Source organism: Miscanthus floridulus, chromosome 8, assembly GCF_019320115.1.
Source record: "Miscanthus floridulus cultivar M001 chromosome 8, ASM1932011v1, whole genome shotgun sequence".
NCBI classification, from domain to species: domain Eukaryota; kingdom Viridiplantae; phylum Streptophyta; class Magnoliopsida; order Poales; family Poaceae; genus Miscanthus; species Miscanthus floridulus.
This window is the reverse complement of record NC_089587.1, coordinates 70,451,171-70,595,349: the sequence shown is the minus strand read 5'-3', so window position 1 is coordinate 70,595,349 and position 144,179 is coordinate 70,451,171. Positions and strand designations below refer to the sequence as shown.

The 144,179-nt window shown below is 44.6% G+C and overlaps 7 protein-coding genes, 2 non-coding genes and 6 pseudogenes across 10 annotated transcripts in view; 5 read left to right on the top strand and 10 right to left on the bottom strand.

The window, feature by feature from the left end:
• The window catches only part of LOC136469331 (disease resistance protein RGA2-like), a 7,781-nt gene extending 1,031 nt beyond the window's left edge, over positions 1–6,750 (bottom strand). The window contains exons 1-2 of the mRNA XM_066467561.1: positions 6,427–6,750; positions 1–2,710 (exon numbers count right to left, since the gene is read on the bottom strand). The exon at positions 1–2,710 is cut by the window's left edge and continues 693 nt beyond it. Coding sequence (XP_066323658.1) covers positions 1–2,710; positions 6,427–6,750 — 3,034 coding nt within the window. The remainder of the gene's footprint in view (positions 2,711–6,426) is intronic.
• A 40,897-nt stretch (positions 6,751–47,647) lies between these two features.
• On the bottom strand, positions 47,648–51,712 carry LOC136469330 (putative disease resistance RPP13-like protein 3). The gene is made up of 2 exons (XM_066467560.1): positions 51,461–51,712; positions 47,648–50,620 (listed from the first exon to the last, which is right to left on the bottom strand). The coding sequence occupies exons 1-2, from the start codon at positions 51,710–51,712 to the stop codon at positions 47,648–47,650; spliced, it is 3,225 nt and encodes a 1,074-aa protein (XP_066323657.1).
• An 8,330-nt stretch (positions 51,713–60,042) lies between these two features.
• LOC136472484 (COP9 signalosome complex subunit 3-like) lies at positions 60,043–64,629 on the top strand. Its single transcript, XM_066470187.1, has 11 exons — positions 60,043–60,377; positions 60,513–60,634; positions 60,755–61,001; positions 61,090–61,147; positions 61,226–61,315; positions 62,743–62,805; positions 63,286–63,375; positions 63,567–63,725; positions 63,804–63,925; positions 64,158–64,230; positions 64,310–64,629. Exons 1-11 carry the CDS (start codon positions 60,190–60,192, stop codon positions 64,385–64,387), a joined length of 1,290 nt encoding a protein of 429 aa, XP_066326284.1. The 5' UTR covers positions 60,043–60,189; the 3' UTR covers positions 64,388–64,629.
• Positions 64,630–73,273: 8,644 nt separating this feature from the next.
• On the bottom strand, positions 73,274–78,001 carry LOC136472483 (zinc finger protein CONSTANS-LIKE 3-like). Its single transcript, XM_066470186.1, has 3 exons — positions 77,220–78,001; positions 76,947–77,114; positions 73,274–75,073 (listed from the first exon to the last, which is right to left on the bottom strand). The coding sequence occupies exons 1-3, from the start codon at positions 77,886–77,888 to the stop codon at positions 75,026–75,028; spliced, it is 885 nt and encodes a 294-aa protein (XP_066326283.1). The 5' UTR covers positions 77,889–78,001; the 3' UTR covers positions 73,274–75,025.
• Positions 78,002–80,551: 2,550 nt separating this feature from the next.
• LOC136478915 (small nucleolar RNA snoR2/U65) lies at positions 80,552–80,632 on the bottom strand (annotated as a pseudogene).
• A 95-nt stretch (positions 80,633–80,727) lies between these two features.
• On the bottom strand, positions 80,728–80,911 carry LOC136478870 (small nucleolar RNA Z112). Its single transcript, XR_010764538.1, has one exon. It is a non-coding gene; the product is annotated as a small nucleolar RNA Z112 (small nucleolar RNA).
• A 254-nt stretch (positions 80,912–81,165) lies between these two features.
• Positions 81,166–81,263, bottom strand: LOC136478890 (small nucleolar RNA snoR31/Z110/Z27; annotated as a pseudogene).
• Positions 81,264–95,716: 14,453 nt separating this feature from the next.
• On the top strand, positions 95,717–95,814 carry LOC136478889 (small nucleolar RNA snoR31/Z110/Z27; annotated as a pseudogene).
• A 254-nt stretch (positions 95,815–96,068) lies between these two features.
• LOC136478871 (small nucleolar RNA Z112) lies at positions 96,069–96,252 on the top strand. The gene has a single exon (XR_010764539.1). It is a non-coding gene; the product is annotated as a small nucleolar RNA Z112 (small nucleolar RNA).
• A 94-nt stretch (positions 96,253–96,346) lies between these two features.
• On the top strand, positions 96,347–96,427 carry LOC136478916 (small nucleolar RNA snoR2/U65; annotated as a pseudogene).
• A 4,759-nt stretch (positions 96,428–101,186) lies between these two features.
• Positions 101,187–106,254, bottom strand: LOC136469329 (F-box/LRR-repeat protein At5g02910-like; annotated as a pseudogene).
• Positions 106,255–113,580: 7,326 nt separating this feature from the next.
• Positions 113,581–114,520, bottom strand: LOC136472482 (photosystem II reaction center proteins PsbY, chloroplastic-like). The gene has a single exon (XM_066470185.1). The coding sequence runs from the start codon at positions 114,389–114,391 to the stop codon at positions 113,768–113,770; it is 624 nt and encodes a 207-aa protein (XP_066326282.1). The 5' UTR covers positions 114,392–114,520; the 3' UTR covers positions 113,581–113,767.
• A 12,682-nt stretch (positions 114,521–127,202) lies between these two features.
• LOC136476647 (succinate dehydrogenase [ubiquinone] iron-sulfur subunit 1, mitochondrial-like) lies at positions 127,203–130,889 on the bottom strand. Of its 2 annotated transcripts, none has more exons than XM_066474569.1 (2): positions 130,137–130,887; positions 127,203–127,659 (listed from the first exon to the last, which is right to left on the bottom strand). In XM_066474569.1, the coding sequence occupies exons 1-2, from the start codon at positions 130,811–130,813 to the stop codon at positions 127,488–127,490; spliced, it is 849 nt and encodes a 282-aa protein (XP_066330666.1). In that variant the 5' UTR covers positions 130,814–130,887; the 3' UTR covers positions 127,203–127,487. The 2 variants fall into 2 exon arrangements, with proteins under 2 accessions (XP_066330666.1, XP_066330665.1); XM_066474568.1 differs by lacking the exon at positions 127,203–127,659 and adding an exon at positions 127,683–129,185 and having other exon boundaries at positions 130,137–130,889.
• A 1,631-nt stretch (positions 130,890–132,520) lies between these two features.
• On the bottom strand, positions 132,521–139,233 carry LOC136469328 (uncharacterized; annotated as a pseudogene).
• Positions 136,591–138,031, top strand: LOC136475408 (uncharacterized). Its single transcript, XM_066472906.1, has 2 exons — positions 136,591–136,623; positions 137,262–138,031. The coding sequence occupies exons 1-2, from the start codon at positions 136,591–136,593 to the stop codon at positions 137,964–137,966; spliced, it is 738 nt and encodes a 245-aa protein (XP_066329003.1). The 3' UTR covers positions 137,967–138,031.
• Positions 139,234–144,179: the final 4,946 nt, after the last annotated feature.

The window sequence follows — 144,179 nt, the reverse complement described above, 5'->3', positions numbered from 1 at the left end:
CTGCATGTATCAGCTCCATCTTTGACATAGTTTTGCAGTGCTCCAAGCCACCCGGAAGACGCTTCAGCTTTGGGCACCTTCTGAGTGCCAGCTTTCGAAGGTGTAGCAGGTCGCCAGCTCGAAAATCTGACCAGTTCTCTAAATCTTCCATGCCCTCAATTTCCAACTCCTCTACATTAGGAAACGATGGCATTTCTGCTGTTGGTTGCATGTCAATTGTTTGCAGCTTGGAAAGATTGGCTATTCTGAGAAACTTCAACTTCTGAAGATGACAAATTGGTGGTAACCTTGCACAGAACTTGGAGTTTTCCAGGATAAGGTGTTGCAGATTTGGAAGCTGAGAGAAACATAACCATTCTGGATAAACAATTCCATGGTAACCATCAATTTTGAGTGACACTAAACATTGGTGAGGATGAAGCTGTGTGAACATTGTTTTCGATCTCTCTAGCACTCCAGCTGATAAAGTTTCTGAGTTAACAGTACAGCATCTGATCTCCAGGTTCCTGAGATTATCTTTCTCCTTCAGCTTCAGCATTCCATTTCCATAGCTTGCAATGTTTCTGTCTACAATTTTTCTAATATCTATCTGCAGGTCAATTAAATTGCTCATGTTCTGCAGATCTTCCAAAAGTAAGCCATTTGAAGACATGCTGTCCGCTACAAAGCCATGAAGAAGTGCAAGATGCCTCAGATTGTGCAACCTTATGGACTTTGTAATGCCACTGTTTCTGAAGTCGAGATATTCCAGCTTCAGTAACTTTTGTATGCTTTTGGGAAGGGAAGTGAGATGTTCACATTCCCGCAAACCCAAGAACCGCAGTCTCCTGAGGCGGCCAATGGACTCAGGGAGTGCTCTTATTTTTGTACGGGAAAGATTTAGGTGCCTAAGGTACACCAGATTTTCCAACGTCTTTGGAACAGATTGGATCTCTGTATCTGAGAGGTCAAGAACTCGCAATAATTCCAGGTTCTTGCATATGGTTTCCATGTCGGTTTCACCAAGTGGATTGCCAGATAGGAGAAGTGTCCTCAAACTCTTTAGCCTTCCGACGTCTTCAGGGATAGTGGTCAGTCCTTTGTTCAGAAAAGATAGACGATACAGGCTAGCTGGCAATGTAGCCACATACTTGGGATCGCCAGCACATACCTCATTTTCAGTTAAGGATTCTGCAATTTTCCTAACTTGCTCGTGCATCTTATATCGTTTTGTTTTGTTTTCTCGTTGAACAAGACCCCTCTCTGCAAGCTCTTTGAAGTATGAGTCAGCCATCTCTTGAACCGAACAATGGCTTTGCTTATTATCTAGACTTGTTTTTGAAGAATGTCCACTGCTGCTGACGCAAGGTGACCCTTTAGGTGGCTGATGGTTGTGGTCCTCTACTATCCCTTGCGAAGAAGTAGTGTTCTCTCTAGCATGTTCTGATGAAACATTGTTCTCATCATCAACAACAACAATTTCAGACGAGGTGATGCTTTGCCCTCGCTCTTGTGCTGTCTCTTCACTGTTGTTGTGCTTGTTGGATTCCTCTTGGGAAACACTATTCTGCTCATTAGCAGTCTCTTCTAATGAGTGGCCATGTCTTGTACCAATATCAATAAGGCCCTCTGAAATCCACAACTGAGTAACCAAGTGTTGCTCAATCTCAAAATCTACAGGGAAAAGTGATAAATAAAGAAAGCATTGCTTTAGATGTGGTGGCGCATACTGGTAGCTCAGATAGATGCTGCTCCTAACTCCTCCTTCAGTTCCCGTGGTAGGATCCTTGAGAGAAAATGCTCTGCTATCACGTATTCCCTCCCATTCCTTTTGTCTGTGGCCCTTTCGACGAAGAACACCTCCAACAGCCTCAATGGCAAGAGGAAGACAATTGCATTTCTGCAGAATTCCTATACCAATTTTCTTTAGTTCTGGTGTGACTTTTGCTTGCTCCAGACAAGCTGCCCTAAGTAGTAACATCCAACTATCTTCCACTGTTAACTGCCATATGCGGTCTGTTTGGAGACCGTATCCTTCGGCGCCTTTCTGGATTTGAGCTGACTTTATCTCATTGCCAACATTCTCATCACTAGTTGTTATCAAAACACGGCTCCCTTCAGCAGCAGCATGAAAGAACTTGAGGACTTCAATCAGGTTCCCAAATATTTCAGCGTTGCCTATGCCTTGTTTTGAGGGAACACCATTGTATATGTTAAAAACCAGAAAGATTCTCGTTCCCCCAATCTTGTCAGCCAACAGCATCTGGAGTTTGTTCTTTGTTTTTGGTACTTTCAGGACCCCTATAGCTGGTGCAGCACATGTTGCCTGTAAGATCTGAGCAACACTGGATCCTTTAGAAATGGACACCCATACGCGTGTGCTGAAAGCACTTTGCGTCCTCTGATCATCAAATATATTTCTGGCTATAGTTGTTTTTCCTACTCCTCCCAGCCCATAGATTGCAAAAATGACAAACTGCCGAGATGGTTCATGATGTTCTGTCAATTTGTCGACCAATGGCAATATCCTCATCTCAATTTTTTCTGTATCCACTAAATTGTCATGGCGCATGAGTTCCTGACCATCACATGATCTGTCATGCTGATCATCTCCCATTTTTCTGCTTGAGAGCGTGGGAGGACGGTTCTTATTAGATAGTGAACCTATATCCTTAAGTAAGTTCCTTACTTCTTGCTTGATATACCTGTCCGTGGTAAAACGGCGCACAATCTGTAAATGGAGAGAGTGTCAGTAAGGAAACTAACAAATAAGACAAATCAACCTAGGACATTTGGCCACTGCCTACTGGTCATCCACATGAACTTCACAAGATGGACTGTGCCAATATCAATCATATGGGGCTAGCATGATCCTCACGCCCTTACACTTGTTTTCAGCTCACACTAGATCACTACAACAGAGACAGCATTTCAGTTGGTTTTGGCCAAAGCACCATGCCAACATAGCAGACCGCCCGAGTCTCCTGATGGCCCCCGACACGACGCCACCGCCCCAGCCAGGCCCTACCCCCGACCGGCGCCCACGCCTCCGCCCGCAACCCCTGGCCACCGCACGAAGCGTCGGTCGGCCCCGGGCCCGCCCGTCATGTCCGCCGCCGCGACCCCCGCCCAGCCGCCCATTCCCGGCACGCCTGCACAGCGTGTCCCCGTCCTGCCACCCCCGCCCTCGCCCAGGCGCCGCCTGCCGTGGCCGCGGGCATACGCCGCCGGAGGCCCGACCCGACCATGCCGCGTGGCCGCCCGCCGACTCTACTGACGATTGGTCAACCTAAACTATGGGTCGAGGCTCAGTTTTAATTCTGAATTTTCAAAATGGCTAGGTCCTTAAACTTTACTTTTGAGTTCTTCGTAGTTCGTACTTTATAATTTTTTATTTAGATAGACTCAATTTCATCGCAAACTACAAAGTGCATAGACTCAATTTCATCGCAAACTACAAAGTGCATTTTAGTTTTTAAACATTTATTTTAAACTCAACTTCACCCCTTGTCATATCTGAACACCACCAACAACAGGAGATAATATTGTCCAAATCTCTTTAGTGACCATTAATAATTCTAATGTATTATTTTAATATTACCTTGTAATGGTACCATTTAAATACATCCTATTAGATTGTTTTCATGAGAGCAATTATAACTGATACATATGCTATTTAGTACCTTATAAGAACACATGGATAAATTAAAACAACAACAAATTTACAATGTTTTTCCTTAACTACTTTTAGTGTTAGGCTCAACTAATAATCAACTATGGACAAAAATAATATTTTTCATCCATAGGCTAAAAAATAACTCATATTCAAGAATACTCATATCTATATTTCCATTTTTTAAATATGGATATAAAGCTGAAAGTGTGCTATGTGATTAGGTAGCTAGGACGACGCCAAGGATAGCGGTAACTAACAATAACTAATTAACTATCCATCTAAAGTCATGGGTGGTGTTAGAGTTGAAGAGGCATGACAATGCATCGTTCCACGTAGGAAAAGGGACAAAGTTGAGCCAAAAAGGAAAATTCAAGGACTAAAAAGCAATTTGATAATTCATGGCCGAAAATTATGCTAAAACATAAAGTTTAAGGACTAAACCAATCAGTTTCAAAGTTCGAGGGTAAAATGATGCCCAAAAAAACTAAGGACTGAAATGGCCATTCTAAAAATTTCCTTGTGCAATAGTTGAAGCACCAAAATGAGTATCCCACTAAGTTGACGCCACCAAAATTTCAGGTTGTCCTCTAAAATTCATAACTTGTTTACGCAACTCCTTTATGTGCTTCTCCGGAGGAGCCGAGCTCAAAGGAAGGAGACATAAATTGCAACTCTTTCCTATTAAAAACAACAGCTCTGGCTCCTCTTTCCTAAAAAAAAGCTTTATCCTCTTAGGGTGTTTGGTGTGGCTTAGCTTCTCCTGCTCCTCTGCCAAAGCTACCGCTGGAACTTAAGTCAGAGCCACGCCAAACAGATCCAAGGTCAAAGGAGAAAATTTATATGAAAATTATAGCTTTTTGTGGAATTGGAAACTCTTTTTATTTAAAGTCATTCGAATGACAAATATCTTTCAACCAATTTGGTATCCGTGATCTCTATTGGATAGTCAATATGAAACAGTAAAAACATTACTTAAACAAATTGTTATCTCTAATGTTAATATTTACACAGTGAGAAAGTTTTAAGTTTGTTTATCGAAGCCGTTGTTAGCTGACAACAATGTTTACTCACATAGTCAGAGTAAATAAAATATTTATTTGAAAATTGTATTTCTTGATGAAATTAATATATAATTTTCTGGTTGACAACACAATCCATATAGAGCGCAAATAATCGTCAAAGTCCCAAGAAACTAAGATTAATTAAAATGAAAATGAATCATTGTAGTCAACGTCTCAACGATCACATATAGGTAGAATTGTGAGAACATAACGCCCGGAGGGGAGGTCTACATAAATAGATTTGAAGAGAAACCATTATGGATTTTGGGTCTCTATCAAATGGTGAATGGATGATTTACGCAATAATTTGAATACATAATGAGGTTCTAGTAGCTGCTACTAACTTCGTTCCTCTATAAAGTCTTATAAATTAATCTATTATCACAAGTTTCTCAGACATAACAATCTTATCTTACTATTATTAATTAGAGGTTCTAACAGAGTCTCCATGTTAACTCTCACCAAACATGTTAGAAAAAATATAAATTCTATAAATTCTCACAACAATCAGACATCTAGCCTTTAATTTGTAATTACCATCGCTAATAATAACAATTTGGTCTATTCGGTTTTATAAAAATCACCGACCTCTATCATTATAAAAATATATAAAGTAATTTTACATCTAAATTACCCTACTCTACCATTATGAAAGAAAATTCAAAATAACTTATAAATTCGTATATAAATTACCCACATATGTCATTATAAAATATAATTAAAAATAACCACCTAAATTTGCATCTAAATTACCTATCTCTGCCATTATGAAAGATAATACAAAATAACCTCATAACTTTGTATCTAAATTATTGACCTATGCCACTATAAAAGATGATTTAACATAACCCTCTAATATTTTTTTCTAAATTACACACCACTACTGTTACGAAGGATAATGCAAATCAAGCCCTAAGTTTACATTCAAATTACTCATATATACAATTATGAAAGTTAATATAAAGTAATATCTTTTAATTTCTTTATAAATTATCCACCTCAGTGTTTACAAAAAATAAATAAAAATATCTCTCAAATTTACATGTAAATACAATATAAACTATTATGAAAAATAATTTAATATCCATAAAGTGCTCTATATATTTCTAAATTACATACTTCTATAAGTTAAAAGTAAGCATAATGCTACGTTTCAGGATATATATCAAGTAAACATATATACAATAAAATAAATATTTATTCTAATAGCTTATCAAGTGTGAAGAATGTTTCTTTAATAAACCACACAACAATAACCTCTCCTTTTTCGCCCCTGAGGCTATAATAACTTTGTTGTAGTAATAGATGATCAAGTGCGAGACTCCTGTCGAGACCAGAATAAATTTTCCTTGGTCTAAAACGTAACATCTCCTTTTTCCTGATAGCGATAAACTAAAGAAAGACGATATATTACTTCTCAAATGGTAGCACCTTTTTTGCTGATGACGAGTCATCATTCATTCATCAAGGCAGAAGCCAAAAAGGTTAGAAGGATGTCAAAGAAGAGACTATGTGATGGGACTGCGTATCTGATGCTGTAACTTTGTCCCCAACTAACCCAACTCAACGGAAAACCACAAACGGACAAATTAAATCAGACAGGCAGACAGAAAGAAAGAAAGAAAGAAAGAAAGAAAGAAAGAAAGAAACAAAGCCAGCCAGCCACACGCACGCATGCAAAAGTCGTCGTCGTCGTCATTGCTCACTCACCGGTAGAGGTAGAGGTAGAGGTAGAGACATGGACGTCCGCTGGTCTTGCGCGTCGGCCCCGCCGTACGCCAGCAGGAGGCGGTCGTCCGCTCTGTACAGCACCTGCCGTAGCTCCGCCAGCCACCGCCGCGCGCGGTCATCCTCCAGCACCTGGTTCTCGGCGTCGGCGTCCTGCGAGTAGAGCAGCTCCCGTTCCAGCTCCCCCCGGAGCTTCTTGGCATCTGCCCGGAGCTCGGCGCCCGCCTTGCGCAGCGGACCCCGGAGCAGCATGTCGTCCAGCGCCCGGATGACGTGCGCGCCCAAGGCGCTCGCGCTAACCGCCATGGGTGGCCTCCGGCAGGCTAGGGAGAGCTAGCTAGCGATGCGGCTTCTACGGGGGCCAGGCCAACTGGAGGATGGACAACGTGCGACGACGACAGGGCAACAGGCCAAAACCGCGCCGGTACAGTAGTACAGTGTCATTTGGGAAAATTTTAGTGCCATTTGATTTGATCTGGCATTGCGTTGGCGTGCGCGCTAGCTTTAATTTTGATCGATCGACCATTGACTTTATATATACAACATGATATGATATGTATATACGAGGTCAGTCATCAGTGGGCCTATAGTAGCTTACCACGACGAGATTAATTAAAACCTTTTTGTAAGCTGTCAAAGATGCGTGGCGTATTCTAGGGATCTCGTATATGTATACATATATAATACCTGAGTATTTTACTGATGAATGATGATATGTTGATTGTGAATAAATATACTCGCTTAGAGCGGATCTGACTCTCGGCATCTTCAACGAGAAGAGTTATAGAAGCAAATGGGTTATAGTTCAATAGCGTGTCTTGGCATGATGTGATGCCTTCTGTAATTGATCTAAACCCTGGCCAATATCATAGTGGAGGTGGAGATTCAAGATCTAGACCCAGTAAATATGAAATTAAATAAGCATGGAGACCAGCCACCCAACTAGGACTTGCCGTCTCACTCCTACAAAAATGTTTTCAGGGGACAGTACCACTACTAGAGAACAGACTTTAGAACGATGTCCCAATTTAGCATTAGCCTCGGCATTTTTTGAACAGAGGCAGTGAGTTTGAATAATGGAATGGCTCGGGCTCGGGGAGGAAAAATTGAGCAGAATTATAGGCCGGGATAATTAGTCCCGGTTAGGGGTCCAAACCGGGACTAAAGATTAATCTTTATTCCCGGGGCATAACCCAAACCGGGACTAAAAGCTTTAGTCCCGGCTGGTAATACCAACCGGGACTAAAGGTCCCTGCCCAACGGTCGTCCGCGGGGTAGGGATCTTTAGTCCCGGTTTGGGTTATGCCCCGGGAATAAAGATTAATCTTTAGTCCCGGTTTGGACCCCTAACCGGGACTAATTATCCCGGCCTATAATTCTGCTCAATTTTTCCTCCCCGAGCCCGAGCCATTCCATTATTCAAACTCACTGCCTCTGTTCTTCAGCTTGCTGTTGTTCTTGCACTCTCCCCCTCCATTGGTGTTGCTCTTCGATTTTGGAGGTAACAAACTTAATCCTCTTATGTTTTATCAGTAGCTTATCTCATTTTGCGATGTAGATGCATGTGTAACTTTATATGTTGGACTTTATTATGATTTTATATGTCATTTTTAGCTCAAAATCACATGATGATTTGCATATATGTTTGGATAAACAAAAGTTAAATTAGTTCATCAAAATCACGTCTCGCTCGTCCTCGCTGGAGCACGCGCCATTCTCGTCCCCGGTGGCTTACGTGATCTTAGAATTAATTTTTCCATGAAATGAAAAACTTAGAAAATTGTTAGAAAATTGTAGAAAATCCGTACTAGTTGAACTTGCGGACCGTGTTCAGCTCGGCAAGCATGTTCTCTGCCGAGCGGTAACGGACGTCAAGGAGGAGCTTTGATTCTACGAGGGAGAGCGGCAACGGTCGTGGAAGACCGTGTTCCCTTTCTCGTAGAATCGGAGCTCTTCCTTGGCCAAGTACGGTGCCGTCCGGTGGAGAAATGCTCGCCGAGATGATCACGTAAGCAAGGTCAACTAGTACGGATGGTTATTTATTGAAACATGTTTTTGAGCTATAATTTGATGGATATTTGAAAATATGAAATTTACACTAGTTTGCAAAAATAAGTATAGAAAGTAGATGACAACTGTTACTGGATCCTCGGCCTCTCGTTCGGTTGCGAAACGACTGAGGCCAGAACTCCCTCTCATTATCTGCGGCAAGTGTAAGCAGAAGATTGTGATGGAGTACCGAGTCAAGAGACAGGGACCCAACAAGGGTCGTGTTTTCTACAAGTGCCCGGATCGCGATGTGAGTTTCTTACGCATTTTATAATTATGGCTAATTGACCTGCTTTTCTTGAATATTTTTAACTAAATATTTTTTGGCTTTAATTTCAGTGGGAGGGCAATGGATGCGATGGTTGGTACTGGGAGGAAGATTATGCTACATACGTGCAGAATTTGGGTGCGCTTGAGGTAGCGGCTGCTGCTGATGAGGCAGTGAGCCAGCAGGAGAAGCTTATTGATATTCAACAGAAGAATGATTTGTCTGTTTTAGTTGCGTACGATCACAAAATAATTATGTTACTGAAGTGCATAGTAGTTTTAGTTTGTTTAGTGATAGTTGGGATTGCTTACGTTGTAGCCAGGCTTAGTTAATTAATCAACCGTGTGTGTGTCATTTATGTTGTGTAATAAAATACTTAATTATGTTCAAGGTTTTCATAATTTGTCGTGTAATACAAATTATGTCACGCCATTGGATGTACAATGCCGATCGCCGCTCCCAAGACTTTATAGAGGGCTTGCACTATTTCTTAGGTGTGGCCGAGGCAAATAAGCGGGATGGTTTCATATGCTGTCCATGTGCCCTATGTAAGAATTTAAAGGAATATTCAAGCTCAATGAGTCTTCATTCACATTTGCTTAAGTCAGGTTTCATGTCAAACTATATATGTTGGACTAAGCATGGAGAAAGCGGGGTCATGATGGAAGAAGGTGAAGGAGAAGATTTAGACATTGATGACATTATTGCTCAGTATGGTGCCTTTGATGATACTACAATAGGGGAAGATGAAGAAGAGGTAGCGGTAGAAGATGATCTCAGTGATGCTCTTGGCGATGCCATTCGTGATGCACAACAAGAATGAGAAAGTGAAAAAGAGAAAGTTAAGTTGGAGCGCATGCTTGAGGATCATAGGAAGTTGCTATACCCGACGGCCGAAGAGGGGCAAAAAAAGCTGGGTACAACACTGAAATTGCTACAGTGGAAGGCAAAGAATGGTGTATCCGATAAGGCATTTGGAAATTTATTAAACCTTATAAAGAAGATGCTTCCGAAGCCAAATGAATTGCCCACCACTACGTACGAAGCAAAAAAGGTTGTCTGCCCTTTGGGATTAAAAATCCAGAAGATACATGCATGTCCTAATGACTGTATCCTCTACCATGGCAATGAATACGAGAATTTGGATGAATGCCCGGTATGTAAAGCATCGCGGTATAAGATCAGGCGTGATGATCCCGGTGACATCGAGGGGGAACAACGTCCTAGAAAGAAAATCCCTGCCAAGGTTATGTGGTATGCTCCTATAATACCATGCTTAAAACGTTTGTTCAGAAATAAAGACCACGCAAAGTTGTTGCGGTGGTATAAAGAAGACCGTAAGGTAGACAATATGCTGAGACACCCAGCTGATGGGTCCCAGTGGAGAGCGATAGACAGAGAATTTTCAGAGTTTGCAAATGAGGCTAGAAACTTAAGGTTCGCCTTAAGTACAGATGGTATGAATCCTTTTGGACAGCAGAGCACTAGTCATAGCACTTGGCCAGTTACTCTATGTATCTACAACCTTCCTCCATGGTTATGCATGAAGCGGAAGTTCATTATGATGCCGATCCTCATCCAAGGTCCGAGGCAACCTGGCAACGATATTGATGTATATCTGAAGCCATTAGTTGAAGAACTTCTAGTTTTATGGAACAAACCAGGTGTACGTGTCTGGGATGAGTACAAACAAGAACACTTTGACCTACGAGCAATGTTGTTCGTAACCATCAATGATTGGCCTGCTTTAAGTAATCTTTCAGGTCAGACAAACAAAGGATATAATGCATGCACACATTGTTTTGATGACCTTGATAGTATATATTTGAAAAGATGTCGAAAGGTCGTGTACCTTGGCCATCGTCGATTCCTTCCTTTGAATCACCAAGTAAGAAAAAAAGGGAAGCATTTTAAAGGTAAGCCAGACCACCGGAAGAAGCCTCATAACTGAACCGGGGAAGATGTACTCGCAATGGTCAAGGATGTGAAAGTAGTATTTGGAAAGGGACAAGGCAGTGAATCTGTTCCCAAAGATGCTAATAGACATGCACCCATGTGGAAGAAGAAGTCCATCTTTTGGGAGCTACCCTATTGGTAAGTCCTAGAGGTCCGCAACGCAATCGACGTGATGCACCTGACAAAGAATCTTTGTGTGAACCTGTTAGGATTCATGGGTGTGTACGGGAAGCCAAAGGATTCACTTGAAGCACGCCAGGACTTGCAGTGCATGAAAGAACGAGACAACCTTCATCCAGAGAAGACAGGTGATGGACGTCATTACTTAAGTCCTGCTAGCTACACGCTTAGCAAAGAAGAGAGGGACAGCATGTTCGAATGTCTAAGCAGCATCAAGGTCCCATCGGGATTCTCCTCCAATATAAAGGGTATAATAAATGTGCCAGATAAAAAATTCCTAAACTTAAAGTCCCACGACTGCCACGTGCTTATGACGCAATTGCTTCCAGTTGCTTTAAGAGGAATTCTACCTCCACATGTACGTCTAGCCACCGTGAAGCTATGTGCATTTCTCAATGCAATTTCTCAGAAGGCAATCAATCCAGTGGAACTAGCTACTCTACAGAATGATGTGGTTCAATGTCTTGTCAGCTTTGAGTTGGTGTTCCCTCCATCCTTCTTTAATATCATGACACACATCCTAGTTCATTTGGTGAAGGAGATTAGTATTCTTGGACCTGTGTTCTTACATAACATGTTCCCCTTCGAGAGGTTTATGGGAGTCTTGAAGAAATATGTGAAAGTCCGTTCTAAGCCTGAAGGAAGCATCGCCTAGGGCTATGGAACAGAGGAGGTCATTGAGTTCTGTGTTGACTTTATTCCTGACATTGCCCCGATTGGCGTTCCCGAATCACGACATGAGGGGAGACTCAGTGGTAAAGGAACTTTAGGGAAGAAAACATATATCGGCATGGAAGACGATTATTTCAATAAAGCACACTACACAGTTCTTCAGAACTCATCATTGGTGCATCCATACATCGAGATACATAAGGAGTTCTTACGATCCAAGTTTCCAGGGAAGACTGAAGCTTGGATTAGGCGTCAGCACATGGAAAGTTTCAGTGGTTGGTTGCGAAAAGAATGTCAAGGCGATGACAATATTGATGAGCAACTGTATTTGTTGGCTAGGCAGCCATCGTGGCATATCCTCACGTACCAAGGGTACGAGATAAATGGGAATACATTTTACACAGTTGCCCAAGATAAAAGGAGCACCAATCAAAATAGTGGTGTTCGCATAGATGGCACAGATCCAAATGGGAATATACAAACATATTATGGCCACATAGAAGAGATATGGGAACTAGACTATGCACCTAATTTTAAAGTCCCTTTGTTCTGGTGCCAATGGGTGAAGCTGACCGGAGGAGGGGTAACAGTCGACAAAGAGTATAGAATGACAACAGTGGACCTCAACAATATTGGATACAAAAAGGAACCATTCATCCTTACTGCCGATGTGAGTCAGGTGTTCTATGTGAAAGACATGTCTACAAAATCAAAGAGAGGAAAAAACGAAGACATCAACTCAATGATCAATGAGCCAAAGCGCCACATAATTCTTTCTGGGAAAATAAATATAGTAGGAATTGAAGACAAGTCAGACATGTCAGAAGATTACGAAAGAAATGTCCGAATTCCACCCTTCATAGTGAAGAAAGATCCAAGCATCATGTTAAATGATGAAGACACTCCATGGTTACGACAAGATCATAACCAAGGGTCATACGTCAAGAAGAAATTCACTGTTGTGCCTGCATGATACAACGATGCATGTTTAATATATTATGTTTTAGAGATGGATATTATGTAATATGTTATGACTTCACAATCCTTATATAGGCCATTTTTTCATTTGAGATCTACAATTGTTGTTTTGGTCAACTTTCCATTTGATAAAGTTTGGACGGTTCAAATTTGTGATTTTTAAATTTCGACGCCTACAAACTAGTTTTCGGAACCCTAGATTGTCTAAAATTGAAAAGTTTTGAATACCAAGTTTGTTCATATCATCAATATCTACAATCCTTATATAGGCCATTTTTTTATTTGAGAAAGCTTGAACAAAATGTAGTTCAATTTTCACAAGTGTGTGACAGTTTTAGAAAGTCTATATGAGATTCAAGAAGTTGTGACTAGTGTTTGATAAAAATTTCTCAAATGGGAAAATGAGCTATGTAACAATTGTAGATCTTGCTGAGATGATCAAACTTGGTATTCAGAGTTTTTTCATCTGAGGTCATTTAGTGTCTCATTTGAGCAAGTTTGACCAAGTCAAATTTGGTCAAATGAAAAAACAACACTTTGACTCTAGTATTATGGACTCTAAATGACTTCGAATTGAAAAGTTTTGAATACCACGTTTGTTAAACTCAAAAAGATCTACAATTGTTGTTTTGGTCAACTTTCCATTTGATAAAGTTTGGACGGTTCAAATTTGTGATTTTTAAATTTCGACGCCTACAAACTAGTTTTCGGAACCCTAGATTGTCTAAAATTGAAAAGTTTTGAATACCAAGTTTGTTCATATCATCAATATATACAATCCTTATATAGGCCATTTTTTCATTTGAGAAAGCTTGAACAAAATGTAGTTCAATTTTCACAAGTGTGTGACATAGTTTTAGAAAGTCTATATGAGATTCAAGAAGTTGTGACTAGTGTTTGATAAAAATTTCTCAAATGGGAAAATGAGCTATGTAACAATTGTAGATCTTGCTGAGATGATCAAACTTGGTATTCAGAGTTTTTTCATCTGAGGTCATTTAGTGTCTCATTTGAGCAAGTTTGACCAAGTCAAATTTGGTCAAATGAAAAAACAACACTTTGACTCTAGTATTATGGACTCTAAATGACTTCGAATTGAAAAGTTTTGAATACCAAGTTTGTTAAACTCAAAAAGATCTACAATTGTTGTTTTGGTCAACTTTCCATTTGAGAAAGTTTGGACGGTTCAAATTTGTGATTTTTAAATTTCGACGCCTACAAACTAGTTTTCGGAACCCTAGATTGTCTAAAATTGAAAAGTTTTGAATACCAAGTTTGTTCATATCATCAATATCTACAATCCTTATATAGGCCATTTTTTCATTTGAGAAAGCTTGAACAAAATGTAGTTCAATTTTCACAAGTGTGTGACATAGTTTTAGATAGTCTATATGAGATTCAAGAAGTTGTGACTAGTGTTTGATAAAAATTTCTCAAATGGGAAAATGAGCTATGTAACAATTGTAGATCTTGCTGAGATGATCAAACTTGGTATTCAGAGTTTTTTCATCTGAGGTCATTTAGTGTCTCATTTGAGCAAGTTTGACCAAGTCAAATTTGGTCAAATGAAAAAACAACACTTTGACTCTAGTATTATGGACTCTAAATGACTTCGAATTGAAAAGTTTTGAATACCAAGTTTGTTAAACTCAAAAAGATCTACAATTGTTGTTTTGGTCAACTTTCCATTTGAGAAAGTTTGGATGGTTCAAATTTGTGATTTTTAAATTTCGACGCCTACAAACTAGTTTTCGGAACCCTAGATTGTCTAAAATTGAAAAGTTTTGAATACCAAGTTTGTTCATATCATCAATATCTACAATCCTTATATAGGCCATTTTTTCATTTGAGAAAGCTTGAACAAAATGTAGTTCAATTTTCATAAGTGTGTGACATAGTTTTAGAAAGTCTATATGAGATTCAAGAAGTTGTGACTAGTGTTTGATAAAAATTTCTCAAATGGGAAAATGAGCTATGTAACAATTGTAGATCTTGCTGAGATGATCAAACTTGGTATTCAGAGTTTTTTCATCTGAGGTCATTTAGTGTCTCATTTGAGCAAGTTTGACCAAGTCAAATTTGGTCAAATGAAAAAACAACACTTTGACTCTAGTATTATGGACTCTAAATGACTTCGAATTGAAAAGTTTTGAATACCAAGTTTGTTAAACTCAAAAAGATCTACAATTGTTGTTTTGGTCAACTTTCCATTTGAGAAAGTTTGGACGGTTCAAATTTGTGATTTTTAAATTTCGACGCCTACAAACTAGTTTTCGGAACCCTAGATTGTCTAAAATTGAAAAGTTTTGAATACCAAGTTTGTTCATATCATCAATATCTACAATCCTTATATAGACCATTTTTTCATTTGAAAAAGTTGTAGAACAAAAAATACTACATTTTCTTATTTTTATAGGTTCAAAAAAATTTCCTGTCAATTTTGGTCAAAAACCGAGAAAAAATTGAAACATTGACGTTACAATAATGTGATAATAAATTTCCTATCGAATAATATTAGTTTTATTAATTTTAAGTTACAAATATATTTTTGCATTAACAAAATACTTAGTATTAGTAACATTTATATTCTATATTCATAAAAGAAATTAAAAACTTTAGGTTACAAAATTTTCCTATTTACAATAAATAATTAGTTAATCAATAGAATTTTTTAAAATAAATATTGCAAAGTATTGAAGTTGCTATGGAATTAATTGATTAACCTAGTATTAAACAAAATCAAAATCCCAGGTCTTTCCAAGTACGCTGGCGGGTTGAAAATTTTCAGGCCTTCAGTCCCGGCCCAGACCAAGAACCGGGACTAAAGGGTGGCGGCAATTTCGGTGCCCGCCCAAAATACTTTAGTCCCGGCTAGTAACACCAACCGGGACTAAAAACCCTTTAGTCCCGGCTTGTAAGGCGAGCCGGGACTAAAGGGTTGGGCCTTTAGTCCCGGTTGAGATACCAGCCGGGACTAAAGGGTACGGCCTATATATATCGACTTGTTCTGTTCATCTTCGATCTCGCGCGTCGTCTCTCCGATCCCGTCTCCGCCGCCGCACCCGAGCTCGTCCTCGTCGTCGCCGAGCCCCGCCTCGTCGTCGATCCCGGCCTCGTCTGCCGTCGTCGAGCCCCGCCCGGCGGCCGTCGAGCTCGCCCGCACGCCCGGCCTCGTCTGCCGTGTCGTCGAGCCCCGCCCGCCCCGCCTCCGTCGAGCTCTCCCGCCCGCCCGGCCTCGTGATCTCAGCTGCCGTCGTCGAGCCCCGCCCGCCCAGCCTCGTCTGCCGTCGTCGAGCCCCGCCCGCCCGGCCTCGTCGTCGAACTCGCCCGCCCGCCCGGCCCTCGCTGCCGTCGTCGATTATAATGTTGGATTTTTAATTGTTTTTTAGATAATACTAATAAATAATATTTAGTAGTTTAGTTAGTTTTTTAGATAGTTTTTGATATATGTTAGTTAGATTTTTTAGTTAGTTAGATTAGATAATTGATATATGTTATTAGATTTTTTAGTTAGTTAGATTTATAGATAATTGATATAGTTAGTTAGATTAGTTGATATATGTTAGTTTTTAGTAATTTTTAGTTAGTTAGATTTTTAAAATGTATCTATTACTAGTTTATCTAATTTCATGTTAGATTTATTTAATTGGATTTAGTAATTATATATTCTATCTCCTATATATATATCTAGAGAGAGATTCTATATGTATACATATGTACTTAATTATTTCTATATGTATATATACATGTACTTATTTTCATGTTGAGAGAGAGAGAAAATGTATCTAGAGAGACATTCTATGTGTTATCACATGCATATCTAGAGATATAGACATATGCACTTATTTCTATGTGTTGAGAGAGAGAGAAAATATATTGTATCATTCTATGTGTATATATATACATGTACTTATTTCCATGTTTTTGGATCGAAAGTGTTTTTGATTCGATTCCAAAGCCTATACCTTATTATTGTTTATCCTTATGAAATATTATGTGTTATTATATTAATTGGATTTAGTAATTCTATATGTGTTATCACATGTACTTATGTTATGTACCATAATAATTCTATCTATGTGTTATCTTGAAGATACAAATGGCTGCTCCGGATGATAACTTGAGTGATGACATAATGGCGGATATTATCAACGCCGGCACCAATGTGGATGTAGATGACACGAGTCAGTACTTTGCTGATTATGAGGATATCCTGAATATGCCGGTGGTTGAAGATCAACAAATTGTCGCGCAAGAAAATACTGGCGAGGTATATTCGATTATCTATCATCTCTTATAGATGCATGCGTACGTATATTTGTTGTTAATCGTTGTGTTTCTACTCATGTAGCCGGTCTCTGGATCTACATCAACCACCGACAAAAGTAGGAAAGTCCGAGGGAAAAAAGCCATTAGAGGGCCGTTTCATAATATCAGAATTCGACACCGACACCGGCAAACCATTGGGACCACATGCTCAGACATATGTCAATCAATGTGGGTTCATTGTAAGGGATAGGATCCCAGTTAGTGCTCGTGAATGGAAGCAGAAGATATCCGCTCCTAATGTTAGTTTTGTATCTGATCGTGATAAGAACCTAGCTTGGAGAGATATCACTCAGCATTTCACATTACAAGCAGATGATGCTTTGAAGGAGCTAGTGAGGGATTGGACAATGAAGAAGATGGCAACATTGTTCCAGAGTTGGAAGAAGACATTGTATAAAAAGTTTATCTTGAAGAATGCTACGCCGAATTTCAATGCTAAGGCGTTTGTCAAGTTGGAGTCCCATTGGGATGCCTTCGTAGAATACAAGACATCTCAAGACAGTGAGGAACGTGTGATGAGGAATCGGCAGAATGCCCGACAGAAGCAATACCATCATCGCATGGGATCAGGTGGTTATAGGAGTGCTATTCCCAAGTGGCAGAACCTAGAAGCAGAGATTACTGCCAAGGGAATCATACCTGAAACAATAGAAAAGAACTGGCCTCAACGCGCGAAGAATTGGTTCTACGCTCATGGGGGAAGCCTAGACCCAGACACTGGCAAGCTAATTTTCGGCCAAAAAATTGAGAGAGCAACACAGAGACTAGCTCGTGCTAGGGAAGAAGCTGATAGTGGTGTTTTCAAGCCCAACAGAGAGAAGGATGAATTGACATATGCCCTAGAGAATCCCGAACACGGTGGTCGAACAAGAGGCTATGGGGCGGTTCCGTGGCTACACGCATTCCCAGCAGACAAGGATACCTACAGAAGCCGCCAGAGAAAGAAGGATGAGGAGGCAGAACGAATTCGTGCATTGGAGCAATTTGTTGATGAGTCACGACAAGCATTGCTTGAATCACGTGAACGAGAAAAATCTCTTGAGGCAAGAATGCAGGAGGAGATCAAGAGGCAAGTGCAGCTAGCAATGAGTCAAATGCAATCGCAATCAAGCCGGGAGTCACCATTAGCCCCGTTGGTCAGATGAAAAGCAGTTGTGCTTCTACGGAGCTGCCAGTTATTCAAGACGACGCTGGGTTGCGCTTCCCTTGATGACATTACCGAGCCTCTAACAAAATGTGAGCTGCACATTCCAGATGGTAATGCATCAATCATGGTGGTGTCGGGGTTGTATCTCCAATAGACCGAACGAAGACACCAAGAATCCATGGGTCAGTTATTCAACCTGGATATGCTAGCGTCTCGGTCGATAGAGTGCTCAAAGGTTACAGCAATGTTCCTCTTGACATTGAAGGCGGTGATGGGGAGAAGACACTAGGAGAAACAGAGAAGACATTTATTCAATGGCGCAAACGCTTCATCATCATTCCTGGGGCGCCACCGCTTCCCCTACCTCACCCTAGGTACGAATGAAAGTGAATGAAATATTATTTTCCATTAATTTTCTATTGGCTTCAAAAATAATTGACAACAAATTGTTTTTATAGCAGGGTCTCCCCAGCCTAGCCTAATCATTCATTCCCCATCTCATCACAGCGTCGCGGGGGGCGAGACGACTTCATCCCACGGCGATCGCCAACTCCTACACCGGCCCCATCGCCTCCACAACGATCTCCAACTCCTACACCGGCCCCACCGCCTCCACAACGATCTCCAACATCTCCACGCCGGTCTCCACCAACACGGCCTCATCGCCTCCACGCCGATCTCCAACACCGCCCCCACCCCCTCCACAGCGACGCACTACAAAGACGTCTAAGGTCCCGGCGGCAAAGAAGACCCCGAGAAAAAGAGTTATTTCTCAAGAAATACTTCCTGAAAAGACTGATGAGCAAATAGCAGCTGAAGAAGACAAAAAAGTAAAAGATTTTTTTATAGATATCAAAAACAAGAGTCAAGCAAAGCTTAAGGAGAAGCCGTACTTTTACATACCACGAGATGTGCTGAGGCAGAAGGTCGATGCTCACAAGAAAAAGATGATTGAACTTCGTAAGCCTTCGCCACTATCAGACTATGACCGCTCCCTCGTAAAGTCACATGATGCAGATAAGAAAAGGAAAAGAGCATCAGGGAAGGATGTCCCACAGCTCGGACAACAGAAGCAACCAATGCAAAATCTTGTTGTTGCTAATGAATATGGTTCCAACATAGAAGTCTATCGACCAGACAACTCTGGAGAAGTGTCGGTTCAAGCCCTTAATGCTTTTTTTAAAGATACTGGTTTAACCTTGGATCAATTGACGGGCAAAGCTCCAATCCAGAACCTGGAAGTTGATACCTGGAAGACTTATAAATATGGCAAAAGTCTGTACAACCCTGCGGCTCTGAATGAATTGGGTACGCAAATGTACTTGCTCAACAAGTGGTACATGCAGGCGTGTGGCAGGGGTGAGCAGTGGATCTTTGTCAGATTTAGAGACCATCATTACTTCCGTGGCGATGACATCTTACATATTAGTTTCGAAGAATTGCATCAACTATTCCACTTGGACGCTCTGGACAAATCAATCATTAGCTCCTTTTGTTTGTAAGTGATTCTTACTTTTATTTAATAAACTCACTTCCATGCGTACGTGTATATAATTATCCTCACATGTAACTTATATTTATATACAGATTCCAGATGTCAGAGCTCCAAAGAATACAAGACACCAGTGTTGGCTTCATTGATCCTTATATCGTATTCAAAACCGGTATTATTATCAAGGAGCGATGGGTATCTGGAGCACAGGAGAATATCATGATGTTCTTCATGAAGCAGCACGACAAGACAACAATACTTTTCTCGTACAACTTTGAGTAAGTGTTAATAATAATGTAGTCTACACATTTTATGTAATATCAATACAACTTATATGCATGTACGTGTGTGTATAAACCAATGCAGTTTTCACTGGATACTCATTGTCATTGAGTTAAACTCAAGTCAGTTACTAATCTTTGACTCGTTGAGAAAAGAACGGGCACTATACCAAGATATGATAGACATTATCCAGGGGTAATTTCGATCTCTCGCGCACAACTATTATTGAATAGACTTTGCCATAATTTATTAACGATCGTACATTATTGGTCGCACAGGGTTTGGAAAGAGTTTATTCAGCAACATCGCAAGGATTGCAAGGCACCACTTAATGTAGTTGAAATACCAGTAAGTTGTACTATATACACTTCCCCACGTGTTTAATTACTATATCGTACTTCAATTTACGTGTGAGATGATGAGAATAATCTTCTTCTCGTACAGTGGTGTTTGCGGCAGGAACCAGGTAATAACTTGTGTGGATACTACGTTTGTGAATTTATCACTGCGCACATAAGAAGAACTCCTGAAGATGTCCTCAGAGTACGTATATATCAATTTTTATTTATTTTTAAATGAATATATATACATATATGTGTATTAATACTTTTCCTTTTATTTCAAATGCAAGACTGAATGGTTGAAACGAAGGGTCATGCAAAAAGACCATCTGAAAGCAGTTCAAGAGTCAATAGCAGGATATCTTCTAGAAAAAGTGCTAAATCCCAACGGCGAGTTCTACTTTGATCTTAAGGAATAAATGATGTAAATTAAATGTTTATTGATATCGTTATTTTCGAGAACAAGATTATGAAAGTGTTGTATATATACATATATATATATATATCTATAATATATATAGTTTCATACTTTATTCGAATATAATAATGCTCAAGATGAGAATTAGATGTAATTATATGCATGCGTGTATTTATATTAGCAACGTAGAATATGTACATAAAAACATATTATATATTAAACAAATACGTGTAACTGAACTGAAAACAAATTAAACAAAAAAAAAGAAAAAGAAAAGGAACCTTTAGTCCCGGTTGGGGTTATCAACCGGGACTAAAGGGTGAACCATTAGTCCCGGTTGGTAACCCCAACCGGGACTAAAGGGTGCGCCAGGTTCGCTCGGCTGGAGGGCCTTTAGTCCCGGTTGGTGTTACCAACCAGGACTAAAGGTCCCTCTTTAATCCCGGCTCGATGACCCGGGACTGAAGGTTCCACCTTTAGTCCCGGGATCGTTGTCCCGGCGCGGTAACCGGGACTAAAGGCTGTTACCGCCCGAGACAACATGTCCATTCTGTAGTAGTGGTGGAGTTAGTTTACAGAGAGAGAAGAGAGAAACCTTTGATCTGACATCTCTATAAATCATTTATAGTAGTCAAACGGACAAAACCCACCTTAACAAATTGATTAACTGAGGTCTGCCTTTGGAAAGTCCAAGGCATGCAGGAAGGCCTATGAAAAAACCCAACTCCCCTCCTACCCCAACTACCCCCAACCACACCCCAGTCGCTGCTCTTATATCTCCCCATGCACGTTCTCTTCTTTCCCCTAACCGCACCAACCTAAAATGCCCAATTATATCACTAACGGTGTGAATGAGCTAAGTCAATCTAGGTTAGGGTTTGAGTGCTTATTAGGTGACATGCATGATTAAGATGCAAGCTAGAGACTGATCCAAGAAGATGAAAAAGGAGACTTGAAACACTGACCCATGGGGACTTTATACCATCTCAATGTCCTTTGGTGTTGGTACTATTGTCCTTTGTGGTTGTATATGCTTTATGTTAAGCAGAAGTTGGAAGTTCTTTGAGAAGACTTTATACTGTCTCAATGTATAATATTCTTGAAAAGATAATAAAAGCTCCCTTTATTGAAAGAAAAAAAAACAAATGTCTCCTCTTTGAATCCTATGGTCTCAATGATGAAGAGAAATGATAAAACAGTCAAATAGCACATAGAGTAGAAACAAAATCAAGCAAATTGCAATAGGAGCAAACATGGAGAGCACAACCATTTTCTATCAATCTGGAATCTTTTGGGCCCCTTGTTTTCTAGAGCCACTATCTCTTCAACAATTTCATCTTGTTCACGCGGATGTGCATTTTGTGGGGCCATTGTCTCTTCAACAACTTCGTCTTGTTGAGGGGTGTGTGCATTTTGTGGGGACGATGCTTCAACAATTTCGTTTTGTTGAGCGAGTTGAGCCGTGTGTTCATTTTGTGGTGCTGCCATTTCAATAATCCCGTTCTGTTGAGCCGTGTGTTCATTTTGTGGGGCCACTGCTTCTTCAACATTGCGGTTCCCATGTGTTGTCCACATTGACTACTTTACCCTCTACAAAGCCACAAAGCTTATCCTCAATACCAATCTTAGTTCTGGTATCAACCTCTAACCTCATAAGTGTTGTTGAATTTTGAAGAATGAGAGGAATGGATGTCAACTTATGCATCCTAATAACCTGAGTGTATGAAGTTGTGGCAGATCCTGGCTCTGTAGATCAGACCATGTATCCTGGCTCTGTAGATCAGACCATGTATACACAGCCTACAACTAGCCATTGAAGAAGCTCTTAGTGAAACCACAAGCTAGTTTATATCAATAGGTTTTGTTAAGTTTTATTCCTCTAGGAATGTTATACCTTTCTTGGACGTGGCCATATTCTTTCTTATACCTTCAGTTTCTAGCATCGTTATTTATTCAATAGTAGTTTCTTCTCGTTGGAATAACTAGAATCCTTGAATTCCATATCCTAAACCTATGTATCTCTAGAATATCTATTCCTTGACCAAAGGTCATATATGTAATTTTGCACATCTTTGGAGTTCCTAAGAGAATTAGAAAAAAGTTGGAAAGTCAACCAAGGCAGTCATATACTGTTGGAGCGTAGGAAACGTAGGGCGTAGGAGTGGTAGGTGTCTGGCCTGGGTTTGAATCCTTGGCGGCCGTTTGGCAGCGCCTAGTGGTGAACGTGAACGAGAGAGAGACAGAGAGCAACAATGCCAAAGAGCGAGAGAGATAAACTCAATCTCTAGCTAACCTTCTCATTAAACAAATGTTTAGCCTTATAAGCAAATCCAACATACTGCTAACAAACTCCTAAAAATACTCTAGTGATCTAACAAACCAAATGATCTAACAACCCAACTAAACTGATCCTGGAAAAGTGGCACCGAGACCCGTAGTGATCGCGCCCAGTGCGCCATGGTGACCGCGCGCAGCTCACGTACTCCCGTCGCGCGCGCACCCTCTAGCCACGGCGTAATAATATCACAGTAAAGTACTTTATTACATCGCATATCTCATTATAATGTTATCACATAGTCTTGCTCATTGGCAACATTATTAGACAAAAGCAGAATACTAGCCCAAACTGCCTCAGGGACTCCAACTGGTGAACATCAATCTAGTAGTCCTAGACATATTTCGAAAACTCTTCATACACGTTATCTGTTACCCATCCGGGATTTTCATTGAATGTAAAACAAGTGTAAGCTCACCATGCTTAGCAAGTATATCAGAGTGATCTATGAGGCTCAAAGGCTAGACACGGTTTGACAGCGGTTCGCAATTTTAGTTGTTCAAGTTTTAGCATCCTGAATCACTACTTTAGGGAATAATCCCAACCCAAGTGGTAATAGTGAATAATCAAGATTATATCTATTTCACAACCATCCATAGTAACCACTAATCATGAAGGATCTAGATCGCTCGTATCCATGAGCACGCTTGTTATAATAGGTTAAATATTTCTACAGATATTATACAACTTTATCCAACGAGCCGTGATTCCCAATGCCGGGGTTTGCAAAGCCCACAACACCTCTACCTAGGAAGTGTGCCAGGTTTTCACTACGTAACCCTTCGCTAGTCGCACTAACAAGTCGTACCTGCTAAGGTTTCAGCCGTCTAGCCGTATGTGGCCCTCCTCTAGGAGTGGCACGCATGGTCGCGGCACGGTACACACCCTAGCAGGAAAGGAAACATACCAACTAGTGCCCCCCTCTTGCCCTTACGGAAAGCTACAAACGAGCTAGTACAATCTAGTTAACAGGTTAAAGTCAGAGCCATAGGACACTCGGGGTTGTACGAAACCTCCTGGGTAGCCGGTTCAAGATTAAGTCCTTATGGAGAGGCACTAGAGCACTCAACCCCGTACTCTAGCCCCCTAGCTAATTGTTGCTAAAAACTCTATTTTATCACATTGCATAATACCTTTAGTCATGTTTAATAATTATTTTATGTTGAGCATTGCAGCATCTATCCAAAATGCATCCCAAACCATAGGTATCAAGGATATGTGGTACAAGTAATAATCTAGGTAAAGTCCTTAAAGGTAATTCAAATTTAGACACATGCATGAATATGAATTGTAAAGTTCATGGGTACAAGGGGCCTTTGCTACACTTGCCTTCTCCATAGTTATCCTCTTGGTACTGTTGGTCACCCTGCTGATCCTCAGTCACCTCGAATTGATCACCCTCTAAACGTGCTCCGATTCACCAATCAAGCATCCAATCCAATCATTACATGCATACAAATAGACTTTTATTAGAACGGTATACAAAACAGTAAAAACGTAGATTGAAAAGCCTATAAAACTATTCTACGTACTGTTACGGACATGTGAGCGAAAGAATCACTCAAATCAGACTTAAAACGCAAAAGTTATGTATGAAATACGGTTCCAATGGCATTTCTCATTTTTGAATTAGCTAGCGATGCCGCTTCTACCGGGGCCAGGCCAACTGGAGGATGGACAACGTGCGACGACGACGGGGCAACAGGCCAAAACCTCGCCGGTACAGTAGTACAGCGTCATTTGGGAAAATTTTAGTGCCATTTGATTTGATCTGGCATTGCGTTGGCGTGCGCGCTAGCTTTAATTTTGATCGATCGACCATTGACTTTATATATACAACATGATATGATATGTATATACGAGGTCAGTCATCAGTGGGCCTATAGTAGCTTACCACGACGAGATTAATTAAAACCTTTTTGTAAGCTGTCAAAGATGCGTGGCGTATTCTAGGGATCCCGTATATGTATACATATATAATACCTGAGTATTTTACTGATGAATGATGATATGTTGATTGTGAATATATATACTCGCTTAGAGCGGATCTGACTCTCGGCATCTTCAACGAGAAGAGTTATAGGAGTATTAACGAAGCAAATGGGTTATAGTTCAATAGCGTGTCTTGGCATGATGTGATGCCTTCTGTAATTGATCTAGACCCTGGCCAATATCATAGTGGAGGTGGAGATTCAAGATCTAGACCCAGTAAATATGAAATTAAATAAGCATGGAGACCAGCCACCCAACTAGGACTTGCCGTTTCACTCCTGCAAAAATGTTTTCAGGGGACAGTGGAGTTAGTTTACAGAGAGAGAAGAGAGAAACCTTTGATGTATCATCTCTATAAATCATTTATAGTAGTCAAACGGACAAAACCCACCTTAACAAATTGATTAACTGAGGTCTGCCTTTGGAAAGTCCAAGGCATGCAGGAAGGCCTATGAAAAAACCCAACTCCCCTCCTACCGCAACTACCCCCAACCGCACCCCCTGTCGCCGCTCTTATATCTCCCCATGCACGTTCTCTTCTTTCCCCTAACCGCACCAACCTAAAATGCCCAATTATATCACTACTAATGGTGTGAATGAGCTAAGTCAATCTAGGTTAGGGTTTGAGTGCTTATTAGGTGACATGCATGATTAAGATGCAAGCTAGAGACTGATCCAAGAAGATGAAAAAGGAGACTTGAAACACTGACCCATGGGGACTTTATACCGTCTCAATGTCCTTTGGTGTTGGTACTATTGTCCTTTGTGGTTGTATATGCTTTATGTTAAGCAGAGGTTCGAAGTTCTTTTAGAAGACTTTATACCGTCTCAATGTATAATATTCTTGAAAAGATAATAAAAGCTCCCTTTATTGAAAGAAAAAAAAAACAAATGTCTCCTCTTTGAATCCTATGGTCTCAATGATGAAGAGAAATGATAAAAGAGTCAAATAGCACATAGAGTAGAAACAAAATCAAGCAAATTGCAATAGGAGCAAACATGGAGAGCACAACCGCTTTTCTATCAATCTGGAATCTTTTGGGCCCCTTGTTTTCTAGAGCCACTATCTCTTCAACAATTTCATCTTGTTCACGCGGATGTGCATTTTGTGGGGCCATTGTCTCTTCAACAACTTCGTCTTGTTGAGGGGTGTGTGCATTTTGTGGGGACGATGCTTCAACAATTTCGTTTTGTTGAGCGAGTTGAGCCGTGTGTTCATTTTGTGGTGCTGCCATTTCAATAATCCCGTTCTGTTGAGCCGTGTGTTCATTTTGTGGGGCCACTGCTTCTTCAACATTGCGGTTCCCATGTGTTGTCCACATTGACTACTTTACCCTCTACAAAGCCACAAAGCTTATCCTCAATACCAATCTTAGTTCTGGTATCAACCTCTAACCTCATAAGTGTTGTTGAATTTTGAAGAATGAGAGGAATGGATGTCAACTTATGCATCCTAATAACCTGAGTGTATGAAGTTGTGGCAGATCCTGGCTCTGTAGATTAGACCATGTATCCTGGCTCTGTAGATCAGACCATGTATACACAGCCTACAACTAGCCATTGAAGAAGCTCTTAGTGAAACCACAAGCTAGTTGATATCAATAGGTTTTGTTAAGTTTTATTCCTCTAGGAATGTTATACCTTTCTTGGACGTGGCCATATTCTTTCTTATACCTTCAGTTTCTAGCATCGTCATTTATTCAATTGTAGTTTCTTCTCGTTGGAATAACTAGAATCCTTGAATTCCATATCCTAAACCTATGTATCTCTAGAATATATGTGCCTTGACCAAAGGTCATATATGTAATTTTGCACATCCTTGGAGTTCCTGAGAGAATTAGAAAAAAGTTGGAAAGTCAACCAAGGCAGTCATATACTGTTGGAGCTTAGGGAACGTAGGGCGTAGGAGTGGAAGGTGTCTGGCCGGGGTTTGAATCCCCGGCGGTGGTTTGGCGGCGCCGTGCTCGGCGCCTGGTGGTGAACGTCAACGAGAGAGAGAGACAGAGAGCAACAATGCCAAAGAGCGAGAAAGATAAACTCAATCTCTAGCTAACCTTCTCATTAAACAAATGTTTAGCCTTATAGGCAAATCCAACGTACTACTAACAAACTCCTGAAAATACTCTAGTGATCTAACAACCCAACTAAACTGATCCTGGAAAAGTGGCGCCGAGACCCGTAGTGATCGCGCCCAGCGCGCCATGGTGACCGCGCGCAGCTCACGTACTCCCGTCGCGCGCGCACCCTCTAGCCACGGCTGCGCTTCTTCCTCTGTTAGGTCTGGCCCACCATAACATCTCTCCCCCCTCGAGAAACAGCTCATCCTCGAGTTGGAAGGAGGGATGCGCGGTGCGGAACGCTTCGGCCAGCTCCCAAGTCGCCTCAGACGCCGGCATGTTTGCCCACTGGACCAGGATGTGCCAAGTGCCACGTCGTAGGCTAGCACGCAGGACACACTCCGGCTGCTGCAGAGGTCACCCGTGTTGAATAGGTGGACGTGCTGGAACGGATGTCGGAGGAGGGCCACGGAACGGCTTCAGCACGCCCACATGGAACACATCGTGGATGCAGGCACCTTCAGGCAGCTGTAGACGGTAGGCCACCGTGCCCATGCGTTCCAGCACCTGATATGGCCCAGCATACTTGGGCCCAAGCTTCCCGCGGGCGCCGGGAACCAGGGACTGAGATGGCCGATGCAGCAGATGCAACCACACCCAGTCGCCGACGGATGTCGCACCCAATTTTGCATAGCAAAATCAAGTACTCATATATGTGTGCCCAGGATGTCCAAACACACATATACCATCAAATTATAATAATATCAAAGTAAAGTACTTTATTACATCGCATATCTCATCATAATGTTATCACATAATCTTGCTCATTGGCAACATTATTACACAAACGCGGAATACTAGCCAAAACTGTCTCAGGGACTCCAACTGGTGAACATCAATCTAGTAGTCCTAGACATCTTCCAAAAACTCTTCATACACGTTATTTGTTACCCATCCAGGATTTTCATTGAATGTAAAATGAGTGTAAGCTCACCATGCTTAGCAAGTATATCAAAAGGATCTATAAGGCTCAAAGGCTAGACATGGTTTGACTGCGGTTTGGAATTTTAGTTGTTCAAGTTTTAGCATCCTGAATCACTACTGTGGCAGAACCTCCTAAATTATAGGGCCCATATGCACCTGTCACTGTCCAATGACCTTTGACATCTATGCATATGTTCCCGATAACTTAAGAAGACTGTCGGGTGTCCTCGGAGAACCCCGAATCATCCACGATTTCCGAGCAGGATCACATTACAAAGTCATTGCAGTATTACAACATTTATTCAAACACATAAACATTCAAGTTGTTCATAAAACAACAAGAGTTGACTTAAAATTATAAACGAGATCAAAAGACAGTTGTAAGGGACAAAGGATTTAGTAACTTCAATGGAATGATGGAACATGAATTCCAAATGAGAGTTCCAAGATGAGTGAATCACATTAATTGCGGAGCTATAATAGATCATGACTGTAGACCTCGATACCAGCGAGCACCCAGCAGTATTTCCTTATGGCTGCAGTCCACAGGAGACCCCAGATTTCGACGCGGCACTGTAAATCATGGATCATGGCACCACCATAGGGCACAACTAAAGTAACTCACAAGTAATACATGTCAAGCTAGCAAGATCAAGGAACTAGCATGTGTTGCATTTAGGAGAAACCAAGATATGACACATGCATAGGTTTAAGAATTCAAGGATTAGTCCCAAGTTTCAACATTGAGTAGATGGGGAAAAAATTAAAGTGCATCAATAAATTCCCAAAGATGTGGAACTTATGAGCAAGTACAAATCAAGAGTGGTTTACTGGCAAAGCTTGGTACATGACCAATTTCATTGGGACAAAATAGCTATAACAAGTAATAGCCATTCTCTAAATGGAAGGAGGAAGTTTTAAACATCATTATATTTCAACTTCATATGAATGATTATAACTGGAATATGTGCAGTGTTTCATTAATGACATGATGCATGAATCATCCTTACGAAACTAAACATCAAAGCTCATAAGGTACATAAACAATAGTTCTTATTATATAGGGCATAATAAGATTACAACTCCACCACACAAAGTCTTTTTAATCAAATAAGGAATGGTGAGAAAGAAATAAGATAAGTCAGAAGCAATTTGGACCAAATTAACAAGTTAAATTTAGTCATCCCAAATCATTTTGAAATTTTTGTAAACCAATACAACAAAAACTTTGTAACGATCGCTCTGATACCATTCTGTGGCAGAACCTCCTAAATTATAGGGCCCACATGCACATGTCACTGTCCAATGACCTTTGACATCTATGCATATATTCCTGGTAACTTAAGAAGACTGTCGGGTGTCCTTGGAGAACCCCGAATCATCCACGATTTCTGAGCAGGATCACATTACAAAGTCATTGCAGTATTACAACATTTATTCAAATATCTATACCAGAGTAAAACAGCGGAAGACTTACAATAACATAGTTTACAAACCATTTGTTTCAAACCATACAACTAAGTTCGATAATTATTACAAACCAAAGTAGTGGAGTGGCATTATAACATAATACAAAACACACAATTAAACTGCCCTGCCTAAGGGCCACACATTTACTTATCGTCATCGCATGGAACAACAGTCATGCAACACGGCCCAAAACAAACCTGCTCATGAGGCTCACCTGCAACGAGGGTCAACGAACCCTGAGTACAAAAGTACTCAACAAGACTTAACCGAAATAAAAACTGATAAGACACAGGAATGCAGGCTCAGGGATTCAAGGTATGGCTTTAGCAATAACCAAAGTTCTTTTGCGTAAAAGCTCTTTAACAAAATTCTTTATATCAACATTTAAAACTTCATAAGATCATATACAAAGTTGACACGATCCGTATTGAGATCATGAAACTTCATATCCAACACTTTCTCAAACCTTCCTCAAATTCCAGTTATTAAACTACGATGATGAATAGAGAAGTGAGTCTCCATAACCGAGGAGCAACGACGATTCGAACCGATTATAAACCCAGCTGGGAATTCTAGACCACACGACATGTGCAGGTCCCTAACCTACATATATCAACCTACCATCGGATCCTCTAAAACAAGAATGGGTCCGCGTCACCCAAGAATATAATACTCCACCAATCCAGCCCATTGCCACATGGGTACATGCTATTCCCGCCATCTCTCCACTCCCAGTGCGTGAGTAGCCATTCTCGTAATAGAATAGCCAAGTTAAGGCTTACTGGAGTATGTGGTTAGTACTACAAAGTCTCACCGCACACAGTTCAACAACGGACGGACCTTAATTGACACAGGCGGAAAGAACCCGCTCACAAGACCTCCATGTCTTGTGGCTCACACACACCGAGTCCGCCTGGTCTAGATTTATTACTCCACAAGCTTATATCTCATGCCAACATAAATAACCAATCGTATCCATGAATCCATTTATTCTCGCAGGTGACAAGTAATCACCCGACTTCTACCGGTCTAAGCATGACTAAGCATAAATAGACATTCTCGAATTGAAGCGGTTAACAAGGTTGATATGGAAAAGCAAGGTTGGTAATGCATCAATTAAGTTTCCACTCAATTCCTAATCACTTAATGCAGTATATAAAAGCAAAAGCGATATAATTTTGTAAAACACAAGGTAGGGTTAAATGCATCCGGGGCTTGCCTAGGATCCGACACAAGTCAGTTCAGTTACCTTTCATCGTCTTGGTGAAATCTCCGGTCCTAGCACTTGCTTAGTCCTTCCATCTTCGGGATAGATCCACCAAACCCAATCTTCGAGCTCGGCTCCACATCACATCCTTCACGTGGTTCATCTAGCGTATCTAAATGAGATGCAAGATGCATGTGTATGAATATGATGAATGGTAACACAAGATGCATCACATAAGCATTTAAGACAAACACAAGATTATGCAAGACATAGACACCAATAGCTATTTAACTAACATCATACAACTAACTACAGAGAGCAAGCACATCAAGCATGACACAAGTTTAACAAGGTCACAAGTATCATAACTTGACCATCAACAAGGGCATAATCCACACTTAGCAACACATGGAGTAAACAACCACAACTAGCATATGTCTATTTCTGGACTGGAAATAACAGCTTCAGGTTTGGAGCATAACTAGAGTTATACAAATCCAATAGCCATGCAACAAGACATTCTGGAAAGCTTATGAAATTTTCTACAATTCATCTTTAATCATCTTAGCATGATTCCCCAGTTAACTAAGTCAAATATACCTATTTACAGAAACTGGTCTAAACAAGACAAAGAGCAATCAATTTTGTAACCCAACTTTAAACAGGCATAACTCACAAACTACTTAGCCAAATGACACCAAATTTTAACAGCAGATAGATACATGAATTATCTACAACTTTTTTATAAACAAGTTTCACAACAAAGCACATTATCATGAAGAACTTTGCTAAGTTACCAGATCTGTCCATAAACCACATCGGCAAGAAAATAATTATTAACTTATGTTGCAAACACATAATTGGACAAAACCAACTTTACCAACATTTCACACATGACTAAAGAACACCAGAAAGCATGGTGCTCACCTCTAAATAAATTTTCTTAAAGCATTTCTTAATTTATTTAGACATTAAGGTGTATTTATGAACATATACCAAAAATGCACAATAATTCCTACAAAAATTACAGTAGCTCACATATCCTCTCAATAGTCTAATGTACAAATTTCATACCATTTGCATAAGTATAGCTGCCTCTATGAAAAAGAAAATTTGCTATTGCAAGAAATCATGTGAGAGCGAGATAAACCAATAACTCACTCATACTTCATCCAATAATCATGAAATTTTTACCAAACATTAGCCATCATATGAGTAGCATGTCATAAAAATTTCACTTCATTTGGAGCCCTACATCTGTAGTTATGAAAAATAACAAATTCAACTAGCATTAAAACCTTACTGCACAAATTTATTTTTGCAGCTAAAACTTTAAACTAAAGCATGTCATACTATAGATCTACTGCATAGACAATTTCACAAGGATTCCAAAAAGTACTCATTTACTATTTTACGATTTTTCTATGAATTACTATGAATTTCCAAATTTCAGCTAATTTCAAAGCAAACAGGTCCAAAAGGCACTATTCACAAGAGTCACGGTTCCTTCACTTAACCCCCTAGAGAACCTTCTATTTATGCGTGTGGTCCACCTTCTTCGACCTCTCGACGGCAGCGCAGGGGAGCGGCTCCGACGGCTATGGTCGTCTACGGCGTCGGCGAAGCGGCGGGGAGCATCCAGGGACCTTCTCACACGCGTGTGGATGCTCAGGTCGACCAGAGGTGGGCCAGGTTGGCCTGGCCACACGCACAGGCGGAACCAGCGGCTGCTCCGGTGGTGACGACGATACGGCGGCCGTGGTGACTAGAAAATGGGCACGGGAGTGGCGGCGTGAGGCGTTTGACGCGTAGCGACACTCAATGCAGACGCGGGAGGGCTGTAGGAGAGGGAGCGGCGGCGGCACGGAAGCTTGGCGGCGGCGGCCATGGCGGCGAGAAAAGTAGAGGAAGCAAACGGAGAAGAACGGCGACGTCGGAGGCTTTAAAATGCGACCAGGAAGGACGAAGAAGCCACGCAAGAGTCTTTCCCACGCCAGCACGGAGCCGAAGAAGGCCACGGCGACGACCAGAACGCAGTAGAAGCTTGTCGCCGGTGAGGTGTCTGCCGCGGGCACTGTTCACCGAAATTACAGATTTGCCACTAGCTTAAAATCCCAATTTACTTCCAAATTTTATATGGTAACTCAAAAATCTCCAAAAATAAAAGTTGTTCAAAATTTAAAGTTCTACAACTTTGCTTTTATACCCACCCCCTAATTCGGTCTACTCTTTGAAATGCAAATTTGAATTAAAAAATGGGACATTTAAAGAATTTCGCCTTTTCAAATTACTTCAATTTTTACTAAACAACTTTGAAAACTCCAAAAACCAACTTTGTACATCTCGACAAGCTCTACACTTTTGCTTTAAGGCTCAACCCCAAAATGTACTTAGATTTTGAAATGGGTTTTTCAGGGTAAACTTAAATGCTAGAAATTCGGGTTTTCGGAAATCCGATTAAACACAAATGTTTTGAAATTGATTCATCCATACAAGTCCACACATATCATAAAACAAGGTCCACACCAAGCATTGCAACAAAAATTATAAAACTTTTACTAAGAAAGAATTTGACTTGTTTAAAAGATCCCCACATCAAGATTCACAAAGTTTCCTAATCATTATTATTTACATTATTTCAGGTAATATATAAAACACTCCATAAAATAACATTGGCATACTATAATATAAACATGAAATGCATTCATGAGTTGATGCATGATGATTATGCATAATGATGACATGATCACCTTCTTAATTACTTTTTTAACATCTGGGATGTTACAACTACTTTAAGGAATAATCCCAACCCAAGTGGTAATAGTGAATAATCAAGATTATATCTATTTCACAACCATCCATAGTAACCACTAATCATGAAGGATCTAGATCGCTCGTATCCGTGAGCACGTCTGTTATAATAGGTTAAATATTTCTGCAGAAATTATACAACTTTACCCACCGAGCCATGATTCCCAATGCCGGGGTTTGCAAAGCCCACAACACCTCTACCTAGGAAGTGTGGTAGGGTTTCACTACGTAACCCTTCGCTAGTCGCACTAACAAGTCGTACCTGCTAAGGTTTTAGCCGTCTAGCCGTATGTGGCCCTCCTCTAGGAGTGGCACGCGTGGTCACGGCACGGTACACACCCTAGCAGGAAAGGAAACATACCAACTAGTGTCCCCCTCTTGCCCTTACGGAAAGCTACAAACGAGCTAGTACAATCTAGTTAACAGGTTAAAGTCAGAGCCATATGACACTCGGGGTTGTACGAAACCTCCTGGGTGGCCGGTTCAGAGTTAAGTCCTTATGGAGAGGCACTAGAGCACTCAACCCCATACTCTAGCCCCCTAGCTAATTGTTGCTAAAAACTCCATTTTATCACATTGCATAATAACTTTAGTCATGTTTAATAATTATTTTATGTTGAGCATTGCAGCATCTATCCAAAATGCATCCCAAACCATAGGTATCAAGGATATGTGGTACGAGTAATAATCTAGGTAAAGTCCTTAAAGGTAATTCAAATTTAGACACATGCATGAATATGAATTGTAAAGTTCATGGTACAAGGGGCCTTTGCTACACTTGCCTTCTCCATAGTTATCCTCTTGGTATTGCTGGTCACCCTGCTGATCCTCAGTCACCTCGAATTGATCACCCTCTAAACGTGACATGAGTCAGTACTTTGCTGATTATGAGGATATCCTGAATATCCTGGTGGTTGAAGATCAACAAATTGTCGCGCAAGAAAATACTGACGAGGTATATTCAATTATCTATCATCTCTTATAGATGCATGCGTACGTATATTTGTTGTTAATCATTGTGTTTCTACTCATGTAGCCGGTCTCTAGATCTACATCAAGCACCGGCAAGAGTAGGAAAGTCCGAGGGCCAAAAAAGCCATTAGAGGGTCGTTTCATAATATCAGAATTCGACACCGACACCGGCAAACCATTGGGACCACATGCTCAGACATATGTCAATCAATGTGGGTTCATTGTAAGGGATAGGATCCCAGTTAGTGCTCGTGAATGGAAGCAGAAGATATCCGCTCCTAATGTTAGTTTTGTATCTGATCGTGACAAGAACCTAGCTTGGAGAGATATCACTCAGCATTTCACATTACAAGCAGATGATGCTTTGAAGGAGCTAGTGAGGGATTGGACAATGAAGAAGATGGCAACATTGTTCCAGAGTTGGAAGAAGACATTGTATAAAAAGTTTATCTTGAAGAATGAAACGCCGGATTTCAATGCTAAGGCGTTTGTCAAGTTGGAGTCCCATTGGGATGACTTCGTACAATACAAGACATCTCAAGAGAGTGAGGAACGTGTGATGAGGAATTAGCAGAATGCACGACAGAAGCAATACCATCATCACATGGGATCAGGTGGTTATAGAAGTGCTATTCCCAAGTGGCAGAACCTAGAAGCAGAGATTACCGCCAAGGGAATCATACCTGAAACAATAGAGAAGAATTGGCCTCAACGCGCGAAGAATTGGTTCTACGCTCATGGGGGAAGCCTAGACCCAGACACTAGCAAGCTAATTTTTGGCCAAAAAATTGAGAGAGCAACACAGAGACTAGCTCGTGCTAGGGAAGAAGCTGATAGTGGTGTTTTCAAGCCCAACAGAGAAAAGGATGAATTGACATATGCCGTAGAGAATCCCGAACATGGTGGTCGAACAAGAGGCTATGGGGCGGTTCCGTGGCTACAAGCATTCCTAGCAGACAAGGATACCTACAGAAGCCGCCAGAGAAAGAAGGATGAGGAGGCAGACCGAATCCGTGTATTGGAGCAATTTGTTAATGAGTCACGACAAGCATTGCTTGAATCACGTGAACGAGAAAAATCTCTTGAGGCAAGAATGCAGGAGGAGATCAAGAGGCAAGTGTAGCTAGCAATGAGTCAAATGCAATCGCAATCAACGCCGGGAGTCACCATTAGCCCCGTTGGTCAGATGAAAAGCAGTTGTGCTTCCACGGAGCTGCTAGTTAGTCAAGGTGATACTGGGTTGCGCTTCCCTGTTGATAACATTACCAAGCCTCTAACAACATGTGAGCTGCACATTCCAGATGGTAATAATGCATCAATCATGATGGCTATCGGGGTTGTATCTCCAATAGACCGAACGAAGACACCAAGAATCCATGGGTCAGTTATTCAACCTGGATATGCTAACGTCTCGGTCGATAGAGTGCTCAAAGGTTACAGCAATGTTCCTCTTGACATTGAAGGCGGTGATGGGGAGAAGACACTAGGAGAAGCAGAGAAGACATTTATTCAATGGCGCAAACGCTTCATCATCATTCCTGGGGCGCCACCGCTTCCCCTACCTCACCCTAGGTACGAATGAAAGTGAATGAAATATTATTTTCCATTAATTTTATATTGGCTTCAAAAATAATTGACCCACAACTTGTTTTTGTAGCAGGGTCTCCCCCAGCCTAGCCCAATCATTCATTCCCCATCTCATCACAGCGTCGCGGGGGGCGAGACGACTTCATCCCCATGGCGATCTCCAACTCCTACACCGGCCCCATCACCTCCACAACGATCTCCAACTCCTACACCGGCCCCACCACCTCCACAACGATCTCCAACGCCTCCACGCTGGACTCCAACACCGGCCTCATCGCCTCCACGCCGGTCTCCAACACCGCCCCCACCCCCTCCACAGCGACGCACTACAAAGACGTCTAAGGTCCCGGCGGCAAAGAAGACCCCAAAAAAAAGAGTTATTTCTCAAGAAATACTTTCTGAAAAGACTGATGAGCAAATAGCAGCTGAAGAAGACAAAAAAGTGAAAGATTTTTTTTATAGATATCCAAAAGCAGAGACAAGCGAAGCTTAAGGAGAAGTCGTACTTTTACATACCACGAGATCAGCTGAGGCAGAAGGTCGAAGCTCACAAGAAAAAGATGCTTGAAGTTCGTAAGCCTCCGCCACTATCAGACTATGATCGCTCCCTCGTGAAGTCACATGATGCACATAAGAAAAGGAAAAGAGCATCAGAGAAAGATGTCCCACAGCTCGGACAACAGAAGCAACCAATGCAAAATCTTGTTGTTGCTAATAAATATGGTTCCAACATAGAAGTCTATCGACCAGACAACTCTAGAGAAGTGTCGGTTCAAGACCTTAATGCTTTTATTAAACTAACTGGTTTAACCTTGGATCAATTGACGGGCAAAGCTCCAATCCAGAACCTGGAAGTTGATACCTGGAAGACTTATAAATTTGGCAAAAGTCTATACAACCCTACGGCTCTGAATGAATTGGGTACGCAAATGTACTTGCTCAACAAGTGGTACATGTAGGCGTGTGGCAGGGGTGAGCAGTGGATCTTTGTCAGATTTAGAGACCATCATTACTTCTGTGGCGATGACATCTTACATATTAGTTTTGAAGAATTGCATCAACTATACCACTTGGACACTCTGGACAAATCAATCATTAGCTCCTTTTGTTTGTAAGTGATTCTTACTTTTATTTAATAAACTCACTTCCATGCGTACGTGTATATAATTATCCTCACATGTAACTTATATTTATATACAGATTCTAGATGTCAGAGCTCCAAATAATACAAGACACCAGTGTTGGCTTCATTGATCTTTATATCGTATTCAAAACCGATATTATTGTCAAGGAGCACTGGGTATCTGAAGCACAGACGAATATCATGAAGTTCTTCGTGAAGCAGCACGACAAGACAACAATACTTTTCCCGTACAACTTTGAATAAGTGTTAATAATAATGTAGTCTACACATTTTATGTAATATCAATACAACTTATATGCATGTACGTGTGTGTATAAACCAATGCAGGTTTCACTGGATACTCATTGTCATTGAGTTAAACTCAAGTCGGTTAGTAATCTTGGACTCATTGAGAAAAGAGCGGGCACTATACCAAGATATGATAGGCATTATCCAGGGGTAATTTCGATCTCTCGTGCACAACTATTATTGAATAGACTTTACCATAATTTATTAATGATAGTACGTTATTGGTCACACAGGGTTTGGAAAGAGTTTATTCGGCAACACCGCAAGGATTGCAAGACACCACTTAATGTAGTTGAAATACCAATAAGTTGTACTATATATACTTTCCCACGTGTTTAATTACTATATCGTACTTCAATTTACGTGTGAGATGATGAGAATAATCTTCTTCTCGTACAGTGATGTTTGCGGCAGCAACCAGGTAATAACTTGTGTGGATACTACGTTTGTGAATTTATCACTACACACATAAGAAGAACTCCTGAAGATGTCCTCAGAGTACGTATAACTTGTGTGGATACTTTTCCATTTATTTCAAATGCAAGACTGAATGGTTGAAACGAAGGGTCATGCAAAAAGACCATCTGAAAGCAGTTCAAGAGTCAATAGCAGGATATCTTCTAGAAAAAGTGCTAAATCCCAACGGCGAGTTCTACTTTGATCCTAAGGAACTAATAATGTAAATTAAATGTTTATTGATATCGTTATTTTCGAGAACAAGATTATGAAAGTGTTGTATATATACATATATATCTATAATATATATAGTTTCATACTTTATTCGAATATAATAATGCTCGAGATGAGAATTAGATGTAATTATATGCGTGCGTGTATTTATATTAGCAGGGTAGAATACGTACATAAAAACATATTATATATTAAACAAATATGTGTAACTGAACTGAAAACAAATTAAACAAAAAAAAGAAAAAGAAAAGGAACATTTAGTCCCCGTTGGGGTTACCAACCGGGACTAAAGGGTGCGGCCACGTTTGCTCGGCTGGAGGGCCTTTAGTCCCGGTTGGTAACACACTTTAGTCCCGGCTCGATGACCCAGGACTGAAGGTTCCACCTTTAGTCACGGGATCGTTGTCCTGGCGCGGTAACCGGGACTAAAGGCCGTTACCGCCCGGGACAACAAGTCCATCCTGTAGTAGTGTCCAATTCACCAATTAATCAAGCATCCAATCCAATCATTACATGCATACAAATAGACTTTTATTAGAACGGTATACAAAACAGTAAAAACATAGATTGAAAAGCTTATAAAACTATTCTACGTACTGTTATGAACACGTGAGCGAAAGAATCACTCAAATCGGACTTAAAACGCAAAAGTTATGTACGAAATACGGTTCCAATGGCATTTCTCATTTTTGAATTAGCTAGCGATGCCGCTTCTACCGGGGCCAGGCCAACTGGAGGATGGACAACGTGCGACGACGACGGGGCAACAGGCCAAAACCTCGCCGGTACAGTAGTACAGCGTCATTTGGGAAAATTTTAGTGCCATTTGATTTGATCTGGCATTGCGTTGGCGTGCGCGCTAGCTTTAATTTTGATCGATCGACCATTGACTTTATATATACAACATGATATGATATGTATATACGAGGTCAGTCATCAGTGGGCCTATAGTAGCTTACCACGACGAGATTAATTAAAACCTTTTTGTAAGCTGTCAAAGATGCGTGGCGTATTCTAGGGATCCCGTATATGTATACATATATAATACCTGAGTATTTTACTGATGAATGATGATATGTTGATTGTGAATATATATACTCGCTTAGAGCGGATCTGACTCTCGGCATCTTCAACGAGAAGAGTTATAGGAGTATTAACGAAGCAAATGGGTTATAGTTCAATAGCGTGTCTTGGCATGATGTGATGCCTTCTGTAATTGATCTAGACCCTGGCCAATATCATAGTGGAGGTGGAGATTCAAGATCTAGACCCAGTAAATATGAAATTAAATAAGCATGGAGACCAGCCACCCAACTAGGACTTGCCGTTTCACTCCTGCAAAAATGTTTTCAGGGGACAGTGGAGTTAGTTTACAGAGAGAGAAGAGAGAAACCTTTGATGTATCATCTCTATAAATCATTTATAGTAGTCAAACGGACAAAACCCACCTTAACAAATTGATTAACTGAGGTCTGCCTTTGGAAAGTCCAAGGCATGCAGGAAGGCCTATGAAAAAACCCAACTCCCCTCCTACCGCAACTACCCCCAACCGCACCCCCTGTCGCCGCTCTTATATCTCCCCATGCACGTTCTCTTCTTTCCCCTAACCGCACCAACCTAAAATGCCCAATTATATCACTACTAACGGTGTGAATGAGCTAAGTCAATCTAGGTTAGGGTTTGAGTGCTTATTAGGTGACATGCATGATTAAGATGCAAGCTAGAGACTGATCCAAGAAGATGAAAAAGGAGACTTGAAACACTGACCCATGGGGACTTTATACCGTCTCAATGTCCTTTGGTGTTGGTACTATTGTCCTTTGTGGTTGTATATGCTTTATGTTAAGCAGAGGTTCGAAGTTCTTTTAGAAGACTTTATACCGTCTCAATGTATAATATTCTTGAAAAGATAATAAAAGCTCCCTTTATTGAAAGAAAAAAAAACAAATGTCTCCTCTTTGAATCCTATGGTCTCAATGATGAAGAGAAATGATAAAAGAGTCAAATAGCACATAGAGTAGAAACAAAATCAAGCAAATTGCAATAGGAGCAAACATGGAGAGCACAACCGCTTTTCTATCAAACTGGAATCTTTTGGGCCCCTTGTTTTCTAGAGCCACTATCTCTTCAACAATTTCATCTTGTTCACGCGGATGTGCATTTTGTGGGGCCATTGTCTCTTCAACAACTTCGTCTTGTTGAGGGGTGTGTGCATTTTGTGGGGCCGATGCTTCAACAATTTCATTTTGTGGAGCGAGTTGAGCCGTGTGTTCATTTTGTGGTGCTAGTGCTCGCGGAGGACGGCGCGGAGATGCTATAGGTGCACAGTCCAGGAGGAGCTGTAAATGAGGATGCCGTCGAAGAAGACGAGGACACACCGACGCAGGAATGGCTTGAGGACGAAATTCATCAGCACCTGGAACGTGGATGGCACATTGTACAACCCAAAGGGCATGACCAAAAACTTGAAATGGCCATGGTGGGTGTGAAATGTCGTCTTGGCCACGTCTTCGGGATGGACACAGACCTGGTGGTACCCCGATCGGAGATCGAGCTTCGTGAAGAATCTTACGTCGTGGAGCTCGTCTAGGAGTTCCTCAACCACAGGGATGGGGAACTTATCCTTGATCGTGGCCGAGTTGAGCGTGCGGTAATCCACGCAGAACCACCAGGAGGCGTCTTGTTTCTTGACGAGCAGCTCTGGCGCCGAGAACGACGACGTGCTAGGCTGGATGATGCCTTGCTAGAGCATAGTCTCACACTGCCCCTCCAACTTGTCCTTTTGTAGCTAGGGGTATCTGTAGGGGTGAATTGCAACTGGGTCGGTAGCTAGCTAGAGGTGAATACGGTGATCACAAGGCCACGCCGGCAGCAGGCTCGTCAGAGCGGCGAACACGTCAGCATAGGAGTCGAGGAGGCGCTCCAACAGAGCTGGCTCAGTACCGTGGGCGGCGTGTAGGCGCCCCGTCGGCGGGATGTCCGTGCGAGTAGAGCCAATGCCCTTCCAGAGCATGCGGCGGCCATGGTGCCAAAACGCCATGCAAAGATCATCAAAGTTCCATAGGATGGGCCCTAGGGTACGGAGCCACGCCACACCAAGAACCATGTCATAGCAGTCCAGGGGGATCGAGTAGCAGTCCAGCGTGAAAGTGCTCTTCGCCGATGTGGATGGCGACATCACAGGCAAGACCATTGCACGCCACACGGTCGCCATTGTCCACTGTGGCTGTCATGGAACTGGAGCCTAGCCCGGCGCGCCGCAGTGGAGCTGATGAAGTTGTGCGTCAATCCCGAATCGAGGAGGGCCATGAATTACTAGGCGCCCAACGGAATGCGCAACTGCATCGTGTCCTCGGTACGAATCCCCATGATCGCCGAGAGTGAGATCATCGGCGTGTCAAGGTCGAAAGTCGCGGGTTCGACAGTGGCGGCGGCCGCTGCATCGTTAGGGGCATAATCCTTGGGCTCCTCGACAAGGTAATCTGAGACCTCAAGGTAGAACAGATTAGGGCATTTGTGGCCACGGACGTACGGCTCGTCGTAGTTGTAGCACAGGCCAAGCTTGCGGTGATCGGCCATCTCGGCCGGAGTGAGCCACATGAATGGTCGAGGTGGAGCAGAAGCGGACGCCAATTGTGCCTCGGTGGCACCCGTGGCCGGTGGTGCAGCGGTTATGGCGGCCGGGGCACGACGAGGTGGCCGGGGTGATGGAGCTAGCAGCGCCAGTGTCGGCGATATGTTTTGGCACTCATAGGCGCGTGCAAGGCTCATAGCGCGTTGCGGGTCTTGAGGGTCATGAAGTTCCACATCAACGCGAATGTGCTCCGAAAGGCCCTAGTGAAGAGTTGGGCCTCTGATTTGGGGTGAGACGGCCGGCGTGCGCCATGCGCGCTTGGAAGGCCTCTTGATATGCCATGACATTGGCCGGGAAAGGCAGACGAGCCAACTCGGCCAAATGGTTGGTGCGGAGGGGCAGCCCGAAGCGCTGATGGCAGAGTCGCTTGAACTCATCCCAGGCGGGCTCGCTGGCGTCATGCTCCAAGATGTAGTACCATTGTTGGGTGGTTCCAGTGAGATGGAACGAGGAGAGCCAAACCTTGTCGCCTTCAGGAGTGCGTTGGCGCAGAAGAACCAATCGCATCTATTGAGCCAGCCTAGTGTGGCAGAACCGCCCGAAATAACATGCTTCCGGAGGCGCTCGTCTTCCACTAGACACAAAGCACCCCGAAAGTAAGCTACACCAGGCGATTCCATCGAGCACACCCCAAGGGAGAACTCGAACAATCCACGTTTTTCATCCAGAATCTAATAATGAGAACAAGTTTACAATACTTAGTCCATTTCATACAACAAGAGTCCTTAAAAATACATTATTACAATACCAAGTTCAGAGTGCGAAATTTAAACAGCGGAATTGAAATAAACATCTAACGATAAGATACAAGGATCCGTTTGTGCCCACCAGAAGAATCCTCCACACAACAACCACTCCTCAAGCTGCACCTGCAACAGGGGTAAATAAACCCTGAGTACACAATGTACTCGCAAGACTTACCCGACTAGTGAGAATAATTTCTCGACTCCAAAGGATATGATAAGCTTTATGGTTTGTTGGGTTTCCTTTTTGCGAAAAGCATTACTAGTAGTGAATCCTTATGTATGTGTTTTATTAGCAGTCATGATTAGTTCATTAGCTAACCATTCTATGTAAGCACCTGTTCTACTTTCAAGCAAGAGTTGAGTAATCAGATCCATTCATCCCCTTTCATCTTCTAGTTCTTACTACGGTGCTAGACCATAGCCAAGTCGTACCGTATCACACGGTGATTCGTGAACCAATGTATCCCAGCTGGGTACCCTGAAACACACGCCCCGCTTGTATCCCAGGCACATGCAAGACCAACCCACCACTCTCCCGTCAAGGGATCTAAGTCCTCATCCAAACTTGGACTCCAAACCCCCACTCCTGAGTCCCGGACTCAGTGTGGTGCTTAGAGCTCCACCATCCACGCCTCCAATCAGTCAGTTCGAAAAGAGCTGGAACCCACAACAAGAGAGCAACGAGCCTTTCCGCTCCCATAAGCAAGTATGTGCTCGGGATAATAAGTCTGTGACCTGACTACCATCCACAGCAACGAATGGTCCTTAACCGACACGGACAGGGAAAACAGTGTAACCAAGCTATGTCCCGTTGGCCGCGAGACACAACCTATTACACCCACCAATACTCGTACCATATCCCTATCCGGTCTCCATTTTCTTTCATAAGAGTAATAATAATAATCACCTATTGTGAGTAACAGCATGTTACTCACGCTACCGATAGTCTAAGCATAGCAGCTACTCGACCTATGCTAGTAGAACTCATAGGTGGGTTTATCTATGCATGTAGTTTCTATATAAATCATGTAACGTAAATGCACATCACATATATATATCCAGTGATTATTCAAAATAAGGGTTATGCACCGGGACATGCCTTGGGCAGACGGATTGTCAGCTATGTCAGTCGTTAGTGGATGTGGGGCTTCCTCCTATATGAGAACCTCCTCCTCATACTCCTCGATCACCTCCTCGTACTCCTGCTCTCCGGCGGTCACGAACTCCACCAACTCGTTCTCTACATGCATGCAATGATGATGCAACACATAGTATTTTGGCAACAGCAACTCTTAAAATAAGAATACACAAGCTAAGCTACTAAGCTAGCTCTAATGACTAAGATACTAAGCTAATCATAATCTCTACCAAATAGATTTCAAGATCACCCTACAAGTGCTTAACTTTTATAAACCAATATCATGCCATTATTCCTTTAGCCTTAATGGGTATTTAGCTACCATATTAAGTAGTCTATTCTAGGGCTACAAAAATTACAGCGAGCACATAATAATACAATGAAGCTACTATAAAAAAATCAAGGTTTTTCCTATCACCAATCTACCACAAAAATTCCTACAATTATTAATCGAAATAATACTAAGCATCTCAACTATTTTAATGCTCCGTAGCAACCACACAGATATGAATGAACTAACTATACTAATAGGTAGACAATGTTTTTGGGAACCTAACAAAATTAGTTTCACAATTTTTGGATATCTACATTATTTTATATTAATTACCAAAGTCCAACTCAGAATTAAAATAAAAACCTATTTCTATTTTTCACAAAAAAAAAATCGATTTCGGCCCAACGCGGCCCACGCGCGGAGGCGGCCCGCGGCGGGGAGCCCACGCGTGCGCTGGCACTCTTGCAAAAATACCCTCGCGTTATCAGACAATAGCGTGAACACTACGCGTACTATTTCTATAGACATCTACTTTGCAATGGAGCCCTCATATCTTTTCACCTTTGCACCGGAGAGGTCCTCGAGACGCCCTGCGCTCACCGCCGCGGCGGACGGTAGCACAAGGCGGTACGCCAACCACTCGAGGCTCGCACTGATCCAACTAACGAGCCAAACCCCATCTACGACCCTAACGCCTACCCTAAGCGATGATACGGAGCAACAGGGCGCACTAGAGCGAGCTGCCACCGCACGCGGTCGCCCATGACGGCGCCGCGGTCATGCCGGTGAGCTACAACGCTAACAGGACGGTAGAGATAGGGGATAAGCACTAGGGGCACACTGTGAACCTGGCCGAAGTGGTGGTTCAGTCGGCGACTACCTAAGCAGGGCTGGCCGTATGCGCGTGACGAGCATGGTGACGAGCCACGGCAGACACGCCCGCGTCAGCGGCGGCGGGGAGGCGGTAGCGTTCCCACTGGCATGAGCATGGTGGAGAGGGAGCCAAGGCGAGCTAGTGGTGCAGAGGAATTTGCGTGGGGTGAAGTGGTGGAGGCTGGCCATGGCGCAGCGGTGATGGCTCTTAACGGCGCGGTGGCGGGGCGAAGCTCCAAAATTGAGGCTCGACTGAACCACAATCAAAGCGGGGTGGGGGTGAGTGGAGAGGGGACATGAGGGCGGAGACGTGGACAAGAGGGATTGATGAGAGGTGACCCCTCGCAGCTGCGGCGCCGGTGCGATTCAACGGCGGCAGGGAGACGAGAATAGAGAGAGAGAGCGAGGGAGCGGTGGGGGAGGGGCAGCCAGCGACTCAGCAAGGGCGTGCCTTGGTGGGACACGGTTGGCGCGACCGGCGTAGCCCGCGACCAGGCACTAGCCGACAGACATGCACGCTCGCGACCGGCGTGGCCCGCGCGCCGCAGTGCCATCAATGGTAAGGCGACGGCGACATAGTCACGTGCGCGCAGCGTCAAGGCGGGCCAGCGGCGCAGCGTAGCTGTAGGCGCGCAACGTGGTGATGCGACGGTGGTGGCAGCAGCGTCGTCGCGGCGCGGGCACAGAGGCAGCAGCAGCACCAGTGGCAGCAAACGGTGGCAGGGGCGATCGGGCGTAGAGCGGACCGATGGCCTAGCGGTACAGCCAAAGCGACCAAGCCACGGCAAGGCCACAGCCAGCTGGTGCGTGGCCAAGTGCGCACACGACACAACCGCACGGCGACACGGGTCGGCCACGCGTGGTGACCACGCGCACGGCGCCCGACAGCACAAAGCTATGACGTGCATGAATTTTAAAGCGCTGATCACGACCAAATCGTTGCTCCTAAACCTAAACCTAAACCGGCTTCACTACGCTCAAGATGGCATATGGAACTACTAAATCGAATCATAGCACTACACCACTCGTTAACCCAATCTCTCCAAATAAATTGCTAAACATAGCAGCGTCTAGCTATCCACAGACTTAGAAATTTTCTAAGCGTTTGAGCTAATCTTAATTTCATATTGCATTTCTAAGCTACTGAAAATATTACTTAACAATATTCTTTTTCAACAGCAAGTATTTCATTGTCATCTACAAAGTTTGCACTTCCAACTTTATTTAAGTATCACACACATGTTCTATAGTATTTTTGCTTAATAAAAATTGGTTTTAAACCCTACTTGATATGCATGAACCATCGAACCAACTTTCGTTTAGCATTTTTATTGATCATTTTGAGTTACAAAAATTGATCTACACACTTCACCACATGCATTAACACACAAGTATGATGCTCATGACATGTTTTAGTAGATGATTAACGGGGTAACACCGAGGGTGTTACACCCAGCGGGTCATCCTTGCCATCGTAGATGGGGAAGGAGAGTTTGTGATAGCGTGGCACGGCCGTGGCCTCTGGCTCTGGCGGCACGTGAGGAAGGGGAGGCGTCATGTGCATGGCGGCGGCAGACGCTGGAAGTGGCGCTTGCATGATGGAGGAAAAGGATGGCACGGGGGATGGCGAGTGTGGAAAGTTGATCTGGGTGATGGGTACGCCCATGGATGGCGGTCACGACTGGGTGGACACGGCCATGGATGCCGGCACGAGTGGGGCTAACTCCTGAATGGAAGGCATCACTGGCGGCGCAGAGGAAATCTCCGAGATGACCGGACCGGAGGCCGAAAGCTACAGAATGCCCTCGTAGCTAGGCAAGCCGTACAACAGGAATGATGGCACGGACGCAGACGGGCGACCTTCGACGGCCGCCAGACGCGAGGAGATGTCGCCCATTTGGCGTTGCATGCCATAGATGGCCGCGGTGAGGGCGTTGAGGGCGTCAGTGGGGATAGCGATGAGCTGTGGGGGCAGAACGGGGGGTGGCGCGGTGGAAATGAAGGCCGAGCTGGTGAAGGCGGGGGCAGATGGGATCACGGGGGCGGTGGTGGTGACGGTAGTGGTGGTGGGAATGACGGATTGTTGGAGCTTAGGGAACGTAGGGCGTAGGAGTGGAAGGTGGCTGGCCTGGGTTTGAATCCCCAGCGGCGGTTTGGCGGCGCCGTGCTTGGCGCCTGGTGGTGAACGTGAACGAGAGAGAGAGAGAGAGAGAGAGAGAGAGAGACTGAGAGCAACAATGCCAAAGGGCGAGAGAGATAAACTCAATCTCTGGCTAACCTTCTCATTAAACAAATGTTTAGCCTTATAGGAAAATCCAGCATACTGCTAACAAACTCCTGAAAATACTCTAGTGATCTAACAAACCAAATGATCTAACAACCCAACTAAACTGATCCTGGAAAAGTGTCGCCGAGACCCGTAGTGATCGTGCCCAGCGCGCCGTGGTGACCGCGCGCAGCTCACGTACGCCCATCGCGCGCGCACCATAACATATACTTTGGGTGCCCACGTCATAGAGAAGAAATAGTAGAGAGTTCAAAGTCTTTTGGAGAAGCTGCACATGTTATTTATAGGGTTATACCTTGACTTCGTACTTGGACTATTCTACAAAAGTCTCGCATATAAAGGATTTTATTGTGGTGACTTTGCAGCATTTCGCACCAGCAGCCAAGGTTATTTTTTCCGGCACATGGCTCGTCTCCTAATCTCATCTTTATTTTGTGTGTGGTACTATTTATTCTTTGTGGTTGTATGCTTTATTCTAAGCAGAGATTAGAAGTTCTTTTATAAGACTTTATATCATCTCGATATAATGTTATTGAAAAGTTAATAAAAGCTCCCTTTATAAAGAAACAAAATAAAATTTCTCCTCTTTGAATCTCAGGATCTTAGCACATTAGATACAAAATGGAGCAAAGTATAGTGGTAGCAAAGATGGTAAGGACAACATTGATTATGTCAAGCTGGAATATTTTGGGCATCTTTTTCTGTAGGGCCACTCTCTCTTCAACAACTTCGTCTTGTTCATGAGGGTATGTATTTTGTGGGGCAACTTCCGCTTCAACAATTTCTTGTTGTGGAGGTTGTGCATTTTGTGGGGCCACTGTTGCTTGAACAATTTCATCTTGCTGGGAGGGGTGTGCATTTTGTTGGTCTGCCGCTTCAACGATTTCATCTTGTTGATGAGGAGGGTGCACATTTTGTGGAGCCACATCTGCTATAACAATTCTGTCTTGCTGTAGTTCCCATGTGTCATCCATATTGACTACTTTACCCTTTGTGAAGCCTTGGAGCTTATCCTCGATCATAGTCTTAGTTCTGGTATCAACCTCCAACCTCATTAGTGTTGTTGACTCTTGAAGAATGAGAGGAATGACTACCAAATTTATGCATCCCAATAACCTGAGTATTTGAAGTTGCGGCAGATCCTGGCTCTGTAGATCAGACCATGTATGCAGAGCTTTCATGTCACCAATGAAAAGCTGCTGGAGCCTGCTAAATGCTACCTTGCCCTGCAGATCACCCCTAAACTCCATTCCAAGTGAGCATAAATTGTCAAAGCCTGTCACAGCTAGAAACTTGAGCTGTGGCAGCTCTCCCAATGAAGGGAGTTTCTTGCACCATACACAGTTTTGGAGGTGGAGTCGTTGGAGGTTTGAGAGCGTCAATATCCATGAAGGGTACTGCTTCCCATAGTAGTTCTGAATTTTGAGATGCACTAGGCGTTTGTGAGGGACAAATCTCTCGAGAACTCGCCTTCTTTCGTCTGTTGGGTCGTCTGGCATCAATGGAGGGTCAACATTAATGTAACATAGCTCAAGCTCCTTGAGCTGATACTTTTTAATTGGCCATTTATTTTCAGGTGGGCTTTGTTGTTGCTGTTGCTGCTGCTGCTGCTGTGTTGTTGTTGTTGTTGTTGTTGTTGTTGTTGTTGTTGTTGTTGTTGTTGTTGTTGTTGTTGTTGTTGTTATTTCCTCTAGCCCATCAATACGAAGAATATCAAGTTTCTTGGGAAATTTAAGATCCAGTGACTGTAGCGAACCAATATTATCTCCTATGGGGAAACCTTGCATAGAGATAAGCTCTTCCATGCTAGAAAAGCTCCAGTTTATATCCTTGATACCAGTACCTGAAATGTCAAGGCACCTCAAATATCTTAGCTGCCTTATGCCCTTTGGAAGTGTCTGTATTTCTGAGCAGTTCCTGAGGAGCAAATACTGGAGCATCCTTAGGTATACTATGCTCCTAGGGACTTTTCTTATATTTGTTTCAGAAATATTCAAGTATCGAAGATGCTCTAGGCTTCCTATAGAAATAGGTAGAGTCCTAATACCTTGCACTTCACGTAGGTCAAGCACTCTTAAAAGATTTAGTTGTTTGAACATGTCCACTCGAATGCCATCTGGTATTGTGCTCTTATGAAGTACTAGTGTTCTCAGGTACTTCATCCTTCTTAGTCCATGCAGCGATACGCTTTCTCCAGTGCTTGCCTCTCTTCTGGCTTCATTATTATTTCTGTGGTTATTATTTGCCATGTTGTCATTGATATTTTCTTCTGCTCCTATGATCTCACCACTGTCACCATTTTCATTTTCATTGCCATCATCATTGTGATCCTTTACCTCATTGTTTTCAACTATTGATAGTCGTCGTACTTCAAAAAGATTTGTTATAGAAACTGATTCATTGCAGAAGTTTTCATAATCAGACACATCCTTCGCAAAGGAGCGGATCATGATAGGCATCTTCGCTCCTATGGCACCAGCATTCCCAAACTCAAGACGGAGGAGACCTCTTCCAATCAACTCATCAAAATAATACTCCGCAACCTCTTCCATGGTGAGTTTTCTCTTCTCCACAATGAAGCCCTCAGAGATCCATTGTTGTATAATGTACTGTTTCTCGATGAAGAAATCTTCAGGAAAGACTGAACAGTAAAGAAAGCACTGCCTCATGTAAGATGGCAAATTCTGAAAACTCAAGTTGATCATGTATTGTTCCTCTGGTGAAAGGTCCTGAAATGCAGTCCGACATACAGTCTCCCAGTCATGCCTTGTCGGCTCATGGCCCCTTAGAGTCCGCCCTATACTCCTGATGGCAAGCGGGAGACCATCACATTTCTTGACTATCTGTTGCCCAATGTCCTTTAAGTCTGCTTCGTCATTCTCACTAATCGAAGCTCTTCGAAACAGCAAGCTCAAAGCATCAATGTTGTTCATCCTTATGACATAATGGATATGACCAGCCCCGATTCTTTTAGCAATATGCTTATTTCTGGTAGTTACTATCACTCTACTGCTTTCACTGTTGCCCTGCTGCAGAGGACCCTCCAACAACGCCTCCCAAACATTTTCTGTCCAGACAGAATCAACTACTAGCAAGAATTTCTTCTTAGCTATTTCATCCCCCAGTTTCTGTAGTTGATCTTTAGTTGGTCCTTCCTTACGACGATCTGACCACATTATTAGTGAACTCAAATCATTGGAGAAACGTATCCATAATTTTTTCTCAAAGTGATGAGGGTTACCATCACCAACCTTGACTCTGTGATATATCCTCCGAGCAAGAGTAGTCTTGCCAATTCCAACCATTCCAACTATCGCAATAAGACGATATCTTTTCTTGGAACTATGTAATAACTCAATTAAATCACTAGCATCGCTGTCAACGTAGTCACCAATAATATCAGCATTGTAGTCAGGTGCTGTCTTTCCATATGATCGAATTGCGTGCTGGTTTGTCTTGGTCTCAACTGGAAGCTTCAGTATGCTCTCAAAATCCACATTCAACTCCTTTATGGCGGCAGCAACTTTTATGAGACCAGAATGATCACCACAGCTAATCGTCCTTCTGAGAGATCCCTGCACAACAAATGAAGAGACAATTATTTCAAATATTTAATCATGCCTTTGAATTGAGTATCTTCCTTTTAAAAGTCACACACGATCAACATGGAGACGAGTTTTGAGTTTTGATAGAGAGAGAAAATAAAACACTTATGAAACACATATTGCTTAGGCACGCTAGTCCCCAAAAATGAAGTCCATCCACCTAATGCCTCATGAATTGATATCTTACTATTACTAATCGAAGGCCTAAATAGAGCTTCTATGTTAATCATCATGGGACGCACTAGAAATAAGATAAATTCTAGAAACTCTCACGAAAACAAGAAACATACATATAGCAAAACATATAGAGTAATAATTCATAAATTTACCATAAGCGGATAGAGACTATAGAGTATCTATTGGGACATTCAAGGTGTTTGGTTCAGTTAGTGATAACGTAAATGGAAATGGAATCAAACATATGTAACGGTAATGCACACCCTCTAGTAACGTCCTCATCATAATACCTTCCAGATCAGTCATAAACCATGCTTTATAAATTAAGGAAATAAAAATGAACTAAAAACGACAATTTTCCATTGTGAATGATTAGGGCCGCTCCTTTCTTTGATGACCTTACATTTCAAACCAGTGCAACAACAGAAGTGTTTAACATAGTATGGCTGAACGGGTCTTCAGATTTGGGTAACATTTCGAGAACATTGTAGATCTCACCAAAGTTTCAAATCTGTAGTCGATCAGATAAATGCATTGCCAGCAATTTGAAATCCATTTAAAGTTTTAAACCTGGTTGTGGAATACGAAATGAAATGAAATCTATAAAAGACAAAAGAGAACAGAGCAACATACCCTGGGCTTGTCGTTCTTGATGATCCATTGGTCGACGACGTTCTCGACCTGGTACATGTGGTCCTTGACCCGCTTGAGCCAGTACCTGCCTACCTCGTCGTCCAGCATCACCTTGCGCTCCGCCGACTCCATCATCAGCACCACCCGCTCGTAGTTCTTCTTGAGCCTGTTGACGTCGCCCTTGACGGCCCGATGCTCGCTGATCTCCGCCAACACCAAGTTGGCCACGAACATGGTGAGGCTGGAGGCCATGGAGGCTAAGGCTGAGTCCGGGATCATCGATCTATCTCGGTCTCAGACTCTCAGGTCCCTAGCTGCTTTGCCTGATCGATCAGGAGGTCGTCATTATATTCAATTCAGGTTGAGTGCTGCTAGCAGGATGCACATCTCGTAGAGAAATGCATGCAGTGCATTGATACCTCACTGGGCGACGGCGATGTCGTCTCGACGGCGCCGCCTTGTTTTGCCGGGGAAGAACTGCTATGGACGAGAGAGAGAGAGAGAGAGAGAGAGAGAGAGAAGGGGGGGGGGGGGGGGGGGGGGGGGGGGGGGGGGGGGGGATTTAGGTACAAAAAAACACTGGACAGTACAGTACAGCGAGATGGTTTATTCTGATTTCTGACAGACGACTTAAGCAAGACATGTGATGATTAGTTCATTTCTTGATCGGTACTAGTAGTTATATGACTTGGTCTCTCTGGCTCTAGTCAGATTGGTGATGAGAGTAGTTAGATCCAATCTAGTTGACTTCGACAGGTTATCCACCCTCTGCCGGTATCCCAGTTTTAGTGAATTTCTTCTTTTTCTATGCTCAATCAAGATGATCCAACGTGCTTTCCACTCCTACGTCTTGTGGTCATGCATGCCCCAAAAGTGTCATACTGTTATATCATCTTATTTCTACACAGTTTTGATTTGTTTTTTGAAGTCAAATAGTTTGAAGTTATTCTAAATAATTTTCTATATAAATTAAGTTTTTTTCTTTTCAATTTTGACAGATTTTTCCTCCTATTACTGATAGATTTCCGACATTCCTGTTTATTAGTTGCCACCGATATTTTTAAAATATCAATGATGTAAACCTTGGTTGGAGGCCAACTAGAATTAGGATCACATCCTACGAAGTACTCCCTCTAACTCTTTTTTACATGTTGCATTTGTTTTGTGCTAAGTCAAACATTTGTATTTTTTACTATCGATTTTTTTAAAAAATATATATATAAGTTCATGACATAAGGTTTATGTTTTAAGGTTTACCATGATAAATACTTCCATAATATATAATTTATATGTTGTGAAAAATATATAGGGTGCGTTTGGTTTCCCGGCTTGTTTGTAGTTTGGCTAGCTGACTTAGTATGCTCCCACTCAATCCCTAATTATTTGGTTGTCTGTACTATTTAAGTCTGGCTAATAAATGGTGTGTTGAGTTGGTTTGGTATAGAATCACCTCTTCTTCCAACGGTAAGGTTACCCTTTGAGGAATTTCAGCGAACAGATGGTGGGCAAGCACGGCAGCGGCAGCGGCAGCGCACGTGGAAAACGAGACGGGGAGAGACAGGACTACGAGGCCGCGCGCTTGTCGTCCGCAGCACGCCTCCGCTTCCGCTCCGCAGTAGCACGCCTCCGCTTCCTGGCCGCTGCCGCTCAGCCGCTGGCACCGGGAGGAGCAGGTGCATACAGGTAGGAGTACCAGCCAGCACCGGGAGGAGGAGGGGTGGACCGATGGAGCTGCTGAGGCCAAAGGGGTGACGCGGGCCGGGGGTGAGCACCGATAGCAGCAGCCGGGTTTCTCCGAGACGACGGCGATATGGTCGTACTGTATTCGTGCCGGCCTTTTCTTCCTCCCAGCCCGTCCGTCCGTCCGCTGAAGCTAAGGACGCCACCGCAACGGCATCACATCGCGTACCGGTGCCTGATGGAGACGCGCGGCCGGGAGGAGGGAGACGCTTGTGTCGCGGAGACGACGGATTAGTCGAAAGCCGTCGGAGGAATCGAAGCTGGTGGCTGCGGAGCGACCCGCGGGGAGGAGGAGCACGTGACCCTGGCGACCCCGGCCTCCTCCAGGATCCACGAGATCCATGCGCGAGGTTGCCGAGGGCGTCGTGAGGGCCGGCGGTGGGCGCTCACGGCAGCAGCGCGGGCGCGGAGGGCCGTTGGTGGAGCACGGCGCTCGCGGCGGCGAGGTAGGGCGGCGCTCGTGCTGCCAGCATCGGAGGCGGAAGACTACGCGGAGGGAGGTGACGGGAACGGGACCTGCGCCTGGCCAACCCTGCCTCTGGAAAAACGGCCGCAGCTGGCGTTCTTTCGGAGCCAGGCCCTGAGCGTACGGACAGCCAGGCTACATCCCATTTACACCCGGGCCTTGTTTAGATTGTGAATAATTTCAACCCGATGAATAGTAGCACTTTCGTCTTATTTGGTAAATATTGTCCAATCGTGGATCAACTAAGCTCAAAAGATTCATCTCGTGATTTCGAACTAAACTGTGCAATTAGTTATTTTTTTATCTATATTTAATGCTCCATGCAAGCGGCTAAAAATTGATGTGATGGAGAGAGAGTGAAAAAACTTGGAATTTGGAGGGTAACTAAACAAGGCCCCGATCAAAAAGGCTAGGCACCCGACACCAACCAAACACACTCTAATTTATATGGTGTGAAACTATAAGAATTTTTTTTAAAATTAATGATTAAAGATTGTAATATTTGACTTAGAATAAAACTAATGTGACATGTAAAAATAAAATAAAACAGAAAAAATATGTGAACTATTTTATACTGACCCATCCATCGAAAGACACTATTAATATGCTTCATGTGATCCGGATCCAACCAATCAAATGAGACCTAGGGCAGTTTACGATCAAAATTTGCCATGCAAAAGATTTGGCAGCCAAAAGTTAGATAAAAAAAATTATCATAGATTTAGCAAGCCAAATGTGAGGTTGATAAATCTTGATAGCAAACCAAATACTATCCAAAATCATGACTTGTCAAATCTTTAGCTTGGTAAATTTTGAAAATGATCGGGCCCTAGACCCACCTCAATCGCCCTCCACCGATCGATCCTTCTCGCCACACCGGCCTAGCTAGCTGCCGCAACTGATGCCCGAACTCAACTTCATATGCCTTACTATTTCATCGACGCCGCCTAAGCACTGTCAGAGCCGTGGCTCTCCTTCCTCGTGAATTCCTGTTGCATTTGTCATGGTGCCACTAGCGCGACTGTTGCTGCTAATTAGTAGTACTGTTCTTGTGTGTGGTGCCGTGGCCACTAACCCATGTCGTCTCCATCGCTATTACAAATCACATGTTGGGTGGGTTGATGATTTGGAGCCTAGCAAAAAAAAAAATACACAAGCCCAGTGTATTTGTGCACCGTTTGGTAGGTGTTTGAATCAATATAGTTTCAGATAGCCTCTTGACCGAGGAGTAAAAAGCTCAAAAACCTAGCCTCTATTGCATCAGTAGGCAGTGCTCCCTCCGTCTTAAAAATAGAGTTGTTGTGGGAATCGTGATGGTCGAACTTTTCCAACTTTGATTAGGTTTGTAGAAAAATACGTGCAACATTTATATCTTCAAATAAGTTTACTATGAAAACATATTCAACGATCTACCTAATGATACTAATTATATACCATAAATATTAATGTTTTATTAAATATATTTGATCAAAGTTAAAAGTTGCTGACTTTTTGAGAAGCAAGAATGACTCTTTTTCTGGGGCAGAGGGAGTACGTAGTAGCTGCCATTGGATAAGAGGAGACCATAACACAACACAACATGAGAAAGGGGGTAAGGACTAAGGAGAAAGAGAAGGAGAAGGAAATGTATCCAAATTCGGTGGCTCTACACTTGTCTTTATTAAGCTTGTAATCGAAGACTTAAACATGATTGGATCAACAACAAACATGGTGAGCTCGTCCTACAACTACATTTAGACAAATTCGATCTGGTCAATCGGTTTGAGTATTTATTGAGTAAAGTATCATATTTGAGATGGAGTTTTGTCGGATCGGATAACTTTAGTTTCAGGATAGACGCCCTGTTCGCTTGGCTTATAAGTCGTATTTTTTCAGCCAATGAATAATATTTTTCTCTCACAACAAATCAGCCAAACAGTACTTTCAATTATGACTTATCAGCCAAGCGAACAGGGTAAGAATAATTTTGATAGATGATTAATTTGGACGATGAAATGGTGTTCGATTGATCTAAAACTTTGTCAATGGTCAGGGGACTCTGGATCGACATGCCTACCAAATGTGTTCAGTTTATGAGATACTAGCACGACTGGGTGCGCTACCATCGCGCCCGTGATGAACAGCGGTCAAAATGTTTAAAATTCAGCTGAGCAGTGTTTGACCCTGTTTGGTTCCTGCAGGAACTTCTAAAATTCTTGTCATATCGAATGTTTAGACACATGCATGGAGTATTAAATATAGACTAATTACGAAACTAATTGCACAACTTGCGACTAATTTACGAGACGAATCTTTTAAGCCTAATTAGTCCATGATTTGACAACGTGGTACTACAGTAAACATATGCTAATGATAGATTAATTAGGCTTAAAAAATTCATCTTGAAAATTAGTCTCCATCTATGTAATTGGTTTTATAATTAATCTATATTTAATGCTCTTTATTAGTACCTAAACATTTGATGTGACATGAATTTTAGAAACGACTAAAGAATCAAACACCCCCTTTATACAGTGGACATAAGCATTTAAAATCTGAGCAAATAGTGTTGGCACAGGAATCAAAATATTTTAACTTGGAATGCACACTGTTTGCACATGCATTGGATATTTAAATTTCTGATGCACAGGAATCGAAATATTTTAACATGGCCAGAAGCTCTAGTTTAGTTTTGGTGAATTGATGAAATCCTAAATGCTAACCTAGTTTATCAAGTGATTATGAGATATGTGGCACTACTCCAAGTGATGAAGAAATTATGAAGATCATGATGATGGTGATGCCATGATGATGATCAAGCGCTTGGACTTGAAAAGAAGAAAGAGAAAAATAAAAGGTTAAATGCAAAGATATAAATGGTATGAGCTATTTTGTTTTGGTGATCAAGACACTTAGAGAGTGTGATCACATTTTGGTTCGATAGTCGTACTATTAAAAGGGGTGAATCTCGTATCGAAATGCGGTAATCAAAGTGCCACTAGATGCTCTAACTCATTACATATGCATTTAGGATCTAGTGGAGTGCTAACACACTTGAAAATATTTATGAAAATATCTAACACATGTGCACAAGGTGATACACTTGGTGGTTGGCACATTTGAGAAAGGGTTAGAAACTTCACTGGCGCCCTAAACTCAGGTGAACGTGGTCACTGTAAGTGACCGAACGCTGGTCTCTGAAGGACCGGTGTGTCCGGTCAGTAGCAGCAGAAGAAGCGCAGCGTCGGTTGTCGACCGGACGCTGGCGTTGAAACGACCGGACGCTGGCTAGCTGCATCTAGAGGCACTTGGTGTTCGTGTTCTGCTGCGGGATTCGTTTGTTACCCTTGGTGGTTGCCGCCACCTAGACGGCTTGGAACAACGAGGATCATCGAGCGGAGGTTGGTGATTGTCTCCGACTCCGATCGTGGTGATTGTGAGGAGTTCTTGACCTTTCCTCGGCGAAGAGCCAAAAGGTACTCTAGTGGATTGCTCGTGGCTTGTGTGATTCTCATCTTATGTTGGTTGTGCGGCACCCTATCGAGGGGTTTGGCGTGTGATGCCAGTTAGCGCGTGAACCTCCAAGTGAGTGGATCGCCACAACGAGGGCTAGCTCGCTGGTAAGCAAGTGAACCTCGGTAAAAAATCATTGTGTCATCATTTGATTCCGATGTGATTGGTCTTCATTGTTATTCATTCCTGTGATTGATTGGTTTATTCCTCGACTCAACGGTATAACTATCTTGCTCTCTATCTCTACATTACCGTAAACTAGTTGTCAAACTCTTTAGTGTAGCTAGTTGTAAGAGCTTGTTAGTTTGGTTAGTGTGGCTCTTTAGTTAGCCTTGGAGAGCACACTAACTTAGTGTAGTGACATAGTTATTGTGTGGATAGTAACTACATAAAGTAGAATTGTGGTAGGTGGCTTACATTTTTAGTAGGCTAGCGCAACACTCGCTTCGTCTCATAATTATCTAATCGGTTTGTTAAGTGTTGTTGTAGAATTTTTTTAATAGGCTATTCACACCCCTCTAGCCGTTAGGACCTTTCAGCTGTGGCCGGTCCTCAGCCCTCCGGACTACATTAAAAAAATTCTTATTTTTATTAAACTCTAAATGATTTTTAAAAATTTTGAAAATTATTTTTAGGGACGGTTGTTGTGAGCTGTGGCCGATTCTCAGCCCTCCAGGCTACATTGAAAATATTTTTTCTTAGTTTTATTAAACTCTAAATGTTTTTTAAAAAGTTTTGAAAATTATTTTTAGGGACGGTTGACTTAAGTCGACCGCCTCTGAAAATTGTCTTAAGACAACCGTCTCTGAAAATCGATTTTCAGATGTGGTTTTAAAACCGTCTCTGAAAATCACATATTTTTATAATCGCTGGCATAGTAGTGTTTTAAAACCATTTCTGAAGATCACTTTTGACGGTCTCCAAAAATATTTTCTGTACTACTGGTTAGAGAATGCTCCTTGTACAAGCTTGGTGTGGACCGGTTAACCTCATTTTTTTCCTCACCTTAAGGAGGTTTTTCATGTAAATTACTATGTTAACTGCACATATGATTGTTATAATTTCACTGCTAACCTAATGGTAGATGTTACCCTCATTTTTCATCACAATATGAGAGATAGATTAGTGTATTGTTGCTGCCATTTTTTCCCAACACCACACGCCGCCTATTCATATGCTGAAGTTTGGGCACTTAACAAACTAAATATAGATCAAGTCATAGGTGAACTAGCTTTAAGTGCCACTATTTGATGCTTCTTATTTTAGCGCTAAGAGTGTGTTTGGTTTAACAGCAAAGTTGGATGGAACAAGTCAATCCATGTTTTTAGGGATGTGGCGGCCCGTGTTAATGTGTCTAGTTAGATGGATGAGATAAAACAATTTCCTTTTGTTTGCTTGAATGGATGGAAAAAGAAAATTAACTAAATATATCTCTTAATAGCTTTAGATAATAATAGATAACGATAATATTAATGAATGGACAATCAACATTAATCCTATCACGCTAACTATTAAATAACAATAACAAATTATGTTTAGCCATTATAAATATTATTCTGGTTAACACTAATTAATAATAAAATGATCTAATTATGCCTAATAAATATTAATATTGGCATAACAATTACTCATTAACAACAAAATAACCTAATTAGTCCCTAACAATCAAGGTTAAGAAAGATGAATAACTTCATCCAACCATATTATTTCTTTGCCAGATCAGCTCATTCAGCATCTAACATAATATGTTCGATCAGGCTATACCATCCACTATATCCCTAAGTCAGAAACTATATAAGGAGAACCTGAGCTCTCTCTCTCGGTGGATCGAAGCTCCAAACTCTTTAATCCTATAACCTCTCCTGTTCGTGACCCCCTACTGTAAGGATTTAAGCACCGAGGCTCAGGGACACGAACGAACACCATCAAACTGGACGTGGGCCACGTTACATGAACCGATACAAATCATGAGTCTCTGGGCGCTAGCCACCTAAAACCATACACACGGCTACAAATTTACTGGTGGACACTACGAAATGTTGACACATGGCTTTTCAAAAGGTGTTCTTCATGGTGTTGATGCGCGCTGTGAATGCGTTGTTTCCGTGAACTGCGGTCTGATGAACTCTGTCCTGATAGTGTGAACTGCATTCTGATATTGTGAGCGTGTTTTTGCGAACTTGTAGTATGAACTGCATCTAATAGTGCGAATTGTATGCTGATAGTGTAAACATAGTGCTAAACAGTGTGAACATGGTGCCGATAGTGTGAATAATAAGTAACTACGTGCACAGTATAAGAAGGGGAGCGGTGCTGCCACCTGATCTAGTGCCACAATTGCCATTTCGGCATTTCCTCTATCTAGTCCTCATGTCAGTCGCAGCAACCAGAAGATGATGTCGACGACTTCGATCCAGTGGAGGTGTACACCATGGAAGAATTTAGTAGGAAGCTAGGAGAGGAGTTGAAGGCCAACATCGATGGCGAATCATCAACTGTAACTTGCCGTCACCGTCCACATAGCAGATCAAGCAGGTACATACTATTGTACGAGCTGTTTGTATGTTAGATTCAAAAAAAAAAACTTAGACAATCTTGATATATTGATTGTACATGCCCTTATTAATATATATATTTTTATTTATTAAACATATATAAAATCCAGCGCACGTGGAAACACAAGTGAATAAATTTAGAAAACGTACTTTTACTGATAAAAAATAAAAATGAAGCAGAGCGGCACGAATTTATCAAGGGTGCAGATTAGCCCCGCAAGTTAATCGACGTCCTAGATCTCAGCACCTGCACGAGCACGGCAAAGCCTCCCTCCCCCCCAACGGCCCAACCCAAACAAACCCAGGCGAATCGGCGCGGCCCGCAAGCGCAAACGCATCCCAAACCCCCCAACCCCAGCGGGACAACGCGAAGCCCCAGCACCTCTCGGCGGCCGCCGCGGAAAAGAAAAGGCGGCCACGAGCCCACGACGGCGGAGGCGGAGGAGGCAGCGGCAGCGGCGAGGGCGACGGCACTGATGGAGTCCCTGGAGGCGCTCGTGGCGCACATCCAGGGCCTCTCCGGCAGCCCCGAGGAGGTGGCGCACCTCCACAGCCTCCTCAAGCAGGCGGACGGCGACTCCCTGCGCGCCCACGCCGCCGCGCTCGTCCCCTTCCTCGCGCACCTCAGCCCCGAGACCCACTCCCTCGGCTACCTCTACCTCCTGTACGTGCCGCCCTCCCCCCCGACCTCCTTCGCTTCAACCCTAACCCCGCACCTTCGAACCCATCGCCGCTCCCTCTCTCTCTCTCTCCCCAACTCTAATCTCCTCCTAACTTTCCCCCTTGTTGTTCGCTGCAGGGAGGCGTGCGCGACCTCCGGTTCCAATCTGAGCGAGTTCGGCGGCGGGGACTTCCTGGTCACCATCGCCGGCTTCCTCACCGCGTGCTCGGCGGACCAGATACGCCTGGCGCCCGACAAATGTGCGTGCTGCTTTTCATCTTCAGATCGATTCCAATCGCAATGCGCTGTACCCTGTCACGATTGGCTCTGCAGCCGTTGTAATCTGACAAATTTTGACATCGTCGTGTGTTGTTGTGTAGTCCTGAATGTGTGTAGGGTGCTCAAGGATCAGGTGATGCAGCTCAACATGCCCATCAGAGGGATTGCCCCGCTGCGGGCGGCGGTCCGTAAGATCCAGTCCTCGCCCGAGCAGCTGACCCCGGTCCACGCGGACTACCTTCTCCTGTGCCTGCTGGCGAAGCAGTACAAGGCTGGCCTCAGCATCCTGGAAGATGACATATTCGAAGTCGATCAGCCAAAGGACCTGTTCCTCTACTGCTACTACGGGTCTGGATCGAATGTGCCCTGTGATACATTTTATTTATGGTTTTGGTGTCCATGTGGCTCTATCTTACTAGTTTGCCTTCTGCTGCAGAGGGATGATTTACATTGGGCTCAAGAAGTTTCCTAAAGCTTTGGAGCTTCTTCACAATGTGAGGCCTTGGCCTATGCCACGTCTCTGTTTTAGATACTTGGATTGCATCTGATGTTTACTGAGGTATTATTTTCAGGCTGTTACTGCCCCAATGTCAATGTTGAACGTGATTGCTGTAGAAGCTTACAAGAAGTATGTCCTAGTTTCACTCATTGTGAATGGACAGGTACACTTCCACTCTGCACTCTCTACTGCTGTCTAATGCAGTCCTACAGGAGTGAATTTTTCAGGAAACTTTACCTAATGTTTAGTTATGAAAGCTTTATTCCCACTTGCATAGTATTCATTTAGCAGTCTACATCATTTATTATAGGTTATATAGGCCAAATACAAATATGATTAATTAAAGTGCCAAATTCTTGGTGGATTTCATTATAGGGTTATTTGGATTCTTGCCATTACAATTTCTCAAGTTTTGAAGAACGCCATTACTATTCTTCTTATTGGAAACTAGCCATTACTATTCTGCTTTCCCCTCACCCTTGCCCTTTTCTACGTCTGGAGCGTAGCTAGGCCCACCTGCAGGTGCCGTATTTCCGTATGGGCCCATATTGCCCCTGTACGAGTGGATAAGGCTGAGCAGCACGCCCCCGTTCTTCTCTGCCACCCACGTTCTTCTCTCGCACTCTTCCTCATTCTTCCCCCTTCTCTGCCGCACGCCCGCGCCACCCCGCAGGTGATTGCGATGTGCGACAGGTGATCGATAGGCCTCGGCGGTGGCGCGGGCGTGCGGTAGAGAAGGGGGAAGAATGAGGAAGGGTGCGAGAGAAGAACGGGGGCGTGCTGCTCAGCCTTATCCTCTCGTACAGGGGCAATATGGGCCCATACGGAAATACGGCACCTGCAGGTGGGCCTAGCTACGCTCCAGACGTAGAAAAGGGCAAGGGTAAGGGGGAAGCAGAATAGTAATGGCAAGTTTCCAATAAGAAGAATAGTAACGGCGTTCTTCAAAACTTGAGAAATTGTAATGGCAAGAATCTAAATAACCCTTCATTATATTGGACAACTTGAGCAATCTAAAAACCAGTTCTCCATGAATTCCTTGAACTTAATATTGTGTCTGGTACCACTTGCTAGATTAAGTTAGGTCTATTTGGCAGTGTCTGATAAACATTGAGCCTTTTTGTTCCTGTCTCGTATCTAGTCAGATAGGCTAGAGGATTAATCCAGGTACTGGTCATATAAGCTAGAGGATCAATCCAGGTACAGACACTTCAGTCAATTAGTTTACACCAAACTAGTGACTGATTGCAAAACCCAAAGGAACAATTCAAACTTTCAAGATAGGGATAGGTCTCATTCTGTCATACATCAAAAATAAAATTGGTGCAAAGAGCAGGCGGAATTGATAAGGGTATGGGGGCGTATGGGTGATTAATAAATTGCTATTTTGATAGATTCAACGTGCCACACCATTTTCATCTTCTATAATTGTTTCTGTCTACTCAATTTATGTCTTTGTTTTGCTTGGTGGGGTTTTACTACATATAGAGATTCCGGATGGGGTGAACTTGATATTCTGAATTTCACTGTGCTGATAGATATCTAATTCAAGTTAAATTGGCTATCATTTTGATTTAATTTGTGTAACAGGTCCCATCATTTCCTAAGTATACATCCGTATCAGCTCAAAGGAGTATGAAAAATCACGCCCAGGTCTTATTCTACCGAGTTTCAATTTGAAAAGCACCAAATTATAAACTATGGCTTATGCTATGATAGTGCTGAGTTGTTGGAACACTTGAATGCAGTGTTGATGGCAGCTGCTCTGCCTAGCTGTTTTGTTTTTATTGTATTTTTTCATAAATTAGTTTTGTTTCGATAAATGTTAGTGACTGTTTCTTTGCCTTACAAAACATTGGAAGATGGTTACCTTTATGTTTTTAGCAACACACTTTTTATAATGAACTGCTATTTTGAAAGCTGTAGATATAACATTGTTGGCATTTCTCTTAGGTTCAACCACTGGCACTATTGCCATGCTTTAACATATATATGATAAATTTTACTATGGTAGATTTTGCTCTTATTGGTGATAGAATCTCAACCTTTTGATTACCTGCACGTCCTTTTTTTACGTGGTCTATATATAACTGTCATGATCTTATATAGTCTCTCTTTGTTATCCTTTTTCAGATTTATGTTGAGCTATCTACAAGCTATAGCAACGGTCGCTACACTGATTTAGAGACATTTGTCCAAGCAAATTCAGCAATGTTTCAATCTGTGAGTATTTTTCTGTCCACTTCGGTTGCCATTCTCTACTGTTATCTTCTGTTTACCTGCAACGGTAGCTACTGCCTTGTTGGAAACTACTTGTTGCCTTTGTGTCAGATTTTATATGATTCGAAAATTTAATTGGCAAAATGATGGATTTGTTAACATCCCTGATTATTAGCTGCTCTCTTTTCTGGCAGGACAACAACCTAGGGCTGGTGAAGCAAGTGCTCTCCTCGATGTACAAACGGAACATCCAAAGGCTGACCCAGACTTACTTGACTCTTTCACTTGAAGATATTGCTAGGTCTGTTCAACTTGAAACACCAAGGGATGCTGAAATGCATGTACTTCGCATGGTAGGTGTTCTTTCTACAGCCTGTTTGCATTATGTGGCTAAGTCAAGTAGTACACTGAAAAATGGCATATTTCTACAGATCGAAGATGGAGAGATCCATGCAACCATAAACCAGAAGGATGGAATGGTCAGCTTTCATGAAGATCCTGAACAATATAAAAGTGTTGAGATGGTGGAGCATATTGACTCGTCTATCCAGAGGTGTGTGAACTACTGACGCTCTTGACGCCTATAATCATTTTATAACCTCAAAATTTGTGAAACCATCCTAGTTCTAGAATTGTGGCTCCATTCTTGGCAACCATGCATGCACATTGCCATAGCCTCTCAGAGAAGTCGACACATATATAGTTGATGTTGATGCCATTGAGCTATTGTTAGACGTAGAGCACACATGTAGTTTGGACTGATTCATTCTATAATCTGCCCCCAGATTGACGGCATTGTCCAAGAAGTTGGCTTCAATTGATGAGAACATGTCATGCGATCCTGCATATTTGATGAAGGTCAGTTCAGAGTTCCATAGAGATTTTTTCCCCCTCTTGTCCCTGCCTTGTGGTTTGCTAAGTTCGGGATTTGGTGCAGACGGGAAGGGATCGTGGAAGATTCGATGGAAGGTTCGACTACGATGACTACGACTCTGTTCCGCACAAGTTTTTTTGAGTTGATCTGAGCCTTATGTGATTCTGAAGTACGATCATCAACGTAGCAGCCATTCCCTAAAGTTATCATTAGTTTGATTGATCAATGGCTTTTGAAAATTGAAATGCTGTAAATTCTGGTTTAAAGAATAGGTCCGTCAGTCTGTGGAGAAGGCTTTAATCTGCATCTGCTATTCAGTCAGTGGAATTGATCGTGGCTTTAATCTGCATCTGCTTGCTGTTGCTAGCATATTTCTCCCTCAATCCTGAGAAGATTTCGTTTGTAAATCATTTTGCTCGGTAGAGTTTGACCAACATTTCAAATTACCACATTATCATCCTGGATACCAATCTGGTGTTCCAGGTTCATTCATCTTGAAAGGCTTGCGCACAAGTTCAGTATTTGTACCAACTGAAGTTGAGCATGGCTTAATGATCACATTTGGTCTTGCAGTTCATATTTAACGAATACTCCGTACTTAATAAACACTGCTGCTGCATCATCACAAACATTGGCAATTTTCTGATTCCGCGAGATTTTTGAATTTGTTCTGATTGAAATTTATGCAAAATTGCTGCCAAATCCTTGCGTTTCAATTAGGCTCCTTAATTTAGCAAGAAGAAAGACGCCTAAACCTCTCTCGCTGTACCCCTGAGTCCCGGTCATCCCTGTCGCTGTGCGCCTCCAATGGTGATCCGGCTTGTTCGCTGGTTGGTTTTTGGATCGATAAGCTCGACTGGTGCTGGTTCGTTGTGAGAGGAAAACATTGTTGGCTCGACGCTACCCCTCGCGAGAACGTGCCGTGGTGCGCCGCCGCACGACCACTCCCACGAAACCGTATCAAAGGCTTTTGAGATGTCCGATTTAAAAAGCAGTGCTGGAGTTTTCTTCCGGTGGTATGCTCTGGCAAGGTTCCTAACATACATGAAGTTGTCTTGTATGCATCGGCGTTTAATAAAGGCACTCTGGGCATTGGAAATCATCTGATCCATATGTGGGCCGAGGCGGATGGCCAGTGTCTTGGTGAGAAACTTGCCGAAGGAGTGGATCAAACTAATCGGTCTGTAGTCTTTCGGGTGCTCGGCTACATTTGATTTTGGGATGACCACTATGTTTGCCCCATTCATCTTATCCAGTGGCCCTGTCCTAAGCTCATAAACACAATTCATCGCAGCCAGTACATCCATTTTGATGATATCCCAGCATCTCTTATAGAACAGACCAGTGAAACCGTCTGGCCCTGGAGCCTTTTCTGCCGGCAGTTCGTCAACCGTGTGCTTGAGCTCCTCCAATGTGAAGGGTCGGTCGAGATCATGCTCATCGTCGTCAACCCTGCTTAAGCCAAGATTATCCCAATCCAAGGTGTGCCTTCTATTTATCCTGTTAGTCAAGACTCCCAGGAAGTGCTGGTGCAGGATGGTCTCCTTCTCGTCGTGCTTCCAGACTAGGTACACTATCATGTTTTGTTTACGACGTCCCTTGGCTCGCTGATGGAAGAACTTCGTTCAGGCGTCACCCTCCTTTATCTGTATGATTCGGGAGCTCTGCCTTCGCCTCCCCAAGAGTTGCTGTTTCAGCTGCCTGTGTAGTTCAGACTCTGTCTTAGATAACATCCTTGATTCCTAGGCTATATCCAATCGCAGGATCACTTCATTTGCCATTTGCATTTGTAGGCGTGCTTCACTAAATAGTGACTTGCTCCACTTTTTAAGTGCCCGTGCTGTGTTCTGGAGTCGGTTGTGGAGGATCATAAGTGAATTGTTTCCTCTAGCTGGTTCATTCCACGCATTCTGCACCACCTGAGGAAAGTCAGGCACTCGTGTCCAGAAGGTTTCAAACTTGAAGGTCGCTTTCCTGTGTGGCTGCTGCTGGTTACAGATGAATAGAGGGCAGTGGTCTGAGAGGGAACTACTAAGGGCTAGCAAACCAGCGTCTGGATGGATTTCGTCCCATTAGCGATTGCAAAAGACTCTGTCAAGCTTCACTAATGTCGGGTTCCTCCTCCCATTGCTCCATGTGTACTTCCTATTTTGGAGCTTAATCTCCATCAGTTCACTTGCGTCCAAGGCTTGTCTGAATCTCCTCATATGTGCTCTATTAATATTGTTGTTATTTTTGTCCTGGGCCTCATAGATTAAGTTGAAATCGCCGAGGCAAAGCCATGGCCTGCTCCCCGGCTGGCACCCAATCAGCTCGGCCAGGAACGCATGCTTATCATTGTTGTTTGTTGGGCCATAGACTGTTGTTAGCACAAAGCTGTTGTTTGACTGCTTCAAGGTGATTTGTATCGATAGGCAGTAGACCCCTTTCCTCACAGCTTCTCCCCTGATGTGGTCATTGTCCCAGGCAATCAGTACCCCCTCCCCCTCTGGTGTCATCAGCAGGCAGGAACTCAAAACTGAAGCAAAAGTTATACCCCAGAAACTCCACTACCAGAGGTCCATCCATGGCGTCCAATTTAGTTTCCTGCAGATACACAATGTGTGGCCTTGCTTGCTGCACCATCAGTCTCACCGCCTCCCTTCTCGCTGCACTGTTTAGGCCACGCACATTCCAGTTCATGATCTTTGCATCATTTTCAACCATTGGAAACCAAAAGACAACAAGCAGAGAGCATAGAGAGCACAGGTGGCCAGCAAACCGTGAAATCTATTAGAACAACACAACATGATGGTACACCTGCCCACAGACTACAGATGGATGACATTCCACCTAAAGTTCCACCTTGACTGTCATCTAGCAAAGCACCCACCTTCCCAGTACAGACATCACAGATAACAATCAAACCTAACTCAACCGGTTGAAGACCGGCCGGCGCTGGCACTGATCCTAACATGATCCAACTAACATGACTACGAAACAGGCAAACAGCTGACAACTAAGTCTCCATCTCCACCGCATCGGCCTCCTGCACAATCGCCTCCAGCACCTTGGCCAGGTTCTTGTTGCCCATCCGAGTCGCCGCCTTAATGGCCTCAACTGCCATCTCTGGAAGGTTGCCTGCATACAGATCCACATACTCAGCGACCGCCGCGTCAGGTGCCTGCTGCTGCTGGCTGTTGATGAACTCCAGCTCCCGCATCAGTTTGAGTGTAGCCCGCTCGGCCACAGGTATCGGTGATGGCCTGGCCGCCTGGCGTAGGCTTGAGCGCGTGGCAGCCAAGGTGCTCCTCTTCCCGGCGCCACGGTTCTTGGGCGCGCGTGGTGGTGGTGTCGGCAGCTTTGGCGCCTGCAGGATCGGCTCCGGAAGCTCGCGGAACAGCCCGGAGTAGCCGTCTGTGCTGCGTCGTCGTCGTAGGCGTCCCTTCCGGGCGATAGAGCCCGTGGGGGGCTGGCCTCTGCCGCCGCAGCAGAGACCTGCTCGTGGTCAGCTGCCGAGTCGGTGTCCGTCCTTGTGACCAGCTCAGAGATCTCTCCCACTTGGCCCGATGAGGTCTGGGACATCCCGCTCATAGACTCCTCCGGGCCCTGAAGCTGAACGCCTGGCCCAAAGACAACCTCCTCCTGCGCCGCTGAGGCATGATTGGGCTGTTTGTTGTCGGCCCATAAACCCGACACCGGTACGTAGGTGGGAGAGCTGGGAGCAGCACCGGCGTTGTCGGGGGAGTAGCCGTGGTCAGACCCAGCCCAGCGGCGGCGTATGTGGCCTCCAGCCACATTGGGTCGTCGTGGCTGCAAGGTGGGCATCTTGGGGGGATGCCCAGAGGTAGTGATCAGCCAAGGGGTCAGGGCTCACCGTGAAGTCAGGGAAGCTGCCGCGCGCGTCGCGACGGACTGGTGACCGCAAACCGCGCGCGTCGCGGCGGACTGGTGACCGCGAACGGCGGCGCTCCCAGTCCTCCGATGCGTGGGGGAGGCTGTCTCGAGCCCGCAGGGTCCTCTGCGGTGAACGACTAGAAGCGCGTCCGCGCTCCATCATCTCCATCTCCGGCGGCCCCGCAGCCCGGCGGTAGGGATGCGGCGAGCGGGACTGCACCCGCACCGAGCGGTCCGATGCGCAGCCCGGGAATAGCTGCCGCACCCTTGTGCTTCGTGGAATATCATGGTGGCGGTGCTGTCGGGGTCGCGGTCGTGGCGCGAAAGCTGGGTTGCTGGCGCCCTGCACGCGCCAGTGCGAGGGGGGCGCGCCTGTGCAGGCCGGCCGTCCAGAACCCCCGCAGCCCAGTCGAACGGGACGAAGGTTGGCGCCGAACTCCCGTTCTCCGATGAGGTCCCGGAGCTTGACGTTCCAGGACTCCGCGGCATCCAGTCCTCGTACCCCACCAAATGGATCAGGATGACCTTGTCGCCGAATTTGCCCACCGGCGGCGTAGATGGGATGAGGGTAGGGGATGGCAAGTCGAAGATCTCCATCGCCTGCCCAGCCTTCGCCGCGAAGTACCAGTATTCCATGGCCTTGGGGAGGAGGTCCGGGCTCTCCATCCAAACCCAGCAAGTGAGGAACTGTGAGGAGTCCCTGGACTCCTTCGACGCAGAGTGGCTGTCGAGCCTGTCGAAGATGCACTTGTCGCCTTGACGCCGTCTTCGTTCCACGCCTCCAGCGGCACATTCTCCATGGTCACCTTGACGTGGTACCGCCAGGACGCCTCAGCGGCGCCTCCAGCAGACCGCCATGGCCTGATGGACAGAGGTGAGCCGCCGATGTTGATGGACCTCTTGTAGATGGCTCTGTCCCGTTCAGGCGCGAACTTGAAGTCCGCAAGGAAGGAGGCGGAGGTGAGTCTGGTGACGCGGAAGTTGTACCGCGGCACCTGCAGCTGCACGGCCAGAGCATAGGACACCTCCAGGGTGGTGGGGGAGTACCCATCCGGCTGCACCGTGACGATCACAGCATGCATCAGAAGGTGACCGGCTTCGGCGGCCATGGATTCCGAGGCGACAACGGCGACGCGACTCATCATGGGGCTGTTGGCGGCATGCCCAGGCACACGCTCCATCGTAGTCTGCGGTGGAGACTGGGTTGGGTCGTTTGGGGGAGGTGGTGGATTTGGGGGGCAGAGCTCCGGGAAGGCGAGGCGGCTGTGGATGCTCCCGGCCGGAAAGACTAGCCAGGATCGGAGCTTGTCGGAGATGGGTCGTAGGCGGCGGCGGGCGGGGCAGAGCTTGGAGATGTGGCCGATGCCCCTGAAACGGAGGCAGCGGATAGGATCTCGGCACTGTGGTACTTGGTGGTCGAGGCCGAGGCAGCGAAAGCACCGGCCGGCAAGGCGCTTTTTATAGTCGTCGCGGTCCGCCATGGGGTGCCCCGGGGCTGGCCGCACTTCCTTGCGTTGTGGCTTCTCGGAGTTCACCGCTTGCAGGTCTGGGTCTTTGCGCCGGCGGCGCCGAGGGGGCGCCGACGGTGGGGGGTGGGGGGGCTGCTCTCTCTCTCTCTCTCTCTCTCTCTGCAGGGCGCTCGCTCATTTCGAAACTGTGAGATTAAAAAAAAAAAGAGAGAGGGGCTGTCTATCCAACGACCATGTGTTTTATGCAGTTTCAACACATGATTTTTTTTCACCATAGAATTAAGATCCAAACGACCATGTGTTTTATGCAGTTTCAACACATGATTTTTTTTCACCATAGAATTAAGATCCAATAGTCTCCACCCTCCTTCTACCTTTAGCCTCCAACCTTCTTCTATCTTCAAACAATCATAAATCACAAGGTCACATATCACAAGAAACAATTTGTTTATGTAGAAGGACAAATCACAGTAGAGGAGGAGGAGGAGGAGGAGAAGCTGCTGGAGGACGTGTGCGGCCAGACTCCTCCACCGCTACCTAGGAGCCAGCCTCGAGCGGAGAGGCAAATCCTGACACCATGTCCGCCCTCGAGCAGAGCGGATCCTGGGCGGCGTGACCCGTGCCTGCGGCCTACGCGACGGCAGCGCCCGTGCCCGCGCCAGCAGAACGGAGGAAAAAAGAGAGAAAAAATCCATGTGTTTTTTTACGCTAAGACACATATGTGTTGTATAGCATTTTTGGAAAAAAAACAGCGCTGCATTTGTGGTAAAATGATGCAAGGTTTGATGACAACATAATTAGTAACAACAGGTGGAGCATGTGGTCCAAAATGCTCCAATAATTGCAGGACAGTAGACAAGTATTTCTGATCAATTTTCATTTCTTGAATTGAGGAGGATTTACACTAGTTCATGGATTCTCCTTACACACAACATATGATTCCCTAAGTATAAAGACAGATCCAATATAAAATAAGTGGCGTCGATCGGTGAGACAGAGATAACGTGGGGGCATGCTGAGGTTCTTCTTAGCGGAAGGTGAGAGTTTTCACCTGGTTCACCTATGCCTGAACATTTTCAGCATTAGAACTGGGCAAGATTATTCACCCTATTCGCTGGTTGGTTTCTAGGCTAATAAACCTGACTGATGCTGGTTTATTGTGAGAAAAAAACACTATATCATGGCTGATAAGCTCCGGCTAAAACCTCATCGGAGGTCAAAGCGAAGTACAGAAACCTTCGGAATAGCGACTTACCAGAACGCTGTGACATCTCAATGGACAAACAGTGGTCCGTCGTGAGATTCACGGGACCCGACTCGAAAGGCAGAAAGCCCCACTGGAAGGAGCAAAGCATGACGGGCATGCGTGCCGTCGCAGACCCGTCGCTCGTGGCGGGACAGCTAGCTCTACGTCGGTCTCAAGAAGGACAGCTCTACGTGGAGCTGGACGACGACGGCAACGGCAACAGGTGGCGCGCCCACGAGTACACTCCTCTCTTACCACCTGACGACGATCCTAGTAAGCTGGTACCCGCGGTAAGGATCACTCAACTCGGGTACTTCTGCTTCTGTCCTCATCAAAAAGAATAAGGATTTAGTTTTATTTCGCGAACGAAAGAATAACATTTGCGTGATCAGATTTGCTCACCCTCTCGCAGGAGATCTCACTGCGCTTTGTATATACAAAGTCCATGAACCACCGTCGTCGTCTAATTCAAAACGTCCCAGAACTGATGACGATGGTCCCAGCAACGGCAATGGCCCCAGGATATCAGATGCATATGGGAACACATGACCAGGGTGCATGTCAAAGTCGCTAGTGATAATGCTGCGGACGGCTCGTCGAAGAGGAAGAAGAACCCTTACAAACTCATGTACGCCATCTGGAATCACTGCGACAAAAGTGTTCAACGCTGATCCCAAAAATGGCACAAATAACCAGTCAAAGCACTTGGCTAATTGCAAGTGCGATTGCCCACAGTCGCACTAGGCATCCTTTTTTTCCACGTTCTTTCTATTGTAATACTTTTTTTTGCCGAATGTGTTGAAACACGAATATAAGCTACGTAATCCTTTTTTTATTTTTTTTGCCCCGGCCCGCTTCTGTTGTAATATGTGCCAAATGTGTGTAAACAATGGGGGCAGAGTGCTCAATCTTCTTCTTTATCCCCTATCATTTCCCTCCATGATCCTCCCCAACGAACAGGATAGGTGTTGACACCCAAAATCATAATAGACTCTTCCATCATGTTTCTATCATCAAGACGGCTAGAATGCATACTTGGATCATCACATTTAGAGCCTGGACAAAGAAAATAGCTTTTCGAGGGGCTGGCCCAGCCAGAGTCGGCTTAGCCGACTCCCCAAGTCGGCTAAGCCGACTTTTCCAACTTTCTCAAATGCAAGAGTGATCTCCATCATTGCATTCCTCTCGTCAAGCTGATCGAAAAACATATATGTATCGTCTTGTTTGGAGTCCAAATGAATTAATTATGAATTTGAAAAGTTTTTTTTTTCGAAACCCGTGCAGGTCCAAAGCTGTCAGAACGCAGAAATCGGCTTAGCCGACTCTAGGTCGGCTTAGCTGACTTTGGCAGGTCTAGAACGGATCTAAAACGCGTTTGACGCGATTTGAAAAGGGTTTTCGACTAGTTGAGGCCTAAGGACACCCGTACCTTATAAATATAAAGGCCACAGCGGATTGAGGTGTCCATTACACACAATTGTCAAAAAACCAATATACCCTCTCTCTCTTTTTGCCTTATATAAACTCTCTCTTAACCTCATGTTGTTATTCATCGCTTGATCCGACGACTAAGGATAACGCCCTAGGCTTGCTGGCCAACCTAGGTAACCCGACGACCCCAACAGGGTCCCTTTCAGGCGAGAGCTTCGACGGCTCCTTTCCTAGTTTGTCCGAAAACTAGCCGTTCTTCGTCACGTAAGTGCTATTTGTTATCATTTGGTGGTTTGCTCGTAAACCTCGCCGTTCTTCACCACGTAAGTGTGAAATCCTCGCTACCCTAGGGGTTCTCTCGGTCTCAACCCGAGAAAGTCGGTTAGGCCGACTCCCTGACCGGCTCGGCCGGCTCCCTGAATCGGCCAAACCGACTCCTTGAATCAGCTAGGCCGGTTTCTGCAGAGCCACGCCACCTTAGTCCGTTTGCGACCCATGTGATTTATCACTTGTGGTGTGTGACATATCTTTACGTCAACAATAGGGTGTTCATAGTTCCAGAAATATACGATGAAAGTTCCCAGTGAAAAGCATGACATAGTGCGCCTCCTATTAACACTGTTTCATTATATATGCAAAAGAGTGCTTATATTGTACTGGGGGTTCTATTTACAGTACATGATGATCTCTGTCTCGAGTCTCGACTCCTCTCTCCGCAGCGTGAGCTTGGACTTCGCTTGTTGGGCTTGGCCCACTCTGGTCCCGCACAGCGACGACTACTGGGCCAAGCCGAGTGGCGACTCGTGCGAGGCCCATCTTGATTAGCAGTAGCAACTTCAGGCGGTGGCTGATCCTTTTCTTCAGCACCAGCATCGACCTGCAGCTCAGTATCTAGGGTTGGAGGAGCGGCAGCAGTACAGTAATTAGTAACGCAGGCCTGCATGGAGAACTTATGAATTCCGTCGGAATTCTGTAGCAGTCAGGGTTTTCAATTTCGGCCACCACCGAAACTACCGAATTTCGTGAAATTCGGCCGAAATTTCGGCGAAATTTTTTTAGAGACTAGCACATGAAGTATGCTTTTTCTAAAAAAACATTTAAATCTAAATAAATATTAGTATGATTTATGACTACACATCTATTGAATACAAAAATATGCAATATAAACAATAAAAAATTGAGTCTAAAGTTATATAACACATGTACTAGTGTATTACAAAATTTCGGATTTTTCTTTCGGTCACCACCGAAATTACCGAATTTCGCGAATCGTCGAAATTTTGAACCCTGGTAGCAGTTTTAGGGTAACCACTAACCAGCCCAGTTCCTACAGATACATCAGATGAAATTCACCGGTCAAATAGGACCTGAATTCGAGTACCTTTTACATTACAAGAAAGGTAATGGCTAATGGCGGTAAAATCTTGGCCCGACTGCCACATCTGCAGATCGCAAAAAAAAAAAAAAAGACTGCCACATCTGCACATGCACATCCATTGACCATCCGCCACCGGTGGTCCAAGACGCATCCAAATCGGCTTGCTGAAACTTGGCTGAAAGACACTATTCTAGCTGAATTGTTGGTAGAGAAAACACTATTCCAACTTAAAAAAGCTGAGTTAAGCCGAACAAGGCCTGAAGGCTCTCGGAGCCGTCGCCGACGCCGACAGCGTGCTACGGGCCGCACAGTGGCAGCCACAATCACAGGGAACAAGACAAGTCCCCATAGTCCAAGACAACGCTGGCTGACAGGTGGGCCTCTCTGCCCTAGAACGGCTCACATGCAAAGCTGATAGTACCTGACGCCAGCTGCATAACGGCACTACCGAATTGACCGATCCTCCACCTCCGTCAGGTCCACCCTGAATTCACATGCACTTGCTTGCACGCCGGCGTTCAGCCTTTACCAGCAGCAGCAGCAGCCGCCGTTCATTCCCTGGTACCTTTTTTTTGTTACTGTTTTACATGTAATTCTCAAAATAAAAAGATACATGTATAGCAGCTATTTCTTTTGCCATGCATACTTACTGCAAAAAGGCCTCAAAACTCAATCAGACAGCTGCTGTGACATATTTGAGAAACATGTATCAGTTTTAAACCAATCAGACAGCTCAAAACTCAGATGTTCCAGTCCTTGCTTAAGGGGTAAACTGAGTTGTTACCAACAGAACATTGACGTTTTCAATAAACCAGAACTGATACTCTGAAAATACACTGAACAGAATCACCATGCGTCTCTAGAAGAGAAGTGAACTCTAGAACTCTAGAAAACAGCAAGCAGTGCCAGCCACCGAGTTTACAAGATCCAAATGCCACGATTCAGCGTTACAAATAGGTGTTCTCTGCGCTTAGAATTGCAACTGCTGGTAAAAGGAATGTCTCTAAGCATATTATATGAGAAGCACAGGTCATCTTTGTGCTAATCACATGGCTCAGGTATCAAATCGACAAATTCTCAAGTGCTGCCTGAGTCAGAATTGTTGCTAACTGAACATTGCCCTTGTACACAGTTTGCAAACTAGTTGTCCGAAACCAATGGATCTTGAAACAAGAACGATTCATCATCCGACGTTTTTCTCTCTCTAAATTCTGTTATTTTCATCCTACGAAACATAACTTTGCATCTACTGATTCTACACCTGAAGCTTAGCACTTGGCCAGGGTAGATGGTACAGAGACTGAACTGGGATGAGACACCAAGGTGACTAACCGTATATACACGGGCTATCCTGGTGGCGATGAAAGAATCCAAGTAGGCTATGTAGGCCGGAGTTCGCTTTCCTCATTCTCCTTTATGAAACGGCCCTGCATCCAATGTAAACCACGATCAGAAAATTTTGTTATTTGCTTTTCAAAGTTGCTGAACCCACATTTGTAAGTGCTACTTTTTTTCAGCTTGCCAAAAAAGCCCAATGCATTTAACTCAGGGCTGATTTGCCTGCATTTCAATCCATCTCAATCTACATGTATCGAGGTGGAAAATTAACTAGATTTCCACCTCAACCCATGTGAATTTGGGTGGATTAGAGAGTAACCAAACAAGGCCTCACGTGGGGAATATCCCCCCCAATCCCCGGGTGGACCCTAAAAACACAGCTGCATTTGTGGTAAAGTGATGCAAGCATGTGGTCCAAAATAGCATGTGCCAAAACAGAACGTTACTGGTTTATTTGCAAGGCAGTAGAGAAGTATTTCTGCGCTGTGCAATTTTCATTTCTCGAATCAAGGATGATTTACACTAATTCATGCATTCTCCTTAAAGATCACATATGATTCTCTAAGCATAAAAGGTCCAATAAAATAAGTGACGTTGACCGGTGAGATAAGAGACAATGTAGGGCATGGTGAGGTTCTTCTAAACAGAAAGTGATTGAATTAGATAGACTCAGGGGAAAGCTCTCATCTGTTTCACGTACTCCCTCCATCCCTAAATAAAGCCATGTTTAGATTGCAGCTGCTAAATTTAGTCTCTCCTAAATGGTTTAATCCCATTTAGTCACTCCAGAGTTACTAGAGAGGATTAAAGCCCTTTTAGTCCCATTTAGTCAGTGTTTGGGTAAAAAGTGATTAAATAGGACTAGATTTAGGAGCTCCTAGCTGAATCAAATACCCCTTAAATGTCGTCGTTGATGTGCGTGCCACAAGTTTGACTCGATTTGTAGAAAATACGTGCAACATTTGTATCTCCAAATAAATTTATTAAAAAATTAGATCCAAAGATCTTTCCAATGATACTAATTATCTAACATAAATATTAATATTTTTAATATATATTTAGTCAAAGTTGTTTCTCGGAAAGCATGAACGACAGATATTTAGGGACAGAGGAAGTATGCAGTATGCACGAACATATTCAACATTAGAACTAGGCAGGAGGATTATTATGTTTGTGGGTTCAGTCATCACACATATGGAATGTCAATGATGGTCAATCTATTCGTTTTGCTCCTGACAGAAAGTGGAACACGATTTGAGTACTCATTTGCAAACAAACAGATGCTCTGTTTAGGAACTCAAATGCTTTGGGCACAGTAAATTTAAGTGATAAACTGGTAATGTGCAAAACCCACAGTTCTCCCATTGCATAACGAAATTAGGAAAATTTCAAGCATCAGGTTAGAGCTGCAGATATATGCATGCATGCATAAAGACATAATAATGCATCCCAAAATCCCAAACTCCAAACCCAATCAATTTTAGTTCAGGGCATGGATTCAGGCCTTATTTAAATCCAGGGTGTAAAGTTTTGGGATGTCACATCGGGTGTCGCATGGGATATTCGGATACTAATAAAAAAACAAATTATAGAAGTCATCGGTGCTCCGCGAGACAAATTTATTAAGCCTAATTAATCCGTCATTAGCACATGTTTATTGTAGCTTTATTGCAGCACGATATTGTTAAACTATGGACTAATTAGGCTTAAACTCATAAAGTAGTTACGATCTATATAATTAGTTATTTTTTTAATCTATATTTAATATTGTACGTATGTGTCTAAATATTCGATAGAATAAGAAGTAAACTAGGCACGTGTGACATGTTATTGTACTAGTAGTAGCAGTAGATCATAACAAATTCATGCCTTGGCCCATCAGTAATTAATAAGGAGATGTATGAATGAGACATCAGCAATAGCATCATATCAACAGAGGAAGTTATGTTGTCAATTCGTCACCTTGAACCGCGGCCGCTTGACGGCATTGACCCGGCGAACCTCGTACCGGATCCGCTTCGTGAAGAGCCGCCTCCGCCGCTTCTCCTTGTACCGCCTCACCCTCTCCGCCCTCCCTGAAGGCGCCGTCACGGCGTGCTCGGGCGGCTCCACCTCCACCAGCACCTGCACCTGCACAGACGGCGGCGGCACCGTGGTCACAGCCGTGTCACCAAGAGTCCAAGACTCGCGCGGACCAAGAATGTCTGTGGGGAGCGGGAGCGGATGTGGGCTTACGGCGTCGAGCTGCAGCTCCGGCGAGCCACCGCCGCCCCCGCTGGCACCGGCGGCGCCGATGTAGAGCGACCCCCGGTCCGCCCAGGCCGCGAGGATCTCCTCGTAGTCGAGCTTGAGCAGCAGCGAGCGCGCCGCCGACGCGCCCGTGCTGGCGGCGGACGAGCACGGCGACGAAGACGACGTGGTGGCGGTGGCGGTAGCCGCCGGCGAGGAGCAGTACACCCAGCGCTCCCTCCCCCGCAGCGCGCGGCGCGCGAGGTCCTCCTCCTGGGCGCCCGGGAGGCCCGAGGCCCCCGAGCCGGCCCCGTCCGGCGACGCGGACGGCGACGGGCCGAGGATGTCGGAGAGCGACGGCGCCGGCAAGGCCTCGAACAGGGTGGACGCCTCGTTGTGGTGGTGCAGCGCGAACGGCTCCACCTGCTGCTGCCACCCGGCGCATCGGTCGCCGCCGGCGTCCTCCTCTCGCTTCACTTCCGCCTCCTCCTCCTCCTCCCACGGGGACCGCGGCGACGCCGGCTCGTCCTCCGGCGGCGTCGGCGTCGGCGTCGCTGCCACCTCCGCGTTAACCATCAGGTCGCTGAGGCTGAGGTACTTGGTCCTCTTCGCCTTGCCCCTGGCCCTCGCCCTCGGCTTCGCCTGCCGCTGGCGCCGCCCGCCGCCGCTAGCCATGGCACCTCCACGGCTTCACGCACGCGGCCCAAGGACAGTTCTTTGTCGCGAAATGCGGGGTCTTGGGCGAGCCGAGGAGCGACTGTTTGGAGGGAAAGCGAGAGACCACCCGCGGCCGCGGCGAGAAGCTCAGCAGAAGCAGGGTGGCGAGGCGCTTTCCCCGATCACGCGCTGACGTGGCGGCGGCTGGCCGAGGTGGAGGGACGCCATTGGTGGGCCGGATTGCGGTGCGCCCTTTCCGTCGTACACGAGTGGGGAGAGTAGGGCAAGACTTTGGGGGTAGAAAGGGAAGGCTTTGAAGGGCTTCACGGAGGTTTTGTGACGCAGGGAGGTGGTGCACGTTCGCATCGTCGCCACCAAAGATCATATGACGCGAGTTGTGATGGACTTGATTACAGAGGAGGTCACGTTAGTTTCATTGAGACTTGAGAGGAAGCTCACACAGCAAATTTACTTTTCAAGAAAGAGTATTACAATTGTACATATTGTGATTTCGAGAAGTACACAAGCAAAACCACTAGTCTGAAACAACGGACATGCATGTAACAAAATGTTTAGTTTGATGGGATGAAGCCGGGGGTTACAAACACGAAGTGTTGATGTGTGAAAACTGACTTAATACACCCACAATATATAAGCATTGATATGGCGTGAAATCAATGACTATGTGCAAGTACCACTACAACACCAATGTATTACAACAGAAGGTCCTAAAGGTTTGATGAGATTATAGCTTAATTACATTAGTGAATATAAACCACTAGGTATTGCGTGACTCCAATAGATCTATGCAACCATGTTGTTGGGTTACCTGGTTTAACAAAAAAAAATAGAGTTCCGTCACAACTGGAGTTCTCCCTACCAAAATTCAGAGTTACGTGATAATAAGAGTTCTCTTGACACTATACACTTAACTCTACCCCCTGTCCTCCTCTAATAAGAAAATAGCTTTATTTATCATTTTTGGATGAAGAATGTAATAATCCGTGAGATGCCTGAAAATAGCCGTCTCAACAACTCGTCACTCCACCCAACCTGCCACCAGCCAGCTAGCATATTGGACGCGTGTTAATTAATGATATACATCGATAAAATCATATTCGCGAAACTACTAGTAGTGACATACCATTTGTAGATGTCTAATCTTTGCATAACACAAATAACTCATACATTGATATTCCCTAAAAAAAACTCATACATAGTAGAAATCATTTTTATTCTATGGCAAAAGTTTCTCTATTTTTTTACCAAGTTAACAAAACTAGTTACGTCAACAATAACACCAAATAAATGCACTATTAAATGTATTTCAAGGTATATCTAGTACATAAACTAATTTGATGTTTGAGATGCTTCTAAAATTAGAGAAATCTAACTCTAAACAAAAAACCTAAAAAAGATAGTACTCCCTTTGTCATAAAATGATTATGATTCTCGTATTTTAACAAGTTAATTAATTTTAAATTTGATTAAGTATATAAAAATGTAATAATATTTATGGGCATATTAGGCATCATTGTATTAATCTTGGATTATAGGGCCCGATTGGTTCGCTTCTTAAATTTTGGTTAGTATTTGGTTTGCTACCAAAATACGCCAAACTCTCACATTTGACTTGCTAAATCTATGGCAACGTTTTTGCCCAACTTTTGGCTTGCTAAATATTTGGCATGACAAATTTTAGATGTGAACCAAGCAGGCCCATACTTCCCCCTCTAAAAAAAAATACAATTCTAGGATTTAAAATTTGCCCTAAAATAATTACATTTCTAGATATGGTACACCTAGTTCGAGTAGGCCTTTTTTAACTTTCTCTTTACTTCCAAAGTGCAATAACTTTGGTAGAGGTAAATATGTAACTTTTACATTGCATTGATCTTCTCTAAAAACTTTAGAAGTGCATTTATTTTGGGATGGAAAGAGTATTTTAAAAATCAATTCAAAAAATATAAATATTAATATTATGTTTTATAAACCTACTCAAGTTTGACTAGTTTAGCTTAGGTCTTTTTTTAACGGTGCTTAGGTTTTTTTTTCCAACGGTGCTTAGGTCATTTTTTCCACTGGACGACGGATGCAGTAGGAGTAGTACGGTCTAAAACTTTACGCCCTCCATTTAAACGAGCCGGAGCAAGTAAAAAAAAACTGCGCAAGTGAAAACAGATGAGGTGTCCAGTGCAGACGCGTAGTACTAGTACAGTACTGTAGGTTACAGCATCGCACATGGTATTGGTAGCCGTGTGCATCACCCACACTACACATGGCAGCATGGCAGCGGGCCCAGGCGCGGCGCGGCGATGTGTCCCTGGCTTGCCTACCTGGCCCAGGTGCTGCGGCCATGCCGACTTGCCGAGGACCAGGAGGGAGGAGGCGTGGCGTGCCGGAAGGCACGGAGCCGGAAGAGAACAAGCTACCAGGCAAGGCGGCTACAGCCCCGTCGTCCCCCAGGACGCAGCCGGCGGCCGGTGTCGAGGAACAAGTTCAATAATAAAGCCAAAGATATGGCTATTAGCCAAATTATAACAGCTAAACTATATAATAGTGATCTTTTATTTATCTACTAGTATAGTGCCCGTGCAAACGCTATGGACCACATTAAGTCAAAAGTTAATTCTAGAACAATATTGGTCTTGCACCGTGCTAACGCTAGTAATGTGCCATGCTAATGTTGAAACAACTTTGTTTCGACCTAATCATAGCATCTCTAGTCAATGCCATGGCTAACAGAAGCGTGGCATTAGGCCCAAAATTTTATTTCATTGCATTTTTTTTGTCTGTAGCATATCATTACAGTTCATAAACTAAAAGACGTTGAATAAGTTAACAGGCAGTTATTATAACCCCTCAGGGACCCGATTTAAATCACACCGCAGCTGAATTAAACAACTACAGATGGGGCTCCATCCCAGATCAGACCAGAGGTTATGGTCGAAGGATAGACACTTGCAGCAGAAAGAAGCAGCTGCTGTTTACATTGTCAAATGGCACTTCCTATCGGTAGGTCTTGAGATCCCCATTGGGACTACAACTACGTCTATATAATCAGATTAAACTAACATGAGTACATGACCAAAACAGGAAATGTATAATACGTAGTCACATAAGCCACATCAAGTCAGACAATTTTTGGCATAAGTAATTTGACGGTAATTCTAGATTGGCATACCAAAGATCACATGACAGTGTAAGTTTGTAAAGATACCTACCTAGAGCAAACAATTTTAAAGACCAAAAGATACCCAAAAACAAAAATAAAAGGCAAAATTAAGAGCACTTGCATATCATCAGAAAAGAATTGCCTTCTCACTCACAGAGGTACCAGCACTGTGTCAAAAGGTGTCCTAAGATTGTTTCGAGGTTTCATCATCTGATACAAAGAAAAAGACAAAGATACAGTTCAACAACGTCAAAAACCAAGAGATACAGTTAAGGATGTTAAGGATTCAGATGCAGAGATGTCTGTGTATCACTCTGAAAGGATCAAGATGCCCAAGAGGGGGGGTGAATTGGACTAATTCTAAATTTTCTTTCAATAATCAAATCCTACGGATAGCCCAATTAACCCCTTGTGCCTAGAAAAGTGTTTATATCAAACTAATGCACAACAACCTCGCAACCTAAGTTCCAAACTTACTCTAGCAAGCAATTCTATGGATGTAAAAACAAAGTATTGAATTGCTCAAAGTAAATGCTCAAAGTAAGTGCTCAAAGTAAATAGAGAGAAAGGAACGCGGTGATGTTTTGCCGAGGTATCGGAGAGTCGCCACTCCTCACTAGTTCTCGTTGGAGCACCCGCGCAAGGGTGTAGCTCCCCCTTGATCCGCGCAAGGATCAAGTGCTCTCTACGGGTTGATTCTTCGACACTCCGTCGCGGCGAATCACCCAAAGCCGCTCACAACTTGAGTTGGGTCACCCACAAGCTCCGCCGGGTGAACACCAAACTCCCAATCACCACCAAGCCGTCTAGGTGATGGCGATCACCAAGAGTAACAAGCACGAACTCTCACTTGACCACGCGAAGCCTAATGAGAAGATGGATGCACACTTTGCTACTCTTGATTTGCTAGTGAGGCTACTCTCTTGGATTCTCAAATCACAAACACCTCACTAGGATCTTGCTCTTCTTGGCACTCACAAACGTGTTTCTCAGCTGTTGGAATGAGCAAAGGATGCTCCACTCACGAGTGGAGCTTCTATTTATAAGCCAGCCTGAAAAACGAACCGTTATGAGTTTCTGCGGGATGACCGGACGCTCCGGTCGTGATGACCGAACGCTCCGGTCAGTTCAACCCGCGAACCAGTAGTAACGAGTCGACCGGACGCTGGCAGGGTCCGGTCAGCACTGACCGGACGCGTCCGGTCGCATAAAACCCTTACTGGAACCTTACTGGACTCGACCGGACGTTGAACCCTCAGGGTCCGGTCAGCACTGACCGGACGCGTCCGGTCACTTTTTCCCAAGTCTGGACCCTTACTAGAGTCGACCGGACGCTGGCCCTCAGCGTCCGGTCACATGACCTTCCAGCGTCCGGTCACACCAGACTTAATCACCTCAGTCAAACGAACTGACCGGACCCTGCGGCCAGCGTCCGGTCGCACCGGAACCAGCGTCCGGTCAGTGTTTGACCCTCCATTCACTTCCAACTTTCGAACATATGTGAATGAAGTTTGCTCCAAACGATCTTAGGCATTCATAGGAGCTACCTAGAGCTAGTTTTAACAAGTGTGCACCACACCTAACTCACTAGACTCAACTAGGTCAAGCTACTCGTTCATACCCCCCTTCATAGTACGGCCAAAGGAAAAACAAAGTCCTAAACTACTCTAAGTGTCTTTCCAACTCCAATCGACACTTAGAACTAGTCATCCTTAACCTTGTCGTCCATCCTTTGAAAACCGAAACGATTTCCATCGTAGGGGCATGACAACCTCGATTGCCCAATCGATCTCCATTACCATGACCTAACTTAATTGCCTCTGCAAAACACACGTTAGTCATAGTAATCTTGTATTGACATTAATCACCGAAATCCAACTAGGGGCCTAGATGCTTTCAATCTCCCCCTTTTTGGTGATTGATGACAATACCACCTCGAGTATGTTATGGAGTGAGGTTTTTGACGGGCTTGGTTCATATAAGCTTTTGTCAATAAGAACAAAAGAGTTAGTCAAGCTTATATGACCCAAGCCAACACAATGTACTCAAAGGATATGAATTAAGCATGAGTACAATTAACAAAGCTTATTTGCTTCGAAGTATAAACGCGGAAGCAAAAACAAATGAGCATTGCACAAGTGATATGACATATAGATAATGCAAAATAGAAATCACACATGTCAAATATCACAATCACGTAGATAGCACTATCACATATATATAGTAGTATGCATGAAAGTAGACACACGAATGCATAAGTAATAGTGTATCACACAAATAAAACTCCAAATGTATATAATAAGCTAATATTGGATAACTAGCTCCCCCTAAAGCTCGCTCCCCCTGAGTCTACATACTCAAAACCCTCTCCCCCTTTGGCGTCAAACACCAAAACCTAAGGGTCGGTCGGCGGGGCTGCAGCGGACGAGTCGGGCGCTGAAGTACGTGGAGCAAGATGGAACTGGGCGCCATCATCATCTGACCCTGAGCTCTGAACTGACTGATCCTCTGAAGCAGGAAGCGTCGCTGAAGTGGTCTGGGTCTGAGCTGGGGCTGGTGCTGCCTGTGACGCTGCAAGTATATCTGTCGTAGGATCTGACGAGGCGACAGATGAGGGGAGCCTCTGAGTGGTCATAATAGCTGGAGCTGCTGTAGACGGACCGGCAGTATGCATGTGAGGCGGAGTAGGCATGCCGGTCAACTCGCTGAATGATGTTCCAAGGCTCCTAGAGACTGACGACTCAGGCACGAATAGCGAAGAAGTCTGCTCTGGTGAGAAACCCGTGTGATAAGGAGTGAACTGCGGGGCTACACCAGGTGAAGCTAACCACTGGGACACCTGTACTGGAGGTGACGTGAACTGAGCTGGAGGTTGTCCCTGACTCTGAAGCCCGATGGGCTGTACTGCTGGAGTCGTGGAAGTGGTAGGTGGCTGTGCAAGCTGGGGCGAAGTCTGTGGCAGTGGGATCCCAATGGCTGTCACTACATGCTGCATGAATCCCATGAGCTGCTGCTGCATAAGTAACTGCTGGTGCTGAAGGAGCTGCTGCTGCTGCTGAAACTCGTCCTGACAAGCCTGAAACTATGCGAAGTTTGTAGCTGTCTCCTGTGCCTATCGTGTCTGATCCTGCTGCATCCGCTCAAGAATAGCAATGAGAGCAGGGTCTGTCTGTGGAGCAGGTGGAGCAGAACTGGAGCTACCGGCCTCTGCATCGTGTCTGCGTGGAGGCATCTGAGGTATAGGCTGGTAGTCGTCGTCAGAGCTGTCACTGTACTCACTCACTCCCTGCTGTGCCTCTAGCTCCTCCTCCTCAGTGGCTGCAATCCCTCTGATGATCTCGTCCTGCTGAGCTGCAGACTCTGGCACGTCGGGGCGATGACTAGGCTGACTGGGTGCCTGAGGAGTGGCGTGTCTGACCCTCTATGACAGGTTGTAAGCCGGGAACTCTGTAGTGGCACCTGTATACTCATCCATCATGCCAGGGGGCTTATCAAGCACAACCCTGCGGATGAGGAACGTGATCCAGTGAGCATAGGGAAGCTGCCTGCGACCCTTGAATCCCTCAGCTATAGTATCCTCCATCTCTGAAAGAAGGAGGTCCCAGATGTCAAACACTGTCATCTACATGATTGCATTGAGAAGCCAGAGCTGTAAGCGAGTCAGGCCCTCCCTGTATCCCAACCTGGGAAGCAGTGTCCTCCTGATGATGGCCTCTAGTATCCTCGCTGTAGGAGTCAAGTCACTGGGGTTCCTACTCGACCCCTCACCAAACGGCTCCTTGAAGCAATGCCGCACTAGATCTGTAGGGGGCACCTGCCCTCCATGAGGACGCCTAGGAGGCCCCTGATGTCCATAGCAAACCTCATGCATCTTTACAGGCTGCTCCTGTAGTCTCAGTATCTCCCTGACTCTGTCACTAGTCACTCTGTAGTCTTTGCCTTTGAAAGCAAAATGAATGAATCTGTGATGAGGATCAATGTAGAGCGAGGCATAAAACTGACGGACCCAAGAAGGTACATATATGCCCGTCCGTCCAATCAAATCTGTCAGTCCTGGCAAATATGACAAGTATTGCCGAATGCCCTCTCCGGCTACTGCCATAATGGACTCTATCTGACAGACCCTCTGTGATCTGAACACTGCCCCACTGTTAAGATATGCATTGTAGAAATCCTCATGCAGTGGCGTGTAGAACCCCTCAGCTGCTCTCTCATCCCTCCTCGGAGGAAACCAAACCTCAAACTCAACAAACCGCAGCTGCTGAACCTGCCTGGCTGTAGCGGCCCTCAAGTCGAGGTGAACCACTGGAGGCGGACCCTGTGGTCTGGGCGGAGGGCGTGAACCCCTGCGCTGTGTAACTGGCCTCGGTGGAACTGCAGCACTAGTACGACTCGAGCGGCGTAGCTGAGGTGCCGGCTCGGTCTCCTGACTCTCCTGAGTCTCCTGGGCTGGCTGAGGCTCTGCTGGTGGGGGCTGCTGCTGTGCTGACGGACCCTCCTCAATGGCGACCCGTCGTCCTGCAAACGTGGCAGTCCCAGCTGGACTACCGTGATGACGCTCAACCTCCTCAATCGCAGCTCTGAGTGCTGGTGAAACCGGCTGATCTGCAATGACAACTCCGCTGCGGGCACCTCCTCTCTCGGCACGCTCTGCAGCCTCTGCAACAGCTGCTGCTCTCGCTGTCTCTGCGTCGGGGTACTTTCGCTTCTTGGATGTCACCTGCTTGGTTGACTTGCCCTTAGATCCGGCTGGCTGGCGAGGCGGGGGCCTCCGATCATCATCACCTGGGCCACCACCAACATTCTTGGTGCGAGCCATCTGAACTGACAAGACGGTGAACTGTCGCTGATGAAGATCAACTGTCAAACTGCCGCTTTCGAGGCTTGGCCTTGATCCTTACTCGCGAGCTTGGCTCCGAGTTGACTGCTAACTGCCAGACCAAACACAACGGAACCGACTCGCTGCACGAAAGAATAGATAGATATACAAATAAATACCATATTGCTAATAGATGCGAAACCCTAGCAGAGAAAGCAATGTAGATGCGAAATTGAATCGAATGGCTTTCTACCTGACGATCAGCGAACCGAGAAGAGATAAGATGTCACGCGGGGGATCCTCGGAACCAGGCTAGGGTAAGGGTGAAAGTCCTGAATGTAATGAAGAATCAGAGACTTCAAATCGATCTAGGTCACAATTTGAGATCAAGAGTGAAGCACAAGACTTGCCTTACCAATCAATGGGAGGGTAGGGCAAGAGCACTTTGTCGTGAAGACCGGCAGCCTGGCAATGGAGGAGCGGCGAGGTGCTGAGCAGGCGTGGTGGCGCGCGGGATGGCGGTGCTCCGAGATGAGCTGGCGCGGGGCTCGGTGGCGCGCGAGGCCGAGGCGCGAGGCTCGGCTGCGGGCTCGGGGAGGCTGCGGCGGCGCGGCTAGGCAGGGGCATGACGGCGTGGGCGTGAGGTGAGGCGCGAGAAGGCGGCGGCGCAACAGTGCGGTGGCTCTGGCTACGGCGGCGACTTGGGCGTGGGTCACGGCGGCGCTGGTTAGGTCAAGGAAAAAAAGCTCGAAGGCCCGGATAAATAATCCCCCAAACCATGACAGAAAAGGAAATGGGGAAAAGAGACCTGAAGTCGCGCGAGATCCACTGACCGGACGCTCCGGTGGTAGCGACCGGACGCTACCACCCAGCGTCCGGTCGATTCCAGAGAGGTCCAAATCCTCTGGAATCGGGACCGGACGCGTCCGGTGGTCCATGACCGGACGCAGGTAGGGTCCGGTCAGTACAGCTTGTCTTTTCTTCATCGACCGGACGCTGGACCCTTTCTGACCGGACGCACAGACGCAGCGTCCGGTCACTCCTTCAACAGCAGTTCACCTCCTGTGAACTGACCGGACGCTGGACAGCAGCGTCCGGTGCAGCGTCCGGTGCACCTTTTCCAGCAAACCTTCAACCTTCCTTCGCGCTGCCTGTTCCCAATCAAGTCCCAACTTGAATAAGATCCAAATAAACACCAATTGGGACTGATGTGAGTGACCTCTCTCAAACCCTCATATTTTTCAAAATATTTTGCCTTAGGCTATAATTCTTTTTAAGAAAATAGGCAACAAGAGGGCAAATAGAACAAAACGACAAAACAACATTCATGCATATGTAATGCTTGTAAGTAAATCTAGTTGCTTGTCAAGTTTGATCCAAGGTTAAGCTTCTTCACACGCTTTTCGGCGGTTATCTTAACCATGTTAGACAAGCCCTATATGCATTGCCACAAATTAAACATGTTGTATATTACAATGAATGCAAGGGACAACACAAACTCAATTTTTAGTGAAGTTGCTAAAATCAAGTACATTGAGCTCATTTCGCAATCTACAGAAGGTAGCTTCATCTAGCGGTTTAGTAAAGATATCCGCTAATTGATCTTCGGATCTTACACCCTCTAGTGATATATCATTTTTGGCTACATGATCTCTTAGAAAGTGATGGCGGATATCTATATGCTTGGTGCGAGAATGTTGAACCGGATTATTTGCAAGTTTTACCGCACTTTCATTATCGCACAAAAGAGGTACTTTCTCTAGAACTACTCCATAGTCTAGTAAAGTTTGTTTCATGTATAATATTTGTGCACAACAAGCACCCGCGGCAATGTATTCCGCTTTGGCGGTGGACAAAGCCACACTATTTTGCTTCTTGGAGGACCAAGACACAAGTGATCTATCAAGCAAATGGCACCCTCCGGATGTGCTCTTTCTATCAACTTTACATCCGGCGTAGTCCGAATCGGAATAGCCAATTAATTCAAATAAAGCTCCTTTGGGATACCAAAGGCCAATGCTTGGTGTGTGCTTAAGATACCTAAGGATTCTTTTTACGGCAATTAAATGTGTTTCCTTAGGACTAGCTTGAAATCTAGCACACATACACATACTAAACATGATGTCGGGCCTAGATGCGGTTAAATATAACAAGCTACCAATCATAGAACGGTAGAGAGTTTGATCAACCGAGTTACCTCCCTCATCTAGGTCGAGATGTCCATTGGTAGGCATTGGGGTCTTGATTGGCTTACATTCATCCATCTTGAATCTCTTGAGAAGATCTTTAGTGTATTTCTCTTGAGAGATGAAGATGCCTTCTTTCATTTGCTTGACTTGAAAACCAAGAAAGAATGTAAGCTCACCAATCATTGACATCTCGAACTCCTTAGACATCAATTCACCAAATTCTTTGCATGAGTCTTCATTTGATGATCCAAAGATGATATCATCAACATATACTTGACAAATGAAGATATGCCCATCAAGCTTCTTGGTGAATAGTGTGGTGTCCACCTTCCCAATGGTGAAGCCCTTCTTAATAAGGAAGTTCCGAAGGCGCTCATACCAAGCTCTTGGGGCTTGCTTAAGCCCATATAGTGCCTTGGACAACCTATAAACATGATTAGGATATCTAGGGTCTTTAAACCCGGAAGGTTGATCAACATAGACTAGTTCATTAATAAAGCCATTTAAGAATGCACTTTTCACATCCATTTGATATAATTTTATTTCATGATGTGATGCATATGCAAGAAGGATACGGATGGCTTCTAATCTTGCAACCGGTGCAAAAGTTTCTCCAAAATCTAAACCTTCAACTTGAGAGAACCCTTTTGCTACTAGTCTTGCCTTGTTCCTCACAACAACACCTTGATCATCTTGCTTGTTGCAGAACACCCACTTGGTTCCAATGACTCTTGCATCTTTTAGTCACTCTTCAAGATTCCAAACTTCATTGCGAGTGAAGTTGTTCAACTCTTCATGCATGGCATTGATCCAATCCGGATCTTTAAGAGCATCTTCTACCTTGGTAGGCTCATAGCAAGAGACAAAAGAGTGATGAGCAATAAATGAAGTAAGTTTTTGAGATCTAGTCATCACCCCCTTTGTTGGACTCCCTATGATGAGATCTTGTGGATGATCTTATAGGAGAGGTGTATTTCTTCTATTGACCACTTGACGAGGAGGTTGTGGAGCATCAACATCTTGTGCTTGTACCACCATTTGCTCATGGGAGATATGAGTATCTTCATTTTCTACTCTCCCAACTTTATCACCATCTTGTGGTACATTTGATGAAGAAGGTTGGTTAATGACTTGTACATCATCTTCATCATCTTTTGGCTTGATGTCTCCCACCGGAATATTCTTCATAGCCTCCCTCAATGGTTCATCACCTACATCATCAAGATTCTCATGTGCTCCTTGGGAGCCGTTAGATTCATCAAATTCCACATCATATGTTTCTTCAACCAAGCCGGTGGCATGATTAAATACTCTATATGCTTTGGACTTCAATGAGTAACCAACAAGAAAACCTATATCACAACGCCTTTGAAACTTCCCTAGGTGTTGCCGCTTCTTGTAGATGTAGCACTTGCAACCAAACACCCTAAAGAAGGAGACGTCCGGCTTCTTCCCATTGAGCAACTCATATGGTGTCTTGACAAGGAACTTTTGAAGAAATAGGCGGTTGGATGCATAACATGCGGTGTTGATTGCTTCCGCCCATAGAGCTTCGGGGGTGTTGTACTCATCTAGCATTGTCCTTGCAAGAGTGATTAAAGTCCGGTTCTTCCTCTCAACTACACCATTTTGTTGAGGAGTATAGGTTGCGGAGACTTCATGTTTAATTCCAACTTCATCACAATAAGCTTCTATGTTTGTGTTGTCAAATTCTTTGCCATTGTCACTTCTTATCTTCTTGAGCTTCACTTCAAATTCATTTTGAGCTCTCTTGGCAAATTTCTTGAAACAAGATGCAACTTCAGATTTGTCATGAAGGAAGAACACCCATGTATATCTTGAGTAGTCATCCACAATCACAAGACAATAGAGATTTCCTCCCAAACTCTTGTATGTTGTCGGTCCAAATAAATCCATGTGTAGGAGTTCTAGCACTCTTGTGGTTGACATGAAAGCTTTGGTTGGATGAGTGTTTGCAACTTGCTTGCCGGCTTGACATGCACTACAAAGCTTGTCCTTCTCAAACTTCACATCCTTCAACCCTCTCACCAAATTATTCTTCATAAGCTTCTTGAGTGAGCTCATCCCAACATGAGCAAGTCTTCTATGCCATAGCCACCCAAGTGTTGTTTTGGTGAATAGGCAAGTCTTCAAGTTTGCATCTTCGGAGGTGAAGTCAACTAGATATAAGTTGTTGTATCTAAATCCATTGAATATCACTTGATTGTCATCTACCTTGGATACAACAACCTCCTTCTCGGTGAATAAGCATTGAAAGCCAAGATCACACAATTGCCCAACGGATAGCAAGTTGAAGCTCAATGAAGCAACATAGAGCACATTGGAGATGGAATGATCATTTGATATTGCCACTTTGCCCAATCCTTTAACCTTGCCCTTTGAATTATCTCCAAATGTTATTTTCTCTTGTCCATCTACCTCTTCATCTAGTGAGGTGAACATACGAGGATCACCGGTTATATGTTGAGTGCAACCACTATCAATAACCCAATGACTTCCACCGGTCTTGTAGTTCACCTACACACAAGAGATTCAAGCTTTAGGGATCCAAGCTTGTTGAGGGCCCTTCACCTTCTCAACAAGTGACTTAGCCACCCAAATTTTCTTAGGCCTACTCTTGTTTGGGGGACCTAAGAACATGACTTTCATCTTTCCACTCGAATCTTTTCTAAGCATGTAGTGAGCATTGAAAGCAAAGGGTCTAGCATGCTTGGGCAAGGGTTGTGGTGGTGGAGTTTGACACTCATGAGCAAAGTGGCCTTCTTGTCCACATTCAAAACATCTCTTTAGCTTTGGCTTTGGCTTTGATTGTTGGTGTTGAGTTTGAGCCTTCTTCTTCTCTACACTTGCCATATATCCAATGCCACTTCTATCCATCTTCATGACGGTATTCATGAGTAGCTCACTTTGAAGATGCTTGCCTCTAGCAAACTTGCTCAATCCCACCTTGAGATGCTCTTTCTCCATCTTGAGCTTCTTGTTCTCTTCCTTGAGAAGATCATTGTTCTTCTCCTCCTTGAGTTTCTTGACTTCTTCTTTTAACTTCTCATTCTCAAGGATCACCTCTTTGTCATGATCAAGAGTTTCTAGCACAATGGTGTTGTGACTTTTCATTTCTTCAAGATCTTTCATGAGCTTCTCATTGTTACTCTTGAGCTTGACATACTCATCATGGTCATTGCACTCAACCACTTGCTTGCCCTTGCTACTAGATCCATGCTCAATGCTTTCATCAATTAAATCATCACATGAGGTAGCTATATCAATCTTAACAACATGGTTAGTAGCATCATGTGGCTCATTTGGTAAGAATTCTTGTGCAATAATAAGGGTATCATAATTGATCTTTAGAGTTGCATATTCATCTTTTAGCTTATTGTGACTAGTGATAAGCTCATTGTGCACCCACTCAAGTTTATCATTTTTATCTTTAAGCTCTTTCTTAGAAGATTTGAGCTCCTTGAGTTTGGATGATATAGAATCATTTGTTTCTTTGAGCTCATCATTAGCCTTTTCTAATGTGTCACATTTAGCTAAGAGTGAATCATTTTTAGCATCAAGTTTTTCATTTGTAGCTCTACTCTTTCTAATGATCTTAGTATATTTTCTTAGTATTTTAACAAGATCATCATAAGTAGGTGAGTCATCATCATCGCTATCACTATCATCATCATTAGCATGTTCATCATCACTACTATCATCACTCTTAGTTACCTTGCGTTCACCTTTGGCCATAAGGCATAGGTGTGTAGAGGATGATGGCGATGGTGGTGGTGAAGATGCAAGATCAATAGCAATGGCGGCCACCTTTTCATCGTCACTATCATCATCGGATGATCCACTTGATGAATCAATGTCCGTGAGCCAATCACCGACAATATAGGCCTTGCCACTCTTCTTCTTCTTGTAGAACTCCCTCTTTTTGCCATCTCTCTTCTTGTATGGCTTGTTCTTCTTCTTTTCATCTTCATCACTTGAATCATCTTTCTTGCCCTTGTTCTTGAACTTGTCTTTCTTGGGCTTTGTGCATTGATGAGCTAGATGACCAAGTTCGCCACAATTGTAGCAATCCATCTCGGAGATTGGCTTTCTTCTTGAGCTAGTGAAGAACTTCTTCTTCTTGCCATCAAACTTGATGCCACTCTTGTTTAGCCTTTTTAGCATCTTGGTGGTCTTCTTCACCATGAGGGCAAGGCTTTCTTCATCATCTTCATCACTTGAGCTCTCATACTCAAGTCTTGCTTTGCGCTTGTCTTGGCTAGCTTTGAATGCTAAGTCCTTCTCTTTCTTCTTTGTAGAGGATGAGCCATCTTGTGGTGTGATGTGCATGTACATCTCATGAGCATTGATCTTTCCCAAGATTTGTGTCGGTGTAGCGGCGGAAAGATCACCTTGATGTAGCACGGTCACAATGTGCCCATATTTGTCAATGGGGAGGACACTCAAGATTTTTCTCACAACGTCGGATGGTGACATTTGAGTGAGTCCAAGCCCATTGACTTCCTCTACAAGAACATTCAATCGAGAATACATCTCATTAGCACTTTCTTTGGGAAGCATCTCAAAAGAATTTAGCTTTTTAATCACAAGATGATAGCGTTCCTCACGCTCACTCTTGGTTCCCTCATGGAGCGCACAAACGTCCGACCATAGAGCATGGGCGTCTTTGTGGTTCCTTACACGATTGAACACCTCTTTGCAAAGGCCTCTAAAAATGGTGTTGCGAGCCTTTGCATTCCATTTCTCATAATTCACTTCATCGCCTTGAAGTTGTGCGGCATTCCTAGGTGCGGGGAACCCTTGAGAGGCGGCTCTAAGAATTCCAACATCTAGAGCTTCTAAGTATGCCTCCATGCGGATTTTCCAATATGGAAAATCATCTCCCTCAAAGATAGGAGGAGGTCCATCCCCGTGAGACATCTTGCTCTAAGCGATTAAGCTTAAAAACGTGAGCACGAGGCTCTGATACCAATTGAAAGGATCAAGATGCCCAAGAGGGGGGGTGAATTGGGCTAATTCTAAATTTTCTTTCAATAATCAAATCCTACGGATAGCCCAATTAACCCCTTGTGCCTAGAAAAGTGTTTATATCAAACTAATGCACAACAACCTCGCAACCTAAGTTCCAAACTTACTCTAGCAAGCAATTCTATGGATGTAAAAACAAGTATTGAATTGCTCAAAGTAAATGCTCAAAGTAAGTGCTCAAAGTAAATAGAGAGAGAAAGAAACGCGGCGATGTTTTGCCGAGGTATCGGAGAGTCGCCACTCCCCACTAGTCCTCGTTGGAGCACCCGCGCAAGGGTGTAGCTCCCCCTTGATCTGCGCAAGGATCAAGTGCTCTCTACGGGTTGATTCTTCGACACTCCGTCGCGGCGAATCACCCAAAGCCGCTCACAACTTGAGTTGGGTCACCCACAAGCTCCGCCGGGTGAACACCAAACTCCCAATCACCACCAAGCCGTCTAGGTGATGGCGATCACCAAGAGTAACAAGCACGAACTCTCACTTGACCACGCGAAGCCTAATGAGAAGATGGATGCACACTTTGCTACTCTTGATTTGCTAGTGAGGCTACTCTCTTGGATTCTCAAATCACAAACACCTCACTAGGATCTTGCTCTTCTTGGCACTCACAAACGTGTTTCTCAGCTGTTGGAATGAGCAAAGGATGCTCCACTCACGAGTGGAGCTTCTATTTATAAGCCAGCCTGAAAAACGAACCGTTATGAGTTTCTGCGGGATGACCGGACGCTCCGGTCGTGATGACCGGACGCTCCGGTCAGTTCAACCCGCGAACCAGTAGTAACGAGTCGACCGGACGCTGGCAGGGTCCGGTCAGCACTGACCGGACGCGTCCGGTCGCATAAAACCCTTACTGGAACCTTACTGGACTCGACCGGACGCTGAACCCTCAGGGTCCGGTCAGCACTGACCGGACGCGTCCGGTCACTTTTTCCCAAGTCTGGACCCTTACTGGAGTCGATCGGACGCTGGCCCTCAGCGTCCGGTCACATGACCTTCCAGCGTCCGGTCACACCAGACTTAATCACCTCAGTCAAACAAACTGACCGGACCCTGCGGCCAGCGTCCGGTCGCACCGGAACCAGCGTCCGATCAGTGTTTGACCCTCCATTCACTTCCAACTTTCGAACATATGTGAATGAAGTTTGCTCCAAACGATCTTAGGCATTCATAGGAGCTACCTAGAGCTAGTTTTAACAAGTGTGCACCACACCTAACTCACTAGACTCAACTAGGTCAAGCTACCCGTTCATACCCCCCTTCATAGTACGGCCAAAGGAAAAACAAAGTCCTAAACTACTCTAAGTGTCTTTCCAACTCCAATCGGCACTTAGAACTAGTCATCCTTAACCTTGTCGTCCATCCTTTGAAAACCAAAACGATTTCCATCGTAGGGGCATGACAACCTCGATTGCCCAATCGATCTCTATTACCATGACCTAACTTAATTGCCTCTGCAAAACACACGTTAGTCATAGTAATCTTGTATTGACATTAATCACCGAAATCCAACTAGGGGCCTAGATGCTTTCACACTCGATCGGCAGAAGCCGGCCTTGGATCAAGTGTTGGATTATGCATTAGGATACAATTTTTTTAAAAAAATAACAAACAACAATAAGCTCAAGTATTGTTGTAACACGCCTGTTGTGAGGTAGGGGGCTGTGACGAGGGCAGGGGGCGGCGGCTATGGAGGAGGAGTTGTTCATGCTAAGCTGCTAGAGATTCTCAAGCAAGCTAGCAACATTAGCAAGTTCATTGTTCTTGGACTGCATAGCGACTTCTGTTGGCTTCGTCATCTGCAAGTTCATTGTTGCCTTTGAACAATACAAATTTTCAATGAAAAATCCATTCTTGCTACGTAGTGAAAAATATCAAATGGAAGTTAAGAGTTCTTACAGTTACGTAGCTCCAGCGGTGTGATAACAGCACTATCAACATTTCTTAGTAGTCAAATATGTTGCTATTTAAATCCAAAAAAAAATAATTAAGATGTCAGGCAAATACTAAATCCTTCGTTGAGATAAGCCTTAGATCATTGAGACATTTGGTCAAGCAGATCCTGTGCGAATTATTTTTTTGTTTGGATTTAAATAGCAACATATTTGACTACTAAGAAATGCTGATAGTGCTGTTATCACACCGCTGGAGCTACGTAACGGCAAGAACTCTTAACTTCCATTTGATATTTTTCACTACGTAGCAGGAATGGATTTTTCATTGAAAATGTGTATTGTTCAAAGGCAACAATGAACTTGCAGATGACGAAGCCAGCAGAAGTCGCTATGCAGTCCAAGAACAATGAACTTGCTAATGTTGCTAGCTTGCTTGAGAATCTCTAGCAGCTTAGCATGAACAACTCCTCCATAGCCGCCGCCCCCTGCCCTCGTCACAGCCCCCTACCTCACAACAGGCGTGTTACAACAATACTTGAGCTTATTGTTGTTTGTTATTTTTTTAAAAAAAATTGTATCCTAATGCATAATCCAACACTTGATCCAAGGCCGGCTTCTGCCGATCGAGTGATACACAGACATATCTGCATCTGAATCCTTAACATCCTTAACTGTATCTCTCGGTTTTTGACGTTGTTGAACTGTATCTTTGTCTTTTTCTTTGTATCAGATGATGAAACCTCAAAACAATCTTAGGACACCTTCTGACACAGTGCTGGTACCTCTGTGAGTGAGAAGGCAATTCTTTTCTGATGATATGCAAGTGCTCTTAATTTTGCCTTTTCTTTTTGTTTTTGGGTATCTTTTGGTCTTTAAAATTGTTTGCTCTAGGTAGGTATCTTTACAAACTTACACTGTCATGTGATCTTTGGTATGCCAATCTAGAATTACCGTCAAATTACTTATGCCAAAAATTGTCTGACTTGATGTGGCTTATGTGACTACGTATTATACATTTCCTGTTTTGGTCATGTACTCATGTTAGTTTAATCTGATTATATAGACGTAGTTGTAGTCCCAATGGGGATCTCAAGACCTACCGATAGGAAGTGCCATTTGACAATGTAAACAGCAGTTGCTTCTTTTTGCTGCAAGTGTCTATCCTTCGACCATAACCTCTGGTCTGATCTGGGATGGAGCCCCATCTGTAGTTGTTTAATTCAGCTGTGGTGTGATTTAAATCGGGTCCCTGAGGGGTTATAATAACTGCCTGTTAACTTATTCAACGCCTTTTAGTTTATGAACTGTAATGATATGCTACAGACAAAAAAATGCAATGAAATAAAATTTTGGGCCTAATGCCATGCTTCTGTTAGCCATGGCATTGACTAGAGATGCTATGATTAGGTCGAAACAAAGTTGTTTCAACATTAGCATGGCACACTACTAGCGTTAGCACGGCGCGAGACCAATATTGTTCTAGAATTAGCTTTTGACTTAATATGGTCCGTAGCGTTAGCACGGGCACTATACTAGTATGGAAAAATAGCGGCTTTGAAGTTGCTCTAAACGCACCATTGGCCAACGTTTAACACCTCGTTCGGCTGGTAGGTTCAATAGTGGACAGCTAGTTTATTTCAGATGATTCAATAGTGTTATGTGAGAGAGAATAAGCTGAAACAAGCTGAAAGTAGTACAGCCGAACGGGGTGTAAGTTATTAACTAACTTATGTCATTCAAATAAGAGATGGTTGTCAAAGGCTCATTGTGGTTGCGCACTGATTATTTTCAATAAAGTATTAATTATAGTGTTTGAAAAATAAAATCCCGGTAACACTCTTACGACGGTCTTTTTTACCGGTCACAACATTCCATTGTGATTTTTTTCTTATCCATCTTCTTTTTTACTTTATCGTATACTTGTACATATACATTTTTTTTCTCATGGCAGAGATAATCTTGTAAAGTACACATAAATTCATTTAGGATCCGAACTACTTGGTTCGCTGACGTGACTACCCAAGCTATATCCCGAATTAATTGTATCAAGTTATCTACTGTCTTATATTTCTCGCGAAAATACTTAAAGAAGATTTGGGCTGCTGTAAACCCTTCTTTACGGGTTATATGTCGAGATAGTTTAGCAATGATATTATCCTTAACAGTTGACATTAGTGTCTTACGTGGATGTGAATTAAAAAATAAATAAAGTTTTAAAGAACCTTATAATGCAAGAATTTTACAGAAATCAATTTAATTTTATAATAAAATCGCAAGACACAGGAAAAAAAATCCTCATGTTTCAAAGCATGGTTTTTGAGGCGTCGCTTAGAAGTTGAGGCGTACCCCATGCGCCACATGGTTTTAGTTACGCCATATCGCCTAGACGGTTTTAGTTACGCCATATCACCTAGACATCGAGGCGTACCCAGTGCCACGGGACGCCGCAACGCCTTAAAAAAACATGTTTCAAAGGGTCATAAACCATAGGAAGCACAGCACCGTCCAGAGCACCGATCACGCAAACTGTGAGTTGCAATTTCCAACTTGCAAGGGTACTGGGTGCACTTTACACGATCTAGCAGGAAGGAACGGCATTTGGGACAGGTAACCTCAAATACAGTGCAGAGTGAGATAACTAGACCATACCGAAGCAAGGGAACAAAAGGTGCAGGGCGCCACATACTTCAGTGAGATTAAAAAAACCTCCAGCATTAAACTCATAATTATATGGTATGATTGTCTAAAGCCCAACAACATGGCACCGGCTGCAAGGTTCCAAAAGAATGAACTCACTGTTGAGGGAACCTTGGGCCTGATGCCAGTCTGGGCAGCCAGGAATCCTTCATGGGCTTTAACGAGTGCATCTTTGGACATCATGATGCATTTGCCAGTTGGGAAAATTGGTTCTGTAGCATCGAAAGATCGCGACTTCCGTAAAATACCACTGAAAGACATCGGTCCCGTAAAATATCACTGAAAGGTGCACACGTGAACTGAAAGTACCATTCTGTTAGATTTGAGCGTTAGGTCTGTTAACTTAGACCAAAATACCCCCAAACCGTTACAAGCGCTCTAAAAATATAAGAATCAAGCCCCAAACCGGTACAAGAGCTCTAAAAACATAAGAACAAAGTACATGGATGAACTGACAGCATTTCAACACATACAAGTCACCATATGCACTAAATATTGACCAAGCATATGAAAAATATTCTGGTTCAACACATGGACTAATATTGACCAACACATCTTGCAAGCGCATGGCCAAATAAGTTCACAGTACAGGAACCATATTGGTCTGGTCCAACACATGCCCAAAATAGGTTTAGTACATGACTTTTTCATACAACAACAGTTCAATAAAATGATTCAAGATCACACTAGCCTAGTTTATGATGACCCTTCTAGTAATGCCTCCTAGTGATGTATCCAGTTGTGCTGCCATTCGTCTTGTTATTGGCCCTGGACTCTTGTTGGTGTAGAAACAGAAGCTGCCATCCTTCTTGTTGTTGGTCCTGGACTAACTGGTGCTTGGATGGCTAAGGAAATAGAGGGGCTAGCTGTAGCTGTACCAGGTGATTGAGTGACTAAAGAAGTTGAGGTTATTCCTATATCATTCTTTGAAGTACCACCTCCTCCCTTTCTTTTCCTACATAACAGCAATGTAATCAAGTCATTTTGCATGTAGGGTAATTCAGCTAAAACATGAAACTTGAAGTTCAACTTACCTAGGTTCAACAGCAAGTTCAGTAGGGGCCTCAGAAGAAGTAGAGGTTCCTGTAGCATTCTTCTTGGACTTTTTGGAAGCATTCTTGCATTTTGAAGTACCACACCCTCCCTTTCTTTTACTACAGAACAGCAATGTAATCAAATCATTTTGCATGTAGGAAAAAAAGAAATCGATTCTGTGGTACAGATCTCATTTTATCCTTTGATGATATGAGATAAACCGAACACACTGATGTGTTGAGATTTAATTACATCTTCTATCATGGGTAGTCAGCTGGACTTATGGTCCCGGATGGTAGTATGTCAGATCAGATCCGACCTGACATGGCAAGGTGCACCAATCTGTTATGGCAAGGAAAGCACAGCAAGGAAGGCCGGGGAATGCAGGTCAAGGGAGAGACGGTTTTTGGAAGAAAATCTGGAACGGCTTCAATGTCATAGTAGACAAAGTGGGCGCTTGCATTAGCCAAGACCTTACCCAGCAAGATTAGTAGGTAAGAAATGAATTTGATTATCTTGACTCTTTTTTACTTTACCCAGCCACTACTGAGGCTAGGTCAAGCAAGGCAAGGAAACTAAGCATGCCCTGAAAGGATCCGATGGTCCACTCTTCCTTGCAGTGTTGAACACTTGACCAGTCATATCACTATGAAAATCTCAAACTATATATAGCCCCAGGATACAATTTGATTCAGCATCCTGTAAATTTTAGTCCTGGTGTGCTAGGTATAAGAAACAGAAAATGGATACTGTGAAGGGTAATTTTATCCAGAAATTGTGTCAAATGCTTAGTGTGTTTTAACTTAACGATTGAATTTTCAGGCAATATATTACTGTAGATTTTGCTCGTCTTCATATATCAATTGGATAAGCAAGTGCCATTCAAGGTATGCATGTGCATTGCAATTCCAAGGGAAATCATAATCATCCTTACCTCAACAGTGGTTGCTAAAACTAAAAGGTATTGAATGGCTTCAATGAAAATCCCAGGCTTTGCCCTAGCAAGGCCAACAACACAAATTGCTTGCTCATCGACATTATGCTCTTGGCACTGCCCATCCCTGGGAAATAGAAAAAAAAAACAATTATATAAGCAATAAGGATGGCATGTCTCCATTGAGGAAAAGGTATCATTAGACCACTTACGAGAAAGTGGAATCACTTGAAAACTGCTATTAAACCCAACTCTGCTGTTTATATCTAATAAACTCAAATCAATGATAATGGGCTCGTATAATTTTAGCATGGCCAAAAGTTCAGAAGTAACACATTATAGACCATACAATCATTTGATTCAAAACAAATATGAAAATAGACAATGGAAGGGAATATAATAATGGGCTTGTATAAACAATTTTACAAAACAACAGCGCTGTGACTAACTAACACGACCACAGAAACAACGAACTGAGAACGAGATAAATCTGAGTACCAAGTAAGAATCAAGTTCGTTATAAAGGGTATTCCCTTTTAACAGTTTAAGGCCAATCACACATGTAAAAAAGAAAAAGAAAAAGAAAACAAGTATTAGTGGTTTACCATTTATCAAAACGTCAGACGAAAAATGAATTGTCAACTGTTGCCCAGGCTCGATGTATGTCAGCAAAAAACCCGCAAAGAGTTGTTCCTTCACCGGCAGCTGTGTTATATCTTTCAATCAACATAGGAGGGAGTTGACGAGTTTCTGCAACTTCCACCAAAGAAGGCCACTGGCGAGACAAAATATGTATTAAGAGGACATAAAAGTGCATTTTCAAAATATTAGTGGAACAACTTTATTATTAACTTCAAGTATAACTCAGAATAAACACATATGGTAGAGAAGAGTAGGTCCAGCAATGCATTTCTGAGACCATGCAACATGACCATCATGTCCAATGTCATTAAAACTTCTTCTTTAAAGAAATTTTTCCAGCGTTCAAGATAAAGAGTTCCAACATGTACCAATGTGTTCGCAGTGTTTCATCCTAACAGCCTAAGAACTAAAACTTAAAACATGAACTATTTCATAAATCCAACAAACAAAAAATGCAAAGCAAAACAAAAAACAACTATCTACTTTAAAAGTGTGAAGACTGGACACTACAACCCATGCTCAACCAACCAAAGCAAGCAAAATGTCCAGTTCCTACCTCCTCAATTCAATTAGCAATACTATAAGAATCTGTCCCTTGAATGAATGATGTCACCAATCTGAAAAGCTGAAATTCTTAACTAGGGTTTCATTCTTACCCGTCGGGGATCTCAGATCGATGCATTGTTCCACCGCATGCTTACTGGAGGAGGAGGAGTCACGGCCGGCGCAACACGCAGTCGAGGAGGAGGAGGTGGTGGACGGCGCAGGCGGCGCGGCCTCCGCGTTCCGAGCGGCCCACGGCGGACGGCGCGGCCTCCACACGGGGAGCGGCCTGCGCGCGAAGAGGAAGCCGCGGCGGCTGGCGTAGGAGGCCCTCGGAGCTCCTAGGCGGCCGGCGGACGGACGGAGGCGGCGCGGCCTCCGCACGACGAGCGGCCCGCGGCGGACGGCGCGGCCTCCACACGGGGAGCGACCTGCGCGAGGAGAGGAAGCCGCGGCGGCCGGCGCAGGAGGCCCTCGGAGCTCCCAGGCGGCCGGCGGACGGGCGGAGGCGGCGCTCCCAGGCAGAACCGAGCGCGGCGCGGTTGTCTCACTTGCGCGGCGCAGCTCCCGTATGAGGATAGGGACAAGGACAAGGCAAGGGCAAAAATGTCACTTACCTTTTGGAGTCTAGGTCAAATTAACGCTCCTGAGCGTAAAACCTGACGGAGTGCTATTTTTAGTTTACGGTGACAACTTTCAGTGCTATTTTACGGGGCCAAACTCTTTTAGTGGTATTTTACGGAGGTCGCAACCTTTCGATGCCGCAGAACTAATTTTCCCTTGCCAGTTTTGCTTACAGAACATCCAGGGTGGCCATTGGTGGTGTCCAACGTCAGGCACTCCAGTGAAGTGGCAGATCTGAGGATTTGGCATGTTAGCTCGGCTACAGTCTTGGCAGCGACGAATTTGATGATCTTCACATGCTTGAGTCTGGAATGATGGTGCCCTGGAATCACCCGCAGATCTGAGGGATCGTCAAAAACTGTGACGTGTGCCTTGGTGACTTCCCGGATTACCTAATAAACATGAAAAAAACAGCCTTAATTGAATCAACGATTCCAAACTTGAATTGTTAACGATTATACCTTATTAATGACAAATATGAAATATTTTTGCAGGATAGGAAGAACGGTGACTTGCCTCCAAGGCGAAAATCTCCAATGAAGGAGCAGCATCAAGAAAAGAAACTAGAGACATAATCAAAGGTCAGTCCACCAACGGCAATGCTCAAGTACTTGAGCTGGAGGAACTTGCTAGGCACCATTGGTACTTTATCCACCTTCAGAAAAACATGTCAAAATTTTATTGCATCCTATGTAATATATGGCTGCTGTCTATATACCATCATGTGCGTAAATGTAGTCTGTAGTCAAGACTTACCTCACCGTCAGAGCGTATGGTAAGAGCTTCAAGATTGGGCATGACGGATGGAAGATCAGCACGGGCATAAAAGGCGAGACTGCAGTAGTAGTGCGTGTCTAATATCTTAATACGGCTTGTGTTTTCAAGTGAGAGTGGAATTCGGAGGTCACCTACAAACTTAACACTGGAGAGATTTGGAGCTTTGCTCTCTATTGCTCGAAGACGATTGGAGCAACATACCACCTCCAGGTAATTGAGTTGCTGCAGGCACGGTATCTTCAGACAGACTATGCTGTCACAATACCTGAGTTCAAACCGCTCTAAAGAAGGAGAACTGGAAAGAAGGCACCATAGCACATCGGCCTTAATATGAACATAAGTCAGGTTTAGTGTTGTCAAGCTTGTCAAGCAGCCAAATCTGACTGTGGGATGAAATTGACAGCTTGCAAGAGAGAGATAGCGAAGTGTGCCTCTAGTTCCACCAGATAAAAGTGAGCATGGGAAGTTGTAGTTTCCATACATTGTGAGAATAAGGTCCAGCTCTTCAATTCCTGGTTTAACAACAACCTGAAGCAAACTGTCCAGGCGATCAAGATGACAGAGATCCTTATCGTAAACTGAATGAACATCCAATCTGAATACCTTCAAGCCAATGCCTGAGTGTTTTTTCAGAATGCTGTCAACTCTGCTGTTGAAATCTGCTATTCCATCCTTTTGGCAAGCAATTTCATCTAAGCCCAATGTTTCTTTGCTGAAATGGAGGTCGGGATGGCATCTCCATGAACCAACAAAGGCCCGAGACACACAGGCAACTTTGGCAGCATCTCGCATTGCCATTAGGGAATGTATGTAACACCAGATGTCCTACATGAGCATGCATGGGAGAAATTTCAACATTTTTGCCAACCCACATGCACGGGATATACATTTATTGAACAATAATATCCTACAACAGAGTTAATGCAGCAAAGAAACATACATACTCTCTTCGTCCGAAAACAACTGATGTTTGTGGTCTGCCCTAACTCCTAAGTCAAACCATTTCAAATTTGGGGAGGGATGGAGGGCTTGGATGGTTAGCTACACCGGCCTTTAAGTAGGCACAGTGCCGGCCCTAGGGGCAGGGCATGAGGTGCGACGGCCGAGGGCCTAAGCGGACGAGGGGCTCCTAGGTATACAAACCTCTGGGTTCTATAGTTCATTAGGCATTAACAAACTAATGAGAAGAGAGACATAGAACAGGCCAGGCGGCCCAAAAAGATAACATCGACATTTTTTTCCTAGTTTTTTTCCCCACGGCCCTCGGGTAGAGAGGAGACGAGGAGTCACTCTGCACACAGCACACTCTAATCGTGAGTTTATGACGTACGCCTTACACACGCGGAGCTAGCGAGCCGCGCCGCCACGAAGAGCTAGACTACCGGAGACACGGACGCGGCGTACGAGGACGGCGACCAGGTAGGGCTCCACAACAACGACATCTTGATTCTTGGCTTCTTACGAATTACGATCACCGATCAGTTGTTTAGGCCCAAGATATTTTTTCCTTTTTATTTTTAATTCAAATTAATTATTTGTATAGTATTCCAGACTTCTAGTAATTTGTACCTATATAGTCGTATTTTTCTTCTAATTTAGGTGTTAGAATTTTAGAATGTTACCTAAGAAACATTTATCATGGGTGAGAAAAGAAAATGAATATATTATTTTTTTAATCTATATTATTTCTCAATAATTATCATATATCTACAAATATATTACTTAATTTATATTGTTCCTCGATAATTATCCGACATGCTAAATTAAAAATATGTTTTGAATTTACTTTCATTTTGCAAGTAAAATTAATGCCTATATATATTATAAGATTTTATACATGGTCAAGAGAAACTGTAAATCGTAGGACCGGCACTGAGTAGGCAACCGAAGTTTGAATCCCCGCGGTGCCACTCTCGCTAGGATTTCGAGGGTAGGCACTAGCCAGGTGTATCAAAGAGAGAATCTGGTCCCTAAGCGTTCTTATAACGCAAGGGCCTAACCTAGCCTCCGCTCCCTTATTAAACTATTTCAAATTTGACTAAGTTCATACAAAAATTACTAATGTTTATGATACCACATAAGCGTAAGTTTCAGATTGGTAGCAAAGAGTGCATCTAAATATAGGAAAATCAGAATATAATATCTTTAGCATCTGTATTGCTAAATACATAATAGAAACCTTAGCTACTCAGATGAGGAGACAATAAATCAAATATCCCAGATCAAAGGACAAACTGTTCACAAATTTTAGATGACGACTGTCAAGTCACATTGGGTGTTCTATAAGCTAGAGACAATATGAATATTGTTCACAAGTGATTGTCTTTAAGAAAATCTACCAGCTTGAAGAAAAAGGGCGTACCCAGTGCAGAGAGCTCCCGCTCTGTGCGGGGTCTGGGGAAGGGTGTTAGTGGCAAGCCTTACCCTCGTCTGTGCAATGCGAGGAGACCGCGACTCTAACCCAGGACCTTCCGGTCACATGCGGTAAAACTCTACCGCTTGCAGCAGGCCTGCCCTTCAAATTGGAAGAAATGCTAACAATTTATGCACCGGAAGCCTAATGATAATTTGAAACATTATCACTTTAAAGAGACATATTATGGCTGCTTTTAATCTGGACAAGGTTCTAAAAGTCACTAAATGGTACCCAACCATTCGCTCCACCTCCCACCTAGTAGTCATTATTCAGTATTACAAGGCCATTATGCTTATGCAGCCTAACTGCTGATTATGTGGCAGCAAGTAAAGTCAATCCTTTGAACACTGCTAAGTATTCGTGTTTTTGGAACATTGGTCTGGAGAAAGATTGAGATGGACATGCCAAGTGTTCTTAAGAGTTGACTAAATCTTAAAAAAAGAACGTACTCAGTGCAGTGCGGGATCCGGGGAAGGGTGTTAGTGGCAGTTGACTAAATCTTAATCTTCACAAATTAGGAGTTGGATGAAACAACGTCAGTAGCCATTATCAGTAGAATTAAACAGTCGGACTCAGGACAGAATAGAATATTTATCCATCTATATGGCATTGGGGATGTAACCTTCTTTGGCAATTGTGTATGGATTAGGAGTATCCTAGTAAAAAAATTTATTTTGAGACACAAGCTATCGTGTCCCAGATACGGAGAAGATTAGAGACAAGTTGCATGTCCAAGGTTCTTGTAGGCATAAAACAGCAGGATAACGAAACTACTAGGCTACAGCAATCACAGCACAAGAAATAGTAAAATTGACTATTCTCATTTATGAATAATCGATAAATTTTGACTATTCTTATTTATGAATAATCGATAAATTTTGACTATTCTCATTTATGAATGATCAATTTACATTAATTAAATAAAAAACTTACACCTAACTAGAAATAGTAAAATGCGGTTCAATACAATGTAATCTGTTCCCATTAAAGAAATAAATCAGTATCAAGGACGAGGTGACGTGATAGCGACGGATCAGCACATGCATGCATGCCGAGCTACTGGCTAGCCGGTGGTCTTGGGACAGGAAAAAAAAACAGCCTTACTGCAACACTACTAGGGCCTTGTTTAGTTAGCGATTTTTTTTTTGGAAAATGGTACAGTAGTTAATTGTTATTTAGTAATTAGTATATAATCATAGTCTAATTAGGCTTAAAAGATTTGTCTCGTGAATTTTATCTAAACTGTGTAATTAGTTTTATTTTTTTATTTATATTTAATGTTTCATGCATACGTTCAAAAATTTGATGTGACAAAAAACTTAAAAAAATTTATAAAATTTTAGGAACTAAACAGTCACCGGCTAGCTGCACACATGCATGCCTAGCTAGTGGCTAGCCGGTGGTCTTGGTCTTGGGACAGCAAAAAAACTGAGGCGCATAGCATGCACATCTCTGGTCGCAAAAACAGAGTAGGAGTACTAGTACACCGCAGCACACAGCACCGCCCGCAAAATCGAGGCGCCCGAACGCCATCTCCACCCTCTCCACTGTCTCACAGGCTCACAGCTCTGCAGCGCCCCGTCCAGCGCCATCCCGTGTCGGAGGGGAGCGCGGCATGGTGTGTGAGCCCCGCGATCGGACGGCCCAAAAAATTGAGTGACACAAGCGACAGAATTGCCAGATTATTTCTATGGAAGCATGGCCATCCGTCTCTCCGTGTCAAAGGTGGTCGCACGATGCGTCGTGGCACAGCGGTGCCATGTCAACATCGGTGGCGCGGCAGACCCTTCCACATTACCGATCAGTAGCCCTGGGCGTCGCTACATCATCCTCCCATCGCGCCACCATACATGACGCGGTACAGGCGTTTCGCCGCGCCATGACAATAGGCGTGGCCAAAACTGTTAGTTTTGAAAAAAAAACAATGTTAGATTTAAAATTAATTTACAAAAAGTGTTCAAAATAAAAAAAAAATCACGAGGCAAAGCTAGTGGTGCAAATAATTGCGTGAACATTGTGTTTAACAACGATATACATACAGAGACAAGTTCGGTATAGACAGTAGCATACTCCCTCCATCCAAAAATAAATAAAATTTGTCAAAACAATATTATTATATACAAATATGGAACACTGCCTTCTAATACACAGACTAATCATGGGTGCATGCAAATGATAACGGTTAAATCCAAGACATATCCAAGCTACTGATATGACCTTATTGCCCACATTCCACCGCCATCCTAGCTACCGCTGACCTCACTTGCCACCTTCCACCCCCACTGCCACAACCTCGCCTTTTTTTCTTAAAATGTTGTGCTAGGTCACCTCCTGCCGTCTTCCCTACACACCATACGCCTAACGCCGCCCGTTCATCGGCGCCCCCGTCGCCTCGCTCGCCGCTAGCTGATCGAACCTCCATCATCGCCAGACCGACCGCTGCTCTCGGCCATCCCTCTAGACCCATCGGACATTGGAGCCCCAAAACCCCAAATCCGTAACCCTAATCCTAGTTGCTCTGTCGATGCTAGCCTCGGTCCCCGGTTTCGCGTGTTAACACGTGTCGCCGTGAGTTGCTTGACGTCGCTATGCACATGCACACGTGCTGTATAAAATTTTCTGGGTGGGGGAGGGTGGGTGGAAGTTGACGTAATGCAGAAAGCATAACCACGAAAACAATAGTGCTATAGGAAACTGCCGCACCAAAAAAATGATGGCCTACAATGCGCATACGAACGGTGCACCACTCTGTCACGTTCACATGCCTGCGGTCACAATGCTAAAATTAACTCGGTGGCAGGCCGGGATCGGATCGGAGGTGCAGTGTCGTGTCGGAGACTCGGAGCCTGGGGGGCCATGGACGTGGTCGTCGTCACCGGCACGGCACCGTACGAGAGGTGGACCATGAGCATCTCTCCTTTGATCTTGAGACTACAGTTAGTCCATTCAGTGCATGGCATCGCATTCACGAATTGACTCGGTGCAGGCGATCGACCTAGTGCGTCGACGGCAGTGCCGGGCAGCGAGGTGGCGTCGGGCACACGGTCACCATGCATGGTCAAGCTAGGCCATCGACGGCGGCGGCGCCACAGCAGGCCGAGCAAGGCGTACATGAAGCGCACGACGCGACGCGACGGGGACGGGAGGCCGAGGCTACGACGACGCAACCCCTGCCTCCGCTGCCGGTAAACTGGGTATGGAGCCGGCCACCGGCCACGAGCTGTGTGCGCGCAACGCTGGAGAGGGGAGGGGAGGGTCCCGGTGGCGGTGAGGGGGCGTCGCTGACGAAGCGGTGATCTCGCCTGCTGCGATGAACGCTGGTGACTGCGCACATCTTTTATATATACGATGGTTTTGTTTGTCACGGATCACGCCGGTGGCTGCGAACCGGGAACACTCGCCGGCGAGATGTCCAGTAGAATAAAATAAAATAATAAATCAATCATTCGGTAACCCATAAAGTTTACGATGTTGGATATTTGATCTGCTAAAAAACTGTGGACGACATATTATGTGATTTGCTGAAATGAAATTGAAAAAAAAAAACATGCAGATAACCGGATACATTTACGGCTCGTTCGGTTGAGTCGTTTCCGCCCCGGAATGATTCCCGGTCAAATCTGCTACGTACAAATTAAACGGACATTCCTGGCCGGAACGGTTCCCGGACGTCGTTCCCCGGGAACCGAACAGGGCCTTACTGTTTAGCAAGCGTTTTTCAGACAAAAGTTGCAAATGTTCTTGTTCCGAGCAGGCGAGGCGAGAGCACCTCTGGGAGAGCTATAGGAGGCAGAGTGTTACCTTGCTGAAGCTGCTCTTACTCCAAGGTGTTAGACTTCACTTGAGTCTTGAGGCAGTGATAATGTCGTGAGCTGACGCCATCAAGCTCCATATAGCTAGGCTAGTTGCAGCCTCGTCTTCAGTTAGTCAAAACGGAGGAAGCCTGAATATTCGTTTCAGCGAAATAACAGTATTTTTTTTTCTTACAATAAATCAACATCAACACCAGTATCAGCATCAGCCGTTTTCCCAGCCAGCCGAATAGGGCGCATGATTCGCTGTCAGCAGCAGGCATCAGCTCCTGATGCAGCCTTTCCATTCAGAGTCCCGGAACCGTGCTGATGAGCATGGCTGATGAATCGATCGTTCAGGGAAGTGAATGGACATAGACAAGGGCAGATGATTTTGTATATGTTGGTTTTGTCACGGTCCACGCTGCCGGCTGCTGGTTCTCATCTGTGCCGAGGAAGCCGTCACAATGCACAGCCGTCGGGGCTGCTGCTAGCTTTTAGGCCCTGTTGCGGCTTCGAGGGGTTCTGCCCCTGCTCCCAAAGTACTGTAGATAACTGTTTGAACTGTATGTAACTGTAGAAGCATAGAAAACGGTTCGGAGCCCGAAGAAAGCCCCTTTCAAACGGGCCCTCAGTATAGCTGAAGCGAGAAAAAGAAGAGTAGAGAGAAGCCTGCCGATTAAGGCCCAACTCGATCTGGTTGACTGACTGGCATATGGGGTCTTCGCTTTGTACTTGTGAATAAAATCACAGGGGGCCGACTCATTTTTCAGCATAACCAACTTCATTCATTCCCAATACCAAGAGGAGAGGAGACTGGAGAGCAGCCAGACCCGCTAGGCATACGCACATAACTTATAGCTCCAGCAAGCCAAAACTGAAAACCCTGAACACTTCTCATGATTCAGGACGGCATTCGGCGAACAATGACAAAACATGATTCACCATCAACAACGGCTGCTGCTTGAGGCACTTGTTCCATTCACTGGAACTGAACCTCGGATTCGTTTCTCAGAATGACCAACTTCATTCCCAGGAGGAGAATGGTAGAAGGAACGGGAATGCACATTTCTGGATTTCATCACAAACGGAATGCACATCATGTAGGACAATGCAAGGAACAGCACTTAACAGCTTCAAACAAGCTCAATGTAACCTGGATCCAATGATCAAGCTAAAAAACTATAAGAAAAACTCCTGCTTTAAAAACACAAAACTTGAAGGACGGCAAATTAAGGTCCCACTGATGCAAAAGGAGCCATCCTACAAGAGATTAAAGATCTCATGCTTGCTATTTACCATTACTACTACCCAGTTTTCCCTTGGCCGAGAACCTCTCACATGAGCACCATAGGTTGTCATGCACTAGATCCAGCTGCACTTGGTTCCTCTTCCGCACCTAAAGAGGCTGCCTCCAATGCTGCAACAATTTACAAATGTTGAAAATATCATCAGTTGATTAAGTAATCAAATTTGCCCTCGATGAACAATTATTCCTCACCAACCAACCAACAGTAATTTATTATTCAACAGCCACACTTGCACAAACTGATTAAGATAACTATGTCCTAAAATTTAGCACCGATATCACTATCCATTGACAGATGAGGGCTATAGATGAACAGGATTAAAGACAGGGAGGAAGCATCTGAAGTGTAGAAGCTCATCAAAGTAGATAAATTTTTATTCTCTCCTGCTGGCTGCTGCATACCTTGTCAGGCTTACCATGAGAGCATTACTTAAGATAAGTAGAACGATAAATTCCTAGAGGCATACCTAATCAGTTTCAAAGATTGTCGATAATGAAAAGATTGATCAACCCAGGTAGATATAAGATTGTGGTATTGCAATTCATAAATTCAATATTGTTGAGCCTATTGTGCCATGGTAGTAACTGAATTATTACTTGTTCAGAATATTGCAAAACCAAGAACCAAGTAAAGTCATATACCTGGACTGTAGAAGCGCATGTATGGAAAGACGGTGTCCATTTCAATGACATCGTATACCTTCTTCACCACATAGGTCTTTAGATCAACTGTGTAGAGTGCGTCATTCACCGTCACGAAAACAATACCGAGACCATCTGCGAAACCGACCACAGACGCATAAGGAATAAAGACGGGACGAACATCGAGCTGCGTCCCAAGATCAATGACATTGAATTGTGTCCATCCAGCATTAGCTTCAGGGGTGTCCATCCTCAACCAGATGCAGAGTATGCCCTCTTGTAGACGGACGAGTCCCAGCCCACCATCGTCCGTTGTTGTGAGCACGGAACTATACGAACCGTGTTGTAGGGTTGGAACCTGAATCCACGATTTCTCTTGCAGTTCCAAATCGTACTTCAAAACTGCGTTTGTCGATGGAATCCCAAAATAGAGCTCGTTCCCCAGTAGCACACTGGGCGAGTACCTACCATAGGTGTAGAAGCAGGGCTCGATGCGCTGAATGGAGATTGGCTCGCTCCACGCGGCAACATCGGATGAGTAGGTGCAGACGAACATGCCACTTTGTTCAGTGCCCACACAAACCACCCGGAAAGGTCCACGGTGGCAACCATGTTGGTCACAGGCGCCGGTGGCTGAGGACATTGGATTGAGTTCTTGCTTGCTGCTTCTGTTTCTGTGATTGCCATGGATAGACTTGTCATTTCCAGAACAGTTCTTTTGAAGAGGAGGCCGGATAGACTTGTCATTTCCAGAACGTGCTTTTGAAGAGGAGGCCCACAAAGCCCACTGTTGCCAATGTACATAAGCGAAGGGTTGTCTGCGCTGAGGCCTGAGGGTGTCAAGTTGCCGGCCTGTGGGTATACGCCCAGACAAATTGCTGTACGACAAGTTCAAGTAGCTTAGGATTGTCAAATCAGATAAGCTCACTGGAATTTTGCCAAACATCTTGTTCTTAGAGACGTCGAGTGATTCCAGTGACTGCATTGCTCCTTGTTAGGTATTTTTCCACTCAGGCAGTTTGATGACAAGTTCAAATTTATTAAGGCATCGAGGGAAGTGATTGCTGGGATGGTTTCACCAGTTAGGGAGTTGCCTGATAAATCAATGCTCACAAAATATTCTAATCCATTGTCATATTTAAGTTGCTGCCCTTTTATTATTTTTAACATGATGTCTTTTAACATGATTTAGTCCAGATCGATATGGATACAATCTTAGAGGTAGGTTACCCTTCAGGGTCATACCAGTTAGGTTTGACAGATGCCAAGGTACAACACCAGATATGTTGTTGCTCGATAGATCCAAGTATTGAAGTTGTTAAGATTTGTAATTTCTATTGGAATGTTCCCAGAAAATATATTATGGATTAGTCGTAGAAACTGTAAACTTTTCAGCTCCACAATCCAATCTGGCAAGCTTCCAAAGAATTTGTTCCTTCCAAGATCTAAGAACCCAAGACTAGTGCAGGTCCTCAAAAATGCAGGAAAGTATCCTGACAAACTGTTATTGTTTAGTTGCAGGAAACCTATGGATTCCAATTCAAAACAATGAGGAAATTTCCCCTCTAAAGCATTACTTGACAAATCAAGAGCATGCAAACTTTTCAATGTGCAAAAAGATTCTGGAATGCTGCCACCAATTTGGTTTGAGAACATAAGCAATACCATGAGTTGTGGAGCTTCAATTGATGGTAATGGTCCTGAAATTGAATTGTTGGAGATGTCTAATTCTGTGATATTTCTTGGAAACTGTGGTATTGTTCCAGTAAGCTGGTTCGAACTGAGATTAAGCACTAGAAAGGCCATGTCACTGAAATGTGCTGGCAAGGTACCACTTAACTTATTGCTGTTGGAGATGTCAATATTTGTTGCCAGGGAAAATGTTTGCCAGAACCAATCAGGAATCTTGTCAATTATAGAACTGCTTGAAAGATCAAGTTCAATTATTTCAAACTGTTGCTGAAGCCAATCTGGAAACAGAGGACCCATCTGGCAAGATGCAAAATGTGCATTCCGAAGCCTGAAGGGTGGAAACCAGTCTGCATTTAACCTTCAAATTATTGGAAGCCATGTTTAAATTCTTTAAGCTGATTAAACCTGCAAAATGTTCTTCAGCAAAGGCTATAGAGGCAGCGAAAAAAGATTGGATAATATTATTTATTGTTTGCACCTGTTGGAGGTCAGCCTCTGCACAAATGACAAGATCATCAGCAAAAAGGATCGAATGAATTGGGGGCAACCTGGGCCCAAATAAATACCAGTGAGTGTTGCATTGTCCATAGCATCATGTAGTCTAAGAGAAAGCTCATTAACAACAATGACAAAAAGATATGGAGAAAGCGGACATCCTTGCCTGATGCCTCTACTAGCTTGAAAGAACCCATAGGAATCTCCATTAACATTGACAGAATACGACATGGTGGAGATGCAAGCATGGACCAACTCTAAAAATTGACTATGAAACCCTTTATGTTGCAACGTATCAATCACAACGGACCACTCTACCATATCAAAAGCTTTAGCCAAATCAATCTTCAACATAAAGGCTTTCTTGCTCCTTCAAAAAAAAAAAAAAAAGCGCATACGAACGATGCATCACTCTGTCACGTTCACATGCATGCCTACGGTCACAAAGCTAAAATTTACTTGGTGGCAGGGATCGGATCGGAGGTGTCGGAGCCTCGGCGTCCATGGACGTGATCGTCACCGGCACCGGACGATCGGAGAGGTCGAGTATGACTGTATGAGCATCTCTCGTTTGATCTTGAGAGACTCACTCCGTACCTTGAAACCTTTGCATGGCATCGCATTCACGAATTGACTGACTCGGTCTCGGTGTGCAGGCGCAGTGCGTCAGCGGCAGTGCCGGGCAGCGAGGTGGCGTCGGCCACGGTCATCGTGCATGGTCAAGGCCGTCGACGGCGGCGGCGCCACAGCAGACCACGCGTGGGGAACATGAAGCGCGCGACGCGACGGGGAGGAGAAGCCGAGGCTACACTACGCAAGCCGTACGTGCCTCTGCTGCGAGGAACGCTGGTGACTACGCGCATCTTGTTTGTCACGGTTCACGCCGCCGGCGGCGAACAGGGAGCGCTCGCCGGCGAGATGTCCAGCGGTGAGGAACGTTTTCATTGATCAACCACCACATAGGATACTTGTATGTACAATGTAACAGATTGAGAGAGCTGTACTGCATTTGTTCAATAATGAAGATGGAAAGACAAGCAGGCACGTACGTAGATCAACCACGTTTCACGTTATACTACAGTCCTTAACACACCAACGCACGCACGCCGCAGATACAAACACTCCGCCGTCGTCGTCACCGGTGCGGGGTGCACGAGGTTGTTGCAAGCTAGCTCATCAGTCGGACCGCATGCGGTTGAGCTGGTTGAGAGCCGGCTGGAGGATGTTGTAGAGCACCCAGCCGATGGCGGGCGCCACGACGATGAGCAGCAGGAGGCCACGGCTGTCGTCGGCGGGCGCCGCAGCGGCGAGCGCAGCCAGGTCCTGCGCCGCGGCGGCGGAGGCCTCGGGGGCGGTCGCCATACCAGCCGCCGCGGCGGCGCCGAGGCCGAGGCCGAGGCCGGCGACCACGGCCGGGCTGCGCATGCGGTTCAGCTGGTTCAGCGCCGGCTGCAGGATGTTGTAGAGCACCCACCCGATGGCGGGCGCCACCACGAAGAGCAGCAGCTGGCCGCGGTTGTCGCTCCCGGCGTCCGCCGCCGACGCCGCCACGTCCGCCACGCTCTGCGCCGCCAGCGCCGCGTCCGACGACGCCAGCGCCGAGAAGAAGGCGCCCGCCAGCGCCGCGGCCGCCGCCGGCGTGGCCGTCGACGACGATGACACGGCCACCGCGGCCTGCTTCTTGGCCTGCGCCGCCGGGAGGCGCAGCGAGACGCTGCTGCCGGCGACGCTGGTGGATGGCGCTGACCGCGCCACGATCTTGGCGGGCTTCAGCAAGGCCATCGTAGCTATGGTCGCCATGGCACTATGGCAGGCTGGCGTGCTTGCTTGAGAGGGCAGAGATGGCTGACGGCGGTGTGAGGTGTGGGTGCGCAGTGCAATGGCGAGCTAGCTTTTTCGTCTCCGTGTTTCTAGAACCGGGGATCGGGCTTATCTCTGCAAGGTCGGAGGCGCGCAGTGTGTGCTCCAGAATGGACACCTTATCCTTGCGTCTGCATGGCCATTGGTCTGGGAGCAACAGGGTGGGTCCCGCATCGACACCAAGGGAGACCTTCAGATCGCAGGTGCAGCCAATCGAAATGAACCGAGGTTCCACCGAATTCCTAACTTTGACACTATAAAAAAAAAGATTCCCCGTCACATCGAACTTGCAGTATATACACGGAGTATTAAATGTTGACGAAATCAAAAACTAATTGCACAGTTTGGTTGTACTTTGCGAGACGAACGTTTTGAGCCTAATTAGTCAACGATTGGATAATTATTACCAAATAAAAACAAAACGCTACTGTAGCTACATTGTAGCTACAGTAAATCGGGCGGCGCTGATTCCGACGAACTAAACGCGGCGCTAGACACCTACTAGTGTTCTCTAGAAATTAGAATTAGCATCAAAGTTTTAAATAGCGCGCTATAGCGGACGCGCTATAGCGCTATTTAGCGGATCTGGAAGACCAACGCTAAGCTACCAGGATTTTAACGCTAAACGATTTTTCCCGCTATTAGCTGCTAATAGCGTGCTAATCCCGCTAAATTGTGGTTCATTTAGCGCCGCTATTTGGCCTAGGCTTTCATTTCCATCGACCCAATTAACATGAGTACACCAAACTATTCAGATGCTGAAATGCATGTGTGATGTACTGATATGTACCAGACTATGGCATATGGCTCCATGCCTTTTGTTTGTTTGTCTAGCTGTCTATCACCTTTGTATGAACTTTGAACTCACGTATGTTCCTATAGGATGTATGATGTATTATTTATGAACTACGAACTTTGATGTAATGTGTTAGTAAGACTTTGAACTATCTGTCCCTATTGGTATTTGTAATGTTTTCATCTTCTATGGCTGCGTTCGGCTGACATGAAACCCGGTTTGATCCGGTTCTTTTTTCATTTGGAACAGTGGTTTCCTCTCACAAATTCATCCATGAACAGTAACTTTTTTGGCCGCTACAGTGTTTTCCATGTCAGCCGAACGCGGCCTATATTTTTATTATGTGTAAAATTACATGATGTTTGACATATTTTTTCTCAGCCGCTAAATGGCTTAGCCCGCTATAGCTTTTCTTGACCTTTTGGAGAGGCTGCCGCTAGGAGGCTTAGCCCGCTATTTAAAACATTGATTAGCATGCGTGCTAGAATATGCTTCCGTTAGCGAAATACATTTTTGGTCGACAACAACGTGCACAAAATAGGGCCAAATGTCTAATTCTGCCGAAAGTATTTTTGGACCGCTTCCGCTTGCATCCTCTAGTATCAGAACATCGTTGCCCTGTTTGTTTGGCTGATAAGACATAACTGAAAATAATGTTGGCTGATTTATTGTGAGAGAAAAATACTATTCGTTGATCGAAAAAATACGACTTATAAGCCAAACATGACGCATCACTACAAATACAAGCATGGCTTTGCCAATGTAACCTGTAACCATCCCAGTATCCCACACATACCTGTCTTCTCAAAGGGCTCGACGACCTTAATTTTAATACACTCAAACACATGTTCTCTTCACCCTAAATTAAGTGTATGATTGGATCAATTAGAGATAGTTAACAGTTGAACTAAAAAAATAATTTAAATTAGCTCAGATTGACTTGTTAGTTGGCTAATAACTAATTGAAACTTGGCTAAAAAAATATCCCATCCCTGTTTGGATGCACTAGGGTCAATTTGAGCCGGCTAACAATTAGTTTTTGTACCCAAACATGCAATAAGTGCACTTCTAGCATTTTAAATTTTGTCCCAAGATAAGTGTATTTCTAGGTAGGATCCACCTACCATTAGTAGTTCTTTTTCAGTTAATCACATCTTTTTCTTTCTAAATCACTGAGATCAAAATATTTCCGTTAATAAATAGAACTATAGAAGGTGTGATACTTTCTAGATTCTTCCATAGTGCGAAGATTAGATAATGGACACATGATAGGTCGCGAATTCCGTGACCCCTTTGTGACCGCATGCATGACAAGCGCCATCTGTCCGCTCATGTCTGTATGACGAGTCCCTATGCCTATCCGTACACATTCGGACACAGAAAAATTACCCTTACTACATGTTTGTGTCTATATGTGACAAGCCCTGAAAAGCTTATCTGACTGCACCTATCCAAACATGTTCTGACGTGAAAAATTTACCCTTATTGGATGCACATGGGGACATATGCCCCTAACGGCCTCAAAAACACATTACCATACGCGTGAGCAAAACACAAGTAAGGTCTTGTTTAGATGCAGCCCAAATTGCAAAAAAAACTAACTTTTGGAATTTGGAATCTAAACGGCCGATGGAAAAAATTTCGGCCTGCACAGTGCAAATTTGGCCCGGCCCAATCATTGCCTCGGGCTGCGTGCATCCCCAGTATAACCCTGACCACGGCCCCGTTCGCGCGTCCGTCTCCACTCCCTCTCCCCCGGGAAACCCTAGGCCACTCTCGCCCCGCCGCCGCTCTCCATTTCCGCCGCCGCTCTCGGTCTCCCCCGCCGCCGCTCAGTCCAGCACCTGATCCAGCCCGCCCCGTCCCTGCGCCCCTCACCCCATCCATTCCCTCTCCCCCCGAACCCTAGGCCGCTCTCCATTTCCGCCGCCGCCGCTCTCCATTTCCGGCGCCGCCGCTCAGTCCTCCACCAGATCCAGCCCGCCTACTGTCGGATACCGCGAGAAGGGGTACCCTAAGCAAGAACCAAAAAACGACTGCTTAGACTTCGTAAAGATCGAAACCAGCTAACCACCGCTGGCCTCGGCCAATTCTCTGTATCGCTCGAGGCCCCCTCACCGCTGGCCTCGGGCGATCCCCCACCGAAGGCCTCGGCCGACCCCCTCTCGTCGCAGGCCTCGGTCGGGTCGCCGACCCTCCGCCTCACGCGAGGCGGGCTCGGCAGCACTCCGCTGCCTCTTCCTTCATCTGTCCCTCTGACAAAACGTCGTGTCGCATTAACTCAGCCAACTGCTGCCCCTGACATCGGCCGCATGCTCGGCACAGTACAGCGGAATGGCCGACGGGACAGGAGGCAGGACTGGGCAAGGGTTACCCGCCACTGTGCCCACCGCTATGCACATGGTTGACGTCCATGCCTCACTGTGCTGCCAACTCCTGCTCCAAAAACAACGCGGCGTGGGGAGCCATGTCCGGGATACTGTGGCCTCAGAATCAGTACCCAAGACCAATAATTCCCTCCAAAGCCTTGGCAGTTTGCTTTAGGGGCTCGGCAGCCTGAGGATCCACGTCCGCCGAGCCCCCCACGATGGCCCGGCCTCGGCATCTGCAGAGCCTCGGCTCCCTACGACGTCATCGCACGATGACCAGCACGTCACCCGCCATGTCCTGCCTCAAGCTGTACTGGAGCCCCACGACGCACAAGGTCAAGTATGACCGGCGCGTCACTTCTGCACGACAAGAACGGGGCCACTCCATCGACCATACCACAACAGTGGCCAGCTGCAGGACTCGGACACGCCATCCCCATTTATAGAACGCTATGTAGCAACATATGTAGGTTCCTGGTTCTCCCTTAGAGTATAAAAGGGAGGGACCGGGGCCATTTCTAGGGACGGAAGAACAAGGGGCAGAAGGAGGAACTCACCAATAGAACTACACGCTTCTACGCTGCTTGAGAACAACGCCTCAAGCAGCCCGCACCACCCCCGCCGAGACCTGGGGCTAGCTCCCTCTCTCACCTAGCTTGTAACCCCCTACTACGAGCACTCCGGTGCAAGGAATACAAGATCGATCTCTCAGACTGGACGTAGGGCCTCGATTGCCTGAACCAGTATAAACCTTGTGTCTCTTTGTATCACCATCCGGTTCGGGAGCACGCAACACAAATTCACTCGTCGGTTGAGGACCCCCCCGGTCCGAAACACCGACACCTACATCCAGATCCACCTTCCCTTCGTCCAGATCGGGTGTCCTTGACCTCCTCGTCGGCGATGGACGGGTACCACGGTGGCTCGAATCAAGACGACGACTTCAACGGCGGCTCCTTGGACAACGCTTCCGTCTACGGAGACGGCTCCGAAACCAGGGACTTCCTGTCCTAGGCGCCGCTGTACGCCGGATCCAGGGCCCACACCGGCTTCCGCAACAACTCCGATGACGTCTTCGGCTACGGCTTCGGCAGCAACGCACCCTCCCTTAGCCACCTAGGGTTCAGCGAGCTGGACCTCAACGCCAGCCATTCATGGCTGGGCTTGGCTCGTTACCAGGAGATCCTCTAGTCCCCGGCTGAAGACGGCGGCAGCGGCAGCGCTCACGGCCCCCCTCCCGTGCGTGTGCCATCCCGCGCCGGCAGGGGTTCCCTCGGCCTCCGACCTCCTCGCCGCCGCGTGCCTCCCCTGGGGCCTCATGGTGATGAGGCAGGCAGCTCGGCTAGCGGTTCCAGGAGGCCCAGTGTGCGTCGCAGCCTAGTCCAGCCCGCCGCCGCCGACGAGGACGTCCCTCCGACTAATGTCCCGGTACATAAAGTTTCTTTCTCCATGGGATTGCTGTGTTGTGCTGTGCTTGTGGTCTAGTACAAATAGATTGCTGTGTTATGTGTTGCTCACATGGTAGATTGTTGTGCTATGTGCTGCTCACATGGTAGATTGCTGTGCTATGCAGTGCTTGTGCTAGTACAAGTAGATTGTTGTGCTGTGCTGTGCTTGTGCATGCTATTTATGCGAGCTATTTATGCATGCTTTGCATGCATTGCTGTCCTTGTATAGGCATATTGTTTACCTACGCCATGTCCTTGTTTAGGCATATTGTTTACCTATGCCATGTGTTGTTTTTTCTTTATGCATCATTTTAGAGTACCCTTAGCAGGGCCCAGTGGAGTCCTCAAAACACCCGGACTTTCTGTCAGCTCTACATTGACGAGATTGATAAGGGGAACTGCCCTAGGGGTCAGATGTCGAAGTGGGGTTGGAAAAATCTGACAGAGGGTTACTTTAAAGCGACAGAATTAGTTCATGACAACATCATCTTTGGGAGTAGGGTCCGCCAGCTGAAGAAGGAATGGAATGACCTACGGAAGCTCTATCACAAGGAGACAGGCTTGGGGCGCAATGCAGATGGCTCCATCAGTGCTTCAGCTGAATGGTGGAAAACCAACGACAAGGTACAACCTAATTCTGTTTTGTAATCATGTTTTTCTTACCTAATTCTGTGTTGTAATCATGTGTTCTAAACAAGTTCTTTTGTAATTCTTGTTTTGCAGGACAACAAGCTTAAGGGTACACTGCCTGACTACATGGACCTTTTGGGGCGCATGTTCCTTGGCGTAGAAGTGACAGGGGAAACCGCTTATGCTCCTAGCCGCAGGAATGCGCCACTGTATGTGAGCAGTGACGATGACGAAGACGTCCATACCCCTCAGAGCACTGGGAGCAAGAGAAGCTACAGCAGCCTCAGCACCCGCAGCACTGCTGCTAGTCCCAGCAAGAGGGGCAGGAGTCTAGCAGTGAGGATGAACGAAGGCATAAGGAACTTGACCATCAGTCTGGACAACAGGACTGAAGCGCTGAAGGAGATTTGGCATGAGAGGAATCAAGCTGTAGAGAAGAAGAAGAATGACAAAATGGACACCATTGACCAAGTGATACAGCTGGCTAAAGAGGCAGGGGCAACAGAGGAAAATGAGAGGTAGTGGATTGGTGTCCTCATGATCACCCAAAACGAAGCTGCTATGAGAATGTTTATCAAGTCAGAAGCAAAAGGAAGGATGGCCATCATTAAGCACTATGCCGGGGTCGTTAACTAGACCCTCTTAATAACGCATTTGTCATGTGTTTGTGTCATGAACCTCGTGTACTAAGTCTGTGATGCATGTTGGTTGAACTACGTCTGTCATTTGTATGTTGTGTTGTCGAACTTGTCGGCAGCAACTAAGTGATTTGTGATGTTCGCTTGTGATGTCTGAATTTAGCCATACTGTTTGTTTCTAGAGTCAGTGCTGTTGGATTTGAGGTACTGCTGCCCTGTGTATGTTGTTCCCTGGGAATTAGAACTGATTTGTGTTCATTTGTTTGTTTCATGTGTGTAGGGGGCTGCTCAACCTGCTGCTCCGGTCATTGATGAGGATGACGATGATGATGATGAACAGTGGGAGGAGGACTTCTTCAGCTTATTCTTTGATGACATCGAAGAAGAAACTGCAATCGTATATGGTATGTCCTAGTATGCCATGCACATGCAAAAGTACTACAATAGGGCATACTATAGGGTGCCAAAGATGACTAGGCTGAACTGGGTAGAACATAAACTAGCAAATGAAACTGCCTGTTACAACATGTTTAGAATCACCCCAGATATGTTCTATAGACTGCATAAGGTATTGACTGATGAGTATGACCTCAAAGACACAAAAAAGTCCACCTCAACTGAGGCTTTAGGTATGTTCCTTTGGATGGTTGGTGCTCCACAATCATATAGGCAAGCTGATGATAGATTTGAGAGGTCACTAGCCACAGTCCACAACATGTTTTATAGAGTGCTGCCCTGTGTTGTTGCACTTGGGAATGATATCATTAAACCTGTGGACCCAGAATTTAGTACAATGCATCCTAGGGTGAGGAACCGACGGTTCTATCTTGAATTCAAGAGGTGCATAGGAGCTATAGATGGCAACCACTTCCCTGTTTTGGTGCCACAAGATAAGTTTGTGCAGCACTTGTGTCGCAAGGGCATCACAACTAAGAATGTGATGGCTGCTTGCGACTTTGACATGATTTTTACTTTTCTCCTTGCGGGATGGTCGGGGTCTGCCCATGACACAATAGTGTTCGAGAATGCCATGACAACATTCAAGGATGACTTCCCTCATCCACCTGAAGGTAGACAACTAGGTGGTAGTACATTTGACATTTCTAATTGAAACATTTAACAATTACAGGTACTTGGTGGTGTAGGGATGTTTTACTTGGTGGATGCTGGCTACCCAAACCGTCCCGGGTACCTTGCTCCTTACAAGGGAACGAAGTACCATATTCAAGACTTTCAAAATGCCGGAGAACCTCGAGGTAAACAGGAGATATTCAATTATGCACACTCATCTCTTAGGAATGTGATTGAAAGGGCCTTTGGCGTCTTGAAGATGAAGTGGCGCATATTGTTGAGTATCCCTGCCTATCCTCCTCAAACACAAACGCAGATTATAGTTGCTTGTGTTGCTTTGCATAACTTCATAAGGTTGAGTAGGCAATTTGATGTGGACTTCCAGCACCTAGATCATCATGTTAACTTTGTGCCGGCTGAAGCCTATCTTGACCAGCCAGAAACAGAGCCTGCCCCTGATAGCGCAGATCGTGAACAGATGAATGCCTTTCGTGACAGCATTGCGAATAGGCTGTTTAATAGATATTGATACATGTGTATGTTTGAGAACTTGTGAGTTGTAATTGTTTGATTGCGGCTTGGACTTGTAATAATGTTGCTTGAGGACTGTAATATTTGAGGACTGTAATATTTGGGTACATGCATTGTAATATTTTCGGACTGTAAAATGATTTTCGGACTATAATAATATTTGAATGTTGTAATAATTTTGAGTTTCCCCTACTGCATTGTGCCTGGGACAATGGAGGCATTTGTGGCTGCATGTATGGATTTGCATGCGAGAGCATGCAAGGAAGAGCAGGCAGCATGCAGCATGCATGGATTTGCATGCATGCGCATGCAAGGATGAGCCTGGCAGCAAGCATCCCTTCAAATGCATTTAATAGTGCCAATTGTGTCTTTTAGTCCATTAATGTTTTGGCAGGGCAAATAGTGCTATGAAAAGTTTTCCACCCCTTTGCATGTCAGATTTTGAATCATTTTGGATGAAAAAATTTGGGTTCAAAAAACTTGCAATCTAAACAAGACCTAACACTAAATGCATGATGCAGCAAGGAAAAATAACTTCTTTTTTTATTAACTGACACAATGCTCCGTGTTTTTTTAAGATTTCATTTACGACCCGTCGAACACGGGGCAAGTCCTGCAATGCAAAGAAGAAAGTCAAATATTTAATGAATTTATAAACTTATTATAGGTCATCAGAAAGTAGAGAAATCGCAAGAATAATTAATAAAATTTCAAGTTCCCATGCATGTTGTACTTTGTTGAATGCTGAGACGAGAGGCAGGAGGTGAGAGAAATGTGAGGGGAGGCGATGGCTGCAGCTTTGTGTTAGAGCTGCACAGCTCACATGCGGTGAACCACAAACCAAACAGGGCCTTGTTTAGATGACTCCCAAATTCCAAGTTTTTTCACTCTCTCTCCATCACATCAATTTTTAACCGCTTGCATGGAGCATTAAATGTAGGTAAAAAAAATAACTAATTGCACAGTTTAGTTGGAAATCACGAGATAAATCTTTTGAACCTAGTTGGTCCACGATTGGACAATATTTGCCAAATAAGACGAAAGTGGTACTATTCATCGAGTTGCAAAAAGTTGCAATCTAAACATGGCCCAGGTCGCACCATGTCACGGTTGCCAAGTCCTATTTCTGAAGATTTGACACCGTTTTTTGCTCCACGTGGCGCGCATCAGTACCATGGGTAGCTAAAATCCGTGGGTGGGTAGCTATCACCGGTGCTAGATAGAGATGAAAACGGATCGGATACGGATGGATATCACTTATATTATATTTGTTTTTATATTTCTGTTCGGATTCGAATTCGAATACGGATAGTGTCAACTATGTCGAATAGGATACGATTGGATATCGATATCATAAATATGCGATTTGAGTATTCGGATACGGATACGCTATCGGATGTTGGATATCCGGACTCGGATACGGACAGATCTCAACCCCTCTAAACGGATTCGGTTTCGAATACGGTCGCGTACTGTTTTCATCCCTAGTGCTAGAGGGCTTGTTTAGTTCAAAAAGTTTTCCACAAAAGTGCTATAGTAGCCATCACATTGAATCTTGCGATACGTGTATGGAACATTAAATGTAGACGAAAAAAAACTAATTGCACAGTTTGGTTGCAAATCGCGAGACGAACGTTTTGAGCCTAATTAGTCCATAATTGAATACTAATTGCCAAATAAAAACGAAAGTGCTACAGTAGCCAAATTCCCAAATTTCACCTAACTAAACACATCCAGAAAATCTACACCGGTAGTTATAAAGTTACTATAGGGTATATGCCCTAATGTATGGATACTATAGGGTATATGCCCCTATTGCCCTTAAACCCGGCTTGATCCGTTTATTTTTTCATCCGGAACAGTGTTTTTCTCTCACAAATTCCTCCAGCATTCCTCCAAACCATCCAGATTCCTCCAAAATTCAGACAAGCGAACAGGCCTAAGAACAGTGTTTTTCTCTCACAAATTCCTACAGCATTCCTCCAAACCATCCAGATTCCTCTAAAATTCAGAGTCTGAATTTTGGAGGAATCTGGATAGTTTTGATGAATGCTGGAAGAATTTGTGAGAGAAAAACACTGTTTCGGATGAAAAAAATAAACGGATCAAACCGGGTTTAAGGGCACGCGAACGGGGCCGAGAAGGAGTTCACTATAAGGCCGACTCAGGTAGCTATTTGTATTACAAGCCAGCATGCATCCTATGTGGAGTTCAGAACGTGCAAAAAAGGAACCGAGCCAACGACTCTTTCATCACTCGCATTTTCTACCGCATTGAGATCCACTACGCGTGAACCTGTCTCCCGTGGTGCGCGAAAATTCTCTTCAATCCAGCCGCCCTCCTCCTCTAATATTTGTTGAGCCCGCGAAATCAAGGTGAGCCCCTCTCCATATCCTTCATTTTCCTAATTCCAAATCCATTTGTGGTTGTCAGTGGTGAGTCCTCGAACAAAGCGATAGATGGCTCTGCCACCACATCGAGATGGACATGCTGATCCTACTCCAGAGAAAATGTAGGAGAAAAGGAACGTCCTATAGGGACAAAACAAGCTAAGAAACAACTAATGGTGAAGGTAGAGTCAAGGATGATGAAGATTTGAAGAAATACATTGACATTATTCAAGCTGCAGCAAAAAACCGACAGGAGAACTTCTTACAGACCCAGCAACACATTTCTAACGAGAAAGTTGAAACATGGAGGCTTGAGGGAGGTGGCTTTACTAGAATCATATAAAAAAAACTAATGTGTATGGACACTAGGGAGAAGATAGAGGAGATTAGAGCTGAGCAGGTGATTGGCCTAAGGGACAAATTGGCTGGCAACAATAACTAAGGTACTCAGTTGTTTGGATTTCTTGGGTGGAACCTGGCCACCCGGGTTTAAGTCCTTGACTTGGCACGGGTGCTCGTATTTTCCTAGATTTGTATACGTGTGTTCATAGGGGTGAGTGTGCGTGCGTATTGTGGGTGTCTACGTTGTACTGTGTAAAATTCTAAAAAAAATAGGGTACTTTATTTTGTTTACTTCTATTTTGTAGTAGTCTATTTCAGATTGTGAACTATCATGCAATACAATTACAATGAGTCAACAAGTAGTATAAATGCACTGTGAATTATCATGCAACACCATTACAATTAGTGGACAGCGTCACCATTCAGGTGACACAGCACGAAGTCACAAACTTTGCAAGTATTTCAAATTTGATAACTCTAGTGTGTTCCAATATCGACACTGAAAGCTAGTAGTAGTTCAAGATAGTTTGACGCAAGTTGGAAATCCCACATGTTAATTAGAAGCTTTCCAAAATGCAAACAATACGTTGCAACTTTGTTCAAACATTTAACTGAACACGTTTCCTATACTCATATTCGGAGATTGCTTCACATACCAGTTAAAACCGAATACTTCACATTTGGAAGGCCCAGCAGGCCCAAATACTTCTTCAAGGCGATTTTTTTTTATTTTTAACACTTTTTTAAAATTATTTTTAATTCTAACACTGTTTTTTTTTCTTCCAAATCTAACACTTTTGGCCGCGCCTATTGCCACGGCGTGGGAAAACAACTCTGCCGCGTCATACATGGCGGCGCGGCAGCGGCAGCGGCGATGACGTGGCACTTCCCCGGGCCATGGCCGCTAACGTGGCAAGAGCTGCCGCGCCACGCATCTTGGCGCGGCAGTGCCGCGCCACGGCCCACGGCGCGGCGAAGCCCAACACAGGACCGCGGCCCGGCCTCCCTCTCCTCACAAGGATGCGTACGACGAGGCGACAAGGATGGAGACATAGCTTCAGAGAGCCCCGCTACAGAGATACGTGGTAAGAAATTTGAATTTCAATACAACTGCACGTTGGTGTTCCTATGAATTATAGTGATACGAACTTACCTCGATTGTGTATGCAGGCAACACAGTTGACAAGTCTGTCCAACGAAGCAGCCATGCGACTTGACAAGACCAGAGGGGAGTCGCACGGCATTCTACACATCTTCGTCGATGCACATTCTATTCTCAAAGCCATGACAGTGATTAAATGGTTCCCATGACTCATTCATCCATGTTTTCTTTTTTTTTGCAGAAAGTGAGGAGCTGCAAGAACCTGACACAGAAGCTCAGCTGCGTGGATACTCCGTGGGAGATGCCCTATGACCCGGACCTGTCTAGTTCCTTACGCTCGAGCATTATGCCGACATGACGGCTGCTGGGACCTCTTATGTTCGTACTCCCGGTAATGCAGGCAAGGGTCCTGCGGAGCACGACGTTGAGGAGGACGAGGATGAGGAGGACGAGGACGAGGAGGACTACGATGAGATTGTGGTGTCTCAGTTTGGTGATGCACCATTTTCTATACAGTTCGATGAACAGGTACTTGAAACATCCCTTCGTCATATACGTCACAATTACTTAAACATTGTAAGTAACGATGCCTATATTGTAATTGCAGGGTCCTAGTTACACTCAGCAGTACCGCCGGGTGTACCGCCAGCGAGACCGTACCGACGTTGGGTTCACCCCTAACGTGCTGCCTTCACGTCCGAAGAGGCAGCGACGTCCGTGGTACCTATATACTCCTGGTCGTAGGAGTTCTTTAGGAAGACATGTTGCACTTATACTCGGACACCCATACACTAATGGAACATGTAGTATGTCGAGTAATGTCGAACTTATATATTGATGAACTTGTGTCGTAGTTATGACTTGCTGAACTTATGTCGAACAGAGGTATTGTCGACCTTGCGATGAACAGAGGTATTGTCGAACTTACGATGAAGTTAGTATTGTTGAACTTGTGTATTGATTGTCTCGTGCACTTAACCTTCCTGCTGACCTGTTCGCTAAACCGACACGACGAAATAACTTGGCTCATGTAAGAACATAACAGAAGTGCCTTGTTCTATTTACTGCCGCTTTAACCGCCGCGCCATGGCGGGGGGCGCGTCAGCTCCTGCCACGTCAGCGGCCATAGCCCGGGAAAGTGCCACGTAAGTTGTTTTCAAGCGCCGTGGCAATAGACGCGGCCAAAAGTGTTAGATTTAAAGAAGAAAAAAAGTGTTATAATTAAAAATAGTTTAAAAAAAGCAAAGGCCGATGGCGGATTGGGGGTGGTCGAGCCCAGTGTGTGAAGCAAAAAAAAAAATGTGTGTGTGTGTGTGTGTGTGGGGGGGGGGGGGGGGGGGGGGGGGGGGGGGGGGGGCGTGGCGGGGAAAAGCACCAACGAGCACCGCGCCAACAAGTAATGACTTTGCTCGGTATACAAGCATGTGAAGCAAATGTTAAATGCAACGAAAATCATCCACGAATGACAGTAATCCATACAACGCATTGCAGAGTACCACATTATTTACAGCATAAAAATGAAATAAGGTAGCAGTTATTCACTCCCTACACTACCTGCACCTGACACAAATGCGAGCATCAGAGAGGAAGCCCCAATCGGGGAATTATTTGTCAGGCAGAAACCACGACGCAAAGACGGAATAAAAAAAAAAGGCAAGTTTATCGCAAATCTTCACAGGTTTGTTCCATGTTCGTTTTGAAGGGAAGACATGATCCCTTTCAGGCGTCCAACTGGAGCTTCTTGATCGTGTCGATCTGCTTTGCCGGGTTCAGGCCCTTGGGGCAGGCATGCGTGCAGTTCTTGATGGTGTGGCAGCGGTAGAGCTTGAACTCGTCGTTGATGGCGTCCAGGCGCTCCTTGGTGAACTGGTCACGGCTGTCCTGTATCCACCTGGAACAACGAATGGACATTTTATAGCACAAGACCCATCGTGGAATGCAAGCATGCCCTACCTGGGTATCACAAGTTCAAAGCTCATAAACTGAACCAAAGCGGGCAAGTACTTCACAATCACTCCATTGGAGAGATAAACTTGAAAACGTGATCACAAAAATAAGTAAACTAGACTCTAAAATTTAAATACCAGTATTTGGTATCTACACACAGATCTGCAGCATGTAGCATTTACAGATATGCTGTCTGTCCAGGAGAAACAGTTTCTTATAACAACTAGGCAGTAAAAAGTACTCAACATTATTACCTAAAAAAGGTGATATTCAGACAGTATTTTTTGGAGCATAATAAAGTTAAGGCATACAAAACTACCTCTATTAACTAATTTTGATTAGTCCCAGCTCAACTCTAGGGATATAAATATTGCATACCAAAAAACATTAATGTTCATTAATTACACTAACTGCAAACAAAGTTGGTTATCATATTATTTAATGAAAGTTAACTGTCATATCTTAGTTCCTATGATCTAACACAAACCCTCTATGTGGACATCAAATAAATTAAACAGAGGTAAGATGAATCAAACAGCTGATGTATGGATCATACAATCAAATAAAACACTGGAATAACAAATGACTCAACATATCAGCATGGATCGCAAATACGCAATGCTGAACAGACTTCAGAGAAGTGAGAAGTCCAGAAGGTAGAATAAAAGTAGCCAAAAACACTGAAACAAACAACTTATGAAGTCGGATTACTCTAACATACAATATTCACAATCATTCTGAGCACATGATGTAAACTTTGGAGTGAGGTGGTAACTACTTAGCAACATGAAGTACAGAGTAACTGATAACAGAAACAAGAGCAACATATTCACAACCCAGTGTGAAGATAACAGAAAAAAAAATCTGCATTCAGAAACAAGTTCTGATCCTTTAACTTCATAAGTGCATAATATATATTAAAAAAACAGTACAGTACACTGATTCAGCTAAAATATTTAAATAAAATTGGCTGCTGGTCAGAAACTTTAAAGCTTGTTTCAGGGATCACACACTGAAATGTTGCATGTAAACAACCTTATTTTCCTGGACTACTGCAGAGCTAGCGCTTTTTTCTACTGGCTCGTTAGCATCTACCACGATGCTTTCTTTACGCCCGTCAGTTCACCCTTGTTTGCCAATGTGCGGAACACAATACGGGACATGCGAAATTTCTTGTAGACAGCGCGAGACCGGCCTGTGAAAATGCAGCGGTTTCTAAGGCGTGTCATGGAGCTATTTCTTGGCAACTTGGACAACTTATAGCGGAACTTCTCCCGCATATCCAATGGAAGATCAGGGTCCCTACAGACAGCCTTATACAGCTTTCCCCTCAGCTCATATTTTTCTGCAAGCAATCTACGTTTGTGGTCCCGCAGGTTTCTCTTCTCTGACACCCCGTGATATCCTCGAGCTTGAAGGTGCATGAACATGTTGGGTTTTGGTTTGATAAGCGTCCCCCACAGCGGAAGCCTAAAAAGGGTGAACGTGTCATGGACTTAGCAACATCCTAAAACTTAGAACAAAGAAAATTTATCATATTAGACAGCTATCATTCAAGGGAAACAAGTGCAGACAAATCCACAAGAACTGGCTTTAGCATCTTAAATTCGCTTGATCATCAGTGTAGTTTAACGGTGATGAAGCGAGGAACTAGCACTCTCTATACTGGAAGAGAGGTTAGCAGTTTAGCACGCCACTGCCAAACAACTTATCAGAGGAATAGATTCACCAAAACATCCACCATATGTTAATTTAAGTTGGGCGGTGTGACATGTTTGCAACTCATAAGTTAAATGCTAGAAGAATACTAGAACCACAATGCCTTTAAAGCTGTCTAAGCGATCTTCTGCAGAAATGCATTCAACACATTTCCTTCACTAGTGATACTAAATATCATCAGATCATAGTCACAGCAGCCACCCAATCATGATCATGGAACCACTTCACATGGGTGTTACTGCCACCAATATAAACAACATAGGATCATCACATCTAAGGAACAAACAATTCATCAAGACATCAGACCAATAACCAATCTACCTGGATCACAATCATCTCCAGGTTCGCGTAGCTAAGCCATCAACTATACCAATCTACACACATCACTTCAATTGGCAATCTACCTGGATCACAATCATTTCCAGGCTCACGTAGCTAAGCTATCAACTATATCAAACAATCTACACACATCACTTCAACTGGAATTACTTCATGATCAGCAGAGCATGACTTGCAACCGATCAATCACACATCACTAAGCAATCATCAAACAGTTCAAATGGAATTACTTCATGATCAGAAGAGCATGACTCACAACCGATCAATCACATATCATTCAGCAATCATCAAAAAGATCCAGCATACATCACTCAGCAATCATCCATCTCAGTATCAAAGGGGGTAGCAATGATGCTGGTATACCTGTTGGCATGGAGCAGCGCGGCTGGGCCGAGGTACTCCTCGGGGTTCCACCAGTAGGACGGGCAGGAGGTGGAGCAGCAGGCACACAGGATGCACTCATACATGCCGTCGAGCTTGGCACGATCGGCCTTGGTCTGCGGGATCTCCTTGCCCTGCTGCGGCGGCGGGTCCTTGCGCTTGAGCCACGGCTCGACGCTCTTGTACTGGCTGTAGAAGTTGGTCATGTCCACCACCAGGTCCTTGATGACGAACATGTGGGGCAGCGGCGAGACCGTGGACGCCGAGGACGCGGAGGAGATCTTGGTGAGGCAGGCGAGGCCGTTGTCGCCGTCGATGTTCATGGCGCAGCTCCCGCAGATGCCCTCGCGGCAGCTGCGGCGGAAGGTGAGCGACGGGTCCTGCTCGTTCTTGATCTTGAGCAGCACGTCCAGCACCATCGGCCCGCAGTCGGACAGGTCCACCTGGTAGTCCTTGAGGTGCGGCTTCGTCGACGGCGAGTCCGGGTCCCACCGGTAGATCGAGAAGGTCTTCGTGTTGGACGCGACCTTCGTCGCCGCCGCCGGCGGCGGCGCGGGGGACGAGGAGTGGGACTTGGACGCTACGAGGCGGGACGAGAGGGCCGGCGAGAGGAGCGCGCGCGCCGCCGGCGAGCGGCGGAGCAGGGCGGCGGCGGCCATGGATGGGTGCGGATTCCGATTTGGGGGTCTGCTCTTTTTTTTTCCCCTGGAAGGTTGGGGGCGCGTGGTGGGCTTGCGAACGGAAGGGTATTTATATGTGAGGTCGTTGGTGGGTGGATGACATGTGGGGTCGGGAGGGAGCGATCGGAATGCCGGTGCTAGGGTTGGGGCGGGAGGATGACATGTGGGACCATGAGGGGTTTGGTTTGGGCCTGGTTTGTGGGTGGGAGCGTGGAGATGTGGACGACTCGTGGGCCGCTCGCAAGATGACAAAACAAAGTTGCTGACTTTCGAGGGCGTTTTTTCTTTAACTTCTTTCTAGGGCGTTTTAAGATCACTTTGGATAGTTCTTGATCTTTTCCTCTTTTTCTTCACTTTCTGTTTTGCGTTGATGTCATGGTTGACATATTTTTTCTAACAGAAAAATAAACTGAGGAATTATATGAAAAATAGTCATCAGAATGTAGTTACAATTTAATTTATGATGAAAGAAAAAAATAGCTTATTTCATTTGGTGTCTTATGGTGGGAGCAAAACATATTCATCCAGACTTAGTATTTAGGGTGTGTTTGGTTAGCCTATGAGCTGTGGAAAACCTACGGCGAGCTACGAGAAAGTTGTAATGCCCCTAAAGGTCTAAAAGACTGATTATATGCGAATTGATCATAAGACACTAATCAATTCAATTATTCACGTATGAATAAAGATCTTAGAATGGGAAACTACATTTTTTTAATATACTACATCCGTTGTAGACATATGGTCCATATAAATAGATTGCTAGATTAGTACAAACGACATATGGTTCATATAGTGTCACCATATATCTATCTACCTCTCGTACTAAACCAAAGCATTAGCTATCCTAATGCGAATGATATTCATGGTATCCTCGTTTTCCCATCTTTCCCATCATGACTTCCTTGTGTTTGCCTATCAAAAAAGAAAAAAAAAGACTCTCCCTTGTGTTTGTGCCGCCGCACAATTTACATGTCCCTTCTGGTAGATACTCCTCATCCGCATCACATTATCAAACTCCTTATCATGAAACTTGCTATCATGAATAAAATCATGCAACACTAAGCAAGCAAGAATGAGATGATTCAGAGTACGGGTAGAGAAACTTGGCATAGCCTTCAATATTCGCCACTTTTGCTTCAGAACTCCAAAAGCATGCTCAATGACATTCTGAAGGGATGAATGTAAAAAATTGAACATCTCGTAATTCACTTGAGGTGGACGCCCACACTGAAGTCGACATTCTGATATATAATATGTGCTTCCTTTAAAAGAGGTAAGATACCCTATTCGGTTTGGATAACCAGAGTCGACGAGATAACATTTTCCTAAAAATACAATTCAATATAAGCAACTAATAATGAAATCATTTGGTAACTTAGTAAGAAAAATGTTTACCTTTATGAGGCACAAAAAACGAAAGAAAATTTGTTAATCCATGATAGGATCCTTGTGTCATGTGCCGAGCCCAGCCAACCAGCAACTACCAACCGCAAAAATAAACCTCATGTCAAAGTCACATATAGCAAGCACATTCTGAGTTGTATATCCATGTCGACATGTGTGGTTAACCACGTCCCTCTGCACGCACTGAAACTAGAACATGCGAACCGTCTATAGCTCCAATCGCACCTTTGAAATAAGGGCAAGAAACTGTCCTCTTTAACCTTCTCCACACAAGAAAATATTCTAGATGCGGTTCATCATCTCCTTCTCGTGCTCTCTCTCAAGCAAATCGAACCTCTCTTCATTAGTTTCAAGCAAGCTAAACACCTCCCTAAATTTAGGCTTCACAATTAAGGACGTGGATGTGTGCATCAAAGCAGTTTTTTCTTGCACACCACAACCTCTCACCATCTTCATGGCCTCTCCAACGCTAGGGACCAGATTGGTTGGATCCTTCTCATGCTCCCTCTTAAGCAAATCGAACCTCCCTTCATTAGTTTCAAGCGAGCTAAACAACTCCCTAAATTCAGGCTTCACAATCAAGGACATGGATGTGTGCATCAAAGCAGTTTTTTCTTGCACACCACAACCTTTCACCATCTTCATGACCTCTGCAATGCTAGGGACCAGATTGGTTGGAGGAGTTGATGATGCTTCAACACTTTTGGTGATCTTCTCTGCTGTAGATTGGATCTTCAAACATGTACTTCTGTACAATCGAAAGAATGGCCTCTTCTCATCCCTCTCTTTAGTAGCACTTGAGGAGTACTTGCATTTCTTCTTTCTTGGTTTTGCTTTCTTGAATGCAGCTAACTTGATATCCTCGGTAAGCCTGTCGCCAGGTATTCATACCTAGTATTCAAATCCATATCCACGTGAAACAGGGAGGGTATGGATAGAAAATCTCATACCCGTTCGGGTATGGGTAACATCCGTTGAGAAACAGGTACGAGGAGGGTATTCTATCTATCTTGTGCATCCTTCTCTCACACTGTCGATGCGGGACCCATGGGGTTTCCCACGGAGAAGAGAGAAGAAGACCTAGTCCAACTAGGATTCCCTACATGTAATCCTACTAGAACTAGTTACACGTAATCCTAATAGGATCTCTACTTTGTAACTGACTAGGACTCCTGCCTCTCCTGGACTATATAAAGGAGGGCAGGGGTCCCTAGATCGGCACCTACACATAATCGACAGAACTCACAACCACAACATACCTCGCAACACAACAAATAGCGTAGGGCGCAATATACTATCCACACCAGACTAGACGTAGGGCGCCGTGACTTTTCGGCGTGCCGAACCAGTATAAATCATTGTCTCCCTGCGTTTACCATCGAGTTCCTGCAAACGCCGATACCCCTCCGAACAAATCACCGTCCCGGGTACCCCGTGACGGGTTGCCGGTGGTAAAACATCGACAGCTGGCGCGCTAGGTAGGGGTTCTCGGCGCTTTGCGTTCGAGAGCTCGGTGGACCTCGATATCAACGCCATATTCTCGGACTCAGTGGGATCAACATGCATCTCCAATGACGCTGTCCGCAACAACTCTGCTTTTTCCATGGAGATTCTGGTCGTATCCTTCATCGCCGACTCGTCAACAATATCGTCAATATCAACTCTAGATCAACACGACTGGCTGAATATCCATCTACTCGGATCCGATCCGTCTGGTAGAATTTTGCTTGAGATGATAACAGTGCATCTACAGCCCCACTCGTATATTATACGGGAACCTTACATCAACACGAGATCAGCATGGCTACAATAGCTCAGACAATCGTACTTCGGCGGACTGCAATGACACGGCGGCGTTCTCCTCTGCTGAATCCATCTTGACCGAGTTTGACTCTGACTTCTCCCAAGTCTGACTGATATCAGAGTCATACTCGAGTCCGACCACTAAGCTTCTGGCTCATGATCGATTTCAACCCAGACAAGGCAGTACATGCAGCGTGCTCTAGACCTAGCATCAAATCGGGTCAAGCAACAATCCATCCAAGCCACCAAGTCTAGCTACTTTCAACTACTCGGACAAAATTACTCTGCCACGGTGAACAACAACAGCTCTACGACTACATCAACTATGATGATTTCTAAGCACTCGACGATGGCTTCTGAGCACTCGACGATGAGTTCCAAAGATCACCCACACGAACCAGGAGTACCTAAGCCGCACGAACGCAACAAGCCAAGATCAACTCAGATACGGAAACCTCTGCAAGAACAATACAGATCAACTCGGCTGCTGGGCCTGACCAAGAAGGAAAAACACACGGCCAACAATTGAGAAAAAAAAGACCACGACATATATGTGTATATATATATGCATCTATGAACAAGCAAGCCACGGGATCAAGATATATGAAGAAGCTTTGTCTTGCATATATGCGTATATGGATTAAGGCATACAAAGTTTTGTGACTGGCACGCACCTACCGTCGAGTTCAGCTCCATGAAAGAAGGCGTATCAAGACAAGCACGGGACTTCATCATGACCAATCAGGCAAAACAGTTAAGGAAGCTGCACCGAGTTGTTCAACTACATGCACATGATGACAACAACTCGGCTCAATCAAAAATAATCAACCAGCACGTGAGAAGAAGCAAGCAAGGCCAAGCTGGCCAAGAAGCAAGCCATCCAACGGGAAGCAAGCAGGCCACTAAAACAACCCGGTAATAGCGCAACACTCTCCGAGTAGTCCACGACGACGACGGATTCCGGCTACCACTACAACAACCCACCGACTCCGCCTACACTCGACGTAACAACGAACAACTACTCGGATGCTACGCCAACTACTCGGCTGCACATTCGACTACTTGGCTGCACATTCGACTACTTGTCCGCGCCAACCGACTACCTGGCTGCGGTGAACGACAACCTGGCTGTGGTAATCGACTACTCGGCTGCGGCAATCGACAACGCGGCCACGAACCAAGCTAAGTCACGTCTCATTTTTTATATATTTCAGATATTATTCGTATATGTCTCTGGGAAGACACAAAAATCATCATGCGAGCAAACATAGTGCTCTAAAGTCAAATCATCATGCGAGCAAGCATAGTGCTCTAGGTCTTCTCTTAACGGTCGCCGAATTCCTCAGGTAGAACACGCCTTAATCCGTGAAGCTTGTCTACTCACATGGACGGTCACAAACCAAGTGCCAGGCTCACATGGTCACGTCATGAACCTCTAAACCATACGCCAGAGATTCAAGTGCTTAAACGTAACAGGACACTACCTGAGGAATTTGCATGGCCTAGCAAGAGCAAGACACAAAAAGTTTATATGCATTTCATAATGTCGGGGCCCGCCCCTGATTGATTATTTAAATATGGGACATGCTCCCGACTTCATATCCGGAATGTCATTTACAATATATTTTTATGTTTAACATGCAGGGGAGCTACATCTATACCATGAGATCGGGAAAAACACGCTCTTGAGAGCTATTTTACTCAGACAAGTCCAGAAACAACCTGGTTTGATAAAAAAAGAATATCGATGAGGTACGGCAAGAACCAAGACAAGCTCAGAAAGAACCCGGATTGATAAAAAAAGAACCTCGACAAGGTGCGGCAAGAACCAAGACAAGATAAGAAAGAACCCGGATTGAAGGAAAACAACCCAGACGAGCTGGGGCAGAAATCAAGACAATTAGAAAAAAACCGGGATTGAAGAAAAACAACCCAGATAAGTTGGGAACAGAAATCAAGACAAAAAAAACTTGGATTGATCAAAAAACAATCCGGATAAGGTACATACAAGTTGAGAAAGAACCTGGACGAAGTGCAAACAACCTGGAAGAGGTACATCAAGAACCAGAGAAGTCTAGAAACAACCTGGATGGATAAAAAACAACTTAGAAGAGCATCACGGCTTAGTCAAACACTAAGCTCGGGGACTCGGCATTCGCTTCAACTATGCCCGGGGGCTCGGATTCAAGAACGAAAGACCAAGAATACAAGTACTCAAGACTACAACAACGACAACACATCAAGACCCTTCATCCGATTTCTATTCTAAAGAAAAGTACTCAGAGAAGGCTCGGGGGCTGCGGGATACATAACCCCAGAAATTTTTGAAGACAAGAATCTGGACCCTCTAACTTTTACAAGCAAAAGCAAGAGGCTCGGGGGCTACACTCAGTGAGTGCAATTTTTACGAAAAATTGCATCCATAGAAAAAGAACTCGGAGCAACCAAGAAGACTAAAGGGACCCTCTGGCTTCTTGTCCCAACAAGCAAGAGGCTCGGGGGCTACACTCACTGAGTGCACTTTTTTAGAAAAAAAGTGCACATCAGTCATGACGAACCAACTAAAAGAAGACCATCTCAAGGTTTCACTTCAGAAGAACCTAGAACGGATTTACAATAACTCAACGAATGCCAAGAAGAACAAGAAGGCTTCCGAAGCTCATCTATGAGATGCTCGGAGGCTTGTCGATGCGGGACCCATGGGGTTTCTCACGGAGAAGAGAGAAGAAGACCTAGTCCAACTAGGATTCTCTACATGTAATCCTACTAGAACTAGTTACACGTAATCCTAATAGGATCTCTACTTTGTAACCGACTAGAATTCCCGCCTCTCCTGGACTATATAAAAGAGGGCAGGGGTTCCTAGATCGGCACCTACACATAACCGACAGAACTCACAACCACAACATACCTCGCAACACAACAAATAGCGCAGGGCGCAATATACTATCCACACCAGACTGGACGTAGGGCGCCATGACTTTCTGGTGTGCCGAACCAGTATAAATCATTGTCTCCCTGCGTTTACCATCGAGTTCCTGCAAACGCCGATACCCCTCCGAACAAATCACCGTCCCGGGTGTCCCGTGACGGGTTGCCGGTGGTAAAACATCGACACACACCATGACTTATAAGCTATGCCTTATCAGCCAACGAACAGTATTTTTTTCTCACACCAAACCAGTCAATACCACTAAGCCAAACCAGCCCAAACGAACAGGGCGTGGACGGCAACGCGAGGGACCTCAACCTGTTCCCGGTCGCCGCAGCCACGAAACCCTACGCCGTGACAACGGCCCCGGCTCCGGCGCCGGTGCCAAGCGCGGCGGCCACCTCCTCCGCGGTCGGCGCCATGACGACGTACCACAGCGTGTGCACGATCGTGAAGGTGAAGACGGCCCTGGAACGGTTTGAGCGCGGCAAGCAGCAGCAGCCCCATCCGCACCAGCAGCAGCAGCACAGCGGTGCGGGCGCGTCCCCGTCGTCGTCGTTTGTGACCACGTCCTCCGTGAAGCGCCGCGGCGGCGGCGTGGAGCAAGGCGACGGCTGCGACTCACCCTCCGGCGGTGGCGGCGGGATGGTGGCCGTGGCATGCCGCAGGTGCTTCCTGTACGTGCTCATCTCCTGGACCGACCTGCGGTGCAAGTCCCATGTCGTGGCCCTACCGGAGCCGGCGCCGGCCGTGAGCAAGAAGCCGCGGATCGACCTCAACGTCGGCTACCCCGGCACCACAAGTTCGCGTACGTACACAGGAAGTACCCATGACATAGCTGCCGTCTCCTGCATGAATGGCGTGGCCGGCGTTGCTCCTGGGTCAACATGCAGATGGGCGCCGACGTGCCCGCCGCCGCCAGGAGCTCTTCAAGGTGTGGCGCGCCCGGAACGAGACGGACGGCAGAGGCAACGAGGAGGACGTTGCTGTTGATCGACTACCTCGGCAGCGAGCGTAGGGCATTTCTACTTAGCTAGCTGATGACGATGAGGCCGGAGACATACATAGTTAGTCACTTTGGTATGAGTATGGATACGTACGGGTGTATCCATACCCTCCCCAACGACAGGCTTAATCCTCGGCATCTGAAGTTTTTGTCACTTTGGTCACATCATTACTTGATTCATCCGATGATATGTCCCGAGGACAAATTGCAGTGGTCCCACTAACATGAATCTTACCGAACATAGTGTGCAAATCATCAAGGTGCTTTGGTCCATGTTTTTGGAACCTCGTATGATTGCATTTGATACCCTTCTCAGGATTGTTGCATCTCTGAAATCAAATTAAAAAAGTTAGCAAGTGCAACCATATAGAATCATGATCATTGAATAAAGAAAAATGTAGTGCAAAACTTACAGCAAGGTGTTCATCCCACCATTCTTTAGTGCAGTCAACCGTTTGCTTTGCATCATCCCATCCAAGTCCAGTGGCAGCATTTTTCAACTCCATGGACTATGTATATTCCTTTCTCATATTATTCCACTTGTTCTTCAATTGTTTCTTTGTTAGTCTTTTACCTGTTTTTTTTCCTCAAATTTGTCTACAAGTTTTTCCCAACTGGCTCTATTGAACCCAGCCTCGATCTCTCCTTTGCAAATATCAATGAAATGCCTCAAATTGGCATCACTCCAATCCGCTCTCTCTGCCAGGCTTGAATCAAGCAAAAAAAAATATTTCATTGAAGTTAGTTATCACAACAACAATGTGTTAAAAAATCTATCCCACTGATCATAGCATCAAAAAATTAATAGGAATACAAGTGCTGTCAGATTGGATCTGTGATCATTCACAAATGCTGTCAGGTTGGCCACTGATCACAGCACCAAAAAATTAATAGGAATACAAGTGCTGTCAGGTTGCCTCTGTGACCATTCACAAATGCTGTCAGGTTGGCTACGGCGTCCAGTGAAGAAGTCACGAATTCTGGTGCACAACACTACACTAGCGAACAACAAGAAGAACAGCGAGCATGGGGATTTTGGCATCAATTTGTACATGCGAGCACTGAACAGAAAGATCACATCAATCCATACACACAAACACTGAACCTAAAACACAAATTTCACAGGAATCCATACAATGCGAGCACTGAACTGCAGGGGGAGGGGTTTAATACCTCCGGCCGGCAAAACAAGGTGTCCGGGGAGGAGGACGAGAGGGCAGAGAGAGGGACGCTGGAGAGGACCCCGACGAGCGGGTGAAATTTTTGCATTTTGGTCCCTTTTGAAAACATTTTTTACAAAAAGACCTATACCAAAACGTTTGCTGAAAATAGACCATTTTTAGGCGTCTTAGAACATGACGCCAAGGTATGAGGGTCGGCGTCGACTGACACGACGCCGAGGTCTTGCCACGTCACGGACGACCCCGGTCGACGGCGACACGGTTGCGCATGGGGTCCGACACGTCGGCGTTGTGTCAGCCAATGCCGCAGGCCCAACCTCGGCGCTGTGGGACTACACGCCGAGCTATTGGCACCATCCGGCGTGCGGCCCAGGCGGCCCAACAACGCTTCGTGGCCCAATAACTCGGCGCGGGGTCACTTAACGTCGAGCCACCAGACTCGGCGCGGCCCGACTCAACGCCGAGGTCTGGACTCTTGAAGCCGCGCCGCGGCCCCCTTCTTCTTCCTCCCTCCATTCTGAAAGCGCCGGCTCTCTGTCTCCCAAATCCCCCACGGCCCCCACGAAACCCTAACCCCCAAATGCGACCCTAGGTGCCCGGATCTCGTCTCCCGAAGCTTCCTCGAGGTAATTATCCCTCCCCTCTAATCTATCCGCGTAGATGTGCTTGCATTGTCTCTAATCATGTGAAATCATGGGTGTATGGTGTTTTGATATATGTGTATTTGCATTTGCAAAATGTATGACTTAGGTTGATTGAGTGCGTTGTTGTTTAACTGTTTTATGTGCTGAACATGTTAGGTTAGATTGGTTTCTAGTTATTTTGGTCATTAGGGTTCTTTGTTTATTGTAGGTGTCATTAGGGTTAGTTATTTGTTGGTCATTAGGGTTAGTATGTATTTTAGTTATTTGTTGGTCATTAGATTTCAATTTTTTATGACTAGAACGTTTTGCCAAGGTACTCCTCTTTCCCCTCTTTCATTTCATCCATTTAGATTCGGTTGTTTGTGTTTTTTTTGAACTTGGCATTATAGGTTTGGTTCATGTTTATGTCATTCATGCAATGTATGGTGATTCAAATGATTGAATGACCCAAATGTATGGTTGTTGTTGTTGTATATGTTCTGGTTTATAATCATTGAGTTAAATTTTGTGTTTATTGGGATTCAAATTTGCTTAGGGTTTGTAATGAAAAACTTATTTGGGAGGTATGGTGATTTAGTGTTAGTAGCTTTACATTCGTTGCAAGGTACTTTGGATTGTTTTTTTTTCTACGTAATGTTAGGATGCCAAGGCGTGGTAAAGCTCGTATTTCAAGGTAATCCCAATGTTTATTCATTATTTGTGCAACAAATAGAAAACCCTAGGTTTAGATTTGGTTCTCCGTTAATATAACTAAATTCTTTCAATTGTAGCTATGGTCGCCAGAGGGCAAATCCCTATGACCTAAAGCCTCTCCCTGAAGGTGTTCCTCGACCCATGTGCTTTTGTGGTGATCCTTGTAAGGTAGACATCTCTGAAGATGAGGAAACATATAGACAGAGGTACTGGATATGTCCCAATTATGCATGGGAACCTACAAAGCAACAGCGCCGTGCATCGATTGTGAGGAATTTTTATTGTGTGTTAATTAATTTTCTTGTGATATTAAGTATTGCTTATTTATTTGTTTGTAATAATTTGTTTTTCTTGCAGACCGTTCCACCACTGTGTGACTTTGAGCAGTGGATTGACACTGAGATCAAGGAGTCAGACAAGCAGCATCTAGAAGGCCTGAAGGAGTGGGATATGGAGGTTAAGGAGAGGTTTGAGCAGAGACGCAGACAGGAGGCTATAGAAAAGGAGCATAAGGAAGAGGAGGAAAGGAGGCGTGTTGCTGCGTACAGGGCTGTAACACCTCGGGTGTTAGCCTTGCATAACTTGACTTGCATAACATGAGCATGATCATCACGCATTCATAAACAAGCATTTACAACTGAAACATTTGATTGAAACATTTGCAATATTTACTTGTTATCGCATGTTTCATTATCATATGCAACCTTTCTCGTTATTTCATGTCTCCATGTGTATATGCAAATGATCATGAATGAAAACATGTACTTGGTAGAAGTGAGTCACAAAAACATGTAACCACACTTGGGTTAGCAATTAGAACATTGTCATGAAAGTCACTTTTCTAAATCAAGCCTTTAAGGCATGTTTTATGTGATTGCACTAACTAGCTCTATGAGTGACTACTACATAAAATGATTGAATGACCTTGCAAATTGCTTAAACATGCTTAGGATATCACTATGAACAACTTTGGTATTTAGGGCTAGGGCTAATTTGGTCATTTAGTCATGGGTTGAGTATGTATCATAATTTCAAAGTGACATGTTTGACTAAAGTTGAACTAGGTGCTAGAGACCTTGCATGAAGGAGTTCACTAAAGCAATGTTGTAGTGTTTGACATAAGGAACAACTTTGATTTTTGGGTCTTTGACTGATTTAGCTCCTAACATGTGTGAATTTGGATTTCAAAAATCAGAGAAATCAACCATTTCAACACTTAGCAAATTTTGCTAAGTCATGAACCCTGACAGCCTGACAGGTCAACCTTGAGCACAATTTTTCTCTGTTTCTGTTGCGAATTAGAACAAGTGCCTTGAACAAGTATTGTACCTGGTACATAGGTCTACAAATTCGGTTTAGGATGTTTGCACAACGGAGCCACGGATTTTCGGTAAAATCGTTTGCGAAACTTGTCGTCAGGCTCGGCATGTCGCGACTGAACGAACTGAATCAAGCCATCGGTGGCCGACCGGCTCAGAGCACGCGCGCCGCGTGTCCGCGGCGACGGCCGCGCGTCGCCAACGCTCTGATCGCGCAGGCCACGCCATGCCTGGGCGCGGCCTTAACCCCGCCAGCGCCTGCCCGAGCCGTCCCGCGCCCTCTTTTCGCTTTTTCCGGTCTCTCTTCCTCGCCGCAGCAGCAGCCGAGCTCCCGCAGCTCCGCCGTCGCCATAACCGTGCACAAGCTCGCGCCTAGCCACTCCATCACCACTGTAGCACTCCATCGCCACCCCAGCAACCCCCTGCCTCCTTCTGTGCCTGCTGACAGCCTTCGGTAAGCGCCAGCGTCGTGCGCAAGCTCGCCGGAGCTTCCCCGCCGCGCCCGTCACCGTGGCTGGGGCGTGTCCCTCCACCATAGACCACGTAGCCGTGCACATTAGGTTCGCCTGAGCCCAGGGATACTCGTCCACGCCCTTTTTTGCTTCGTCGTGGCCTCCACCGGCGTACCGCCGTGGTCTAACCCCGCCACTCCGCCATTGCCGCCGCCGTCATCTCTAGAATCGGCAATAGGTCTGGCCAAGTGGCTTAGTAGATTCGCTAGGTCAAGTAGATCACATAGTGAAGATGTCACCATCGGCGAACTCGCCGCCGTCGAGTTCTAGCCACGTTAGTCGAGCAGCACCGCCGTGCTCTGCTGTGTCTCGCTGACCAGTGGGTCCCGCTTGTCAGCGACACCAGAAGAGAAAGCTAGTTCAATTTTTACAGATTTAAATCCTGATTTCATGTGTTTTGTTATTTTTGTATCTTCAGTTTGGTAGCTCCTAAATTTGTGAAATAAATTTTGTAGTGTTCCTTAGGAAGTATAGTATTTAGGAAAAATATGTTTTTAACATTTACAGTAGAAAGTTTTGGAGATTTAAATGGGGATTTGAATTGTGCTTTTGAATGCATTCAAATTTGTTTATTTTATATCTAGAGTTCCTGTGCTCCAAAAATTATGAAATTTTTGTGGTAAGCTAGTCTTAGCATATATGAGCTCTGGTAAAAATTTGAGGACCAGTGCATGGGTAGATTTATAGTTATAGATTTTTCTTTTATGGATAGTCAATCCTTGCATGAATTTTCATAAATTAATTATGAGTCCAAAATTCATGAAATTTGTTGGAGGTAATCCTAGTACCATATGGATGTTAAGAAAAATAGGAAATCTGTTGCTTGACACTTTTCAATAGGATTTTCCATTTATGCTATTTCAAGCCTTGCTTCCTTGTCATTTTTGTATAGGATGTTCTACTTGGTAAAATGATATGAAATTTTTATAGTAGTCCTTTGATAGCATTAGTAAGGCACTGTAAATTTTTGAGAATTTAATAAGTATATCTGATATATGTTTATTATTTAACCTAGATATCTAAATAAAATAATAAAGGTAATTAAATAAATAGTTTGGGCTTCACCATTATATTATCTTAAATGTATTTGGTATGCTTAAACTGTTGGTAGATCCTATGTTGTCAAATTTTGAATGATTACATGAAGTAGAAGTATTATTACTTTATATTGCATATTAATTAGTTTCCGGACTGATTCTAGAGTGTGATGAGTTGCATGTTGAAACTGATGTGTACTGTAAAAATAGTTAATAACAAAGTTGTAGAAAATTTGATAAGCTTTCCAGAAAGTCCAGGATCACTGTTCTTAGATTAGTAGAACTCCAGTTATGAGTGAAACAAGTAGCTACTGTTTGTGGCATGGTCGATGCATTGTAGGAGTAATTAAGTAATAATCGAGAAGAGATATGCACCTACTCAATAAATATGATGCACTTGTTAACATTTATGCATTCGTAATACTCATGCATCTAGGATCGGAGGAAGAGATCACGTTGCTGGAATTTGAAGAAGCAGAGGAAGGGAACCAGCAGGAGGATCCGCAAGCCGCAGCTCTCGAAGGCGTGGAGCAGAACCCTGAAGAGCTTCCGGAGTGTCCTGACCACCGCCCTACTTCCTTTCTATGAGGCAAGCCCCGGAGCATTATAAGTCTCCCAGTAATTTACAAATGTTTACTTACGTAATTATGATTGATGCATTAGGTTATAAGAGTTGAATGGAACCACTTGATGCATGTACATTCCTTGTCCAGATATTACACCTTTAACCGGTATAGGTCCAGGATCGAATATATGCTTAGCCATGCTTAGACCGGTAGAAGTCGGGTGATGTCCTGTCACCTGCGAGATATAG

What these genes read in the sequence shown, in the direction of transcription:
- LOC136472482 (XM_066470185.1), bottom strand. Translation starts at nt 114,391, where the DNA reads ATGGCGACCATAGCTACGATGGCCTTGCTGAAGCCCGCCAAGATCGTG.
- LOC136475408 (XM_066472906.1), top strand. Translation starts at nt 136,591, where the DNA reads ATGACGAACCAACTAAAAGAAGACCATCTCAAG. An exon ending in TAAAAGAAGACCATCTCAAG is followed by an intron (nt 136,624 to 137,261) that starts GTTTCACTTCAG and finishes CCAAACGAACAG; the next exon opens with GGCGTGGACGGCAACGCGAG.
- LOC136469330 (XM_066467560.1), bottom strand. Translation starts at nt 51,712, where the DNA reads ATGGCCTCCAGCCTCACCATGTTCGTGGCCAACTTGGTGTTGGCGGAG. An exon ending in TCAAGAACGACAAGCCCAGG is followed by an intron (nt 50,621 to 51,460) that starts GTATGTTGCTCT and finishes TTTGTTGTGCAG; the next exon opens with GGATCTCTCAGAAGGACGAT.
- LOC136476647 (XM_066474568.1), bottom strand. Translation starts at nt 130,813, where the DNA reads ATGGCCGCCGCCGCCCTGCTCCGCCGCTCGCCGGCGGCGCGCGCGCTC. An exon ending in GCGCTGCTCCATGCCAACAG is followed by an intron (nt 129,186 to 130,136) that starts GTATACCAGCAT and finishes CACCCTTTTTAG; the next exon opens with GCTTCCGCTGTGGGGGACGC.
- LOC136472484 (XM_066470187.1), top strand. Translation starts at nt 60,190, where the DNA reads ATGGAGTCCCTGGAGGCGCTCGTGGCGCACATCCAGGGCCTCTCCGGC. An exon ending in ACGCCTGGCGCCCGACAAAT is followed by an intron (nt 60,635 to 60,754) that starts GTGCGTGCTGCT and finishes GTTGTTGTGTAG; the next exon opens with TCCTGAATGTGTGTAGGGTG. An exon ending in ATCCTGCATATTTGATGAAG is followed by an intron (nt 64,231 to 64,309) that starts GTCAGTTCAGAG and finishes GATTTGGTGCAG; the next exon opens with ACGGGAAGGGATCGTGGAAG.
- LOC136472483 (XM_066470186.1), bottom strand. Translation starts at nt 77,888, where the DNA reads ATGGCTAGCGGCGGCGGGCGGCGCCAGCGGCAGGCGAAGCCGAGGGCG. An exon ending in CGGAGCTGCAGCTCGACGCC is followed by an intron (nt 77,115 to 77,219) that starts GTAAGCCCACAT and finishes CCGTCTGTGCAG; the next exon opens with GTGCAGGTGCTGGTGGAGGT. An exon ending in TCAAGCGGCCGCGGTTCAAG is followed by an intron (nt 75,074 to 76,946) that starts GTGACGAATTGA and finishes CATTGGATGCAG; the next exon opens with GGCCGTTTCATAAAGGAGAA.